Source organism: Taudactylus pleione, unplaced genomic scaffold (assembly GCF_031769625.1).
Source record: "Taudactylus pleione unplaced genomic scaffold, aTauple2 ptg001420l, whole genome shotgun sequence".
Lineage (NCBI taxonomy): Eukaryota > Metazoa > Chordata > Amphibia > Anura > Myobatrachidae > Taudactylus > Taudactylus pleione.
This window is the reverse complement of record NW_028285819.1, coordinates 7,165-151,343: the sequence shown is the minus strand read 5'-3', so window position 1 is coordinate 151,343 and position 144,179 is coordinate 7,165. Positions and strand designations below refer to the sequence as shown.

Sequence of the window (144,179 nt, the reverse complement as noted above, 5' to 3'; positions counted from 1 at the left end):
AGTATAGTGTAGCATATGATATAACAGTATAGTATAGTGCAGCATATGATATCACAGGACAGAATAGTGCAGCATATATCACAATACAGTATAGTGCAATATATGATATCACAGTATAGTATAGTGCAGCATATGATATCACAGTACAGTATAGTGCAGCATATATCACAGTACAGTATAGAGTAGCATATGATATAACAGCATAGTATAGTGCAGCATATGATATAACAGCATAGTATAGTGCAGCATATGATATAACAGTATAGTATAGTGCAGCATATGATATCACAGTATAGTATAGTGCAGCATATGATATCACAGTACAGTATAGTGCAGCATATGATATCACAGTACAGTATAGTGCAGCATATGATATCACAGGACAGTATAGTGCCGCATATGATATAACAGTATGGTATAGTGCAGCATATGATATAACAGTATAGTATAGTGCAGCATATGATATAACAGCATAGTATAGTGCAGCATATGATATCACAGTATAGTATAGTGCAGCATATGATATCACAGTATAGTATAGTGTAGCATATGATATCACAGTACAGTATAGTGCAGCATATATCACAGTACAGTATAGTGCAGCATATGATATCACAGGACAGTATAGTGCAGCATATGATATCACAGTACAGTATAGTGCAGCATATATCACAGTATAGTATAGTGCAGCATATATCACAATATAGTATAGTGCAGCATATGATATCACAGGACAGTATAGTGCCGCATATGATATCACACTATACTATAGTGCAGCATATATCACAGTACAGTATAGTGCAATATATGATATCACAGTACAGTATAGTGCAGCATATGATATCACAGTACAGTATAGTGCAGCATATGATATCACAGTATAGTGCAGCATATGATATCACAGTACAGTATAGTGCAGCATATGATATCACAGTATAGTGCAGCATATGATATCACAGTACAGTATAGTGCAGCATATGATATCACAGTATAGTGCAGCATATGATATCACAGTACAGTATAGTGCAGCATATGATATCACAGTATAGTGCAGCATATGATATCACAGTACAGTAGAGAGCAGCATATGATATCACAGTATAGTATAGTGCAGCCTATATCACAGTATAGTGTAGCATATGATATCACAGCATAGTATAGTGTAGCATATGATATCACAGCATAGTATAGTGCAGCATATATCACAGTACAGTATAGTGCAGCATATGTCACAGTACAGTATAGTGTAGTGTAGCATATGATATCACAGTATAGTATAGTGCAGCATATGATATCACAGTATAGTATAGTGTAGCATATGATATCACAGTATAGTATAGTGCAGCATATGATATCACAGTACAGTATAGTGCAGCATATGATATCACAGTACAGTACAGCATATGATATCACAGTATAGTACAGCATATGATATCACAGTATAGTACAGCATATGATATCACAGTATAGTGCAGCATATGATATCACAGTATAGTATAGTGCAGCCTATATCACAGTATAGTGTAGCATATGATATCACAGCATAGTATAGTGTAGCATATGATATCACAGTATAGTATAGTGCAGCATATATCACAGTACAGTATAGTGTAGCATATGATATCACAGTACAGTATAGTGTAGCATATATCACAGTACAGGGCAGCATATATCACAGTACAGTATAGTGTAGCATATATCACAGTAGAGTATAGTGCAGCATATGATATCACAGTACAGTACAGTGCAGCATGTGATATAACAGTATAGTGCAGCATGATATCACAGTACAGTATAGTGCAGCATATGATATCACAGAATAGTGCAGCATATGATATCACAGTACAGTATAGAGCAGCATATGATATCACAGTATAGTGCAGCATATGATATCACAGTACAGTATAGTGCAGCATATGATATCACAGTACAGTATAGAGCAGCATATGATATCACAGTATAGTGCAGCATATGATATCACAGTACAGTATAGTGCAGCATATGATATCACAGTACAGTATAGTGCAGCATATGATATCACAGTACAGTATAGTATAGTGCAGCATATGATATCACAGCATAGTATAGTGTAGCATATGATATCACAGCATAGTATAGTGTAGCATATGATATCACAGTATAAAATAGTGCAGCATATGATATCACAGCATAGTATAGTGTAGCATATGATATCACAGCATAGTATAGTGCAGCATATGATATCACAGTATAGTATAGTGCAGCATATGATATCACAGCATAGTATAGTGTAGCATATGATATCACAGTATAGTATACTGCAGCATATGATATCACAGCATAGTATAGTGCAGCATATGATATCACAGTACAATATAGTGCAGCATATGATATCACAGTACAGTATAGTGCAGCATATATCACAGTACAGTATAGTGCAGCATATATCACAGTACAGTATAGTGCAGCATATATCACAGTACAGTATAGTGTAGCATATGTCACAGTACAGTATAGTGCAGCATATATCACAGTACAGTATAGAGCAGCATATGATATCACAGTACAGTATAGTGTAGCATATATCACAGTACAGTATAGTGCAGCATATGATATCACAGTACAGTATAGTGCAGCATATGATATCACAGTACAGTATAGTGCAGCATATGATATCACAGTATAGTGCAGCATATGATATCACAGTACAGTATAGTGCAGCATATGATATCACAGTATAGTGCAGCATATGATATCACAGTACAGTATAGTGCAGCATATGATATCACAGTATAGTGCAGCATATGATATCACAGTACAGTATAGTGCAGCATATGATATCACAGTATAGTGCAGCATATGATATCACAGTACAGTAGAGAGCAGCATATGATATCACAGTATAGTATAGTGCAGCCTATATCACAGTATAGTGTAGCATATGATATCACAGCATAGTATAGTGTAGCATATGATATCACAGCATAGTATAGTGCAGCATATATCACAGTACAGTATAGTGCAGCATATGTCACAATACAGTATAGTGTAGTGTAGCATATGATATCACAGTATAGTATAGTGCAGCATATGATATCACAGTATAGTATAGTGTAGCATATGATATCACAGTATAGTATAGTGCAGCATATGATATCACAGTACAGTATAGTGCAGCATATGATATCACAGTACAGTACAGCATATGATATCACAGTATAGTACAGCATATGATATCACAGTATAGTACAGCATATGATATCACAGTATAGTGCAGCATATGATATCACAGTATAGTATAGTGCAGCCTATATCACAGTATAGTGTAGCATATGATATCACAGCATAGTATAGTGTAGCATATGATATCACAGTATAGTATAGTGCAGCATATATCACAGTACAGTATAGTGTAGCATATGATATCACAGTACAGTATAGTGTAGCATATATCACAGTACAGGGCAGCATATATCACAGTACAGTATAGTGTAGCATATATCACAGTAGAGTATAGTGCAGCATATGATATCACAGTACAGTACAGTGCAGCATGTGATATAACAGTATAGTGCAGCATGATATCACAGTACAGTATAGTGCAGCATATGATATCACAGAATAGTGCAGCATATGATATCACAGTACAGTATAGAGCAGCATATGATATCACAGTATAGTGCAGCATATGATATCACAGTACAGTATAGTGCAGCATATGATATCACAGTACAGTATAGAGCAGCATATGATATCACAGTATAGTGCAGCATATGATATCACAGTACAGTATAGTGCAGCATATGATATCACAGTACAGTATAGTGCAGCATATGATATCACAGTACAGTATAGTATAGTGCAGCATATGATATCACAGCATAGTATAGTGTAGCATATGATATCACAGCATAGTATAGTGTAGCATATGATATCACAGTATAAAATAGTGCAGCATATGATATCACAGCATAGTATAGTGTAGCATATGATATCACAGCATAGTATAGTGCAGCATATGATATCACAGTATAGTATAGTGCAGCATATGATATCACAGCATAGTATAGTGTAGCATATGATATCACAGTATAGTATACTGCAGCATATGATATCACAGCATAGTATAGTGCAGCATATGATATCACAGTACAATATAGTGCAGCATATGATATCACAGTACAGTATAGTGCAGCATATATCACAGTACAGTATAGTGCAGCATATATCACAGTACAGTATAGTGCAGCATATATCACAGTACAGTATAGTGTAGCATATGTCACAGTACAGTATAGTGCAGCATATATCACAGTACAGTATAGAGCAGCATATGATATCACAGTACAGTATAGTGTAGCATATATCACAGTACAGTATAGGGCAGCATATATCACAGTACAGTATAGTGTAGCATATATCACAGAAGAGTATAGTGCAGCATATGATATCACAGTACAGTATAGTGCAGCATATGATATCACAGTACAGTATAGTGTAGCATATATCACAGTAGAGTATAGTGCAGCATATATCACAGTACAGTATAGTGCAGCATATGATATCACAGTACAGTAAAGTGTAGCATATGATATCACAGTACAGTATAGTGCAGCATATATCATAGTATAGTGCAGCATATATCACAGTACAGTATAGTGCAGCATATGATATCACAGTACAGTATAGTGTAGCATATATCACAGTATAGTATAGTGCAGCATATATCACAGTACAGTATAGTGCAGCATATGATATCACAGTACAGTAAAGTGTAGCATATGATATCACAGTACAGTAAGGAGCAGCATATGATATCACAATACAGTATAGTGTAGCATATATCACAGTACAGTATAGTGCAGCATATGATATCACAGTACAGTATAGTGCACCATATATCACAGTACAGTATAGTGCAGCATATGATATCACAGTACAGTATAGAGCAGCATATGATATCACAGTACAGTATAGTGTAGCATATGATATCACAGTACAGTATAGGGCAGCATATATCACAGTGCAGTATAGAGCAGCATATGATATCACAGTACAGTATAGTGCAGCATATGATATCACAGTACAGTATAGTGCAGCATATGATATCACAGTACAGTATAGTGCAGCATATGATATCACAGTATAGTGCAGCATATGATATCACAGTATAGTGCAGCATATGATATCACAGTACAGTATAGTGCAGCATATGATATCACAGTAAAGTGCAGCATATGATATCACAGTATAGTGCAGCATATGATATCACAGTACAGTATAGTGCAGCATATGATATCACAGTATAGTGCAGCATATGATATCACAGTACAGTATAGTGCAGCATATGATATCTCAGTATAGTGCAGCATATGATATCACAGTACAGTATAGTGCAGCATATGATATCACAGTATAGTGCAGCATATGATATCACAGTACAGTATAGAGCAGCATATGATATCACAGTATAGTGCAGCATATGATATCACAGTACAGTATAGAGCAGCATATGATATCACAGTACAGTATAGTGCAGCATATGATATCACAGTACAGTATAGAGCAGCATATGATATCACAGTATAGTGCAGCATATGATATCACAGTACAGTATAGTGCAGCATATGATATCACAGTATAGTGCAGCATATGATATCACAGTACAGTATAGTGCAGCATATGATATCACAGTACAGTATAGTGCAGCATATGATATCACAGTACAGTATAGTGTAGCATATATCACAGTAGAGTATAGTGCAGCATATGATATCACAGTACAGTATAGTGTAGCATATCTCACAGTAGAGTATAGTGCAGCATATGATTTCACAGTACAGTATAGTGCAGCATATATCATAGTATAGTGCAGCATATATCACAGTACAGTATAGTGCAGCATATGATATCACAGTACAGTATAGTGTAGCATATATCACAGTATAGTATAGTGCAGCATATATCACAGTACAGTATAGTGCAGCATATGATATCACAGTACAGTAAAGTGTAGCATATGATATCACAGTACAGTATAGAGCAGCATATGATATCACAATACAGTATAGTGTAGCATATATCACAGTACAGTATAGTGCAGCATATGATATCACAGTACAGTATAGTGCACCATATATCACAGTACAGTATAGTGCAGCATATGATATCACAGTACAGTATAGAGCAGCATATGATATCACAGTACAGTATAGTGTAGCATATGATATCACAGTACAGTATAGGGCAGCATATATCACAGTACAGTAGAGTGCAGCATATGATATCACAGTACAGTAGAGTGCAGCATATGATATCACAGTACAGTATAGTGCAGCATATGATATCACAGTATAGTGGAGCATATGATATCACAGTACAGTATAGTGCAGCATATGATATCACAGTATAGTGCAGCATATGATATCACAGTATAGTGCAGCATATGATATCACAGTACAGTATAGTGCAGCATATGATATCACAGTAAAGTGCAGCATATGATATCACAGTATAGTGCAGCATATAATATCACAGTACAGTATAGAGCAGCATATGATATCACAGTATAGTGCAGCATATGATATCACAGTACAGTATAGTGCAGCATATGATATCACAGTACAGTATAGTGCAGCATATGATATCACAGTACAGTATAGAGCAGCATATGATATCACAGTATAGTGCAGCATATGATATCACAGTACAGTATAGTGCAGCATATGATATCACAGTATAGTGCAGCATATGATATCACAGTACAGTATAGTGCAGCATATGATATCACAGTACAGTATAGTGCAGCATATGATATCACAGCATAGTATAGTGTAGCATATGATATCACAGCATAGTATAGTGTAGCATATGATATCACAGTATAGTATAGTGCAGCATATGATATCACAGCATAGTATAGTGTAGCATATGATATCACAGTACAGTATAGTGCAGCATATATCACAGTATAGTGCAGCATATATCACAGTACAGTATAGTGTAGCATATGATATCACAGTACAGTATAGTGTAGCATGTATCACAGTACAGTATAGTGCAGCATATGATATCACAGTACAGTATAGTGCAGCATATGATATCACAGTAGAGTATAGTGCAGCATATGATATCACAGTACAGTATAGTGCAGCATATGATATAACAGTACAGTATAGTGCAGCATATGATATCACAGTACAGTATAGTGTAGCATATATCACAGTAGAGTATAGTGCAGCATATGATATCACAGTACAGTATAGTGCAGCATATGATATAACAGTACAGTATAGTGCAGCATATGATATCACAGTACAGTATAGTGCAGCATATATCATAGTATAGTATAGTGCAGCATATGATATCACAGTACAGTATAGTGCAGCATATGATATCACAGTACAGTATAGTGTAGCATATGATATCACAGTACAGTATAGTGTAGCAGATATCACAGTACAGTATAGAGCAGCATATATCACAGTACAGTATGAAGCATGCATATGATATCACAGTACAGTATAGTGTAGCATATGATATAACAGTACAGTATAGTGCAGCATATGATATCACAGTACAGTATAGTGCAGCATATATCACAGTACAGTATAGTGCAGCATATGATATCACAGCACAGTATAGTGTAGCATATGATATCACAGCACAGTATAGTGCAGCAGATATCACAGTACAGTATAGAGCAGCATATATCACAGTACAGTATGAAGCATGCATATGATATCACAGTACAGTATAGTGCAGCATATATCACAGTACAGTATAGTGCAGCATATATCACAGTATAGTATAGTGCAGCATATTATATCACAGTACAGTATAGTGCAGCATATATCACAGTACAGTATAGTGTAGCATATATCACAGTACAGTATAGTGCAGCATATATCACAGTACAGTATGAAGCATGCATATGATATCCCAGTACAGTATAGTGCAGCATATATCACAGTACAGTATAGTGTAGCATATATCACAGTAGAGTATAGTGCAGCATATGATATCACAGTACAGTATAGTGCAGCATATATCACAGTACAGTATAGTGTAGCATATATCACAGTAGAGTATAGTGCAGCATAAGATATCACAGTACAGTATAGTGTAGCATATGATATCACAGTACAGTATAGTGCAGCATATATCACAGTACAGTATAGTGTAGTATATATCACAGTACAGTATAGTGCAGCATATGATATCACAGTACAGTATAGAGCAGCATATATCACAGTCCAGTATAGTGTAGCATATATCACATTATAGTATAGTGCAGCATATGATATCACAGTACAGTATAGTGCAGCATATGATATAACAGTACAGTATAGTGCAGCATATGATATCACAGTACAGTATAGTGCAGCATATAACACAGTACAGTATAGTGCAGCATATATCACAGTACAGTATAGTGCAGCATATGATATCACAGTACAGTATAGTGTAGCATATATCACAGTACAGTACAGTGCAGCATATATCAGAGAACAGTATAGGGCAGCATATATCACAGTACAGTATAGAGCAGTATATGATATCACAGTACAGTATAGTGTAGCATATATCACAGTAGAGTATAGTGCAGCATATGATATCACAGTACAGTATAGTGCAGGATATGATATAATAGTACAGTATAGTGCAGCATATGATATCACAGTACAGTATAGAGCGGCATATGATATCACAGTACAGTATAGTGCAGCATATGATATTACAGTATAGTGCAGCATATGATATCACAGTACAGTATAGTGCAGCATATATCACAGTACAGTATAGTGCAGCATATGATATCACAGTACAGTATACTGTAGCATATGATATCACAGTATAGTATAGTGTAGAATATGATATCACAGTACAGTATAGTGCAGCATATGATATCACAGTACAGTATAGTATAGCATATTATATCACAGTACAGTATAGTGCAGCATATGATATCACAGTATAGTATAGTGCAGCATATGATATCACAGTACAGTATAGTGTAGCATATATCACAGTACAGTATAGTGCAGCATATGATATCACAATACAGTATAGTGCAGCATATATCATAGTACAGTATAGTGCAGCATATATCATAGTACAGTATAGTGCAATATATATCACAGTATAGTATAGTGTAGAATATGATATCACAGTACAGTATAGTGCAGCATATGATATCACGGTACAGTATAGTGCAGCATATATCACAGTATAGTATAGTGCAGCATATGATATCACAGTATAGTGCAGCATATTATATCACAGTACAGTACAGTATAGTGCAGCATATATCACAGTATAGTATAGTGCAGTATATGATATCACAGTATAGTATAGTGTAGCATATGATATCACAGTACAGTATAGTGCAGCATATGATATCACAGTACAGTATAGTGTAGCATATTATATCACAGTACAGTATAGTGCAGCATATGATATCACAGTATAGTATAGTGCAGCATATGATATCACAGTACAGTATAGTGTAGCATATATCACAGTACAGTATAGTGCAGCATATATCACATTATAGTATAGTGCAGCATATGATATCACAGTACAGTTTAGTGCAGCATATGATATAACAGTACAGTATAGTGCAGCATATGATATCACAGTACAGTATAGTGCAGCATATATCACAGTACAGTATAGTGCAGCATATATCACAGTACAGTATAGTGCAGCATATGATATCACAGTACAGTATAGTGTAGCATATATCACAGTACAGTACAGTGCAGCATATGATATCACAGTACAGTATAGTGTAGAATATATATGAGAACAGTATAGGGCAGCATATATCACAGTACAGTATAGAGCAGCATATGATATCACAGTACAGTATAGTGCAGCATATGATATAATAGTACAGTATAGTGCAGCATATGATATCACAGTACAGTATAGAGCGGCATATGATATCACAGTACAGTATAGTGCAGCATATGATATTACAGTATAGTGCAGCATATGATATCACAGTACAGTATAGTGTAGCATATGATATCACAGTACAGTATAGTGCAGCATATGATATCACAGTATAGTATAGTGTAGCATATGATATCACATTATAGTATAGTGCAGCATATATCACAGTACAGTATAGTGCAGCATATGTCACAGTATAGTATAGTGCAGCATATGATATCACAGTACAGTATAGTGCAGCATATGATATCACAGTATAGTATAGTGTAGCATATGATATCACAGTATACTATAGTGCAGCATATGATATCACAGTAAAGTATTGTGCAGCATATATCACAGTATAGAATAGTGCAGCATATGATATAACAGTATAGTATAGTGCAGCATATGATACAACAGTACAGTATAGTGTAGCATATGATATCACAGTATACTATAGTGCAGCATATATCACAGTACAGTATAGTGCAATATATGATATCACAGTATAGTATAGTGTAGAATATGATATCACAGTACAGTATAGTGCAGCATATGATATCACAGTACAGTATAGTGCAGCATATGATATCACAGTACAGTATAGTGTAGCATATGATATCACAGTATAGTATAGTGTAGAATATGATATCACAGTACAGTATAGTGCAGCATATATCACAGTACAGTGATACTGTACTGTGATATCATATGCTGCACTATACTGTACTGTGATATCATATTCTACACTATACTATACTGTGCAGCATATTATATCACAGTACAGTACAGTATAGTGCAGCATATGATATCACAGTATAGTGCAGCATATGATATCACAGTACAGTATAGTATAGCATATTATATCACAGTACAGTATAGTGCAGCATATGATATCACAGTATAGTATAGTGCAGCATATGATATCACAGTACAGTATAGTGTAGCATATATCACAGTACAGTATAGTGCAGCATATGATATCACAGTACAGTATAGTGCAGCATATATCATAGTACAGTATAGTGCAGCATATATCACAATACAGTATAGTGCAATATATGATATCACAGTATAGTATAGTGTAGAATATGATATCACAGTACAGTATAGTGCAGCATATGATATCACGGTACAGTATAGTGCAGCATATGATATCACAGTATAGTGCAGCATATTATATCACAGTACAGTACAGTATAGTGCAGCATATATCACAGTACAGTATAGTGCAGTATATGATATCAGAGTATAGTATAGTGTAGCATATGATATCACAGTACAGTATAGTGCAGCATATGATATCACAGTACAGTATAGTGTAGCATATTATATCACAGTACAGTATAGTGCAGCATATGATATCACAGTATAGTATAGTGCAGCATATGATATCACAGTACAGTATAGTGTAGCATATATCATAGTACAGTATAGTGCAGCATATATCACAGTACAGTATAGTGCAGCATATGATATCACAGTACAGTATAGTGCAGCATATATCACAGTACAGTATAGTGCAGCATATATCACAGTACAGTATAGTGTAGCATATATCACAGTACAGTATAGTGCAGCATATGATATCACAGTACAGTATAGTGTAGCATATGATATCACAGTACAGTATAGTGTAGCATATGATATCACAGTACAGTATAGTTCAACATATGATATCACAGTACAGTATAGTGCAGCATATATCACAGCATAGTATAGTGCAGCATATGATATCACAGTACAGTATAGTGCAGCATATGATATCACAGCATAGTATAGTGTAGCATATATCACAGTACAGTATAATGCAGCATAATATATTACAGTACAGTATAGTGTAGCATATATCACAGTACAATATAGTGCAGCATAAAATATCACAGTATAGTATAGTGCAGCATGTGATATCACAGTACAGTAAAGTGCAGCATATACCACAGTACAGTATAGTGCAGCATATGATATCACAGTAAAGTATAGTGCAGCATATATCACAGTATAGTATAGTGCACAATATGATATCACAGTACAGTATAGTGCAGCATATGATATCACAGCATAGTATAGTGCAGCATATGATATCACAGTACAGTATAGTGCAGCATATATCACAGTATAGTATAGTGCAGCATATGATATCACAATACAGTATAGTGCAGCATATGATATCACAGCATAGTATAGTGCAGCATATGATATCACAGCACAGTACAGTACAGTGCAGCATATATCACAGTAAAGTATAGTTCAGCATATATCACAGCATAGTATAGTGCAGCATATGATATCACAGCACAGTACACTGCACCATATATCACAGTAAAGTATAGTGCAGCATATATCACAGTATAGTATAGTGCAGCATAAGATATCACAGTACAGTATAGTGCAGCATATGATATCACAGTACAGTATAGTGCGGAATATGATATCACAGTATAGTATAGTGTAGCATATGATATCACAGTACAGTATAGTGCAGCATATGATATCACAGAACAGTATAGTGCAGCATATATCACAGTATAGTGTAGCATATGATATCACAGTACAGTATAGTGCAGCATATGATATCACAGTACAGTATAGTGCAGCATATGATATCACAGAACAGTATAGTGCAGCATATGATATCACAGCACAGTATAGTGCAGCATATATCATAGTACAGTATAGTGCAGCATAAGATATCATAGTACAGTGTAGTGCAGCATATGATATCACAGTACAGTATAGTGCAGCATATGATATCACAGTACAGTATAGTGCAGCATATATCATAGTACAGTATAGTGCAGCATAAGATATCATAGTACAGTATAGTGCAGCATATGATATCACAGTACAGTATAGTGTAGCATATATCACAGTATAGTGTAGCATATGATATCACAGTACAGTATAGTTCAATATATGATATCACAGTACAGTATAGTGCAGCATATGATATCACAGCACAGTATAGAGTAGCATATATCACAGTACAGTATAATGCAGCATAATATATATTACAGCACAGTGTAGCATATGATATCACAGTACAGTATAGTGTAGCATATATCACAGTACAATATAGTGCAGCATAAAATATCACAGTACAGTACAGTGCAGCATATATCACAGTAAAGTATAGTGCAGCATATATCACAGTATAGTATAGTGCAGCATATGATATCACAGTACAGTATAGTGCAGCATATATCACAGCATAGTATAGTGCAGCATATGATATCACAGCACAGTACACTGCAGCATATATCACAGTAAAGTATAGTGCAGCATATATCACAGTATAGTATAGTGCAGCATATGATATAACAGTATAGTATAGTGCAGCATATGATATCACAGTACAGTATAGTGCAGCATAAGATATCACAGTACAGTATAGTGTAGCATATGATATCACAGTACAGTATAGTGCAGCATATGATATCACAGAACAGTATAGTGCAGCATATATCACAGTATAGTGTAGCATATGATATCACAGTACAGTATAGTTCAACATATGATATCACAGTACAGTATAGTGCAGCATATGATATCACAGTACAGTATAGTGCAGCATATATCATAGTACAGTATAGTGCAGCATAAGATATCATAGTACAGTATAGTGCAGCATATGATATCACAGTACAGTATAGTGTAGCATATATCACAGTATAGTGTAGCATATGATATCACAGTACAGTATAGTTCAACATATGATATCACAGTACAGTATAGTGCAGCATATGATATCACAGCACAGTATAGAGTAGCATATATCACAGTACAGTATAATGCAGCATATTATATTACAGTACAGTATAGTGTAGCATATGAAATCACAGTACAGTATAGTGTAGCATATATCACAGTACAATATAGTGCAGCATAAAATATCACAGTACAGTATAGTGCAGAATATGATATCACAGTACAGTATAGTGCAGCATATGATATCACAGCATAGTATAGTGCAGCATATGATATCACAGTATAGTATAGGGCAGCATATGAAATCACAGTACAGTATAGTGTAGCATATATCACAGTATAGTGCAGCATATAATATCACAGTACAGTATAGTGCAGCATATGATATCACAGTATTGTATAGTGCAACATATGATATCGCAGTACAGTATAGTGTAACATATATCACAGTATAGTATAGTGCAGCATATGATAACACAGTACAGTATAGTGCAGAATATATGACAGTATAGTATAGTGCAGCATATGATATCACAGTACAGTATAGTGTAGCATATATCACAGTACAGTATAGTGTAGCATATATCACAGTATAGTATAGTGTAGCATATGATATCATAGCACAGTATAGTGCAGCATATATCACAGTACAGTATAGTGCAGCATATGATATCACAGTACAGTATAGTGCAGCATATGATATCACAGTATAGTGCAGCATATGATATCACAGTATAGTATAGTGCAGCATGATATCACAGTACAGTATATTGCAGCATATGATATCACAGTACAGTATAGTGCAGCATAAGATATCACAGTATAGTATAGTGCAGCATATGATATCACACTACAGTATAGTGCAGCATATTATATCACAGTACAGTATAGTGCAGCATATATCACAGTACAGTATAGGGCAGCATATATCACAGTACAGTATAGTGCAGCATATGATATCACAGTACAGTATAGTGCAGCATGATATCACAGTACAGTATAGTGTAGCATATATCACAGTACAGTATAGGGCAGCATACATCACAGTACAGTATAGCGCAGCATATTATATCACAGTACAGTATAGTGCAGCATGATATCACAGTACAGTATAGTGCAGCATATGATATCACAGTACAGTATAGTGCAGCATAAGATATCACAGTACAGTATAGTGCAGCATATGATATCACAGTACAGTATAGTGCAGCATAATATATCACAGTACAGTATAGTGCAGCATATATCACAGTACAGTATAGTGCAGCATATATCACAGTATACTATAGTGCAGCATATATCACAGTACAGTATAGTGTAATATATGATATCACAGTATAGTATAGTGAAGAATATGATATCACAGTACAGTATAGTGCAGCATATGATATCACAGTACAGTATAGTGCAGCATATGATATCATAGTACAGTACAGTATAGTGCAGCATATATCACAGTACAGTATAGTGCAGCATATGATATCACAGTACAGTATAGTGTAGCATATGATATAACAGTACAGTATAGTATAGCATATGATATCACAGTATACTATAGTGTAGCATATATCACAGTACAGTATAGTGCAATATAAGATATCACAGTATAGTATAGTGTAGAATATGATATCACAGTACAGTATAGTGCAGCATATGATATCACAGCATAGTACAGTGCAGCATGATATCACAGCACAGTACAGTGCAGCATATGATATCACAGTACAGTATAGTGCAGCATATGATATCACAGCATAGTATAGTGCAGCATATGATATCACAGGACAGTATAGTGTAGCATATATCACAGTACAGTATAATGCAGCATATATCACAGTACAGTATAGTGTAGCATAAAATATCACAGTATAGTATAGTGCAGCATATATCACAGTACAATATAGTGTAGCATATATCACAGTACAGTATAGTGTAGCATATATCACAGTACAATATAGTGCAGCATAAAATATCACAGTATAGTGCAGCATATGATATCACAGTACAGTATAGTGCAGCATATGATTTAATAGTACAGTATAGTGCAGCATATATCACAGTACAGTATAGTGCAGCATATGATATCACAGTACAGTATAGTGCAGCATATATCACAGTACAGTATAGTGCACTATATGATATCACAGTACAGTATAGTGCAGCATATGATATCACAGTACAGTATAGTGCAGCATATATCACAGTACAGTATAGTGTAGCATATGATATCACAGTACAGTATAGTGCAGCATATGATATCACAGTACAGTATAGTGCAGCATATGATATCACAGTATAGTATAGTGCAGCATATGATATCACAGTACAGTATAGTGCAGCATATATCACAGTACAGTATAGTGCAGCATATGATATCACAGTACAGTATAGTGTAGCATATGATATCACAGTACAGTATAGTGTAGCATATGATATCACAGTACAGTATAGTGCAGCATATGATATCACAGTATAGTATAGTGCAGCATATGATATCACAGTACAGTATAGTGCAGCATATATCACAGTACTGTATAGTGCAGCATATATCACAGTATAGTGTAGCATATGTATCACAGTACAGTATAGTTCAACATATGATATCACAGTACAGTATAGTGCAGCATATATCACAGCATAGTATAGTGCAGCATATGATATCACAGAACAGTACAGTGCAGCATATGATATCACAGTACAGTATAGTGCAGCATATGATATCACAGCATAGTACAGTGCAGCATGATATCACAGCACAGTACAGTGCAGCATATGATATCACAGTACAGTATAGTGCAGCATATGATATCACAGCATAGTATAGTGCAGCATATGATATCACAGCACAGTATAGTGTAGCATATATCACAGTACAGTATAATGCAGCATATATCACAGTACAGTATAGTGTAGCATAAAATATCACAGTATAGTATAGTGCAGCATATATCACAGTACAATATAGTGTAGCATATATCACAGTACAGTATAGTGCAGCATAAAATATCACAGTATAGTGCAGCATATGATATCACAGTATAGTATAGTGCAGCATGTGATATCACAGTACAGTAAAGTGCAGCATATATCACAGTACAGTATAGTGCAGCATATATCAAAGTATAGTATAGTGCAGCATATGATATAACAGCATAGTATAGTGCAGCATATGATATCACAGTACAGTATAGTGTAGCATATATCACAGTATAGTATAGTGCAGCACATGATATCACAGTATAGTATAGTGTAGCATATGATATCACAGTATAGTATAGTGTAGCATATATCACAGTATAGTATAGTGCAGCATATGATATCACAGTATAGTATAGTGCAGCATATGATATCACAGTATAGTATAGTGTAGCATATATCACAGTATAGTATAGTGCAGCATATATCACAGCACAGTACAGTGCAGCATATATCACAGTAAAGTATAGTGCAGCATATATCACAGTATAGTATAGTGCAGCATATGATATCACAGTACAGTATAGTGCAGCATATGATATCACAGTACAGTATAGTGCAGCATATATCACAGTATAGTGTAGCATATGATATCACAGTACAGTATAGTTCAACATATGATATCACAGTACAGTATAGAACAGCATTTATCACAGCATAGTATAGTGCAGCATATGATATCACAGCATAGTATAGTGCAGCATATGATATCACAGCACAGTACAGTGCAGCATATATCACAGTAAAGTATAGTGCAGCATATGATATCACAGCATAGTATAGTGTAGCATATATCACAGTACAGTATAATGCAGTATATTATATTACAGTACAGTATAGTGTAGCATATATCACAGTACAATATAGTGCAGCATAAAATATCACAGTACAGTATAGTGCAGCATATGATATCACAGTACAGTATAGTGTAGCATATATCACATTATAGTGCAGCATATGATATCACAGTACAGTATAGTGTAGCATATATCACAGTACAATATAGTGCAGCATAAAATATCACAGTACAGTATAGTGCAGCATATGATATCACAGTACAGTATAGTGCAGCATATGATATCACAGTACAGTACAGTGCGGAATATATCACAGTACAGTAAAGTGCAGCATATGATATCACAGTACAGTATAGTGTAGCATATGATATCACAGTACAGTATAGTGCAGCATATGATATCACAGTACAGTATAGTGTAGCATATGATATCACAGTACAGTATAGTGCAGCATATGATATCACAGTATAGTATAGTGTAGCATATATCACAGTACAGTATAGTGCAGCATATGATATCACAGTACAGTATAGTGCAGCATATATCACAGTACAGTATAGTGCAGCATATGATATCACAGAACAGTATAGTGCAGCATATATCACAGTACAGTATAGTGCAGCATATGATATCACAGTATAGTGCAGCATATATCACAGTATAGTATAGTGCAGCATATGATATCGCAGTACAGTATAGTGCAGCATATATCACAGTACAGTATAGTGCAGCATATGATATCACAGAATAGTATAGTGCAGCATATATCACAGTACAGTATAGTGCAGCATATGATATCACAGTATAGTGCAGCATATATCACAGTATAGTATAGTGCAGCATATGATATCGCAGTACAGTATAGTGCAGAATATATCACAGTACAGTATAGTGCAGCATATGATATCACAGTACAGTATAGTGTAGCATATATCACAGTACAGTATAGTGTAACATATATCACAGTATAGTATAGTGCAGCATAAGATATCACAGTACAGAATAGTGCAGCATATATCACAGTACAGTATAGTGCAGCATATGATATCACAGTACAGTATAGTGCAGCATATGATATCACAGTATAGTGCAGCATATATCACAGTATAGTATAGTGCAGCATATGATATCACAGTATAGTATAGTGCAGCATATGATATCACAGAATAGTGCAGCTTATGATATCACAGTATAGTATAGTGCAGCATATATCACAGTACAGTATAGTGCAGCATATATCATAGTACAGTATAGTGCAGCATATATCACATTACAGTATAGTGCAGCATATGATATCACAGTACAGTATAGGGCAGCATATGATATCACAGTACAGTATAGTGCAGCATATATCACAGTACAGTATAGTGCAGCATATGATATCACAGTACAGTATAGTGCAGCATATATCACAGTATAGTGCAGCATATGATATCACAGTACAGTATAGTTCAACATATGATATCACAGTACAGTATAGTGCAGCATATATCACAGTACAGTATAGGGCAGCATATTATATCACAGTACAGTATAGTGCAGCATATGATATCACAGTACAGTATAGTGCAGCATATGATATCACAGCATAGTATAGTGCAGCATATGATATCACAGTACAGTATAGTGCAGCATATGATATCACAGCATAGTATAGTGCAGCATATATCACAGTACAGTATAATGCAGCATATTATATTACAGTACAGTATAGTGTAGCATATATCACAGTACAATATAGTGCAGCATAAAATATCACAGTATAGTATAGTGCAGCATATGGTATCACAGCATAGTAGTGTAGCATATGAAATCACAGTATAGTATAGTGCAGCATATATCACAGTAAAGTATAGTGCAGCATATGATATAACAGTATAGTATAGTGTAGCATATATCACAGTATAGTATAGTGCAGCATATGATATCACAGTATAGTATAGTGTAGCATATGATATCACAGTATAGTATAGTGTAGCATATATCACAGTATAGTATAGTGCAGCATATGATATCACAGTATAGTATAGTGCAGCATATGATATCACAGTATAGTATAGTGTAGCATATATCACAGTATAGTATAGTGCAGCATATGATATCATAGCACAGTACAGTGCAACATATATCACAGAAAAGTATAGTGCAGCATATATCACAGTATAGTATATTGCAGCATATGATATCACAGTACAGTATAGTGCAGCATATGATATCACAGTACAGTATAGTGCAGCATATATCACAGTATAGTGTAGCATATGATATCACAGTACAGTATAGTTCAACATATGATATCACAGTATAGTATAGTACAGCATATATCACAGTATAGTGTAGCATATGATATCACAGCATAGTATAGTGCAGCATATGATATCACAGCACAGTACAGTGCAGCATATATCACAGTAAAGTATAGTGCAGCATATATCACAGTATAGTATAGTGCAGCATATGATATAACAGTATAGTATAGTGCAGCATATGATATCACAGTACAGTATAGTGCAGCATATGATATCACAGCATAGTATAGTGCAGCATATGATATCACAGCACAGTATAGTGTAGCATATATCACAGTACAGAATAATGCAGCATATTATATTACAGTACAGTATAGTGTAGCATATATCACAGTACAATATAGTGCAGCATAAAATATCACAGTACAGTATAGTGCAGCATATGATATCACAGTACAGTATAGTGTAGCATATATCACAGTACAATATAGTGCAGCATAAAAAATCACAGTACAGTATAGTGCAGCATCTGATATCACAGTACAGTATAGTGTAGCATATATCACAGTACAGTATAGTGCAACATATGATATCACAGCATAGTATAGTGCAGCATATGATATCACAGTACAGTATAGTGCAGCATATGATATCACAGTATAGTATAGTGCAGCATATGATATCGCAGTACAGTATAGTGTAACATATATCACAGTATAGTATAGTGCAGCATATGATATCACAGTACAGTATAGTGCAGAATATATCACAGTACAGTATAGTGCAGAATATATCACAGTACAGTATAGTGCAGAATATATCACAGTACAGTATAGTGCAGCATATGATATCACAGTACAGTATAGTGTAGCATATATCACAGTACAGTATAGTGTAGCATATATCACAGTATAGTATAGTGCAGCATAAGATATCACAGTACAGTATAGTGCAGCATATGATATCACAGTACAGTATAGTGCAGCATAAGATATCACAGTACAGTATAGTGCAGCATATGATATCACAGCATAGTATAGTGCAGCATATGATATCACAGCACAGTATAGTGTAGCATATATCACAGTACAGTATAGTGTAGCATAAAATATCACAGTATAGTATAGTGCAGCATATATCACAGTACAATATAGTGTAGCATATAGCACAGTACAGTATAGTGTAGCATATATCACAGTACAATATAGTGCAGCATAAAATATCACAGTAAAGTATAGTGCAGCATATATCACAGCATAGTATAGTGCAGCATATGATATCACAGCATAGTATAGTGCAGCATATGATATCACAGTACAGTATAGTGTAGCATATATCACAGTATAGTATAGTGCAGCATATGATATCACAGTATAGTATAGTGTAGCATATGATATCACAGTATAGTATAGTGCAGCATATGATATCACAGTATAGTATAGTGCAGCATATGATATCACAGTATAGTATAGTGTAGCATATATCACAGTATAGTATAGTGCAGCATATGATATCACAGCACAGTACAGTGCAGCATATATCACAGTAAAGTATAGTGCAGCATATATCACAGTATAGTATAGTGCAGCATATGATATAACAGTATAGTATAGTGCAGCATATGATATCACAGTACAGTATAGTGCAGCATATGTTATCACAGTACAGTATAGTGCAGCATATATCACAGTATAGTGTAGCATATGATATCACAGAACAGTATAGTTCAACATATGATTTCACAGTACAGTTTAGTGCCTCATATATCACAGCATAGTATAGAGCAGCATATGATATCACAGCACAGTACAGTGCAGCATATGATATCACAGTACAGTATAGTGCAGCATATGATATCACAGCATAGTACAGTGCAGCATGATATCACAGCACAGTACAGTGCAGCATATGATATCACAGTACAGTATAGTGCAGCATATGATATCACAGCATAGTATAGTGCAGCATATGATATCACAGCACAGTATAGTGTAGCATATATCACAGTACAGTATAATGCAGCATATATCACAGTACAGTATAGTGTAGCATAAAATATCACAGTATAGTATAGTGCAGCATATATCACAGTACAATATAGTGTAGCATATATCACAGTACAGTATAGTGTAGCATATATCACAGTACAATATAGTGCAGCATAAAATATCACAGTATAGTATAGTGCAGCATATGATATCACAGTATAGTATAGTGCAGCATGTGATATCACAGTACAGTAAAGTGCAGCATATGATATCACAGTAAAGTATAGTGCAGCATATATCACAGCATAGTATAGTGCAGCATATGATATCACAGTACAGTATAGTGTAGCATATATCACAGTATAGTATAGTGCAGCATATGATATCACAGTATAGTATAGTGTAGCATATGATATCACAGTATAGTATAGTGTAGCATATATCACAGTATAGTATAGTGCAGCATATGATATCACAGCACAGTACAGTGCAGCATATATCACAGTAAAGTATAGTGCAGCATATATCACAGTATAGTATAGTGCAGCATATGATATAACAGTATAGTATAGTGCAGCATATGATATCACAGTACAGTATAGTGCAGCATATGATATCACAGTACAGTATAGTGCAGTATATATCACAGTATAGTGTAGCATATGATATCACAGTACAGTATAGTTCAACATATGATATCACAGTACAGTATAGTACAGCATTTATCACAGCATAGTATAGTGCAGAATATATCACAGCATAGTATAGAGCAGCATATGATATCACAGCACAGTACAGTGCAGCATATATCACAGTAAAGTATAGTGCAGCATATATCACAGTATAGTATAGTGCAGCATATGATATAAGAGTATAGTATAGTGCAGCATATGATATCACAGTACAGTATAGTGCAGCATATGATATCACAGCATAGTATAGTGTAGCATATATTACAGTACAGTATAGTGTAGCATATATCACAGTACAATATAGTGCAGCATAAAATATCACAGTACAGTATAGTGCAGCATATGATATCACAGTACAGTATAGTGTAGCATATATCACATTATAGTGCAGCATATGATATCACAGTACAGTAAAGTGCAGCATAAAATATCACAGTACAGTATAGTGCAGCATATGATATCACAGTACAGTATAGTGCAGCATATGATATCACAGTACAGTACAGTGCAGCATATATCACAGTACAGTTAAGTGCAGCATATGATATTACAGTACAGTATAGTGTAGCATATATCACAGTATAGTGCAGCATATGATATCACAGTACAGTATAGTGCAGCATATGATATCACAGTATAGTATAGTGCAGCATATGATATCACAGTACAGTATAGTGTAGCATATATCACAGTACAGTATAGTGCAGCATATATCACAGTACAGTATAGTTCAACATATGATATCACAGTACAGTATAGTGCAGCATATATCACAGCATAGTATAGTGCAGCATATGATATCACAGTACAGTATAGAGCAGCATATGATAGTGCAGCATATATCACTGTACAGTATAATGCAGCATATTATATTACAGTACAGTATAGTGTAGCATATATCACAGTACAATATAGTGCAGCATATATCACAGTACAGTATAGTGCAGCATATGATATCACAGCATAGTATAGTGCAGCATATGATATCACAGTACAGTATAGTGTAGCATATATCACAGTAAAGTATAGTGCAGCATATGATATAACAGTATAGTATAGTGTAGCATATATCACAGTATAGTATAGTGCAGCATATGATATCACAGTATAGTATAGTGTAGCATATGATATCACAGTATAGTATAGTGTAGCATATATCACAGTATAGTATAGTGCAGCATATGATATCACAGTATAGTATAGTGCAGCATATGATATCACAGTATAGTATAGTGTAGCATATATCACAGTATAGTATAGTATAGTGCAGCATATGAAATCACAGCACAGTACAGTGCAGCATATATCACAGAAAAGTATAGTCCAGCATATATCACAGTATAGTATATTGCAGCATATGATATCACAGTACAGTATAGTGCAGCATATGATATCACAGTACAGTATAGTGCAGCATATATCACAGTATAGTGTAGCATATGATATCACAGTACAATATAGTTCAACATATGATATCACAGTACAGTATAGTACAGCATATATCACAGCATAGTATAGTGCACCATATGATATCACAGCATAGTATAGTGCAGCATATGATATCACAGCACAGTACAGTGCAGCATATATCACAGTAAAGTATAGTGCAGCATATATCACAGTACAGTATAGTGCAGCATATGATATCACAGCACAGTATAGTGTAGCATATATAACAGTACAGTATAGTGTAGCATAAAATATCACAGTATAGTATAGTGCAGCATATATCACAGTACAATATAGTGTAGCATAAAATATCACAGTATAGTATAGTGCAGCATATATCACAGTACAGTATAGTGTAGCATATATCACAGTACAATATAGTGCAGCATAAAATATCACAGTATAGTATAGTGCAGCATATGATATCACAGTATAGTATAGTGCAGCATGTGATATCACAGTACAGTAAAGTGCAGCATATATCACAGTACAGTATAGTGCAGCATATGATATCACAGTAAAGTGCAGCATATATCACAGTACAGTATAGTGCAGCATATGATATCACAGTATAGTGCAGCATATATCACAGTATAGTATAGTGCAGCATATGATATCACAGCATAGTATAGTGCAGCATATGATATAACAGTACAGTATAGTGTAGCATATATCACAGTATAGTATAGTGCAGCATATGATATCACAGTATAGTATAGTGTAGCATATATCACAGTATAGTATAGTGTAGCATGTATCACAGTATAGTATAGTGCAGCATATGATATCACAGTATAGTATAGTGCAGCATATGATATCACAGTATAGTATAGTGTAGCATATATCACAGTATAGTATAGTGCAGCATATGAAATCACAGCACAGTACAGTGCAGCATATATCACAGTAAAGTATAGTGCAGCATATATCACAGTATAGTATAGTGCAGCATATGATATAACAGTATAGTATAGTGCAGCATATGATATCACAGTACAGTATACTGCAGCATATGATATCACAGTACAGTATAGTGCAGCATATATCACAGTATAGTGTAGCATATGATATCACAGTACAGTATAGTTCAACATATGATATCACAGTACAGTATAGTACAGCATTTATCACAGCATAGTATAGTGCAGCATATGATATCACAGCATAGTATAGTGCAGCATATGATATCACAGCACAGTACAGTGCAGCATATATCACAGTAAAGTATAGTGCAGCATATATCACAGTATAGTATAGTGCAGCATATGATATAAGAGTATAGTATAGTGCAGCATATATCACAGTACAGTATAGTGCAGCATATGATATCACAGCATAGTATAGTGTAGCATATATCACAGTACTGTATAATGCAGCATATTATATTACAGTATAGTGTAGCATATATCACAGTACAATATAGTGCAGCATAAAATATCACAGTACAGTATAGTGCAGCATATATCACAGTACAGTATAGTGCAGCATATATCACATTATAGTGCAGCATATGAATTCACAGTACAGTATAGTGTAGCATATATCACAGTACAATATAGTGCAGCATAAAATATCACAGTACAGTATAGTGCAGCATATGATATCACAGTATAGTATAGTGCAGCATATGATATCACAGTACAGTATAGTGCAGCATATATCACAGTACAGTTAAGTGCAGCATATGATATCACAGTACAGTATAGTGCAGCATATGATATCACAGTACAGTATAGTGTAGCATATGATATCACAGTACAGTATAGTGCAGCATATGATATCACAGTACAGTATAGTGCAGCATATGATATCACAGTAAAGTATAGTGCAGCATATATCACAGTATAGTATAGTGCAGCATATGATATCACAGCATAGTATAGTGCAGCATATGATATCACAGTACAGTATAGTGTAGCATATATCACAGTATAGTATAGTGCAGCATATGATATCACAGTATAGTATAGTGTAGCATATGATATCACAGTATAGTATAGTGCAGCATATGATATCACAGTATAGTATAGTGCAGCATATGATATCACAGTATAGTATAGTGTAGCATATATCACAGTATAGTATAGTGCAGCATATGATATCACAGCACAGTACAGTGCAGCATATATCACAGTAAAGTATAGTGCAGCATATATCACAGTATAGTATAGTGCAGCATATGATATAACAGTATAGTATAGTGCAGCATATGATATCACAGTACAGTATAGTGCAGCATATGTTATCACAGTACAGTATAGTGCAGCATATATCACAGTATAGTGTAGCATATGATATCACAGAACAGTATAGTTCAACATATGATTTCACAGTACAGTTTAGTGCCTCATATATCACAGCATAGTATAGAGCAGCATATGATATCACAGCACAGTACAGTGCAGCATATGATATCACAGTACAGTATAGTGCAGCATATGATATCACAGCATAGTACAGTGCAGCATGATATCACAGCACAGTAGAGTGCAGCATATGATATCACAGTACAGTATAGTGCAGCATATGATATCACAGCATAGTATAGTGCAGCATATGATATCACAGCACAGTATAGTGTAGCATATATCACAGTACAGTATAATGCAGCATATATCACAGTACAGTATAGTGTAGCATAAAATATCACAGAATAGTATAGTGCAGCATATATCACAGTACAATATAGTGTAGCATATATCACAGTACAGTATAGTGTAGCATATATCACAGTACAATATAGTGCAGCATAAAATATCACAGTATAGTATAGTGCAGCATATGATATCACAGTATAGTATAGTGCAGCATGTGATATCACAGTACAGTAAAGTGCAGCATATGATATCACAGTAAAGTATAGTGCAGCATATATCACAGCATAGTATAGTGCAGCATATGATATCACAGTACAGTATAGTGTAGCATATATCACAGTATAGTATAGTGCAGCATATGATATCACAGTATAGTATAGTGTAGCATATGATATCACAGTATAGTATAGTGTAGCATATATCACAGTATAGTATAGTGCAGCATATGATATCACAGCACAGTACAGTGCAGCATATATCACAGTAAAGTATAGTGCAGCATATATCACAGTATAGTATAGTGCAGCATATGATATAACAGTATAGTATAGTGCAGCATATGATATCACAGTACAGTATAGTGCAGCATATGATATCACAGTACAGTATAGTGCAGTATATATCACAGTATAGTGTAGCATATGATATCACAGTACAGTATAGTTCAACATATGATATCACAGTACAGTATAGTACAGCATTTATCACAGCATAGTATAGTGCAGAATATATCACAGCATAGTATAGAGCAGCATATGATATCACAGCACAGTACAGTGCAGCATATATCACAGTAAAGTATAGTGCAGCATATATCACAGTATAGTATAGTGCAGCATATGATATAAGAGTATAGTATAGTGCAGCATATATCACAGTACAGTATAGTGCAGCATATGATATCACAGCATAGTATAGTGTAGCATATATTACAGTACAGTATAGTGTAGCATATATCACAGTACAATATAGTGCAGCATAAAATATCACAGTACAGTATAGTGCAGCATATGATATCACGGTACAGTATAGTGTAGCATATATCACATTATAGTGCAGCATATGATATCACAGTACAGTATAGTGCAGCATAAAATATCACAGTACAGTATAGTGCAGCATATGATATCACAGTACAGTATAGTGCAGCATATGATATCACAGTACAGTACAGTGCAGCATATATCACAGTACAGTTAAGTGCAGCATATGATATTACAGTACAGTATAGTGTAGCATATATCACAGTATAGTGCAGCATATGATATCACAGTACAGTATAGTGCAGCATATGATATCACAGTATAGTATAGTGCAGCATATGATATCACAGTACAGTATAGTGTAGCATATATCACAGTACAGTATAGTGCAGCATATGATATCACAGTACAGTATAGTGCAGCATATATCACAGTACAGTATAGTGCAGCATATGATATCACAGTACAGTATAGTTCAACATATGATATCACAGTACAGTATAGTGCAGCATATATCACAGCATAGTATAGTGCAGCATATGATATCACAGTACAGTATAGAGCAGCATATGATAGTGCAGCATATATCACTGTACAGTATAATGCAGCATATTATATTACAGTACAGTATAGTGTAGCATATATCACAGTACAATATAGTGCAGCATATATCACAGTACAGTATAGTGCAGCATATGATATCACAGCATAGTATAGTGCAGCATATGATATCACAGTACAGTATAGTGTAGCATATATCACAGTAAAGTATAGTGCAGCATATGATATAACAGTATAGTATAGTGTAGCATATATCACAGTATAGTATAGTGCAGCATATGATATCACAGTATAGTATAGTGTAGCATATGATATCACAGTATAGTATAGTGTAGCATATATCACAGTATAGTATAGTGCAGCATATGATATCACAGTATAGTATAGTGCAGCATATGATATCACAGTATAGTATAGTGTAGCATATATCACAGTATAGTATAGTATAGTGCAGCATATGAAATCACAGCACAGTACAGTGCAGCATATATCACAGAAAAGTATAGTCCAGCATATATCACAGTATAGTATATTGCAGCATATGATATCACAGTACAGTATAGTGCAGCATATGATATCACAGTACAGTATAGTGCAGCACATATCACAGTATAGTGTAGCATATGATATCACAGTACAATATAGTTCAACATATGATATCACAGTACAGTATAGTACAGCATATATCACAGCATAGTATAGTGCACCATATGATATCACAGCATAGTATAGTGTAGCATATGATATCACAGCACAGTACAGTGCAGCATATATCACAGTAAAGTATAGTGCAGCATATATCACAGTACAGTATAGTGCAGCATATGATATCACAGCACAGTATAGTGTAGCATATATAACAGTACAGTATAGTGTAGCATAAAATATCACAGTATAGTATAGTGCAGCATATATCACAGTACAATATAGTGTAGCATAAAATATCACAGTATAGTATAGTGCAGCATATATCACAGTACAGTATAGTGTAGCATATATCACAGTACAATATAGTGCAGCATAAAATATCACAGTATAGTATAGTGCAGCATATGATATCACAGTATAGTATAGTGCAGCATGTGATATCACAGTACAGTAAAGTGCAGCATATATCACAGTATAGTATAGTGCAGCATATGATATCACAGCATAGTATAGTGCAGCATATGATATCACAGTACAGTATAGTGTAGCATATATCACAGTATAGTATAGTGCAGCATATGATATCACAGTATAGTATAGTGTAGCATATATCACAGTATAGTATAGTGTAGCATATATCACAGTATAGTATAGTGCAGCATATGATATCACAGTATAGTATAGTGCAGCATATGATATCACAGTATAGTATAGTGTAGCATATATCACAGTATAGTACAGTGCAGCATATATCACAGTAAAGTATAGTGCAGCATATATCACAGTATAGTATAGTGCAGCATATGATATAACAGTATAGTATAGTGCAGCATATGATATCACAGTACAGTATAGTGCAGCATATGATATCACAGTACAGTATAGTGCAGCATATATCACAGTATAGTGTAGCATATGATATCACAGTACAGTATAGTTCAACATATGATATCACAGTACAGTATAGTACAGCATTTATCACAGCATAGTATAGTGCAGCATATGATATCACAGCATAGTATAGTGCAGCATATGATATCACAGCACAGTACAGTGCAGCATATATCACAGTAAAGTATAGTGCAGCATATATCACAGTATAGTATAGTGCAGCATATGATATAAGAGTATAGTATAGTGCAGCATATATCACAGTACAGTATAGTGCAGCATATGATATCACAGCATAGTATAGTGTAGCATATATCACAGTACAGTATAATGCAGCATATTATATTACAGTATAGTGTAGCATATATCACAGTACAATATAGTGCAGCATAAAATATCACAGTACAGTATAGTGCAGCATATGATATCACAGTACAGTATAGTGTAGCATATATCACATTATAGTGCAGCATATGATATCACAGTACAGTATAGTGTAGCATATATCACAGTACAATATAGTGCAGCATAAAATATCACAGTACAGTATAGTGCAGCATATGATATCACAGTACAGTATAGTGCAGCATATGATATCACAGTACAGTATAGTGCAGCATATATCACAGTACAGTTAAGTGCAGCATATGATATCACAGTACAGTATAGTGCAGCATATGATATCACAGTACAGTATAGTGTAGCATATGATATCACAGTACAGTATAGTGCAGCATATGATATCACAGTACAGTATAGTGCAGCATATATCATAGTACAGTATAGTGCAGCATATATCACAGTACAGTATAGTGCAGCATATGATATCACAGTACAGTATAGTGTAGCATATATCACAGTACAATATAGTGCAGCATATGATATCACAGTACAGTATAGTGCAGCATATATCATAGTACAGTATAGTGCAGCATATATCACAGTACAGTATAGTGCAGCATATGATATCACAGTACAGTATAGTGCAGCATATATCACAGTATAGTGTAGCATATGATATCACAGTACAGTATAGTTCAACATATGATATCACAGTACAGTATAGTGCAGCATATATCACAGCATAGTATAGTGCAGCATATGATATCACAGTACAGTATAGTGCAGCATATGATATCACAGCATAGTATAGTGCAGCATATATCACAGTACAGTATAATGCAGCATATTATATTACAGTACAGTATAGTGTAGCATATATCACAGTACAATATAGTGCAGCATAAAATATCACAGTATAGTATACTGCAGCATATGATATCACAGCATAGTAGTGTAGCATATGATATCACAGTATAGTATAGTGCAGCATATATCACAGTACAGTATAGTGCAGCATATAATATCACAGCATAGTATAGTGCAGCATATGATATCACAATACAGTATAGTGTAGCATATATCACAGTAAAGTATAGTGCAGCATATGATATAACAGTATAGTATAGTGTAGCATATATCACAGTATAGTATAGTGCAGCATATGATATCACAGTATAGTATAGTGTAGCATATGATATCACAGTGTAGTATAGTGTATCATATATCACAGTATAGTATAGTGCACCATATGATATCACAGTATAGTATAGTGCAGCATATGACATCACAGTATAGTATAGTGTAGCATATATCACAGTATAGTATAGTGCAGCATATGATATCACAGCACAGTACAGTGCAGCATATATCACAGAAAAGTATAGTGCAGCATATATCACAGTATAGTATATTGCAGCATATGATATCACAGTACAGTATAGTGCAGCATATGATATCACAGTACAGTATAGTGCAGCATATATCACAGTATAGTGTAGCATATGATATCACAGTACAGTATAGTTCAACATATGATATCACAGTACAGTATAGTACAGCATATATCACAGCATAGTATAGTGCAGCATATGATATCACAGCATAGTATAGTGCAGCATATGATATCACAGCACAGTACAGTGCAGCATATATCACAGTAAAGTATAGTGCAGCATATATCACAGTAAAGTATAGTGCAGCATATATCACAGTATAGTATAGTGCAGCATATGATATCACAGTATAGTATAGTGCAGCATATGATATCACAGTACAGTATAGTGCAGCATATGATATCACAGCATAGTATAGTGCAGCATATGATATCACAGCACAGTATAGTGTAGCATATATCACAGTACAGTATAATGCAGCATATTATATTACAGTACAGTATAGTGTAGCATATATCACAGTACAATATAGTGCAGCATAAAATATCACAGTACAGTATAGTGCAGCATATGATATCACAGTACAGTATAGTGTAGCATATATCACAGTATAGAGCAACATATGATATCACAGTATAGTATAGTGCAGCATATGATATCACAGTACAGTATAGTGCAGCATATGATATCACAGTATAGTATAGTGCAGCATATGATATCGCAGTACAGTATAGTGTAACATATATCACAGTATAGTATAGTGCAGCATATGATATCACAGTACAGTATAGTGCAGAATATATCACAGTACAGTATAGTGCAGCATATGATATCACAGTACACTATAGTGTAGCATATATCACAGTACAGTATAGTGTAGCATATATCACAGTATAGTATAGTGCAGCATAAGATATCACAGTACAGTATAGTGCAGCATATATCACAGTATAGTATAGTGTAGCATATGATTCACAGCATAGTATAGTGCAGCATATGATATCACAGTATAGTGCAGCTTATGATATCACAGTATAGTATAGTGCAGCATATATCACAGTACAGTATAGTGCAGCATATGATATCACAGTATAGTGCAGCTTATGATATCACAGTATAGTATAGTGCAGCATATATCACAGTACAGTATAGTGCATCATATGATATCACAGTACAGTATAGTGCAGCATATGATATCACAGTACAGTAAAGTGCAGCATATATCACAGTACAGTATAGTGCAGCATATATCACAGTACAGTATAGTGCATCATATGATATCACAGTACAGTATAGTGCATCATAAGATATCACAGTACAGTATAGTGCAGCATATGATATCACAGTAAAGTATAGTGCATCATATATCACAGTACAGTATAGTGCATCATATGATATCACAGTACAGTATAGTGCAGCATATGATATCACAGTACAGTATAGTGCAGCATATGATATCACAGTAAAGTATAGTGCAGCATATATCACAGTACAGTATAGTGCAGCATATATCACAGCATAGTATAGTGCAGCATATGATATCACAGTACAGTATAGTGTAGCATATATCACAGTAAAGTATAGTGCAGCATATGATATAACAGTATAGTGTAGCATATATCACAGTATAGTATAGTGCAGCATATGATATCACAGTATAGTATAGTGTGGCATATGATATCACAGTATAGTAGAGTGTAGCATATATCACAGTATACTATAGTGCAGCATATGATATCACAGTATAGTATAGTGCAGCATATGATATCACAGTATAGTATAGTGTAGCATATATCACAGTATAGTATAGTGCAGCATATGATATCACAGCACAGTATAGTGCAGCATATATCACAGAAAAGTATAGTGCAGCATATATCACAGTATAGTATAGTGCAGCATATGATATCACAGTATAGTATAGTGCAGCATATGATATCACAGTACAGTATAATGCAGCATATGATATCACAGTACAGTATAGTTCAACATATGATATCACAGTACACTATAGTACAGCATTTATCACAGCATGGTATAGTGCAGCATATGACATCACAGCATAGTATAGTGCAGCATATGATATCACAGTACAGTATAGTGTAGCATATATCACAGTACAATATAGTGCAGCATAAAATATCACAGTACAGTATAGTGCAGCATATGATATCACAGTATAGTATAGTGCAGCATATGATATCGCAGTACAGTATAGTGTAACATATATCACAGTATAGTATAGTGCAGCATATGATATCACAGTACAGTATAGTGCAGAATATATCACAGTACAGTATAGTGCAGCATATGATATCACAGTACACTATAGTGTAGCATATATCACAGTACAGTATAGTGTAGCATATATCACAGTATAGTATAGTGCAGCATAAGATATCACAGTACAGTATAGTGCAGCATATATCACAGTATAGTATAGTGTAGCATATGATTCACAGCATAGTATAGTGCAGCTTATGATATCACAGTATAGTATAGTACAGCATATATCACAGTACAGTATAGTGCAGCATATGATATCACAGTATAGTGCAGCTTATGATATCACAGTATAGTATAGTGCAGCATATATCACAGTACAGTATAGTGCATCATATGATATCACAGTACAGTATAGTGCAGCATATGATATCACAGTACAGTAAAGTGCAGCATATATCACAGTACAGTATAGTGCAGCATATATCACAGTACAGTATAGTGCATCATATGATATCACAGTACAGTATAGTGCATCATATGATATCACAGTACAGTATAGTGCAGCATATGATATCACAGTAAAGTATAGTGCATCATATATCACAGTACAGTATAGTGCATCATATGATATCACAGTACAGTATAGTGCAGCATATGATATCACAGTACAGTATAGTGCAGCATATGATATCACAGTAAAGTATAGTGCAGCATATATCACAGTACAGTATAGTGCAGCATATATCACAGCATAGTATAGTGCAGCATATGATATCACAGTACAGTATAGTGTAGCATATATCACAGTAAAGTATAGTGCAGCATATGATATAACAGTATAGTATAGTGTAGCATATATCACAGTATAGTATAGTGCAGCATATGATATCACAGTATAGTATAGTGTGGCATATGATATCACAGTATAGTAGAGTGTAGCATATATCACAGTATACTATAGTGCAGCATATGATATCACAGTATAGTATAGTGTAGCATATGATATCACAGTATAGTATAGTGTAGCATATATCACAGTATAGTATAGTGCAGCATATGATATCACAGCACAGTATAGTGCAGCATATATCACAGAAAAGTATAGTGCAGCATATATCACAGTATAGTATAGTGCAGCATATGATATCACAGTACAGTATAATGCAGCATATGATATCACAGTACAGTATAGTTCAACATATGATATCACAGTACACTATAGTACAGCATTTATCACAGCATGGTATAGTGCAGCATATGACATCACAGCATAGTATAGTGCAGCATATGATATCACAGTACAGTACAGTGCAGCATATATCACAGTAAAGTATAGTGCAGCATATATCACAGCATAGTATAGTGTAGCATATATCACAGTACAGTATAATGCAGCATATTATATTACAGTACAGTATAGTGTAGCATATATCACAGTACAATATAGTGCAGCATAAAATATCACAGTACAGTATAGTGCAGCATATGATATCACAGTACAGTATAGTGTAGCATATATCACAGTACAATATAGTGCAGCATAAAATATCACAGTACAGTATAGTGCAGCATATGATATCACAGTACAGTATAGTGCAGCATATGATATCACAGTACAGTATAGTGCAGCATATATCACAGTACAGTTAAGTGCAGCATATGATATCACAGTACAGTATAGTGCAGCATATATCACAGTATAGTATAGTGCAGCATATGATATCACAGTACAGTATAGTGCAGCATATGATATCACAGTACAGTATAGTGCAGCATATATCATAGTATAGTATAGTGCAGCATATATCACAGTACAGTATAGTGCAGCATATGATATCACAGTACAGTATAGTGTAGCATATATCACAGTACAATATAGTGCAGCATATGATATCACAGTACAGTATAGTGCAGCATATATCATAGTACAGCATAGTGCAGCATATATCACAGTACAGTATAGTGCAGCATATGATATCACAGTACAGTATAGTGCAGCATATATCACAGTATAGTGTAGCATATGATATCACAGTACAGTATAGTTCAACATATGATATCACAGTACAGTATAGTGCAGCATATATCACAGCATAGTATAGTGCAGCATATGATATCACAGTACAGTATAGTGCAGCATATGATATCACAGCATAGTATAGTGCAGCATATATCACAGTACAGTATAATGCAGCATATTATATTACAGTACAGTATAGTGTAGCAGATATCACAGAACAATATAGTGCAGCATAAAATATCACAGTATAGTATAGTGCAGCATATGATATCACAGCATAGTAGTGTAGCATATGATATCACAGTATAGTATAGTGCAGCATATATCACAGTACAGTATAGTGCAGCATATGATATCACAGCATAGTATAGTGCAGCATATGATATCACAATACAGTATAGTGTAGCATATATCACAGTAAAGTATAGTGCAGCATATGATATAACAGTATAGTATAGTGTAGCATATATATCACAGTATAGTATAGTGCAGCATATGATATCACAGTATAGTATAGTGTGGCATATGATATCACAGTATAGTAGAGTGTAGCATATATCACAGTATACTATAGTGCAGCATATGATATCACAGTATAGTATAGTGCAGCATATGATATCACAGTATAGTATAGTGTAGCATATATCACAGTATAGTATAGTGCAGCATATGATATCACAGCACAGTATAGTGCAGCATATATCACAGAAAAGTATAGTGCAGCATATATCACAGTATAGTATAGTGCAGCATATGATATCACAGTATAGTATAGTGCAGCATATGATATCACAGTACAGTATAATGCAGCATATGATATCACAGTACAGTATAGTTCAACATATGATATCACAGTACACTATAGTACAGCATTTATCACAGCATGGTATAGTGCAGCATATGACATCACAGCATAGTATAGTGCAGCATATGATATCACAGTACAGTACAGTGCAGCATATATCACAGTAAAGTATAGTGCAGCATATATCACAGCATAGTATAGTGTAGCATATATCACAGTACAGTATAATGCAGCATATTATATTACAGTACAGTATAGTGTAGCATATATCACAGTACAATATAGTGCAGCATAAAATATCACAGTACAGTATAGTGCAGCATATGATATCACAGTATAGTATAGTGCAGCATATATCACAGTAAAGTATAGTGCAGCATATATCACAGTATAGTATAGTGCAGCATATGATATAACAGTATAGTATAGTGCAGCATATATCACAGTACAGTATAGTGCAGCATATGATATCACAGTACAGTATAGTGCAGCATATGATATCACAGCATAGTATAGTGCAGCATATGATATAACAGTATAGTATAGTGCAGCATATGATATAACAGTACAGTATAGTGCAGCATATATCACAGTACAGTATAGTGCAGCATATGATATCACAGTACAGTATAGTGCAGCATATGATATCACAGCATAGTATAGTGCAGCATATGATATCACAGCACAGTATAGTGTAGCATATATCACAGTACAGTATAATGCAGCATATTATATTACAGTACAGTATAGTGTAGCATATATCACAGTACAATAAAGTGCAGCATAAAATATCACAGTATAGTATAGTGCAGCATATGATATCACAGTACAGTATAGTGCAGCATATGATATCACAGTACAGTATAGTGCAGCATATATCACAGTATAGTATAGTGCAGCATATGATATCACAGTACAGTATAGTTCAACATATGATATCACAGTACAGTATAGTACAGCATATATCACAGCATAGTATAGTGCAGCATATGATATCACAGCATAGTATAGTGCAGCATATGATATCACAGTATAGTATAGTGCAGCATATATCACAGTAAAGTATAGTGCAGCATATATCACAGTATAGTATAGTGCAGCATATGATATCACAGTATAGTATAGTGCAGCATATGATATCACAGTACAGTATAGTGCAGCATATGATATCACAGCATAGTATAGTGCAGCATATGATATCACAGCACAGTATAGTGTAGCATATATCACAGTACAGTATAATGCAGCATATTATATTACAGTACAGTATAGTGTAGCATATATCACAGTACAATATAGTGCAGCATAAAATATCACAGTACAGTATAGTGCAGCATATGATATCACAGTACAGTATAGTGTAGCATATATCACAGTATAGTGCAGCATATGATATCACAGTACAGTATAGTGTAGCATATATCACAGTACAATATAGTGCAGCATAAAATATCACAGTACAGTATAGTGCAGCATATGATATCACAGTACAGTATAGTGTAGCATATATCACAGTACAGTGCAACATATGATATCACAGTATAGTATAGTGCAGCATATGATATCACAGTACAGTATAGTGCAGCATATGATATCACAGTATAGTATAGTGCAGCATATGATATCGCAGTACAGGATAGTGTAACATATATCACAGTATAGTATAGTGCAGCATATGATATCACAGTACAGTATAGTGCAGAATATATCACAGTACAGTATAGTGCAGCATATGATATCACAGTACAGTATAGTGTAGCATATATCACAGTACAGTATAGTGCAGCATATGATATCACAGTATAGTATAGTGCAGCATATGATATCACAGTATAGTATAGTGTAGCATATTACACAGCACAGTACAGTGCAGCATATATCACAGAAAAGTATAGTGCAGCATATATCACAGTATAGTATATTGCAGCATATGATATCACAGTACAGTATAGTGCAGCATATGATATCACAGTACAGTATAGTGCAGCATATATCACAGTATAGTATAGTGCAGCATATGATATCACAGTACAGTATAGTTCAACATATGATATCACAGTACAGTATAGTACAGCATATATCACAGCATAGTATAGTGCAGCATATGATATCACAGCATAGTATAGTGCAGCATATGATATCACAGCACAGTACAGTGCAGCATATATCACAGTAAAGTATAGTGCAGCATATATCACAGTATAGTATAGTGCAGCATATGATATAACAGTATAGTATAGTGCAGCATATGATATCACAGTACAGTATAGTGCAGCATATGATATCACAGCATAGTATAGTGCAGCATATGATATCACAGCACAGTATAGTGTAGCATATATCACAGTACAGTATAATGCAGCATATTATATTACAGTACAGTATAGTGTAGCATATATCACAGTACAATATAGTGCAGCATAAAATATCACAGTACAGTATAGTGCAGCATATGATATCACAGTACAGTATAGTGTAGCATATATCACAGTATAGTGCAGCATATGATATCACAGTACAGTATAGTGTAGCATATATCACAGTACAATATAGTGCAGCATAAAATATCACAGTACAGTATAGTGCAGCATATGATATCACAGTACAGTATAGTGTAGCATATATCACAGTATAGCGCAACATATGATATCACAGTATAGTATAGTGCAACATATGATATCACAGTACAGTATAGTGCAGCATATGATATCACAGTATAGTATAGTGCAGCATATGATATCGCAGTACAGGATAGTGTAACATATATCACAGTATAGTATAGTGCAGCATATGATATCACAGTACAGTATAGTGCAGAATATATCACAGTACAGTATAGTGCAGCATCTGATATCACAGTACAGTATAGTGTAGCATATATCACAGTACAGTATAGTGTAGCATATATCACAGTATAGTATAGTGCAGCATAAGATATCACAGTACAGTATAGTGCAGCATATATCACAGTACAGTATAGTGCAGCATATATCACAGTACAGTATAGTGCAGCATATATCACAGTACAGTATAGTGCAGCATATGATATCACAGCATAGTCTAGTGCCGCATATGATATCACAGTACAGTATAGTGCAGCATATGATATCACAGTATAGTGCAGCATATATCACAGTATAGTATAGTGCAGCATATGATATCACAGTACAGTATAGTGCAGCATATGATATCACAGTATAGTGCAGCTTATGATATCACAGTATAGTATATTGCAGCATATATCACAGTACAGTATAGTGCAGCATATGATATCACAGTACAGTAAAGTGCAGCATATATCACAGTACAGTATAGTGCAGCATATGATATCACAGTAAAGTATAGTGCAGCATATATCACAGTATAGTATAGTGTAGCATATATCACAGTAAAGTATAGTGCAGCATATGATATCACAGTATAGTATAGTGTAGCATATGATATCACAGTATAGTATAGTGTAGCATATATCACAGTATAGTATACTGCAGCATATGATATCACAGTATAGTATAGTGCAGCATATGATATCACAGTATAGTATAGTGTAGCATATATCACATTATAGTATAGTATAGTGCAGCATATGATATCACAGCACAGTACAGTGCAGCATATATCACAGAAAAGTATAGTGCAGCATATATCACAGTATAGTATAGTGCAGCATATGATATCACAGTACAGTATAGTGCAGCATATGATATGACAGTACAATATAGTGGAGCATATGATATCACAGTACAGTATAGTGCAGAATATGATATCACAGTACAGTATAGTGCAGCATATGATATCACAGTAAAGTATAGTGCAGAATATGATATCACAGTATAGTGCAGCATATGATATCACAGTACAGTATAGTGCAGCATATGATATCACAGTACTGTATAGTGCAGCATATGATATCACAGTACAGTATAGTGCAGCAAATGATATCACAGTAAAGTATAGTGCAGCATATGATATCACAGTACAGTATAGTGCAGCATATGATATCACAGTAAAGTATAGTGCAGAATATGATATCACAGTACCGTATAGTGTAGCATATGATATCACAGTACAGTATAGTGCAGCATATGATATCACAGTACAGTATAGTGCAGCATATGATATCACAGTACAGTATAGAGCGGCATATGATATCACAGTACAGTATAGTGTAGCATATGATATCACAGTACTGTATAGTGCAGCATATGATATCACAGTAAAGTATAGTGCAGAATATGATATCACAGTACAGTATAGTGCAGCATATGATATCACAGTACAGTATAGTGCAGCATTTGATATCACAGAACAATATAGTGCAGCATATGATATCACAGTACAGTATAGTGCAGCATATGATATCACAGCACAGTATAGTGCAGCATATGATATCACAGCATAGTATAGTGCCGCATATGATATCACAGTACAGTATAGTGCAGCATATGATATCACAGTATAGTATAGTGCAGCATATATCACAGTACAGTACAGTGTAGTATATGATATCACAGTATAGTATAGTGCAGCATATATCACAGTACAGTATAGTGTAGCATATATCACAGTACAGTATAGTGCAGCATATGATATCACAGTATAGTATAGTGTAGCATATATCACAGTACAGTATAGTGCAGCATATGATATCACAGTACAGTATAGTGTAGCATATATCACAGTATAGTATAGTGTAGCATATATCACAGTACAGTATAGTGCAGCATATGATATCACAGTACAGTATAGTGCAGCATATGATATCACAGTACAGTATCGTGCAGCATATATCATAGTACAGTATAGTGTAGCATATATCACAGTACAGTATAGTGCAGCATATGATATCACAGTATAGTATAGTGCAGCATATATCACAGTATAGTATAGTGCAGCATATGATATCACAGTATAGTATAGTGTAGCATATTTCACAGTACAGTATAGTGCAGCATATGATATCACAGTACAGTATAGTGCAGCATATATCACAGTACAGTATAGTGCAGCATATGATATCACAGTATAGTATAGTGTAGCATATTTCACAGTACAGTATAGTGCAGCATATGATATCACAGTACAGTATAGTGCAGCATATGATATCACAGTACAGTATCGTGCAGCATATATCATAGTACAGTATAGTGTAGCATATATCACAGTACAGTATAGTGCAGCATATGATATCACAGTATAGTATAGTGTAGCATATTTCACAGTACAGTATAGTGCAGCATATGATATCACAGTACAGTATAGTGCAGCATATATCACAGTACAGTATAGTGCAGCATATGATATCACAGTACAGTATAGTGCAGCATATGATATCACAGTATCGTATAGTGTAGCATATTTCACAGTACAGTATAGTGCAGCATATATCACAGTACAGTATAGTGCAGCATATGATATCACAGTATAGTATAGTGCAGCATATGATATCACAGTACAGTATAGTGCAGCATATATCATAGTACAGTATAGTGCAGCATAAGATATCACAGCATAGTATAGTGCACCATATGATATCACAGCATAGTAGTGTAGCATGTGATATCACAGTACAGTAAAGTGCAGCATATGATATCACAGTATAGTATACTGCAGCATATATCACAGTACAGTATAGTGCAGCATATGATATCACAGTATAGTATACTGCAGCATATATCACAGTATAGTATAGTGCAGCATATGATATAACAGTATAGTATAGTGCAGCATATGATATCACAGTATAGTATAGTGCAGAATATGATATCACAGTACAGTATAGTGCATCATAGTATATCACAGTACAGTATAGTGTAGCATATATCACAGTATAGTATAGTGTAGCATATATCACAGTATAGTATAGTGTAGCATATATCACAGTACAGTATAGTGCAGCATATATCACAGTACAGTATAGTGCAGCATATATCACAGTACTGTATAGTGCAGCATATGATATCACAGTAAAGTATAGTGCAGCATATGATATCACAGTAAAGTATAGTGCAGCATATGATATCACAGTACAGTATAGAGCGGCATATATCACAGAATAGTGCAGCATATGATATCACAGTACAGTATAGTGTAGCATATATCACAGTACAGTATAGTGCAGCATATATCACAGTACAGTATAGTGCAGCATATGATATCACAGTACAGTATAGTGCAGCATATGATATCACAGCATAGTATAGTGTAGCATATATCACAGTACAGTGAAGCATATGATATCACAGTACAGTATAGTGCAGCATATGATATCACAGTACAGTATAGTGCAGCATATGATATCATAGCATAGTATAGTGCAGCATATATCACAGTATAGTATAGTGCAGCATATGATATCACAGTACAGTATAGTGCAGCATATGATATCACAGCATAGTATAGTGTAGCATATATCACAGTATAGTGCAGCATATGATATCACAGTACAGTATAGTGTAGCATATGATATCACAGTACAGTATAGTGCAGCATATGATATCACAGCATAGTATAGTGCAGCATATGATATCACAGTATAGTATAGTGCAGCATATGATATCACAGCATAGTATAGTGCAGCATATGATATCACAGTACAGTATAGTGCAGCATATGATATCACAGTACAGTATAGTGCAGCATATGATATCGCAGTACAGTAAAGTGTAACATATATCACAGTATAGTAAAGTGCAGCATATGATATCACAGTATAGTATAGTGCAGCATATGATATCACAGTACAGTATAGTGCAGCATATGATATCGCAGTACAGTATAGTGTAACATATATCACAGTATAGTAAAGTGCAGCATATGATATCACAGTACAGTATAGTGCAGCATATATCACAGTACAGTATAGTGCAGGATATGATATCACAGTACAGTATAGTGCAGCATACGATATCACAGTATAGTATAGAGCAGCATACGATATCACAGTATAGTATAGTGCAGCATATGATATCACAGTACAGTATAGTGTAGCATATATCACAGTATAGTGCAGCATAAGATATCACAGTACAGTATAGTGTAGCATATATCACAGTATAATATAGTGCAGCATATGATATCACAGCACAGTATAGTGCAGCATATATCACAGTACAGTATAGTGCAGCATATGATATCACAGTACAGTATAGTTCAGCATATGATATCACAGTACAGTATAGTGTAGTATATATCACAGTACAGTATAGGGCAGCATATATCACAGTACAGTATAGTGCAGTATATGATATCACAGTATAGTATAGAGCAGAATATGATATCACAGTACAGTATAGTGTAGCATATATCACAGTACAGTATAGTGTAGCATATGATATCACAGTACAGTATAGTGCAGCATATGATACAACAGTACAGTATAGTGCAGCATATATCACAGAACAGTATAGTGCAGCATATGAAATAACAGTACAGTACAGTGCAGCATATGATATCACAGTACAGTATAGTGCAGCATATGATATCATAGTATAGTAAAGTGTAGCATATATCACAGTACAGTATAGTGCAGCATATGATATAACAGTACAGTATAGTGCAGCATATGATACAATAGTACAGTATAGTGCAGCATATGATATCACAGTACAGTATAGTGCAGCATATGAAATAACAGTACAGTACAGTGCAGCATATGATATCACAGTACAGTATAGTGCAGCATGTGATAATACAATACAGTATAGTGCAGCATATGATATCACAGTACAGTATAGTGCAGCATATGAAATAACAGTACAGTACAGTGCAGCATATGATATCACAGTACAGTATAGTGCAGCATATATCATAGTATAGTATAGTGTAGCATATATCACAGTACAGTATAGTGCAGCATATGATATCACAGTACAGTATAGTGCAGCATATGATATCACAGTATAGTAGTGTAGCATATGATATCACAGTACAGTATAGCGCAGCATATATCACAGTACAGTATAGTGCAGCATATGATATAACAGTACAGTATAGTGCAGCATATGATACAACAGTACAGTATAGTGCAGCATATGATATCACAGTACAGTATAGTGCAGCATATGAAATAACAGTACAGTACAGTGCAGCATATGATATCACAGTACAGTATAGTGCAGCATATGATATCATAGTATAGTAAAGTGTAGCATATATCACAGTACAGTATAGTGCAGCATATATCACAGTACAGTATAGTGCAGCATGTGATAATACAGTACAGTATAGTGCAGCATATGATATCATAGTATAGTATAGTGTAGCATATATCACAGTACAGTATAGTGCAGAATATGATATCACAGTACAGTATAGTGCAGCATATCTCACAGTACAGTGTAGTGCAGCATATGATATCACAGTACAGTATAGTGCAGCATATGATATCACAGTATAGTAGTGTAGCATATGATATCACAGTACAGTATAGCGCAGCAATTGATATCACAGCATAGTATAGTGCAGCATATGATATCACAGTATAGTATAGTGCAGCATATGATATCACAGTACAGTATAGTGTAGCATATATCACAGTATAGTGCAGCATATGATATCACAGTATAGTATAGTACAGCATATGATATCACAGTATAGTATAGTGCAGCATATGATATCACAGTACAGTATAGTGTAGCATATATCACAGTATAGTGCAGCATATGATATCACAGTACAGTATAGTGCAGCATATATCACAGTATAGTGCAGCATATGATATCACAGTATAGTATAGTGCAGCATATATCATAGTACAGTATAGTGCAGCATATATCACAGTACAGTATAGTGCAGCATAAGATATCACAGCATAGTATAGTGCAGCATATGATATCACAGTACAGTATAGTGCAGCATATGATATCACAGTATAGTATAGTGCAGCATATATCATAGTACAGTATAGTGCAGCATATGATATCCCAGTACAGTATAGAGCAGCATATGATATCACAGTACAGTATAGTGCATGATATATATCACAGTACAGATAAGTGCAGCATATATCACAGTACAGTATAGTGCAGCATATGATATCACAGTACAGTATAGTGTAGCATATGATATCACAGTTCAGTATAGTGTAGCATATATCACAGTACAGTATAGTGCAGCATATGATATCACAGTACAGTATAGTGTAGCATATGATATCACAGTATAGTATAGTGCAGCATATGATATCACAGTACAGTATAGTGTAGCATATATCACAGTACAGTATAGTATAGTGCAGGATATGATATCCCAGTACAGTATAGTGCAGCATATGATATCACAGCATAGTATAGTGCAGCATATATCACAGTATAGTATAGTGCAGCATATGATATCACAGTACAGTATCATGTAGCATATGATATAACAGTACAGTATAGTGTAGCATATATCACTGTACAGTATAGTATAGTGCAGCATATGATATCCCAGTACAGTATAGTGCAGCATATGATATCACAGCATAGTATAGTGCAGCATATATCACAGTACAGTATCGTGTAGCATATGATATAACAGTACAGTATAGTGCAGCATATGATATCACAGGACAGTATAGTGCAGCATATATCACAGTACAGTATAGTGCAGCGTAAGATATAACAGTACAGTATAGTGCAGCATATGATTGGGAACAACATCAGTAAACATTGGGAACAATATCATTAAACATTGGGAACAACATCAGTAAACATTGGGAACAACATCAGTAAACTTTGGGAATAGCAACACTAAACATTGTTAACAACATCAGCAAACATTGGGAACAACATCAGTAATCATTAGGAACAACATCAGAAAACATTGGGAACAACATCAGTAACATTGGGAACGACATCAGTAAACATTGGGAACGACATCACTAAACATTGGGAATGACATCAGTAAACACTGGGAACAACATCAGTAAACATTGGGAACAACATCAGTAAACGTTGGGAATAGCAACACTAAACATTGGTAACAACATCAGTAAACATTGGGAACAACATCAGTAACATTGGGAACTACATCAGTAAACATTGGGAACAACATCAGTAAACATTGGGAACGACGTCAGTAAACATTGGGAACAATGTCAGTAAACACTGGGAACAACGTCAGTAACATTGGGAACAACATCAGTAACATTGGGAACAACATCAGTAAACATTGGGAACAACATCAGTAAACATTGGGAACAACATCAGTAAACATTCGGAACAACATATATCACAGTACTGTATAGTGCAGCATATGATATCACAATACAGTATAGTATAGTGCAGCATATATCACAGTACAGTATAGTGTAGCATATGATATAACAGTACAGTGCAGCATATGATATCACAGTACAGTATAGTGCAGCATATGATATAACAGTACAGTATAGGGCAGCATATATCACAGTACAGTATAGGGCAGCATATATCACAGTATAGTATAGTGCAGCATATGATATCACAGTATAGTATAGTGTAGCATATATCACAGTACAGTATAGTGCAGCATATGATATCACAGTACTGTATAGTCTAGCATATATCACAGTACAGTATAGGGCAGCATATATCACAGTATAGTATAGTGCAGCATATGATATCACAGTACAGTATAGTGTAGCATATATCACAGTACAGTATAGTGCAGCATAAGATATCACAGTACAGTATAGTGCAGCATATGATATCACAGTACAGTATAGTGTAGCATATGATATCACAGTACAGTATAGTGCAGCATAAGATATCACAGTATAGTATAGTGTAGCATATATCACAGTAGAGTATAGTGCAGCATATGATATCACAGTACAGTATAGTGTAGCATATGATATCACAGTACAGTATAGTGTAGCATATATCACAGTACAGTATAGTGCAGCATATATCAGAGTACAGTATAGTGCAGCATATGATATCACAGTACAGTATAGTGTAGCATATATCACAGTAGAGTATAGTGCAGCATATGATATCACAGTACAGTATAGTGTAGCATATATCACAGTAGAGTATAGTGCAGCATATGATATCACAGTACAGTATAGTGCAGCATATGATATCACAGCATAGTATAGTGCAGCATATATCACAGTACAGTATAGTGCAGCATATGATATCACAGTACAGTATAGTGTAGCATATATCACAGTAGAGTATAGTGCAGCATATGATATCACAGTACAGTATAGTGTAGCATATGATATCACACTACAGTATAGTGCAGCATATATCACAGTACAGTATAGTGCAGCATATGATATCACAGTACAGTATAGTGCAGCATATGATATCACAGTACAGTATAGTGTAGCATATATCACAGTATAGTGTAGCATATATCACAGTACAGTATAGTGCAGCATATGATATCACAGTACAGCATAGTGTAGCAGATATCACAGTACAGTATAGTGCAGCATATATCACAGTACAGTATAGTGCAGCATATATCACAGTACAGTATAGTATAGTGCAGCATATGATATCGCAGTACAGTATAATGCAGCATATGATATAATAGTACAGTATAGTGCAGCATATATCACAGTACAGTATAGTATAGTGCAGTATATGATATCACAGTACAGTATAGTGTAGCATATGATATAACAGTACAGTATATTGCAGCATATGATATAACAATACAGTATAGTGCAGCATATTTCATAGTACAGTATAGTGCAGCATATATCACAGTACAGTATAGTGTAGCATATGATATAACAGTATAGTATAGTGCAGCATGATATCACAGTACAGCATAGTGCAGCATATGATATCACAGTACAGTAGAGTGCAGCATATATCACAGTAAAGTGTAGTGTAGCATATGATATAACAGTACAGTATAGTGTAGCATATGATATAACAGTACAGTATAGTGCAGCATATATCACAGTACAGTGTAGTGCAGCATATATCACAGTACAGTATAGTGCAGCAGATATCAAAGTACAGTATAGTGCAGCGTAAGATATAACAGTACAGTATAGTGCAGCATATGATTGGGAACAACATCAGTAAACATTGGGAACAACATCAGTAAACATTGGGAACAACATCAGTAAATATTGGGAATAGCAACACTAAACATTGGGAACAACATCGGTAACATTGGGAACAACATCAGTAAACATTGGGAACAACATCAGTAAATATTGGGAACAACATCAGTAAATGTTGGGAATAGCAACACTAAACATTGGTAACAACATCAGTAAACATTGGAAACAACATCAGTAACATTGGGAACAACATCAGTAAACATTGGGAACAACATCAGTAAATGTTGGGAATAGCAACACTAAATATTGGGAACAACATCAGTAAACATTCAGAACAACATCAGTAAACGTTCGGGACAACATCAGTAAACATGAGGAACTACATCAGTAAACATTGGGAACGACACCACTAAACATTCGGAACAACATCAGTAAACGTTGGGAACAACATCACTAAACGGTCGGAACAACATCACTAAACGGTAGGAATAACATCACTAAACGGTCGGAACAACATCAGTAAACGGTCGGAACAACATCAGTAAACGGTCGGAACAACATCAGTAAACATTAGGATCAACATTACTATACATTCTGAATAACATCAGTTAACATTAGTAACAACATCAGTAAACATTGGGAACAACATCAGTAAACATTAGTAACAACATCAGTAACATTCGGAACAACATCAGTAAACATTAGTAACATTGGGAACAACATCAGTAACATTAGTAACAACATCAGTAACATTGGGAACAACATCAGTAAACATTAGGATCAACTTTACTAAACATTCGGAATAACATCAGTAAACGGCTGGAACGACATTGGGAGCAACATCAGTAAACATTGGGAACAACATCAGTAACATTGGGAACAACATCAGTAACATTGGGAACAACATCAGTAAACATTAGTAACAACATCAGTAACATTGGGAACAACATCAGTAAACATTGGGAACAACATCAGTAAACATTGGGAACAACATCAGTAAACATTGGGAACAACATCAGTAAACATTGGGAACAACATCAGTAACATTGGGAACAACATCAGTAAACATTAGTAACAACATCAGTAAACATTGAGAACAACATCAGTAACATTGGGAACAATATCAGTAACATTGGGAACAACATCAGTAACATTGGGAACAACATCAGTAACATTGGGAACAACATCAGTAACATTGGGAACAACATCAGTAAACATTGGGAACAACATCAGTAACATTGGGAACAACATCAGTAAACATTGGGAACAACATCAGTAACATTGGGAACAACATCAGTAAACATTGGGAACAACATCAGTAAACATTGGGAACAACATCAGTAACATTGGGAACAACATCAGTAAACATTGGGAACAACATCAGTAACATTGGGAACAACATCAGTAAACATTAGTAACAACATCAGTAAACATTGAGAACATCAGTAACATTGGGAACAACATCAGTAAACATTGGGAACAACATCAGTAACATTGGGAACAACATCAGTAAACATTGGGAACAACATCAGTAACATTGGGAACAATATCAGTAACATTGGGAACAACATCAGTAACATTGGGAACAACATCAGTAAACATTAGTAATAACATCAGTAACATTGGGAACAACATCAGTAAACATTGGGAAGAACATCAGTAACATTGGGAACAACATCAGTAACATTGGGAACAACATCAGTAAACATTGGGAACAACATCAGTAAACATTGGGAACAACATCAGTAACATTGGGAACAACATCAGTAAACATTGGGAACAACATCAGTAACATTGGGAACAACATCAGTAAACATTAGTAACAACATCAGTAAACATTGAGGACATCAGTAACATTGGGAACAACATCAGTAAACATTGGGAACAACATCAGTAACATTGGGAACAACATCAGTAAACATTAGTAACAACATCAGTAAACATTGAGAACATCAGTAACATTGGGAACAACATCAGTAAACATTGGGAACAACATCAGTAACATTGGGAACAACATCAGTAAACATTGGGAACAACATCAGTAACATTGGGAACAATATCAGTAACATTGGGAACAACATCAGTAACATTGGGAACAACATCAGTAAACATTAGTAATAACATCAGTAACATTGGGAACAACATCAGTAAACATTGGGAAGAACATCAGTAACATTGGGAACAACATCAGTAACATTGGGAACAACATCAGTAAACATTGGGAACAACATCAGTAAACATTGGGAACAACATCAGTAACATTGGGAACAACATCAGTAAACATTGGGAACAACATCAGTAACATTGGGAACAACATCAGTAAACATTAGTAACAACATCAGTAAACATTGAGGACATCAGTAACATTGGGAACAACATCAGTAAACATTGGGAACAACATCAGTAACATTGGGAACAACATCAGTAAACATTGGGAACAACATCAGTAACATTGGGAACAACATCAGTAAACATTAGTAACAACATCAGTAAACATTGGGAAGAACATCAGTAACATTGGGAACAACATCAGTAACATTGGGAACAACATCAGTAAACATTGGGAACAACATCAGTAAACATTGGGAACAACATCAGTAACATTGGGAACAACATCAGTAAACATTGGGAACAACATCAGTAAACATTGGGAACAACATCAGTAACATTGGGAACAACATCAGTAAACATTGGGAACAACATCAGTAACATTGGGAACAACATCAGTAAACATTAGTAACAACATCAGTAAACATTGAGAACATCAGTAACATTGGGAACAACATCAATAATCATTGGGAACAACATCAGTAACATTGGGAACAACATCAGTAAACATTGGGAACAACATCAGTAAACATTAGTAACAACATCAGTAAACATTGAGAACAGCATCAGTAACATTGGGAACAACATCAGTAACATTGGGAACAACATCAGTAAACATTAGTAATAACATCAGTAACATTGGGAACAACATCAGTAACATTAGTAACAACATCAGTAAACATTGGGAAGAACATCAGTAACATTGGGAAGAACATCAGTAACACTGGGAACAACATCAGTAACATTGGGAACAACATCAGTAAACATTGGGAACAACATCAGTAACATTGGGAACAACATCAGTAAACATTGGGAACAACATCAGTAACATTGGGAACAACATCAGTAAACATTGGGAACAACATCAGTAACATTGGGAACAACATCAGTAAACATTAGTAACAACATCAGTAAACATTGAGAACAACATCAGTAACATTGGGAACAACATCAGTAACATTGGGAACAACATCAGTAAACATTAGTAATAACATCAGTAACATTGGGAACAACATCAGTAACATTAGTAACAACATCAGTAAACATTGGGAAGAACATCAGTAACATTGGGAACAACATCAGTAACATTGGGAACAACATCAGTAACATTGGGAACAACATCAGTAACATTGGGAACAACATCAGTAAACATTGGGAACAACATCAGTAACATTGGGAACAACATCAGTAAACATTGGGAACAACAATGCGGCATAGAGCATAATTTGGCAGCAGATGGTTTTGCAGCACAGTATAGCACAGCATAGAGCATTATAAGGCAGTATATCATAGAATAGTTCAGTATAGCACAACATAGAGCATTATAAGGCAGTATATCATATAATAGTTCAGTATAGCACAGCATAGAGCATTATAATGCAGCATATGATATCACAGTACTGTATAGAGCAGCATCAGCCATTATATGGCAACAGATGGTTATATAGCACAATATAGAGCATTATAAGGCAACATATGATAGCACAGTACAGTACTGGGATATATAAGGCAGCATATGATATCACAGTACAGTACAGTGCAGCACTGGGATATATAAGGCAGCATATGATAGCACAGTACAGTACAGTGCAGCACTGGGATATATAAGGCAGCATATGATATCACAGTACAGTACTGGGATATTTAAGGCAGCATATGATATAGTACTGTACAGTGCAGCACTGGGATATATAAGGCAGCATATGATATCACAGTACTGTACAGTGCAGCACTGGGATATATAAGGCAGCATATGATATCACAGTACTGTACAGTGCAGCACTGGGATATATAAGGCAGCATATGATATCACAGTACTGTACAGTGCAGCACTGGGATATATAAGGCAACATATGATATCACAGTACAGGGCAGCACACGGATATATAAGGCAGCATATATCACAGTACAGTACAGTGCAGCACTGGGATATATAAGGCAGCATATGATATCACAGTACTGTACAGTACAGCACTGGGATATATAAGGCAGCATATGATATCACAGTACTGTACAGTGCATCACAGTACAGTGCAGCACTGGCATATATAAGGCAGCATATGATATCACAGTACAGTACAGTGCAGCACTGGGATATATAAGGCAGCATATGATATCACAGTACAGTACAGTGCAGCACTGGGATATATAAGGCAGCATATGATATCACAGTAATGTACAGTGCAGCACTGGGATATATAAATATGATATTGCAGTACTGTACAGTGCAGCACTGGGATATATAAGGCAGCATATGATATCACAGTACAGTGCAGCACTGGGATAAATAAGGCAGCATATGATATCGCAGTACAGTACAGTGCAGCACTGAGATATATAAGGCAGCATATGATATGGCATTACTGTACAGTGCAGCACTGGGATATATAAGGCAGCATATGATATCACAGTACAGTACTGGGATATTTAAGGCAGCATATGATATAGTACTGTACAGTGCAGCACTGGGATATATAAGGCAGCATATGATATCACAGTACTGTACAGTGCAGCACTGGGATATATAAGGCAGCATATGATATCACAGTACTGTACAGTGCAGCACTGGGATATATAAGGCAGCATATGATATCACAGTACTGTACAGTGCAGCACTGGGATATATAAGGCAACATATGATATCACAGTACAGGGCAGCACACGGATATATAAGGCAGCATATATCACAGTACAGTACAGTGCAGCACTGGGATATATAAGGCAGCATATGATATCACAGTACTGTACAGTACAGCACTGGGATATATAAGGCAGCATATGATATCACAGTACTGTACAGTGCATCACAGTACAGTGCAGCACTGGCATATATAAGGCAGCATATGATATCACAGTACAGTACAGTGCAGCACTGGGATATATAAGGCAGCATATGATATCACAGTACAGTACAGTGCAGCACTGGGATATATAAGGCAGCATATGATATCATAGTAATGTACAGTGCAGCACTGGGATATATAAATATGATATTGCAGTACTGTACAGTGCAGCACTGGGATATATAAGGCAGCATATGATATCACAGTACAGTGCAGCACTGGGATAAATAAGGCAGCATATGATATCGCAGTACAGTACAGTGCAGCACTGAGATATATAAGGCAGCATATGATATGGCATTACTGTACAGTGCAGCACTGGGATATATAAGGCAGCATATGATATCACAGTACAGTGCAGTGCAGCACTGGCATATATAAGGCAGCATATGAAATAGCATTACTGAACAGTGCAGCACTGGGATATATAAGGCAGCATATGATATGGCATAACTGTACAGTGCAGCACTGGGATATATAAGGCAGCATATGATATCACAATACTGTACAGTGCAGCACTGGGAAATATAAGGCAGCATATGATATCACAGTACTGTACAGTGCAGCACTGGGATATATAAGGCAGCATATGAAATAGCAGTACTGAACAGTGCAGCACTGGGATATATAAGGCAGCATATGATATCACAGTACTGTACAGTGCAGCACTGGGATATATAAGGCAGCATATGATATCACAGTACAGTGCAGCACTGGGATATATAAGGCAGCATATGATATCACAGTACAGTGCAGCACTGAGATATATAAGGCAGCATATGATATCACAGTACAGTACAGTGCAGCACTGGGATATATAAGGCAGCATATAATATCACAGTACTGTACAGTGCAGCACTGGGATATATAAGGCAGCATATGATATGGCATAACTGTACAGTGCAGCACTGGGATATAAAAGGCAGCATATGATATCGCAGTACAGTACAGTGCAGCACTGGGATATATAAGGCAGCATATGATATCACAGTACTGTACAGTGCAGCACTGGGATATATAAGGCAGCATATGATATCACAGTACTGTACAGTGCAGCACTGGGATATATAAGGCAGCATATGATATCACAGTACTGTACAGTGCAGCACTGGGCTATATAAGGCAGCATATGATATCACAGTACAGTGCAGCACTGGGATATATAAGGCAGCATATGATATCACAGTACAGTGCAGCACTGGGATATATAAGGCAGCATATGATATCACAGTACAGTGCAGCACTGGGATATATAAGGCAGCATATGATATCACAGTACTGTACAGTGCAGCACTGGGATATATAAGGCAGCATATGATATCACAGTACAGTGCAGCACTGGGATATATAAGGCAGCATATGATATCACAGTACAGTGCAGCACTGGGATATATAAGGCAGCATATGATATCACAGTACAGTGCAGCACTGGGATATATAAGGCAGCATATGATATCACAGTACAGTATGACATATAGTTGCTGTGACTGGTGCTCTGTTGCTGATCTTCTGGAGAGGAGGTTCATGATGTGAACTAACCCTGACCACCATATACCCTGTGATTACACCTAATACTATCCATGGGGATAAATCCATTATGTAAGACAGAGATACACAGGGAGATGAGTAATAATCTCCTCCAATCCAGGAGGTGAGTGACAGAGAGGAGGGACTGTGGGCTGGGACTGGGGAGGGACTGTGGGCTGGGACTGAGGAGGGACCACAACCTGGCGTGTGAGTTACACACAGCAGGGAGAGCAGGAGACAGACAGAGCAGGACAGTGGAGAGGGACAGATGCCAGGTGAGGAGACATCAGCTAATGGACAGACCTGTACAAATCAGGTGAGACACACAGACCTGTATATATACTGTATACACACATATAGGATGAGGTTTGAGGCTATTTCCTTCCCTCTTTTATTTCCCTTGCAGCAGTTTGAGCTCAACACCAGGCAATAGTCACATAGATCATATCCAACATTAGCCCACACCATATATGTAACACAGCCAGCACATACAGTACACACCGTACATGTAACACAGCCAGCACATACAGTACACACCATACATGTAACACAGCCAGCACATACAGTATACACCATACATGTAACACAGCCATCACATACAGTACACACCATACATGTAACACAGCCAGCACATACAGTACACACCATACATGTAACACAGCCAGCACATACAGTACACACCATACATGTAACACAGCCAGCACATACAGTACACACCATACATGTAACACAGCCAGCACATACAGTACACACCATACATGTAACACAGCCAGCACATACAGTACACACCATACATGTAACACAGCCAGCACATACAGTACACACCATACATGTAACACAGCCAGCACATACAGTACATACCATACAGTCATTACATCATGTGTCTGTTACAATTCTGCCATACAGTGTAATATCTATAACTATGTAACACAGTAACTACATGTAACACAGCCGGCACATACACTACACACCATACATGTAACACAGCCAACACATACAGTACACACCATACAGTCATTAGAACATGTGTCTCTTACTATTCTGCCATACAGTGTAATATCTATAACTATGTAACACAGTAACTACATGTAACACAGCCGGCACCATCCATTGCTATGATATGAGTAGTAGAACACGTGTCAGTGTCCCCTATGTATGTTATTATTCTGCCCTATAGTGTGATATACAAAGAGCTGGTGCAGGAGGCAGCAGAGGTGGGAGGTGGTGCTGTGTCTCCACGTGTGTACACTGTAAGGGAGGCGTGCACTTAGTACAGTATGTTACTCACTGTCCCTGGGACAAATACACCGTGTACTGTACATATAGGGGCGGTTATTATACTGACAGAGGAATAATATCATCACAATACAGCGTAATACACAGGGACCAACACTAAACCTATCACATTATATATCATTTCCACAGCTGTTACTATTCTGCCACAGTGTAATATCTATAACTATGTAACTACATGTAACACAGCTAGCACATACAGTATAATATCTATAACTATGTAACACAGTAACTACATGTAACACAGCCAGCACATACAGTATAATATCTATAACTATGTAACACAGTAACTACATGTAACACAGCTAGCACATACAGTATAATATCTATAACTATGTAACACAGTAACTACATGTAACACAGCCAGCACATACAGTATAATATCTATAACTATGTAACACAGTAACTACATGTAACACAGCCAGCACATACAGTATAATATCTATAACTATGTAACACAGTAACTACATGTAACACAGCCAGCACATACAGTATAATATCTATAACTATGTAACACAGTAACTACATGTAACACAGCCTGCACATACAGTATAATATCTATAACTATGTAACACAGTAACTACATGTAACACAGCCAGCACATGCAGTGTAATATCTATAACTATGTAACACAGTAACTACATGTAACACAGCTAGCACATACAGTGTAATATCTATAGCTATGTAACACTGTAACTACATGTAACACAGCCAGCACATACAGTATAATATCTATAACTATGTAACACTGTAACTACATGTAACACAGCCTGCACATACAGTATAATATCTGTAACTATGTAACACTGTAACTACATGTAACACAGCTAGCACATACAGTGTAATATCTATAGCTATGTAACACTGTAACTACATGTAACACAGCCAGCATATACAGTGTAATATCTATAACTATGTAACACAGTAACTACATGTAACACAGCCAGCACATACAGTATAATATCTATAACTATGTAACACTGTAACTACATGTAACACAGCTAGCACATACAGTGTAATATCTATAGCTATGTAACACTGTAACTACATGTAACACAGCCAGCACATACAGTATAATATCTATAACTATGTAACACAGTAACTACATGTAACACAGCCAGCACATACAGTATAATATCTATAACTATGTAACACAGTAACTACATGTAACACAGCCAGCACATACAGTACACACCATACATGTAACACAGCCAGCACATACAGTACATACCATACATGTAACACAGCCAGCACATACAGTACACACCATACAGTCATTAGAACATGTGTCTGTTACTATTCTGCCATACAGTATAATATCTTTAACTATGTAACACTGTAACTACATGTAACACAGCTAGCACATACAGTATAATATCTATAACTATGTAACACTGTAACTACATGTAACACAGCTAGCATATACAGTGTAATATCTATAACTATGTAACACTGTAACTACATGTAACACAGCCAGCACATACAGTATAATATCTATAACTATGTATCACAATAACTACATGTAACACAGCCGGCACATACAGTACACACCATACAGTCATTAGAACATGTGTCTGTTACTATTCTGCCATACAGTATAATATCTATAACTATGTAACACTGTAACTACATGTAACACAGCCGGCACATACAGTACACACCATACAGTCATTAGAACATGTGTCTGTTACTATTCTGCCATACAGTATAATATCTATAACTATGTAACACTGTAACTACATGTAACACAGCCAGCACATACAGTGTAATATCTATAACTATGTAACACTGTAACTACATGTAACACAGCCAGCATATACAGTGTAATATCTATAACTATGTAACACAGTAACTACATGTAACACAGCCAGCACATACAGTGTAATATCTATAACTATGTAACACAGTAACTACATGTAACACAGCCGGCACCATCCATTGCTATGATATGAGTAGTAGAACACGTGTCAGTGTCCCCTATGTATGTTATTATTCTGCCCTATAGTGTGATATACAAAGAGCTGGTGCAGGAGGCAGCAGAGGTGGGAGGTGGTGCTGTGTCTCCACGTGTGTACACTGTAAGGGAGGCGTGCACTTAGTATAGTATGTTACTCACTGTCCCTGGGACAAATACACCGTGTACTGTACATATAGGGGCGGTTATTATACTGACAGAGGAATAACATCATCACAATACAGCGTAATACACAGGGACCAACACTAACCCTATCACATTATATATCATTTCCACAGCTGTTACTATTCTGCCACAGTGTAATATCTATAACTATGTAACTACATGTAACACAGCTAGCACATACAGTATAATATCTATAACTATGTAACTACATGTAACACAGCTAGCACATACAGTATAATATCTATAACTATGTAACACAGTAACTACATGTAACACAGCCAGCACATACAGTATAATATCTATAACTATGTAACACAGTAACTACATGTAACACAGCCTGCACATACAGTACATACCATACATGTAACACAGCCGGCACATACAGTACACACCATACAGTCATTACAACATGTGTCTGTTACTATTCTGCCATACAGTGTAATATCTATAACTATGTAACACAGTAACTACATGTAACACAGCCAGCACATACAGTGTAATATCTATAACTATGTAACACAGTAACTACATGTAACACAGCCGGCACCATCCATTGCTATGATATGAGTAGTAGAACACGTGTCAGTGTCCCCTATGTATGTTATTATTCTGCCCTATAGTGTGATATACAAAGAGCTGGTGCAGGAGGCAGCAGAGGTGGGAGGTGGTGCTGTGTCTCCACGTGTGTACACTGTAAGGGAGGCGTGCACTTAGTACAGTATGTTACTCACTGCCCCTGGGACAAATACACCGTGTACTGTACATATAGGGGCGGTTATTATACTGACAGAGGAATAACATCATCACAATACAGCGTAATACACAGGGACCAACACTAACCCTATCACATTATATATCATTTCCACAGCTGTTACTATTCTGCCACAGTGTAATATCTATAACTATGTAACACAGTAACTACATGTAACACAGCCAGCACATACAGTATAATATCTATAACTATGTAACACAGTAACTACATGTAACACAGCTAGCACATACAGTATAATATCTATAACTATATAACACAGTAACTACATGTAACACAGCTAGCACATACAGTATAATATCTATAACTATGTAACACAGTAACTACATGTAACACAGCTAGCACATACAGTATAATATCTATAACTATGTAACACAGTAACTACATGTAACACAGCCTGCACATACAGTATAATATCTATAACTATGTAACACAGTAACTACATGTAACACAGCCTGCACATACAGTACATACCATACATGTAACACAGCCGGCACATACAGTACACACCATACAGTCATTAGAACATGTGTCTGTTACTATTCTGCCATACAGTATAATATCTATAACTATGTAACACAGTAACTACATGTAACACAGCCAGCACATACAGTACATACCATACAGTCATTAGAACATGTGTGTGTTACTATTCTGCCATACAGTATAATATCTGTAACTATGTAACACAGTAACTACATGTAACACAGCCAGCACATACAGTACATACCATACAGTCATTAGAACATGTGTGTGTTACTATTCTGCCATACAGTATAATATCTATAACTATGTAACACAGTAACTACATGTAACACAGCCAGCACATACAGTACACACCATACATGTAACACAGCCAGCACATACAGTACACACCATACATGTAACACAGCCAGCACATACAGTACATACCATACAGTCATTAGAACATGTGTCTGTTACTATTCTGCCATACAGTATATCTATAACTATGTAACACAGTAACTACATGTAACACAGCCAGCACATACAGTATAATATCTATAACTATGTAACACAGTAACTACATGTAACACAGCCAGCACATACAGTATAATGTCTATAACTATGTAACACAGTAACTACATGTAACACAGCCTGCACATACAGTATAATATCTATAACTATGTAACACAGTAACTACATGTAACACAGCCAGCACATACAGTATATCTATAACTATGTAACACTGTAACCTCATGTAACACAGCTAGCACATACAGTGTAATATCTATAGCTATGTAACACTGTAACTACATGTAACACAGCCAGCACATACAGTATAATATCTATAACTATGTATCACAATAACTACATGTAACACAGATAGCACATACAGTACACACCATACAGTCATTAGAACATGTGTCTGTTACTATTCTGCCATACAGTATAATATCTATAACTATGTAACACTGTAACTACATGTAACACAGCCGGCACATACAGTACACACCATACATGTAACACAGCCAGCACATACAGTACACACCATACAGTCATTAGAACATGTGTCTGTTACTATTCTGCCATACAGTATAATATCTTTAACTATGTAACACAGTAACTACATGTAACACAGCCTGCACATACAGTATAATATCTATAGCTATGTAACACTGTAACTACATGTAACACAGCTAGCACATACAGTGTAATATCTACAGCTATGTAACACTGTAACTACATGTAACACAGCCTGCACATACAGTATAATATCTATAACTATGTAACACTGTAACTACATGTAACACAGCTAGCACATACAGTACACACCATACAGTCATTAGAACATGTGTCTGTTACTATTCTGCCATACAGTGTAATATCTAATACTATGTAACACTGTAACTACATGTAACACAGCCAGCACATACAGTATAATATCTATAACTATGTAACACTGTAACTACATGTAACACAGCTAGCATATACAGTGTAATATCTATAACTATGTAACACTGTAACTACATGTAACACAGCTAGCACATACAGTGTAATATCTATAGCTATGTAACACTGTAACTACATGTAACACAGCCAGCACATACAGTATAATATCTATAACTATGTATCACAATAACTACATGTAACACAGCCGGCACATACAGTACACACCATACAGTCATTAGAACATGTGTCTGTTACTATTCTGCCATACAGTATAATATCTATAACTATGTAACACTGTAACTACATGTAACACAGCCAACATATACAGTGTAATATCTATAACTATGTAACACAGTAACTACATGTAACACAGCCTTCACACAGGGCCGCAACTAGGGGGGGGCTGGAGGTGCACGTGCACCGGGTGAGCTGCTGTACCTGGTGCCAGTGGCCTCCAGCCCGGCGCTGCAGAGAGGCTCCAAGCCGGACGTCCGCTGGTAATATTTATTACCAGTGGGCGCCCGGCTCCTTCACTGCAGCGACGCGGTGTAGCCGGAGCCGGAGTTCTCTCCCGAACTCCAGCTTCTGGCTCTCCCCACGGGCACTATGGGGGAGACGTCATGACATCTCCCCCATAGTTCCAAGGAGCAGCCGGCGGACCGGACGCGACGCTGGATGCAGGAGCGGGGTTCAAGGTAAGTATTTTTTGTTTTAATAAGCTGCACTACAGGGGCATTATTATGGGGGCAGGGGCATTACTATGGGGGCAGGGGCATTACCACAGGGGCATTACTATGGGGGCATAGGCAATAAGGGGCATTACTAATGGGGCATGAGCACTACAGGGGCATTACTATTGGGGCATGGGCACTACAGGGGCATTACCACAGGGGCATTACTGTGGGGGCATGAGCACTACAGGGGCATTACTGTAAGGGCACTACAGGGATATTACTATGGGGCATGGGCAATACAGGGGCATTACTATGAGAGCATGGGCACTACAGGGGCATTACTATGAAAGCATGGGCACTACAGGGGCATTAATATGGGAGCATGGGCACTACAGGGGCATTACTGTATGGTGGGCACTACAGGGGCATTACTATGGGGGTATTAACATATGGGCATTACTATGGGGGCATTACAATATGGGCACTACTGCAGGGGGAATTACATGGGGGGCGCCAAATTACTGTCTTGCCCCTGGTGACAAAAATCCTAGTTTCGGCCCTGCCTGCACATACAGTATAATATCTATAACTATGTTACACAGTAACTACATGTAACACAGCCGGCACATACAGTACACACCATACAGTCATTAGAACATGTGTCTGTTACTATTCTGCTATACAATATAATATCTATAACTATGTAACACAGTAACTACATGTAACACAGCCTGCACATACAGTATAATATCTATAACTATGTAACACTGTAACTACATGTAACACAGCCAGCACATACAGTGTAATATCTATAGCTATGTAACACTGTAACTACATGTAACACAGCCAGCACATACAGTATAATATCTATAACTATGTAACACAGTAACTACATGTAACACAGCCAGCACATACAGTGTAATATCTATAACTATGTAACACAGTAACTACATGTAACACAGCCGGCACCATCCATTGCTATGATATGAGTAGTAGAACACGTGTCAGTGTCCCCTATGTATGTTATTATTCTGCCCTATAGTGTGATATACAAAGAGCTGGTGCAGGAGGCAGCAGAGGTGGGAGGTGGTGCTGTGTCTCCACGTGTGTACACTGTAAGGGAGGCGTGCACTTAGTACAGTATGTTACTCACTGTCCCTGGGACAAATACACCGTGTACTGTACATATAGGGGCGGTTATTATACTGACAGAGGAATAATATCATCACAATACAGCGTAATACACAGGGACCAACACTAAACCTATCACATTATATATCATTTCCACAGCTGTTACTATTCTGCCACAGTGTAATATCTATAACTATGTAACTACATGTAACACAGCTAGCACATACAGTATAATATCTATAACTATGTAACTACATGTAACACAGCCAGCACATACAGTATAATATCTATAACTATGTAACACAGTAACTACATGTAACACAGCCAGCACATACAGTATATACCATACATGTAACACAGCTAGCACATACAGTATAATATCTATAACTATGTAACTACATGTAACACAGCCAGCACATACAGTATAATATCTATAACTATGTAACACAGTAACTACATGTAACACAGCTAGCACATACAGTATAATATCTATAACTATGTAACTACATGTAACACAGCCAGCACATACAGTATAATATCTATAACTATGTAACACAGTAACTACATGTAACACAGCCAGCACATACAGTATAATATCTATAACTATGTAACTACATGTAACACAGCCTGCACATACAGTATAATATCTATAACTATGTAACACTGTAACTACATGTAACACAGCTAGCACATACAGTATAATATCTATAACTATGTAACTACATGTAACACAGCTAGCACATACAGTATAATATCTATAACTATGTAACACAGTAACTACATGTAACACAGCTAGCACATACAGTGTAATATCTATAACTATGTAACACTGTAACTACATGTAACACAGCCAGCACATACAGTATAATATCTATAACTATGTAACTACATGTAACACAGCCAGCACATACAGTATAATATCTATAACTATGTAACACAGTAACTACATGTAACACAGCCAGCACATACAGTATATACCATACATGTAACACAGCTAGCACATACAGTATAATATCTATAACTATGTAACTACATGTAACACAGCCAGCACATACAGTATAATATCTATAACTATGTAACACAGTAACTACATGTAACACAGCTAGCACATACAGTATAATATCTATAACTATGTAACTACATGTAACACAGCCAGCACATACAGTATAATATCTATAACTATGTAACACAGTAACTACATGTAACACAGCCAGCACATACAGTATAATATCTATAACTATGTAACTACATGTAACACAGCCTGCACATACAGTATAATATCTATAACTATGTAACACTGTAACTACATGTAACACAGCTAGCACATACAGTATAATATCTATAACTATGTAACTACATGTAACACAGCTAGCACATACAGTATAATATCTATAACTATATAACACAGTAACTACATGTAACACAGCTAGCACATACAGTGTAATATCTATAACTATGTAACACTGTAACTACATGTAACACAGCCAGCACATACAGTATAATATCTATAACTATGTAACACAGTAACTACATGTAACACAGCCAGCACATACAGTGTAATATCTATAACTATGTTACACAGTAACTACATGTAACACAGCTAGCACATACAGTATAATATCTATAACTATGTAACACTGTAACTACATGTAACACAGCCTGCACATACAGTATAATATCTATAACTATGTAACTACATGTAACACAGCCAGCACATACAGTATAATATCTATAACTATGTAACTACATGTAACACAGCCAGCACATACAGTATAATATCTATAACTATGTAACACAGTAACTACATGTAACACAGCTAGCACATACAGTATAATATCTATAACTATGTAACTACATGTAACACAGCCAGCACATACAGTATAATATCTATAACTATGTAACACAGTAACTACATGTAACACAGCCAGCACATACAGTATAATATCTATAACTATGTAACTACATGTAACACAGCCTGCACATACAGTATAATATCTATAACTATGTAACACTGTAACTACATGTAACACAGCTAGCACATACAGTATAATATCTATAACTATGTAACTACATGTAACACAGCTAGCACATACAGTATAATATCTATAACTATGTAACACTGTAACTACATGTAACACAGCTAGCACATACAGTGTAATATCTATAACTATGTAACACTGTAACTACATGTAACACAGCCAGCACATACAGTATAATATCTATAACTATGTAACACAGTAACTACATGTAACACAGCCAGCACATACAGTGTAATATCTATAACTATGTTACACAGTAACTACATGTAACACAGCTAGCACATACAGTATAATATCTATAACTATGTAACACTGTAACTACATGTAACACAGCCTGCACATACAGTATAATATCTATAACTATGTAACACTGTAACTACATGTAACACAGCCAGCACATACAGTATAATATCTATAACTATGTAACACTGTAACTACATGTAACACAGCTAGCACATACAGTATAATATCTATAACTATGTAACTACATGTAACACAGCTAGCACATACAGTATAATATCTATAACTATGTAACACAGTAACTACATGTAACACAGCTAGCACATACAGTGTAATATCTATAACTATGTAACACTGTAACTACATGTAACACAGCCAGCACATACAGTATAATATCTATAACTATGTAACACAGTAACTACATGTAACACAGCCAGCACATACAGTGTAATATCTATAACTATGTTACACAGTAACTACATGTAACACAGCTAGCACATACAGTATAATATCTATAACTATGTAACACTGTAACTACATGTAACACAGCCTGCACATACAGTATAATATCTATAACTATGTAACTACATGTAACACAGCCAGCACATACAGTATAATATCTATAACTATGTAACTACATGTAACACAGCCAGCACATACAGTATAATATCTATAACTATGTAACACAGTAACTACATGTAACACAGCTAGCACATACAGTATAATATCTATAACTATGTAACTACATGTAACACAGCCTGCACATACAGTATAATATCTATAACTATGTAACACAGTAACTACATGTAACACAGCCAGCACATACAGTATAATATCTATAACTATGTAACTACATGTAACACAGCCTGCACATACAGTATAATATCTATAACTATGTAACACTGTAACTACATGTAACACAGCTAGCACATACAGTATAATATCTATAACTATGTAACTACATGTAACACAGCTAGCACATACAGTATAATATCTATAACTATGTAACACAGTAACTACATGTAACACAGCTAGCACATACAGTGTAATATCTATAACTATGTAACACTGTAACTACATGTAACACAGCCAGCACATACAGTATAATATCTATAACTATGTAACACAGTAACTACATGTAACACAGCCAGCACATACAGTGTAATATCTATAACTATGTTACACAGTAACTACATGTAACACAGCTAGCACATACAGTATAATATCTATAACTATGTAACACTGTAACTACATGTAACACAGCCTGCACATACAGTATAATATCTATAACTATGTAACTACATGTAACACAGCCAGCACATACAGTATAATATCTATAACTATGTAACTACATGTAACACAGCCAGCACATACAGTATAATATCTATAACTATGTAACACAGTAACTACATGTAACACAGCTAGCACATACAGTATAATATCTATAACTATGTAACTACATGTAACACAGCCTGCACATACAGTATAATATCTATAACTATGTAACACAGTAACTACATGTAACACAGCCAGCACATACAGTATAATATCTATAACTATGTAACTACATGTAACACAGCCTGCACATACAGTATAATATCTATAACTATGTAACACTGTAACTACATGTAACACAGCTAGCACATACAGTATAATATCTATAACTATGTAACTACATGTAACACAGCTAGCACATACAGTATAATATCTATAACTATGTAACACAGTAACTACATGTAACACAGCTAGCACATACAGTGTAATATCTATAACTATGTAACACTGTAACTACATGTAACACAGCCAGCACATACAGTATAATATCTATAACTATGTAACACAGTAACTACATGTAACACAGCCAGCACATACAGTGTAATATCTATAACTATGTTACACAGTAACTACATGTAACACAGCTAGCACATACAGTATAATATCTATAACTATGTAACACTGTAACTACATGTAACACAGCCTGCACATACAGTATAATATCTATAACTATGTAACACTGTAACTACATGTAACACAGCCAGCACATACAGTATAATATCTATAACTATGTAACACTGTAACTACATGTAACACAGCTAGCACATACAGTATAATATCTATAACTATGTAACTACATGTAACACAGCTAGCACATACAGTATAATATCTATAACTATGTAACACAGTAACTACATGTAACACAGCTAGCACATACAGTGTAATATCTATAACTATGTAACACTGTAACTACATGTAACACAGCCAGCACATACAGTATAATATCTATAACTATGTAACACAGTAACTACATGTAACACAGCCAGCACATACAGTGTAATATCTATAACTATGTTACACAGTAACTACATGTAACACAGCTAGCACATACAGTATAATATCTATAACTATGTAACACTGTAACTACATGTAACACAGCCTGCACATACAGTATAATATCTATAACTATGTAACTACATGTAACACAGCCAGCACATACAGTATAATATCTATAACTATGTAACTACATGTAACACAGCCAGCACATACAGTATAATATCTATAACTATGTAACACAGTAACTACATGTAACACAGCTAGCACATACAGTATAATATCTATAACTATGTAACTACATGTAACACAGCCTGCACATACAGTATAATATCTATAACTATGTAACACAGTAACTACATGTAACACAGCCAGCACATACAGTATAATATCTATAACTATGTAACTACATGTAACACAGCCTGCACATACAGTATAATATCTATAACTATGTAACACTGTAACTACATGTAACACAGCTAGCACATACAGTATAATATCTATAACTATGTAACTACATGTAACACAGCTAGCACATACAGTATAATATCTATAACTATGTAACACAGTAACTACATGTAACACAGCTAGCACATACAGTGTAATATCTATAACTATGTAACACTGTAACTACATGTAACACAGCCAGCACATACAGTATAATATCTATAACTATGTAACACAGTAACTACATGTAACACAGCCAGCACATACAGTGTAATATCTATAACTATGTTACACAGTAACTACATGTAACACAGCTAGCACATACAGTATAATATCTATAACTATGTAACACTGTAACTACATGTAACACAGCCTGCACATACAGTATAATATCTATAACTATGTAACACTGTAACTACATGTAACACAGCCAGCACATACAGTATAATATCTATAACTATGTAACACAGTAACTACATGTAACACAGCTAGCACATACAGTATAATATCTATAACTATGTAACTACATGTAACACAGCCTGCACATACAGTATAATATCTATAACTATGTAACACAGTAACTACATGTAACACAGCCAGCACATACAGTATAATATCTATAACTATGTAACTACATGTAACACAGCCTGCACATACAGTATAATATCTATAACTATGTAACACTGTAACTACATGTAACACAGCTAGCACATACAGTATAATATCTATAACTATGTAACTACATGTAACACAGCTAGCACATACAGTATAATATCTATAACTATGTAACACAGTAACTACATGTAACACAGCTAGCACATACAGTGTAATATCTATAACTATGTAACACTGTAACTACATGTAACACAGCCAGCACATACAGTATAATATCTATAACTATGTAACACAGTAACTACATGTAACACAGCCAGCACATACAGTGTAATATCTATAACTATGTTACACAGTAACTACATGTAACACAGCTAGCACATACAGTATAATATCTATAACTATGTAACACTGTAACTACATGTAACACAGCCTGCACATACAGTATAATATCTATAACTATGTAACACTGTAACTACATGTAACACAGCCAGCACATACAGTATAATATCTATAACTATGTAACACAGTAACTACATGTAACACAGCTAGCACATACAGTATAATATCTATAACTATGTAACTACATGTAACACAGCCAGCACATACAGTATAATATCTATAACTATGTAACACTGTAACTACATGTAACACAGCCAGCACATACAGTATAATATCTATAACTATGTAACACAGTAACTACATGTAACACAGCCAGCACATACAGTATAATATCTATAACTATGTAACACAGTAACTACATGTAACACAGCCAGCACATACAGTATAATATCTATAACTATGTAACACAGTAACTACATGTAACACAGCCAGCACATACAGTGTAATATCTATAACTATGTAACACTGTAACTACATGTAACACAGCCAGCACATACAGTATAATATCTATAACTATGTAACACAGTAACTACATGTAACACAGCCTGCACATACAGTGTAATATCTATAACTATGTTACACAGTAACTACATGTAACACAGCCTGCACATACAGTATAATATCTATAACTATGTAACACAGTAACTACATGTAACACAGCCAGCACATACAGTGTAATATCTATAACTATGTAACACTGTAACTACATGTAACACAGCTAGCACATACAGTATAATATCTATAACTATGTAACACAGTAACTACATGTAACACAGCTAGCACATACAGTATAATATCTATAACTATGTAACACAGTAACTACATGTAACACAGCTAGCACATACAGTATAATATCTATAACTATGTAACACAGTAACTACATGTAACACAGCCTGCACATACAGTATAATATCTATAACTATGTAACACAGTAACTACATGTAACACAGCCTGCACATACAGTGTAATATCTATAACTATGTTACACAGTAACTACATGTAACACAGCTAGCACATACAGTATAATATCTATAACTATGTAACACTGTAACTACATGTAACACAGCTAGCACATACAGTATAATATCTATAACTATGTAACTACATGTAACACAGCCAGCACATACAGTATAATATCTATAACTATGTAACACAGTAACTACATGTAACACAGCTAGCACATACAGTATAATATCTATAACTATGTAACACTGTAACTACATGTAACACAGCTAGCACATACAGTATAATATCTATAACTATGTAACTACATGTAACACAGCCAGCACATACAGTATAATATCTATAACTATGTAACACAGTAACTACATGTAACACAGCTAGCACATACAGTATAATATCTATAACTATGTAACTACATGTAACACAGCCAGCACATACAGTATAATATCTATAACTATGTAACACAGTAACTACATGTAACACAGCCTGCACATACAGTATAATATCTATAACTATGTAACACAGTAACTACATGTAACACAGCCTGCACATACAGTATAATATCTATAACTATGTAACACAGTAACTACATGTAACACAGCCAGCACATACAGTATAATATCTATAACTATGTAACACAGCCAGCACATAGAGTACACACCATACAGCGTTATAGACAGAGACCTACACTAAACCTATATATATAATTTCCTCAGCTGGTAGGTGGGATTGGAAATATTCGGTATAATAAGGATGCAAAGCTGGGAGAAGAGAGGTCACATTCACTCTAAGCATTACGGGGTTCCCCACTGATAAAGCTGCAAAAGGTGAAGGTAACGTACAGCGCGTCAGGCGCCATGTGATTTACATACTGGGCATGAGCTGAGGAGCGCGTTATTCAGAAACATGAGAATATGATGGTGAATGTGGCGAGGAAGGAATGTACAGTATCCTCATTATTCTCTATAATATATGCTCCTCAGCCCATGAGGTAAAGGAATGGTGTGTTATATTATTATTATCCTTTATTTCTATGGTGCCACAAAGGCTCAGCAGCACCTTCCATAGTACATAAATAGTACATAAGATACAGGCTATATAACTCTTACATATGCAGTCATCCTACCCACAGAAGCAGCACCGGCTGAGGACAAAAATCCATGCTTACACTCTATACACCAGTGCTTCCCAAACTCGGTCCTCAGGAACCCACTTAGGTCACATTTCCCAGGTCACACAGCACGTGCACAGGTGTATTCATTACTCACTGACACATTTCCCAGGTCACCCAGCAGGAGCACAGGTGTAATCATTAGTCACTGACACATTTCCCAGGTCACCCAGCAGGTGCACAGGTGTAATCATTACTCATTAACACATTTCCCAGATCACCCGGCAGGTACACAGGTGTATTCATTACTCACTGACACATTTCCCAGGTCACCCAGCAGCTGCACAGGTGTAATCATTACTCACTGACACATTTCCCAGGTCACCCAGCAGGTGCACAGGTGTAATCATTACTCACTAACACATTTCCCAGGTCACCCAGCAGGTGCACAGGTCTAATCATTACTCACTGACCCATTTCCCAGGTCACACAGCAGGAGCACAGGTGTAATCATTACTCACTGACACATTTCCCAGGTCACCCAGCAGGTGCACAGGTGTAATCATTACTCACTGACACATTTCCCAGGTCACCCAGCAGGTGCACAGGTGTAATCATTACTCACTGACACGTTTCCCAGGTCACCCAGCAGGTGCACAGGTGTATTCATTTCTCACTGACACATTTCCCAGGTCACCCAGCAGGTGCACAGGTGTATTCATTTCTCACTGACACATTTCCCAGGTCACCCAGCAGGTGCACAGGTGTATTCATTTCTCACTGACACATTTCCCAGGTCACCCAGCAGGTGCACAGGTGTATTCATTACTCACTGACACATTTCCCAGGTCACCCAGCAGGTGCACAGGTGTATTCATTACTCACTGACACATTTCCCAGGTCACCCAGCAGGAGCACAGGTGTAATCATTACTCACTGACACATTTCCCAGGTCACCCAGCAGGAGCACAGATGTAATCATTACTCACTGACACATTTCCCAGGTCACCCAGCAGGTGCACAGGTGTATTCATTTCTCACTGACACATTTCCCAGGTCACACAGCACGTGCACAGGTGTATTCATTACTCACTGACACATTTCCCAGGTCACACAGCAGGAGCACAGGTGTAATCATTACTCACTGACACATTTCCCAGGTCACCCAGCAGGTGCACAGGTGTATTCATTTCTCACTGACACGTTTCCCAGGTCACCCAGCAGGTGCACAGGTGTAATCATTACTCACTGACATGTTTCCCAGGTCACCCAGCAGGTGCACAGGTGTATTCATTTCTCACTGACACATTTCCCAGGTCACCCAGCAGGTGCACAGGTGTATTCATTACTCACTGACACATTTCCCAGGTCACCCAGCAGGTGCACAGGTGTAGTCATTACTCACTGACACATTTCCCAGGTCACCCAGCAGGTGCACAGGTGTATTCATTTCTCACTGACACATTTCCCAGGTCACCCAGCAGGTGCACAGGTGTATTCATTTCTCACTGACACATTTCCCAGGTCACCCAGCAGGTGCACAGGTGTATTCATTTCTCACTGACACATTTCCCAGGTCACCCAGCAGGTGCACAGGTGTATTCATTACTCACTGACACATTTCCCAGGTCACCCAGCAGGTGCACAGGTGTATTCATTACTCACTGACACATTTCCCAGGTCACACAGCAGGAGCACAGGTGTAATCATTACTCACTGACACATTTCCCAGGTCACCCAGCAGGTGCACAGGTGTATTCATTTCTCACTGACACATTTCCCAGGTCACCCAGCAGGTGCACAGGTGTATTCATTTCTCACTGACACATTTCCCAGGTCACCCAGCAGGTGCACAGGTGTAGTCATTACTCACTGACACATTTCCCAGGTCACCCAGCAGGTGCACAGGTGTATTCATTACTCACTGACACATTTCCCAGGTCACCCAGCAGGAGCACAGGTGTATTCATTAATCACTGACACATTTCCCAGGTCACACAGCAGGTGCACAGGTGTATTCATTTCTCACTGACACATTTCCCAGGTCACCCAGCAGGTGCACAGGTGTATTCATTTCTCACTGACACATTTCCCAGGTCACCCAGCAGGTGCACAGGTGTAGTCATTACTCACTGACACATTTCCCAGGTCACCCAGCAGGTGCACAGGTGTATTCATTTCTCACTGACACATTTCCCAGGTCACCCAGCAGGTGCACAGGTGTACTCATTACTCACTGACACATTTCCCAGGTCACCCAGCAGGAGCACAGGTGTATTCATTACTCACTGACACATTTCCCAGGTCACACAGCAGGAGCACAGGTGTAATCATTACTCACTGACACATTTCCCAGGTCACCCAGCAGGAGCACAGATGTAATCATTACTCACTGACACATTTCCCAGGTCACCCAGCAGGTGAACAGGTGTAGTCATTACTCACTGACACATTTCCCAGGTCACCCAGCAGGTGCACAGGTGTATTCATTTCTCACTGACACATTTCCCAGGTCACCCAGCAGGAGCACAGGTGTATTCATTACTCACTGACACATTTCCCAGGTCACCCAGCAGGTGCACAGGTGTAGTCATTACTCACTGACACATTTCCCAGGTCACCCAGCAGGAGCACAGGTGTATTCATTACTCACTGACACATTTCCCAGGTCACCCAGCAGGAGCACAGGTGTATTCATTACTCACTGACACATTTCCCAGGTCACACAGCAGGAGCACAGGTGTAATCATTACTCACTGACACATTTCCCAGGTCACCCAGCAGGAGCACAGGTGTAGTCATTACTCACTGACACATTTCCCAGGTCACCCAGCAGGTGCACAGGTGTATTCATTACTCACTGACACATTTCCCATGTCACCCAGCAGGAGCACAGGTGTATTCATTACTCACTGACACATTTCCCAGGTCACCCAGCAGGAGCACAGGTGTATTCATTACTCACTGACACATTTCCCAGGTCACACAGCAGGAGCACAGGTGTAATCATTACTCACTGACACATTTCCCAGGTCACCCAGCAGGAGCACAGGTGTAGTCATTACTCACTGACACATTTCCCAGGTCACCCAGCAGGTGCACAGGTGTAGTCATTACTCACTGACACATTTCCCAGGTCACCCAGCAGGTGCACAGGTGTATTCATTACTCACTGACACATTTCCCAGGTCACCCAGCAGGAGCACAGGTGTATTCATTACTCACTGACACATTTCCCAGGTCACACAGCAGGAGCACAGGTGTAATCATTACTCACTGACACATTTCCCAGGTCACCCAGCAGGTGCACAGGTGTAGTCATTACTCACTGACACATTTCCCAGGTCACCCAGCAGGTGCACAGGTGTATTCATTACTCACTGACACATTTCCCAGGTCACCCAGCAGGAGCACAGGTGTATTCATTACTCACTGACACATTTCCCAGGTCACACAGCAGGAGCACAGGTGTAATCATTACTCACTGACACATTTCCCAGGTCACCCAGCAGGTGCACAGGTGTATTCATTACTCACTGACATATTTCCCAGGTCACACAGCAGGAGCACAGGTGTAATCATTACTCACTGACACATTTCCCAGGTCACACAGCAGGAGCACAGGTGTAATCATTACTCACTGACACATTTCCCAGGTCACACAGCAGGAGCACAGGTGTAATCATTACTCACTGACACATTTCCCAGGTCACCCAGCAGGTGCACAGGTGTATTCATTACTCACTGACACATTTCCCAGGTCACCCTGCAGGTGCACAGGTGCAATCATTACTCACTGACACATTTCCCAGGTCACCCAGCAGGTGCACAGGTGTAATCATTACTCACTGACACATTTCCCATGTCACCCAGCAGGTGCACAGGTGCAATCATTACTCACTGACACATTTCCCAGGTCACACAGCAGGAGCACAGGTGTATTCATTGCTCACTGACACATTTCCCAGGTCACCAAGCAGGAGCACAGGTGTAGTCATTACTCACTGACACATGTACCAGGTCACCCAGCAGGTGCACAGGTGTATTCATTACTCACTGACACATTTCCCAGGTCACCAAGCAGGAGCACAGGTGTAATCATTACTCACTGACACATGTACCAGGTCACCCAGCAGGTGCACAGGTGTATTCGTTACTCACTGACACATGTACCAGGTCACCCAGCAGGTGCACATGTGTATTCGTTACTCACTGACACATTTCCCAGCAGGTGCATAGGTGTACTAATTACATTAGACACATTTTAAAAGATTCACAGGTGGAGCTAATTATTTCACTTGCGATCCTGTGAGGAGACCTGGAAAACATGCACTGTTTGGGGTCCTGAGGACTGAGTTTAAGAACCTGTGCTAAAGAGGAAGAGCAGACAGACAAGGGAGAGACAGAGGGGAGAGATAGTGAGCGAGGACCATAGAGCGGTGGGTTAGGATGAGAGCTTACACTCTATAGGGCAGACAGACAGGGGTGACACAGAGGGGAGAGACAGCAAGTGAGGAGTATATAGCGGTGGAACAGGATGAGAGTTTACACTCTATAGGGGAGGGGCAGACAGACAGGAGTGACACAGAGGGGAGAGACAGCGAGTGAGGAGCATAGAGCGGTAGATCAGGATGAGAGCTTACACTCTATAGGGGAGGGGAAGACAGACAGGGGTGACAGAGGGGAGAGACAGTGAGCGAGGAGCATAGAGCGGTGGGTCAGGATGAGAGCATACACTCTATAGGACAGACAAACAGGGGAGACACAGAGGGGAGAGACAGTGAGGAGCATAGAGCGGTGGGTCAGGATGAGAGCATACACTCTATAGGACAGACAAACAGGGGAGACACAGAGGGGAGAGACAGTGAGCTAGAAGCATAGAGCGGTGGGTTAAGATGAGAGCTTACACTCTATAGGGGAGAGGCAGACCGACAGGGGAGACACAGAGAGGAGAGACAGTGAGTAAGGAGCATAGAGCGGAGTACTAGAATGACAGCTTCCACTCTATTGGGGAGGGACAGACAAACAGGGGTGACACAGAGGGGAGAGACAGTGAGTGAGGAGCATAGAGTGGTGGGTTAGGATGAGAGATTACACACTATAGGGGAGGGGCAGACAGACAGGGGTGACACAGAGGGGAGAGACAGTGTGTGAGGAGCATAGAGCGATAGGTTAGGATGAGAGCTTACACTATAGGGGAGGAGCAGACAGACAGGGGTGACACAGAGGGGAGAGACAGCGAGTGCGGAGCATAGAGCGGTAGGTTAGGATGAGAGCTTACATTCTATAGGGGAGGGGCAGACAGACAGGGGAGACACAGGGGGAGACAGTGAGTGAGGAGCATAGAATAGTGGGATAGGATGAGAGCTTACACTATAGGGGAGGGGAAGACAGACAGGGGAGACGCAGAGGGGAGAGACAGTGAGTGAGGAGCATAAAACAGTGGGTTAGGATGAGATCTTACACTCTATTGGGGGAGGGGCAGACAGACAGGGGAGACACAGATGGGAGAGACAGTGAGTAAGGAGCATAGAATGGTGGGTTAGGATGAGCATACACTATAGGGGAGAAGCAGACAGACAGGAGTGACACACAGGGGGAGACAGTGAGTGAGGAGCATAGAGCAGTAGGTTAGGATGAGAGCTTACATTCTATAGGGGAGGGGCAGTCAGACAGGGGAGACACAGGGGGAGACAGTGAGTGAGGAGCATAGAACGGTGGGTTAGGATGAGATCTTACACTATTGGGGAGGGGCAGTCAGACAGGGGAGATACAGGGGGAGTCAGTGAGTGAGAAGCATAAAACAGTGGGTTAGGATGAGATCTTACACTCTATTGGGGAGTGGCAGACAGACAGAGGTGACAGAGTGAGCAGCATAGAGCGGTAGGTTAGGATGAGAGCTTACATTCTATAGGGGAGGGGAAGACAGACAGGGGTGACACAGAGGGGAGAGACAGTGAGTGAGGAGCATAGAGCGGTGGGTTAGGATGAGAGATTACACACTATAGGGGAGGGGCAGACAGACAGGGGTGACACAGAGGGGAGAGACAGTGTGTGAGGAGCATAGAGCGATAGGTTAGGATGAGAGCTTACACTATAGGGGAGGAGCAGACAGGAGTGACACAGAGGGGAGAGACAGCGAGTGCGGAGCATAGAGCGGTAGGTTAGGATGAGAGCTTACATTCTATAGGGGAGGGGCAGACAGACAGGGGAGACACAGGGGGAGACAGTGAGTGAGGAGCATAGAATAGTGGGATAGGATGAGAGCTTACACTATAGGGGAGGGGAAGACAGACAGGGGAGACGCAGAGGGGAGAGACAGTGAGTGAGGAGCATAAAACAGTGGGTTAGGATGAGATCTTACACTCTATTGGGGGAGGGGCAGACAGACAGGGGAGACACAGATGGGAGAGACAGTGAGTAAGGAGCATAGAGCGGTGGGTTAGGATGAGCATACACTCTATAGGGGAGGGGAAGACAGACAGGGGTGACACAGAGGGGAGAGACAGTGAGTGAGGAGCATAGAGCGGTGGGTTAGGATGAGCATACACTATAGGGGAGAAGCAGACAGACAGGAGTGACACACAGGGGGAGACAGTGAGTGAGGAGCATAGAGCAGTAGGTTAGGATGAGAGCTTACATTCTATAGGGGAGGGGCAGTCAGACAGGGGAGACACAGGGGGAGACAGTGAGTGAGGAGCATAGAATGGTGGGTTAGGATGAGATCTTACACTATTGGGGAGGGGCAGTCAGACAGGGGAGATACAGGGGGAGTCAGTGAGTGAGGAGCATAAAACAGTGGGTTAGGATGAGATCTTACACTCTATTGGGGAGTGGCAGACAGACAGGGGTGACACAGAGTAAGGAGCATAGAGCAGTAGGTTAGGATGAGAGCTTACATTCTATAGCGGAGGGGCAGTCAGACAGGGGAGACACAGGGGGATACAGCGAGTGAGGAGCATAGAACAGTAGGTTAGGATGAGAGCTTACATTCTATAGGGGAGGGGCAGTCAGCAGGGGAGACACAGGGGGAGACAGTGAGTGAGGTGCATAGAACAGTAGGTTAGGATGAGAGCTTACATTCTATAGGGGAGGAGCAGTCAGACAGGGGAGACACAGGGGGAGACAGTGAGTGAGGAGCATAGAACAGTGGGATAGGCTGAGCGCTTACATTGTATAGGGGAGGGGCAGTCAGACAGGGGAGACACAGGGGGAGACAGTGAGTGAGGAGCATAGAACAGTAGGTTAGGATGAGAGCTTACATTCTATAGGGGAGGGGCAGTCAGACAGGGGAGACACAGGGGGAGACAGTGAGTGAGGAGCATAGAACAGTGGGATAGGCTGAGCGCTTACATTGTATAGGGGAGGGGCAGTCAGACAGGGGAGACACAGGGGGAGACAGTGAGTGAGGAGCATAGAACAGTAGGTTAGGATGAGAGCTTACATTCTATAGGGGAGGGGCAGTCAGACAGGGGAGACACAGGGGGAGACAGTGAGTGAGGAGCATAGAGCGGTGGGATAGGATGAGAGCTTACACTCTATAGGGGAGGGGGAGACACAGAGGGGAGACAGTGAGTGAGGAGCATAGAGCGGTGGGATAGGATGAGAGATTACACTCTATAGGGGAGGGGCAGACAGCCAGGGGTGACACAGAGGGGGAGAGACAGTGAGTGAGGAGCATAGAGCGGTGGGTTAGGAGTTGAGGAAAACCAAGCGCACATGCGACTGGTGCATGGCTGAGTATGTGTGAGATGGCTTCTGCTCAGCACACAGGCGGAAATACACTACTTTAATAGGTTGGCTTTGTGGAACATACACGTCTAATGTGGCATCAGTTCCCGTGTGTCCAGCTGAAAAATGCAGCATAAAGTTCCATTTAGCTGATGTCTACATAGATTCCTATCACTGACACGGTTTCTTCCCAGATTCCCATCTGCAGACATGAAATCTCCACTGCCCGAGGTGAGAGCCACCAGTTCTGAGGAGGAAGAGAGGCACAAGGAAAGGGAGACTGAGAAAGAGCCCAGTATCAAACATCAGATGCGGATGGAGAAGGATTCCGGGTATTCAGGTACATGCCTACCCACATACCTCATACTATTCCTCATACGTGTACTAAAATGCGTCATGTTGAGACTTCTCTAAGAATAAAGCACCACACACAGTATGAAGAGGTCATTCTAATTTTCTCTGTTTTATGCCATCAACTAAACATCACTGTGAGACAGACAGGAACACATTACAGATGATAACTGTATCCTACCCAAATACTATCTACATACAAGATTTAATTTAGATGGCGTGGACAAACACTATCACGATAACTAGCACCTTCCTACACTACCACGTCATAATTTCCTATCTCTAATCATCCACTACTAACATCTACACTATCACCCTCATCATCTCTTATCTCTAATCATCCACTACTAACATCTAAACTATCACACTCATCATCTCCTATCTCTAATCATCCACTACTAACATCTACACTATCACCCTCATCATCTCCTATCCCTAATCCCCCACTACTAACATCTACACTATCATCCCTCATCATCTCCTATCTCTAATCATCCACTACTAACATCTACACTATCATCCCTCATCATCTCCTATCTCTAATCATCCACTACTAACATCTACACAATCGCCCTCATCATCTCCTATCCCTAATCCCCCACTACTAACATCTACACTATCATCCCTCATCATCTCCTATCCCTAAACCCCCACTACTAACATCTACACTATCATCCCTCATCATTTCCTATCTCTAATCATCCACTACTAACATCTACACTATCACCCTCATCATCTCTTATCTCTAATCATCCACTACTAACATCTAAACTATCACCCTCATCATCTCCTATTCCTAATCCCCCACTACTAACATCTACACTATCACCCTCATCATCTCCTATCTCTAATCCCCCACTACTAACATCTACACTATCACCCTCATCATCTCTTATCTCTAATCATCCACTACCAACATTTACACTATCACTCTCATCATCTCCTATCTCTAATCATCCACTACTAACATCTACACTATCACTCTCATCATCTCCTATCCCTAATCCCCCACTACTAACATCTACACTATCATCCCTCATCATCTCCTATCCCTAATCCCCCACTAAGAACATCTACACTATCCTCCTCATCATCTCCTATCCCTAATCCCCCACTACTAACATCCACACTATCACCCTCGTCATCTCTTATCTCTAATCATCCACTACTAACATCTACACTATCGCCCTCATCATCTCCTATCCCTAATCCCCCACTACTAACATCTACACTATCACCCTCATCATCTCCTATCTCTAACCATCCACTACTAACATCTACACTATCACCCTCATCATCTCCTATCCCTAATCCCCCACTACTAACATCTACACTATCATCCCTCATCATCTCCTATCCCTAATCCCCCACTACTAACATCTACACTATCATCCCTCATCATTTCCTATCTCTAATCATCCACTACTAACATCTACACTATCACCCTCATCATCTCCTATTTTTAATCCACCACTACTAACATAATACCACCCTCATCATCTCCTATCTCTAATCCCCCCACTAAGAACATCTACACTATCCTCCTCATCATCTCCTATCTCTAATCCTCCACTAACATCATCTACACTATCTCCCTCGTCATCTCCTATCTCTAATCCTCCACTAACATCATCTACACTATCTCCCTCGTCATGTCCTATCTCTAATCATCCACTACAAACATATACACAATCACGCTCATCATCTCCTATCTCTAATCCTCCACTACTAACATCTACACTATCACCCTCATCATCTATCTCTAATCATCCACTAACATCTACACTACCACCCTCATCATCTCCTATCGATAATCATCCACTAACATCTACACTACCACCCTCATCATCTCCTATCTCTGATCATCCACTACTAACATCTACACTATCACCCTCATCATCTCATATCTCTAATCATCCACTAATAACATCTACACTATCACCCTCATCATCTCTTATCTATAATACTAACATCTACAGTCACCCTCATCATCTCTTATCTATAATACTAACATCTACACTACCACCCTCAACATCTCCTATCTCTAATCATCCACTACTAACATCTACACCATCACCCTCATCATCTATCTCTAATCCTCCACTACCAACATCTACATTACCACCCTCATCATCTCCTATCTCTAATCCCCCACTAATAACATCTACACTACCACCCTCATCATCTCCTATCTCTAATCCCCCACTAATAACATACTACCACCCTCATCATCTCCTATCTCTAATCACCCACTACTAACATCTACACTATCACCCTCATCATCTCCTATCTCTAATCCCCACTAATAACATCTACACTACCACCCTCATCATCTCCTATCTCTAATCCCCCACTAATAACATCTACACTACCACCCTCATCATCTCCTATCTCTAATCCCCCACTAATAACATCTACACTATCACCCTAATCATCTCCTATCTCTAATCACCCACTACTAACATCTACACTATCGCCCTCATCTTCTCCTATCTCTAATCATCCACTAACATCTACACTATCACCCTCATCATCTCTTATCTATAATACTAACATCTACATTACCACCCTCATCATCTCTTATCTCTAATCCACCACTAACAGCATCTACACTACCACTCTCATCATCTGTCTCTAATTCTACGCTAGTAAAGAAGAGGCTCTTAGCCTTCTAGCTGTGCTGTTCTCCTGTGGTGCCTTTATACAGGTTTTTGCAGTTGCTTTGCACAGTGCCCATACTGAGGGGTTTGCGACCGGTGCCATCGCCAAGAGTGTTAAATGTTTTCGGGGCAGCAAAAAGCGCAGAAGCACCCTTCCACAGTCCTGTTTTTTCATTTTGTGGAAGTGGGCAATGTGTCCCAGATGACGTAGAAAAAGTTATTGCTGAAACTTTTCTCTGCTTTAGTTGTCTCTGAATATTGTCTTGAGTTTTCCAGAGTCTTGATCTCTGCATTTAATTTAAAAAAAACAGAAGAGTATTTTGGAATCTCTGGTAACCCAGTTACTTATATTTTTTAGGGTAATATTTGTTACATTTGATATTTCTTCTTCAAGCCATAGTGGACACAGACACAAACCATGGGCATAGGCTGGACTACAGGAGTCTGGGCAACAACTAGTTAAGCTTTTTCTCTCAGCAGCCCCAGCTCCTCCTCCCCTATACCCCAAAGGCAGGCCAGTTTAGTTTGGTGCCCTGCAGGAGCGCAGACACTGTTTCTAGAGACTGCTGTAAGCAGGTCTAGGCTTTTCTTTTCATTTACTTTTATATGTATGAGTGGGCAGTGCTAGGCGTCCTATAGGATGCCCGCACTGCCGCTCAGAGCCGGCCCTAGCCAATTTGGTGCACTAGGCAAGATTTTGGCTGGTGCCCCCTATCAGATAATCCCACCACCAATCTTATGCCGGGTACACACTAGAATATATGTCGTCCGATCTGGCCGGATCAGACGACATATCGGTGTGTACCTGCTATGTCGCTGACATATCGTCTAGTGTGTACCTGGCAGAAGTGTTTATACGTGGACGCCAAAAGATATATCTAATCCAGAGATTCCCAAAAGGGAGAAAGGGACTCACCAATCTGTAGATAAATGATGCCAGTAAGTTTAATGTCCACAAGACTGCATGAAAAGCATTACAACATCTCGGACCCTCCAGGACCCACTGTCAAGCGGACATCTGTACAACAGTTTTATGATAGAAAAACAAACAACAGGCAGCCACATATACAATACACACGTCGTCTCCCAGGCTCCTACATATATACCCCCCAGTTACTCATCAAAAGAGCTGCGCTGCACTGATGACATCACTTCCGGTCACCACGAAACAAACATCTAATTGCAGAAACCTCATCAGGGCGCAATCTAAGGCCAAGCATGTGTATCCCACGCACATAGTCAAGAGACAAGGCAGCACAAAGGTTCACAGCAAATCTACCATCAAAAATCAACATCGGCTTACCGCTCATGTGCACCAGAGGGGAACGCATACCAATGGAGCCTGTGCCGGGCTTCAAAATGTACACTACGAGCACTCCATGGACATTGAACAGCCAGGAATACCCGGGGTCCATTAATGAATGCATTAAAGCACTACTGGCATATAAATATGTACATATTGTGATATCTTGGGGGTAATTAGCTCGGCAGAGGGTAGATTGGTTGCAGTGTTTAGGTGCTTAATGAGGGTCCACACACAGCTTTCAAGTAAATAAATGATGCTTTACTTTCCAGCATGGAAAGTCTGGAAACAGAAAATAATAAACAACCTAGCCCCTATTTACGACATCTAACTTTTTGAACCCTCTCTATAAGGGTGCAGCTAATCTGCCAATAAAGTCTCTCACAGTCTCTGTGCCTTCCCTGTATCCTCCAGGTATACAGTAGGTCCTGGCCTCCTCAGCCTGCAGCCCTGCTGCTTCAAATGTCACACAGTCTGAGAGGTTTATGGTCCCCCCTTGCCTCCTGCAAGGTCCAGACACAGGCCTCCTGGCCCTCAATGGCTCGCTTAGCTTCACTGGGCTCTCTGGCTGCCACAGTCCCACATAGACTGTCTCCAACAGCAGCCTGACTGGTATGCCTCCTCGTCAGCCCACACCTGAGTTCTCTCCACAAGGCAGCAATCAGGCGTCTTCCCACAATGCTTTTCTACTCTGTGTGGGCGGATCTGTCCTGCCCCACACAGAATCTGCTGCTCACCAGCACCACCTCTGGTGATAATGGCACATATCCCCCTCCCCAGCTTGAAACCCCTGGGTTCAGCTACATGGGACGAGGCATTCACATTGCAAAGTCCCTCTTCATTATTCTCAGAACCATCCACCGGATCCAAGATCATCCCGACTCTGGTCATTTCTGGGGGTCACATCCTCCAAGTTCCGGAGGTAATTTTTCTCCTTACTTTTTTTCTAACTTTATGGTACCAATGGTGGTACTTGCTTTCAATATGCTCACCCTTGGGTACTGCAACAGGCATTAAGAACTTGAAGTAATTTTTTCTAAAGCGACATACTTCACCTTTACTCTTGCCACTTAAACCTATTAAAGCCACATCTTTTGGCCCACTTCTACTTGTCACATCTTTAATCTTCAGCCTTAAAGCCCTGTATTGGCTACTGGCATACTTCACTGATGGCCCTTTGAAAGAAGAGGAGCTATCAGCATCTTGAGAGTCATCAGCATCATAAATTCTGGACCTTGGCTTTATGTCAACAGACAACGTACTGGCACTATCACCCTCAGATTCCGGACTCCCGTGTCCACATAGGATGCTTGAATATTTACTCCATTGATCCACATAATTAATCTCACGGCTTTGATAGCTATCTGCCACTTCATTAAGGCATAGATCTCTTGGATTTTCTTGTGCTCCCGATTTTTGAGCCTTGAAAATATAATGAACTTCCACATGTTCCACCAGCACAGGTTGAAGTTTACTTTACTTTCCACAGAGGTCTTTATTATCCAATTCACTTTAGCTGAACGTTTTGCTTCAAGCTTTGTAGTTGAGACCACTTCACTTCCTCACAGATAAATTCAGCTGTATTGCAAGTTTTATCCTGGTTGCATGATGGCATTACTTCATATACACAAGAATTACTCTTCACAAGACTGTTACCATTAACTGCCTGTAAGGTTCTTGTGACCGGATGCCTTTCGTCTAGGCCGGCCATGGTCACGGGTTAGCGCTTTTGGACTCCCACTCACCGTCAGTGACCGCCTGTCACTGACTCCGCCCACTGTGCCGTGGGTGTTTACTGAAGCTGCCACCACCAAGCTCCTTTCAGCTGCGCTTGGAACCGCTTTTTACGTATAATCAGGCTCCTACCACCGGCACCTGAAACCGCTCTTGCTGCGTATGCTTGACGCACTGCGGCCACACCTCCTGGTTAGTGTTAGCTGGTATCTCCTTGGCCCCTCGCAATGGACCAAGCTCTGCACAGAAGCTGACCGAGGGCTTGAGCTTTGGAGACACTTGGGCTCACTCCAGAACAGCCGGAGAACGGAATAGCGTTTGGCGCAATTCTGTTAGGCACAGGATGCAAATGCGTAGAGGCAAAAAGGTGTTTATTGCTCAACAGTCTTGAAAAATACTCCTCCTTCGGGGTGAAGGGATTTGCACCATACAGTTGATACCACAGCTGGCATTCACAAAGGATCCACAAAGAAGATATACAACATACAGGGCTCACAGGCCCTCTTTTTATATCATTCTTACACACAATATCACAGGGGGTTAAATCCGCCCTGTGGCCCTGATTCAGAGCCGGACGCTCTGACAGATCGCTCGCTCTGAATCAGGGCCATCCCTCTGAATTTTCGAGTGGCCTCCTGGCCGCTCGCATAGCTGTGAGTGACCACCCACAACTATAGCGAGCGGCCAGGAAGATGGTCAAGACCATCACGACCATTGGGCTTGCGACGAGACCCTTGTGGTAGGGTCTCGTTGCCGTAAGCCCAAGAGTGCTTTCGGCTCTAACAGAGCCAAAAGCACTCCCACTGACATCACTTGTGATGTCAGTGGGGCCGGCCCTAGACGGTAGGCTTTCCCATGGGAATGCCTCCATCTGGGCAGCCACGCCCCTGGCCCGCCCACCAAAGGGGGCGTGCTGTCATTCAACATCGACAGCACGCCCCCTTTGTAGCGAGACCCGGAGCGACGGCTTGCCCATCGCTATCCGGGTCTCGCACATGCGCACTGGGCCAACATCAACGCGCATGCACACTGGGCCAACATCGACGCGCTCGCAAGCGGGTCTGAATCAGGTCCTGTGTTCCTCTCAACCAATCATGCGGTCTCACAAAATATAAATAACCACGTATAACATTTTACTATCTAATCTACCACCCAAACTTAAACACAAACTGTTTTACCATACACAGTATAACTGTCCTAAAATGTTGATATAACATTACACAGGAAATAGTAAATGACATTCATCCTTCCCAATAGAAGTATCTATCAGTTTGGCATTTCCAACCTTAACACATTCAGGTTTTAGAAAGTGACATCCAAAAGGGGCTTCTTAAAAACAAATTGTATTTTCAAAGGAAGTTCTGTAACTGAAGGGTTTGGCCATATGACACCTTCACACAGAAACCTTCCAGCCAGGTCTAATCTGGATGCACTTCAAAGAAAGCTTTGTTACACAAAGGGTCTGACCACTACCATAGGTCAGGATAATTAACATATCACTTCCTATGTCAGGAGTGTAATCCCCAGTACAATAATATACTCTTAAACCATATAGTGCATAGCCTATTAAATATACTTTGCTTCATGCACTAATGCATTGCAGATCAGCTGCAGTGCATTACAGCAATACATACATACTTTAATACAGTTTATTATAAACCATGTGCAGTATGCTTTTACACTGTGTCCTCACTGGGACCGTAACTGTTTCAGCGCTAGTCGCAGTGGCTCCCAGCGTGCAGCCACACTCTACCTACACTCCCCCAGTGCAGCCACACTCTACCTACACTCCACAAGTGCAGCCACACTCTACCCACACTCCCCCAGTGCAGCCACACTCTGCCTACACTCCCCCAGTGCAGCCACACTCTACCCACACTCCCCCAGAGCAGCCACACTCTACCCACACTCCCCCAGTGCAGCCACACTCTACCCACACTCCCCCAGTGCAGCCACACTCTACCCACACTCCCCCAGTGCAGCCACACTCTACCCACACTCCCCCAGTGCAGCCACACTCTACCTACACTCCCCCAGTGCAGCCGCACTGTACCCACACTCCCCCAGTGCAGCCGCACTCTACCCACACTCCCCCAGTGCAGCCACACTCTACCTACACTCCCCCAGTGCAGCCACACTCTACCTACACTCCCCCAGTGCAGCCGCACTCTACCCGCACTCCCCCAATGCAGCCACACTCTACCCACACTCCCCCAGTGCAGCCACACTCTACCTACACTCCCCAAGTGCAGCTACACTCTACCTACACTCCCCCAGTGCAGCCACACTCTACCCACACTCCCCCAGTGCAGCCACACTCTACCCACACTCCCCCAGTGCAGTGGGTTCTGGCCGCGACATGTAAAACATTAAAAAGCACACTTATTAACCCTCAGCGCGTAGCGCAGAGTACACATTTACAATGGGCGCGTGGCGCCTTTTGTCCTTTTAAAAATGGCGGCACAACATGGGTGTTAACCCCTTCAGTGCCGTGGCTGCCATTATAGACGTTGGGCCCGGCCTCCGGCCACAGTTCTGTTTTCCACTGCAAAAATGCATGACTTGGGCACATTCACATCACTGTGCTCATATAGTGACATCAGAGTCTCATCTTTGGGAGCCGTCAACATACCTGTAGACTTTTGTACATACTGTACCTTTGCCTCACGGGTTATGCGATCACCATCTGTATACGTTATTTCTTTATCACCAATTTCAGACACGGTTTTGCCACCTGGACCTGTGCCCCTTTGGGAGGACTTCACACCCTCAGCCATTACTGTAAGCTGAAAGTCACTGCAAGGAATCTCATCCACTTTCCAAGATGGACCTTTAGGGAATTTCCCAACTCCAAAACTTCTGTCCCTTCTTGTACACTGGTATCATTAATGAGGACATCTCTATGGTCACATTGTTGCTGAAAGACATCATTCTGGAACATCTTACTTAGTTCCCGCGGTTCACTGTTTGTCCGCTGCTCATCACACAAGACACTCTGCACCGGTATCATATCACTCTGCGTGCCAGCCTTTTCAGGATCAACTTGAACCAGTTGCTGCTTGTGGTTATGTACTTCTGCCACACGGGGTTCAGCAAAGACATCGGCCGCCATTTTAGGTCCAGAATCCAATTTCAGAAGGTTATTTAACTTCTTTCCCTCTGATTTTCCCACTACCGTGTGGAACATTTTCTAAGACGCAGACAGCTGTTCTTCCAGATGGGCAATTTTCACCATGGCGCTTTCCAACTTGCTCTCGGATTTGCCAAGATTGCTCTCCACAACTTAATGTTCAGCAAGTCTCAACTTTTGTACATATTTCAGACTCTGCATGTTTAATTCACTCTGCACCTCCAGTTCTTTGGTAATCCTCTCCACTTGGAATCTTTGCAACTGGTTCTGTGTACTTCTCAAGGTTCTCACTCTGTTCTTGCAACTTCCAAGTCCTGCCATGGGCAAGGTTAAGCTCTCTCTCCACAGATTCACTTTGCTTGGCGGCTTTATGTAGACTTTCCTCCAGGAATACATTTCTTTCCGACATTCTGAAAATGCTCTAGCTGCAGCTAAATTGGAGTGGAGAGTTTGTACTTGCTCCTTACAGCTGACTTTAAGACGGATCATCTCCATCTCTTTTCCTTCTCGGTCAGTTTCCCACTGAACGCGAGTCTGCAGCATCTGGAGATACTTCTCTTTTAGTTTTCCGCCAAAGAATTTTTCTCCAATTCACAATCTTTAAGCTTTACTTGAGTGGACACAATTAAAGAGTCTTTGTCTTTTAACACCAGAGTCAGATCCACCACTTTCACTTGTGTGCGCTCTGCATCACTCTGATGTGTCTGGACACATTTTTTCAAATCGTCTACTTCCTGCTGAAGAACCACACACTTTGCTGTACTTCAACAACATCCTGCTCTAATACATCATTCTCATACTTTGTAACACATTGGATCATTTTAGCCTCCTCAAGGCATTCAGACATAACCGCTAATTTGAGGTCTGTCTCTTTAAGAACTTCCAAGTTGTTTTTCTTCTTCTTGCACCAATGCTATCTTCAAAGACGACAACTCACTCTGTAACGTCTTTTCAATTTGCGCATGCAAAAGCTTCTCTTTTGTAGACTTGTCCTGCAAGTCACTTATCTGGTCACAATAGCGCATAAGTGTTTCACGCCAAATGTCACACAGAGAGTCAACTTTTCCCATGCTGATATAGTCCTCTCCTAGTGGACCTTGCACCATACACTAACAACACACACTGACATCTTTATTCTGCTTTTTAAATGTCTCTTTCAATGGAATAACACTGTTCACCCCATCAATTTGAAAGGATTCACCACAGAGGATTTCAAACAGCTTTAAATCCCTTCCATGTACCCGACTTTCTTCACAATCAGACTGTAAACTCCAGCCCGGGTTTTCCATTTCTCTAGACTGAGAATGAAACTTTGTAACAAGAATTCTGCCTTTAGAACTTTTCTTTTTATTTCCCATGATTCTTGGCACAAAGTAGCACAGGGAGTTGTTTTTGTTTACACTGTATCACACTTTGGCCCTCATTCAGCTCCGTCGTGCGCATGCTCAGTGCAGACCATCGACCCACTTGCGAGCGGACAGCCGCTCGCGAGTGGGTCTGAATCAGGCCCTTTGTCTTCAAAAGTATTTTCAACACAGCAAAACATTTTTCTTCATGTGGCACTACAATTACCAGCATGTATCAAACAATCTCAATAGCCTTTCAATAGGAACCTCTGCTACCACACCTTGACTTAATGAGCATGAGCAATTCACCAGAATAAACCACACAATTTCTTTTAACCCTTCCTATGCTGAGGAAGTGCACATTTCTCTTCACAGACAATATACTTGCACTTTTCATTTTTGCAAAACACTTGAATACTGTACTCCTGTTTCTGGCAAACTTTGCCTCTCCCATAAGCAAACAATTCTCCAGCAACTTGTGTAACACTTATTTCTCTTCCTTGGAAGATGTACACTTGCAGACTATTTTTTCGTTTATTATTATCCTTTATTTATATGGCAACACAAAGGTTCCGCAGCGCCTTACACAGTACATAAATGAGCACACAGGAAAAACAGTTAATAGTAATACAAAACAATGCAGGACAAGGACAAGGTTATAAACTCAGCTGCAAAACACAAGCAGCAGGACATGAGCAACCAGGTGGTAGGTGCCATTGTGGGGAGTTAGGAGTAAATAATACTATAAGTAGGGGGAGGAGAAGTACGTGAGGATGAGGGCCCTGCTCGTGAGAGCTTACATTCTAAAGGGGAAGGGCAGACAGACAGGGGCGACACAGAGGGGTAGATAGTGAAGGAGCATGGAGCAGTGGGTTAGGATATGAGCTGCGGAATGTGTGTGTATAAGACGACCTGATGTTATGTAAAAATTAAGTCCTTCATACATCTATCTCTATGACAGAAAATAGATTGTTTGTGTTATTTACATGAGAGATGTACAAAGTAAAGTAGAAGCACTTTAATTTGTGTGTTACATTTTAGCATCTATATACAGCCTGACAAGAAATGCAGCTATTATGGGACTGTCCCGCCATCCTAATACAGTAGTGACTGTGATGTGGAGACGGTGTGATATAGAGACAGTGTGATATAGAGACAGTGTGATATAGAGACAGTGTGATGTAGAGACAGTGTGATACAGAGACAGTGTGATACAGAGACAGTGTGATACAGAGACAGTGTGGGGACGGTGTGATGTAGAGACGGTGTGATGTAGAGACGGTGTGATGTGGAGACGGTGTGATGTGGAGACGGTGTGATGTGGAGACGGTGTGATGTGGAGACGGTGTGATGTGGAGACGGTGTGATGTGGAGACGGTGTGATGTGGAGACGGTGAGATGTGGAGACGGTGAGATGTGGAGACGGTGTGATGTGGAGACGGTGAGATGTGGAGACGGTGAGATGTGGAGACGGTGTGATGTGGAGACGGTGTGATGTGGAGACGGTGTGATGTGGAGACGGTGTGATGTGGAGACGGTGAGATGTGGAGACGGTGAGATGTGGAGACGGTGTGATGTGGAGACGGTGTGATGTGTAGACGGTGTGATGTGGAGACTGTGAGATGTGGAGACAGTGTGATGTGGAGACAGTGTGATGTGGAGACAGTGTGATGTGGAGACAGTGTGATGTGGAGGCTGTGAGATGTGGAGACGGTGAGATGTGGAGACGGTGAGATGTGGAGACGGTGTGATGTGGAGACGGTGTGATGTGGAGACGGTGAGATGTGGAGACGGTGAGATGTGGAGACGGTGAGATGTGGAGACGGTGTGATGTGGAGACGGTGAGATGTGGAGACGGTGAGATGTGGAGACGGTGTGATGTGGAGACGGTGAGATGTGGAGACGGTGAGATGTGGAGATGGTGTGATGTGGAGACGGTGTGATGTGTAGACGGTGTGATGTGGAGACTGTGAGATATAGAGACAGTGTGATGTGGAGACAGTGTGATGTGGAGACAGTGTGATGTGGAGGCTGTGAGATGTAGGGACGGTGTGATGTAGGGATAGTGTGATGTGGAGACAGTGTGATACGGAGACAGTGTGATGTAGAGACAGCGTGATGTGGATGTGATGTAGAGACAGTGTGATGCGGGGACAGTGTGATGTGGAGACAGTGTGATGTAGGTGATATAGAGACTGTGTGATGTAGAGACTGTGTGATGTAGAGACAGTGTGATGTAGGGACGGTGTAATGTAGGGACGGTGTGATGTAGAGGCTGTGAGATGTAGAGACAGTGTGATGTAGAGAGTGTGATGTAGGGGCAGTGTGATGCGGAGACAGTGTGATGCGGAGACAGTGTGATGCGGAGACAGTGTGATGTAGAGACAGTGTGATGTAGAGACAGTGTGATGTAGAGACAGTGTGATGTGGATGTGATGTAGAGACAGTGTGATGTAGAGACAGTGTGATGTAGAGACTGTGTGATATGGAGACTGTGTGATATAGAGACTGTGTGATATAGAGACAGTGTGATGTAGATAGTGTGTGATGTAGAGACAGTGTGATGTGGAGACAGTGTGATATAGAGACAGTGTGATATAGAGACAGTGTGATGTAGAGACTGTGATATAGAGACAGTGTGATATAGAGACTGTGTGATATAGAGACAGTGTGATATAGAGACAGTGTGATATAGAGACTGTGTGATATAGAGACAGTGTGATATAGAGACAGTGTGATATAGAGACAGTGTGATATAGAGACTGTGAGATATAGAGACAGTGTGATGTGGAGACTGTGAGATATAGAGACAGTGTGATGTGGAGACAGTGTGATGTGGAGACAGTGTGATGTGGAGGCTGTGAGATGTAGGGACGGTGTGATGTAGGGATAGTGTGATGTGGAGACAGTGTGATACGGAGACAGTGTGATGCAGAGACAGTGTGATGTAGAGACAGCGTGATGTGGATGTGATGTAGAGACAGTGTGATGCGGGGACAGTGTGATGCGGGGACAGTGTGATGTGGAGACAGTGTGATGTAGGTGATATAGAGACTGTGTGATGTAGAGACTGTGTGATGTAGAGACAGTGTGATGTAGGGACGGTGTGATGTAGGGACGGTGTGATGTAGAGGCTGTGAGATGTAGAGACAGTGTGATGTAGAGAGTGTGATGTAGGGACAGTGTGATGTGGAGACAGTGTGATGCGGAGACAGTGTGATGCGGAGACAGTGTGATGCAGAGACAGTGTGATGTAGAGACAGTGTGATGTAGAGACAGTGTGATGTGGATGTGATGTAGAGACAGTGTGATGTAGAGACTGTGTGATATGGAGACTGTGTGATATAGAGACAGTGTGATGTAGATAGTGTGTGATGTAGAGACAGTGTGATGTGGAGACAGTGTGATATAGAGACAGTGTGATATAGAGACAGTGTGATGTAGAGACTGTGATATAGAGACAGTGTGATATAGAGACTGTGTGATATAGAGACTGTGTGATATAGAGACTGTGTGATATAGAGACAGTGTGATATAGAGACTGTGTGATATAGAGACTGTGTGATATAGAGACTGTGTGATATAGAGACAGTGTGATATAGAGACTGTGTGATATAGAGACAGTGTGATGTAGAGACTGTGGATTAAAGTTGTTAAATGTTCAAAAATACATGTAAAGAACAGCGCTGCTAATGTATTAGCGCAGCTACAAAAGTGATATATAAAGGAGAGGTATGTGAGTAGTGGGTGCAGGAATTAGTTTATAAACAAATGATTAAAGTGGATAGATATGACACAATTGGAAAAGGCAATACAAATTGAATGAGGAGAAAATTACAATGTATCCGAAGTGTTCTGATCAACAAAGATCAATCAACAAGAGCAGCACACAGACAGGGGAGCGCTTGCAGTGTCAGAGCAGTACACAGACAGGGGAGCACTTGCAGTGTCAGAGCAGTACACAGACAGGGGAGCACTTGCAGTGTCCGAGCAGTACACAGACAGGGGAGCACTTGCAGTGTCCGAGCAGTACACAGACAGGGGAGCACTTGCAGTGTCAGAGCAGTACACAGACAGGGGAGCACTTGCAGTGTCCGAGCAGTACACAGACAGGGGAGCACTTACAGTGTCAGAGCAGTACACAGACAGGGGAGCACTTGCAGTGTCCGAGCAGTACACAGACAGGGGAGCACTTGCAGTGTCAGAGCAGTACACAGACAGGGGAGTACTTGCAGTGTCAGAGCAGTACACAGACAGGGGAGTACTTGCAGTGTCAGAGCAGTACACAGACAGGGGAGCACTTGCAGTGTCCGAGCAGCACACAGACAGGGGAGCACTTGCAGTGTCAGAGCAGTGAGTGCAGTAAGTAGTTGCCTGGATACAGCAGAAGATGGTGATTTTGTTCATTCCCATAAGTATGTTGCTTGTTGTTGTGTAGAAAGTGGTCTGGTTTTGAGTTTCTTTTCCCTCAGTTTTCCTCCAGCATAACTCCCACTTAGTTATCAAATTGTATTTACACTTATAATCTGAACACTTTGAATCTTAACACAGACTATGGCAGCCACCGGCTATGCAGCCTGAGTGAGCAGTAAAGTTTAAACAACACTTCACAACAAACTTATCTTCACATTACACCATGCATGTGCCGTGTCTCCTCTTGGCTTTCTAGGAGAGTCCAATTATGTAGTGCAATAAGCATCCATATTTCCATTTGTATTCTTGCGTAGAATCTTAATACCCGCATTCTCCACCATATGTGATATCTTGGGGGTAATTAGCTCGGCAGGGGGTGGATTAGTGCAGTGTTTAGGTGCTTAATGAGGGTCCACACACAGCTTTCAAGTAAATAAATGATGCTTTAGTTTCCAGCATGGAAAGTCAGGAAACAAACAGAAAATAATTAACAACCTAGCCCCTATTTAGGGAGTCTAACTCACTTCTTGAACCCTCTCTATAAGGGTGCAGCTAATCTGCCAATAAAGTCTCTCACAGTCTCTGTGCCTTCCCTGTATCCTCCAGGTATACAGTAGGTCCTGGCTTCCTCAGCCTGCAGCCCTGCTGCTTCAATGTCACACAGTCTGAGAGGTTTATGGTCCCCTCTTGCCTCCTGCAAGGTCCAGACACAGGCCTCCTGGCCCCCAATGGCTCGCTCAGCTTCACTGGGCTTTCTGGCTGCCATAGTCCCACATAGACTGTCTCCAACAGCAGCTTGACTGGTCTGCCTCCTCGTCAGCCCACACCTGAGCTCTCTCCACAAGGCAGCAATTAGGCATCTTCCCACAATGCTTTTCTACTCTGTGTGGGCAGATCTGTCCTGCCCCACAGAGTCTGCTACTCACCAGCACCACCTCTGGTGATACTGGCACTATTATGTGTATGTATGTATATATATATATACATACATACACACACACACACACACCTCCCCGCCAACCCTCCCTTGGTGGTGCCTAACCCTAAGTCCCCCCCAGGGGTGCCTAATCCTAACCCCCCCTTCCCGCATCCTAAACCTAACCCTCCCGGGGGTTATACATATTATGCCACACAATAGTAGTGCCCATAATACAATGCCAACATTATTAATGCTCTCTATACAATGCCCACAGTAGTAGTGCCCCTATACATTGCCCACAGTAGTAGTGCTCCCTATACATTGCCCACAGTAGTAGTGCTCCCTATACATTGCCCACAGTATTAGTGCCCCTATACTTTGTCCACAGTAGTAGTGCCCCCATACATTGCCCACAGTAGTAGTATCCTTTGTAGAAGTGCCCCCTATAAATTTTCCACAGTAGTACTGCCCCTTGTAGCAGTACCCCCTATACAGTAGTAGTGCCCCTTATAGCACTGGCAGTGCCCCCTATACTGTAGTAATGCCCCATACAAATAAACACACACAGACAATACTTACCTTACCTGAAGCCACGCTCCTCGCGCTCTGCACTGTGGGAGAAACATCATGACGCCTCTCCCAACACCCACTGCAGGAGTCAGAGCTCAGCAGTGAGCTCCATCCTCCGGCTGCAGCAGTGTAGGAACCGCCGGATGCCCGCTGGTAATGCAATCTCAGCGGGCGCCCGGACCTTCTCTGCCCAGTGAGTGCCCTGGCGCTGCCTGAGCTAACTTACCAGGAGACTGGGAGTCGCCGATGCCGTCCTCACTCCTGCGCCTTCACACAGCACCTTCTGATGCATGAAGGCGGAGACGGAGACGTGGGTGACTCACGGCTCCGTAAAGGACAATGAGAGGAGTGGCCGCGCCCGGACATACGCAGCATGCCCTACTGAGGCCGCGGCCTTCTTCCTCATCTCATGTAGCCAGAATAAGCTTCTGGACCGGCATCGGCGCGGGGGAGCTGCAGAGCTGTTAAATGCCGCTAGGCATTCCAGATGCCCTAGGCATTTGCTTAGAATGTCCATGCCTAGGGCTGGATCTGCGCCGCTCCACCAACCCCCTGCGCCCACAGCACTGGCAAGTGGGTCAGTGTCTTTGGCTGCTACCCAGCACAAACCAGGGCTCCACAGCCACAGCTGGAAGCCAGGGGGAGCACAGGCGGTGCTCACAAGATAGGAGCATGGGAGACCACCAGCAGTGCTGACAGTGTTCGGCATGTTGTCTCCATCTTTCCAGCAGATGCTGGACAGGGGCCGCATTTAAGACGCAGACCCTCCAGACAAGATAGTTCTATGCCCCTTTTCGGTTTCCGATTCGGACTCGCTCACTTGGACATTATGTGTAATATTTCAGATGCTGAGTCCTTCGTCAATCTAGGAGAACTCCCTACCGCAGATAGATATAGCGGTCCTGATTAAGATGGTTAAAGCTGTCCGCCGCATCAAAGATGCTGAGCAGACCCCTATGGCTAGCACTCCGGTTTTTCAAGCATCAGAAGAAGGTTTCGGCAGAATTCCCATCTTCTGCACAGCTAGAGAAAATTCTAGGGGAGATGTGGGCTCAGCCTAACAGGCGCTTCCAGGTTTCTAAGCGCATTGCCTCCTTTTCTCCTCTGCCTGCTGTGGATCAGGCAACATGGGAGTCTCCTCCTCAGGTGGATACTCACATTGTCCGCCTAGTCAAGAACTCTACCCTTCCTATTTCTAATACGGCATTCCTTAAGGATCCAACAGATAGGATGTTGGAATCTTTCAACAAAGGGTTTTATACTCATGCAGGTGCTATTGCATGTCCAGCCCTGGCTTCCACTTGGGTGGCTAAAGCCATCGGAGATCGGATAGATGTCCTTCAGGAGGTCCTCAGCTCGAGTACCCATAAAAATGAGCCATTGGCATTAGTGGAGTACATCAGAAGGCAGCCTCTTATCTAAGAGAGGCAGCGATACTGATGTCCTAACCTCCAAGGTGTCAGCAACCTCGGTGACTGCTATTCGAGCCCTCTGGCTTTGTTCCTTGTGCACTGACCCTGTCTCTAAGAAGGCCTTCCTTAGTAGCTCTTTCGTATTCAGGAGGCATTGTCTTTGGTCCTGATTAGGACAAGATTCTAGCCGCTGTGGCGACGGCCTCCCTCCCTACTGTGGCATCCCCTAGGTCGCGAACTTCTAGTTTTCGCTCCTTTTGTCTGCAGGGAAAGGCCAAAGGCCAGCCTTACTCGAGATCTCACGATTACTCTTCCAAGCCATGAGCTAAACAGCCCTGGTCTACCAGATGTCTCACCACCAAGCCTACAGACAGCCTGCTGCTTGTTGGGTCAAGCCTCCACTTGAGGGTCCCAGCGTGGGAGACTGACTTCTGCTTTCCTCCAAGACCTGAATTGCTACCACATCAGATGCCTGGGTGTGAGGTGTTGTCTCCCTAGGCTATGCCCTAGCCATTCGGGAGTGACCTCTGAACCAATTTTTTTCCACAGGCTTTCTGGTGGATCCAGGCAAAGCAGAAGCACTGAGTCTATTCACTCCCTGCTGGCCTCCACAGTAATTGTTCCAGTTCCCCCATCTTGGGAGAGACAAGGGCTTTTATGCTAACTTCTTCTTGGTTCAGAAGCCGAATGGTTCTTTCAGGCCAATCCCCAAATTCCGCATGGAGTCTCTATGTTCCATTGTTTTGGCACTGGATCCGGGAGACTTCATGGCCTCCTTGGATTTCCAGGATGTCTATTTGCAAGTTCCAATCTTGCTAAGTCACTAGAGCATTCTCAGGTAGCGGTCCAGAAGGAGCATTTCCAATTTCGGGCATTACCATTTGGTCTTTCCACGGCCCCTCGGGTCTTTACAAAAGTTATAGCGGTCGTGACAGCTCATTTAGGCTGCAGATGTATCAGGATTCTACCTTATCTAAACAACCTTCTGATCCTCACCCAGTCTCCGGACATTCTCAGGGAACACATCCGTTTCTCAATGGCTCTCCTCCAGTCCTACAGAGGGAGCAACAATTGGAAGAAATCCTCCTTGACTCCATCGCAGGAGATGTACCAACTGGGGGCTTTGTTGGATTCCACGTTTCAGCAGGTCTTCCTCCCGCCAGAAGAGCTTTGGGACCTACAGGCCAAACTTTGCAAGTGGTTAAGTCATCGCCGAATGTCAATACATTCTTCCATGCAGATCCTGGGCTTGCTTGTCTCCACCTTCGACATGGTAGAGTATGCCCAGTTTCACTCCCGGCCTCTTCAGATGGAGGTTCTGTCCTGGGGAACAGGTCCCCAGCTCACGACACAAGCAATCAAGCACTCATCCTCCCGCGGAAGGTTCGGCTCTCCCTCTTGTGGTCAAGGCATCCTACTTAGACAAGGGCCGCTCTTCTTGGGTTGGTGGATGGCTTCCGAGAGTCGGCTACTGATCAACGTTCTGGAACTCCGAGCAATCTTCAGAGCTCTCTACCAGGCTTTTCTGCTAGTGCTCCCCCACTCTGTCACTCCTACGGTCTGTACTGAATACAGCGCTGAGGCAGATTTCCTCGCACAACGTTCTGCTGCTCCTCTCTGTCACCCAAACAGTCTGTACTGAATGCAGCGCCGAGGCTGATTTCCTCACACAATGTTCTGCTGGCGGGAATGGAGGGACAGCATCGCTGCGGCAGCTGGCAGGAATGGAGGGACGGCATCGCTGCGGCAGCTAGCTGGAATGGAGGGACGGCATCGCTGCGGCAGCTGGCGGGAATGGAGGGACGGCATCGCTGCGGCAGCTGGCGGGAATGGAGGGACGGCATCGCTGCGGCAGCTGGCGGGAATGGAGGGACGGCACCGCTGCGGCAGCTGGCGGGAATGGAGGAACGGCACCGCTGCGGCAGCTGGCGGGAATGGAGGAACGGCACCGCTGCGGCAGCTGGCGGGAATGGAGGGACGGCACCGCTGCGGCAGCTGGCGGGAATGGAGGGGCGGCATCGCTGCGGCAGCTGGCGGGAATGGAGGGACGGCATCGCTGCGGCAGCTGGCGGGAATGGAGGGGCGGCATCGCTGCGCCAGCTGGCGGGAATGGAGGGACGGCATCGCTGCGGCAGCTGCCGGGAATGGAGGGACGGCATCGCTGCGGCAGCTGGTGGGAATGGAGGGACAACATCGCTGCGGCAGCTGGCGGGAATGGAGGGACAGCATCGCTGCTGCAGCTGGCGGGAATGGAGGGACAGCACTGACCCATACCTGCCCGCAAACACTGGCCCATACTGACACATACCTGCCTGCACACTGGCCCATACCTGCCCGCACACACTGGCCCATACTGACACATACCTGCCCACACACTGGCCCATACTGACACATACCTGCCCGCACACTGGCCCATACTGACACATACCTGCCCGCACACACTGGCCCATACTGACACATACCTGCCTGCACACTGGCCCATACTGACACATACCTGCCTGCACACACTGACCCAAACCTGCCCGCACACACTGGCATATACCTGCCACACACTGACCCTTACCTGCCCGCATACACTGACCCATACCTGCTTGCAAGCACTGACCCATACCTGCCACACACTGACCCTTACCTGCCCACATACACTGACCCATACCTGCCACACACTGACCCATACCTGCTTGCAAGCACTGACCCATACCTGCCCGCACACACTGACCCTTAGGATGACAGGAAGCGCATCACTGACCCTTAGGGTGACAGGTAGCACATCAATAAGCACATCACTGACCCTTAGGGTGACAGGTAGCACATCACTGACCCTTAGGATGACAGGTAGCACATCAATGAGCACATCACTGACCCTTAGGGTGACAGGTAGCACATCACTGACCCCTAGGATGACAGGTAGCACATCACTGACCCTTAGGGTGACAGGTAGCACATCAATGAGCACATCACTGACCCTTAGGATAGCAGGTAGCACATCACTGACCCTTAGGGTGACAGGTAGCACATCAATGACCCTTAGGATGGCAGGTAGCACGTCACTGACCCTTAGGGTGACAGGTAGCACGTCACTGACCCTTAGGGTGACAGGTCGCACATCACTGACCCTTAGGGTGACAGGTCGCACATCACTGACCCTTAGGGTGACAGTTAGCACATCAATGACCCTTAGGATGGCAGGTAGCACATCACTGACCCTTAGGGTGACAGGTAGCACATCACTGACCCTTAGGATGACAGGGAAGCACATCACTGACCCTTAGGGTGACAGGAAACCCCTTAGGGTGACAGGTAGCACATCAATGACCCTTAGGATGGCAGGTAGCACGTCACTGACCCTTAGGGTGACAGGTAGCACGTCACTGACCCTTAGGGTGACAGGTCGCACATCACTGACCCTTAGGGTGACAGGTAGCACATCAATGACCCTTAGGATGGCAGGTAGCACATCACTGACCCTTAGGGTGACAGGTAGCACATCACTGACCCTTAGGATGACAGGGAAGCACATCACTGACCCTTAGGGTGACAGGAAGCCCCTTAGGGTGGCAGGTAGCACATCACTGACCCTTAGGGTGACAGGAAGCACATCACTGACCTTTAGGATGACAGGAAGCACATCACTGACCTTAGGATGACAGGAAGCACATCACTGACCTTTAGGATGACAGGAAGCACATCACTGACCCTTAGGGTGACAGGTAGCACATCACTGACCCTTAGGGTGACAGGTAGCACATCACTGACCCTTAGGGTGACAGGTAGCACATCACTGACCATTAGGGTAACAGGGAAGCACATCACTGACCCTTAGGGTGACAGGTAGCACATTACTGACCCTTAGGGTGACAGGTAGCACATCACTGACCCTTAGGGTGACAGGTAGCACATCACTGACCCTTAGGATAACAGGGAAGCACATCACTGACCCTTAGGGTGACAGGTAGCACATCACTGACCCTTAGGGTGACAGGTAGCACATCACTGACCCTTAGGGTGACAGGGAAGCACATCACTGACCCTTAGGGTGACAGGGAAGCACATCACTGACCCTTAGGGTGACAGGGAAGCACATCACTGACCCTTAGGGTGACAGGTAGCACATCACTGACCCTTAGGGTGACAGGGAAGCACATCACTGACCTTTAGGGTGACAGGTAGCACATCACTGACCCTTAGGGTGACAGGTAGCACATCAATGAGCACATCACTGACCCTTAGGATGGCAGGTAGCACATCACTGACCCCTAGGATGACAGGTAGCACATCACTGACCCTTAGGGTGACAGGTAGCACATCAATGAGCACATCACTGACTCAAAAAAGTTTGGGAACCACTGTCCCAACATGTAGATTGCTGACCTCTACTGGTGGAACCACCACATTGCAGCTCATGTCACCGTAAGCTGGGTACACACAATACTATATTTTCCGTTCAGGGGTGTAGCTAGATCTATGCCCCCCTCCCTGAGATGATGCTGGTGAGCAAACTGTTTACTCATCACGGGATGAAGTGCGCCTATGACTCGCAGGAGGGATCATCAGCGCTGTGCCCCCTGGGGCCTGATTCAGAGACAGACGCTAATGTGAGCGGAACTGTGTCTCTGTACGCAAAGCAGCTGCAATAATATGCTAATGTTAGCAAAGATCACCCGAGCATAAAGACGCCCACTACTGCCTTCTCACCTGCATACAACTACGCACACCTACTTAAACATCGGTACCATCAAAGTTTATCGGCGGCCAATTTACCCTTGCGGAAGGTCTGACCTGACGCAGGCCAGGGAGCTCTTCTGCATCACGCAGAGCTGCGTATGCAATTGTAGTGGGTAATTTATGCACGCCCACGTAACGGCGTTCAAATGACCAGGCAAGCCTGCGTTTCGCTAACCACCCAGTTTACACCCCAAAACTGTCACTTCCTGTCAATCAATCTGCAATGGGCCTCCGCGGTCTGCATGAACACCCAGCTGCCTTCGCGCACTGTAATGCATGCTCAATGGTGAATAATCGCTTGATCTGCGTGCGATTTGCAGTTGCAGACCCGTGTGATTCTTGTGTGTGCCGTGTTTGATTCTCAGGTGTGCTGTATGATGCTCGGGTGTGCTGTGCGATTCTCGGGTGTGCTGTGCGATTCTCGGGTGTGATATGTGATTCTCAGGTGTGCTGTGTGATTCTCAGGTGTGATGTGTGAATCTCAGGTGTGATTCTCATGTGTGATATGTGATTCTCAGGTGTGATGTGATTCTCGGGTGTGCTGTGCGATGCTCATTCTCAGGTGTGATTCTTGTGTGATATATGATTCTCAGGTGTGCTGTGATTCTCGGGTGTGCTGTGTGATTCTCGGGTGTGCTGTGCGATTCTCGGATGTGCTGAGCGATTCTCGGATGTGCTGAGCGATTCTCGGGTGTGATGTGTGATTCTCGGGTGTGATGTGTGATTCTCGGGTGTGATTCTCGTGTGATATGTGATTCTCAGGTGTGCTGTGTTTGATTCTCGTGTGATGTGATTCTCGTGTGTGCTGTGTGATTCTCGGGTGTGCTGTGTTTGATTCTCGGGTGTGCTGTGTGATGCTCAGGTGTGCTGTGCGATTCTTGGATGTGCTGAGCGATTCTCAGGTGTGATGTGTGATTCTCAGGTGTGATTCTCGTGTGATAGTTGATTCTCGGGTGTGCTGTGTGATGCTCGGGTGTGCTGTGTGATGCTCGGGTGTGCTGTGCGATGCTCGGGTGTGATGTGCGATTCTCGGGTGTGCTGTGTGATTCTCGGGTGTGCTGTGCGATTCTCGGGTGTGCTGTGTGATTCTCGGGTGTGCTGTGCGATTCTCAGGTGTGATTCTCAGGTGTGATGTGCGATTCTCGGGTGTGCTGTGTGATTCTCAGTAGTGCTGTGCGATTCTTGGGTGTGATGTGCGATTTTCGGGTGTGCTGTGTGATTCTCGGGTGTGCTGTGCGATTCTCAGGTGTGATTCTCAGGTGTGATGTGCGATTCTCGGGTGTGCTGTGCAATTCTCGGGTGTGCTGTGCGATTCTTGGGTGTGCTGTGCGATTCTCAGGTGTGATTCTCGGTTGTGCTGTGCAATTCTCGGGTGTGAGTGGATAGGGAAGCAGAATAAGTGATGCTGGTGGGGTCACTCTCTCCTACTTCCCATTGCTCCCATCTCACCCCCCAAACAGGGAAATCCACAACATGCAGCTCTTATTTCCCTATGTACAGTAAGTGCATGAGACCCTAATGGCATCTTTGTATCGTACGTCGCCTGCCTACTTGTTCTGTTCAGCAATACACTGTTACAAGATGCCCCTCACTCTCACCCCCACACCATCACTTTGCCTTATGCGCCACCCTCAGTCCTATATTCAGTGTAATGTCCCCACTTAGATCTGATTACTCTCTGGTACCTCCTTACAGACAGCAGCTCAGAGAGCATCAGTTCTGAGGAAACTCCACTTCCGACTACTGTCAGCACACCAGACGACATCCAGCCGGAGGCACCGGCACAAGCGGCATCTACCCCTATTTACATACTGCAAACTGTTGTCCTGAAGCAGGTGAGAAAGGAGACTTGTGATAGGGGGATTCCACACCCACAGGGGAATGAGCTTAGGGGGGATTCCACACCCACAGGGGAATGAGTTTAGGGGGGATTCCACACCCACAGGGGAATGAGCTTAGGGGGGATTCCACACCCATAGGGGAATGAGCTTAGGGGGATTCCACGCTACCGCAGGGGAATGAGCTTAGGGGGGATTCTACGCTACCGCAGGGGAATGAGCTTAGGGGGGATTCCACACCCACAGGGGAATGAGCTTAGGGGGATTCCACGCTACCACAGGGGAATGAGCTTAGGGGGGATTCCACGCTACCACAGGGGAATGAGCTTAGGGGGGATTCCACGCTACCACAGGGGAATGAGCTTAGGGGGGATTCCACGCTACCGCAGGGGAATGAGCTTAGGGGGGATTCCACGCTACCGCAGGGGAATGAGCTTAGGGGGGATTCCACGCTACCGCAGGGGAATGAGTTTAGGGGGGATTCCACGCTACCGCAGGGGAATGAGCTTAGGGGGGATTCCACTCTACCGCAGGGGAATGAGCTTAGGGGGGATTCCACGCTACCGCAGGGGAATGAGCTTAGGAGGGATTCTACGCTACCACAGGGGAATGAGCTTAGGGGGGATTCCACGCTACCGCAGGGGAATGAGCTTAGGGGGGATTCCACGCTACCACAGGGGAATGAGCTTAGGGGGATTCTACGCTACCGCAGGGGAATGAGCTTAGGGGGGATTCCACACCCACAGGGGAATGAGCTTAGGGGGATTCCACGCTACCACAGGGGAATGAGCTTAGGGGGGATTCCACGCTACCGCAGGGGAATGAGCTTAGGGGGGATTCCACGATACCACAGGGGAATGAGCTTAAGGGGGATTCCACGCTACCGCAGGGGAATGAGCTTAGGGGGGATTCCACGCTACCGCAGGGGAATGAGCTTAGGGGGGATTCCACGCTACCGCAGGGGAATGAGCTGGGGGGATTCTACGCTACCGCAGGGGAATGAGCTTAGGGGGGATTCCACGCTACCGCAGGGGAATGAGCTTAGGGGGATTCCACGCTACCGCAGGGGAATGAGCTTAGGGGGATTCTACGCTACCGCAGGGGAATGAGCTTAGGGGGGATCTACGCTACCGCAGGGGAATGAGCTTAGGGGGGATTCTACGCTACCGCAGGGGAATGAGCTTAGGGGGGATTCTACGCTACCGCAGGGGAATGAGTTTAGGGGGGATTCTACGCTACCGCAGGGGAATGGGCTTAGGGGGATTCCACGCTACCGCAGGGGAATGAGCTTAGGGGGATTCCACGCTACCGCAGGGGAATGAGCTGGGGGGATTCCACGCTACCGCAGGGGAATGAGCTTAGGGGGATTCCACGCTACCGCAGGGGAATGAGCTGGGGGGATTCCACGCTACCGCAGGGGAATGAGCTTAGGGGGATTCCACGCTACCGCAGGGGAATGAGCTGGGGGGATTCCACACTACCACAGGGGAATGAGCTTAGGGGGATTCCACGCTACCACAGGGGAATGAGCTTGGGGGGGATTCCACGCTACCGCAGGGGAATGAACTGGGGGGATTCCACGCTACCGCAGGGGAATGAGCTTGGGGGGGGCATTCCACGCTAACGCAGGGGAATGAGCTGGGGGGATTCCACGCTACCGCAGGGGAATGAGCTGGGGGGATTCCACGCTACCGCAGGGGAATGAGCTTAGGGGGGATTCCACGCTACCGCAGGGGAATGAGCTTAGGGGGGATTCCACGCTACCGCAGGGGAATGAGATTAGGGGGGATTCTACGCTACCGCAGGGGAATGAGCTGGGGGGATTCCACGCTACCGCAGGGGAATGAGCTTAGGGGGGATTCCACGCTACCACAGGGGAATGAGCTTAGGGGGGATTCCACGCTACCGCAGGGGAATGAGTTTAGGGGGATTCTACGCTACCGCAGGGGAATGAGCTTAGGGGGGATTCTACGCTACCGCAGGGGAATGAGCTTAGGGGGGATTCCACGCTACCGCAGGGGAATGAGCTTAGGGGGGATTCCACGCTACCGCAGGGGAATGAGCTTAGGGGGATTCCACGCTACCGCAGGGGAATGAGCTTAGGGGGATTCCACGCTACCGCAGGGGAATGAGCTTAGGGGGATTCCACGCTACCGCAGGGGAATGAGCTTAGGGGGCATTCTACGCTACCTCAGGGGAATGAGCTGGGGGGATTCCACGCTACCACAGGGGAATGAGCTTAGGGGGATTCCACGCTACCACAGGGGAATGAGCTTAGGGGGATTCCACGCTACCTCAGGGGAATGAGCTGGGGGATTCCACGCTACCACAGGGGAATGAGCTTAGGGGGATTCCACGCTACCGCAGGGGAATGAGTTTAGGGTGGATTCCACGCTACCGCAGGGGAATGAGCTTGGGGGGGGATTCCACGCTACCGCAGGGGAATGAACTGGGGGGATTCCACGCTACCGCAGGGGAATGAGCTTGGGGGGGGATTCCACGCTACCGCAGGGGAATTAACTGGGGGGATTCCACGCTACCTCAGGGGAATGAGCTGGGGGATTCCACGCTACCACAGGGGAATGAGCTTAGAGGGATTCCACGCTACCGCAGGGGAATGAGTTTAGGGTGGATTCCACGCTACCGCAGGGGAATGAGCTTGGGGGGGGATTCCACGCTACCGCAGGGGAATGAACTGGGGGGATTCCACGCTACCGCAGGGGAATGAGCTTGGGGGGGGGCATTCCCCGCTAACGCAGGGGAATGAGCTTGTGGGATTCCACGCTACCGCAGGGGAATGAGCTGGGGGGATTCCACGCTACCGCAGGGGAATGAGCTTAGGGGGATTCCACGCTACCGCGGGGGAATGAGCTTAGGGGGATTCCACGCTACCGCAGTGGAATTAGCTTAGGGGGATTCTACGCTACCACAGGGGAATGAGCTTAGGGGGATTCTACGCTACCACAGGGTAATGAGAAGGGATTCCACGCCATCGCAGGGGAATGAGCTTGGGGGGATTCCACGCCACCGCAGGGGAATGAGCTTGGGGGGATTCCACGCCACCGCAGGGGAATGATCTTGGGGGGATTCCACGCTACCGCAGGGGAATGCGCTTAGGAGGATTCCACACTACCTCAGGGGAATGAGCTGGGGGATTCCACGAAACCGCAGGGGAATGAGCTGGGGGGATTCCACGCTACCGCAGGGGAATGAGCTGGGTGGATTCCACGCTACCGCAGGGGCATGAGTTTAGGGTGGATTCCACGCTACCGCAGGGGAATGAACTGGGGGGATTCCACGCTACCGCAGGGGAATGAGCTGGGGGGATTCCACGCTACCGCAGGGGAATGAGCTGGGGGGATTCCACGCTACCGCAGGGGAATGAGCTTGGGGGGGGGGGATTCCATGCTACCACAGGGGAATGAGCTTGGGGGGGGGATTCCATGCTACCGCAGGGGAATGAGCTGGGGGGATTCCACACTACCGCAGGGGAATGAGCTTGGGAGGGATTCTACGCTACCGCAGGGGAATGAGCTTGGAGGGATTCTACGCTACCGCAGGGGAGGGAATGAGCTTAGGGGGATTCCACGCTACCGCAGGGGAATGAGCTTGGGGGGATTCCACGCTACCGCAGGGGAATGAGCTTGGGGGGATTCCACGCCACCGCAGGGGAATGAGCTTGGGGGGATTCCACGCCACCGCAGGGGAATGAGCTGGGGGGATTCCACGCCACCGCAGGGGAGTGAGCTGGGGGGATTCCACGCCACCGCAGGGGAATGAGCTTAGGGGGAATTCTACGCCACCGCATGGGAATGAGCTTAGGGGGATTCTACGCCACCGCAGGGGAATGAGCTGGGGGGATTCCACGCCACCGCAGGGGAATGAGCTTGGGGGGATTCCACGCCACCGCAGGGGAATGAGCTTGGGGGGATTCCACGCTACCGCAGGGGAATGAGCTGGGGGATTCCACGCTACCACAGGGGAATGAGCTTAGGGGGATTCCACGCTACCGCAGGGGAATGAGTTTAGGGTGGATTCCACGCTACCGCAGGGGAATGAGCTTGGGGGGGGGATTCCACGCTACCGCAGGGGAATGAACTGGGGGGATTCCACGCTACCGCAGGGGAATGAGCTTGGAGGGGGCATTCCACGCTAACGCAGGGGAATGAGCTGGGGGGATTCCACGCTACCGCAGGGGAATGAGCTGGGGGGATTCCACGCTACCACAAGGGAATGAGCTTGGGGGGGATTCCACGCTACCGCAGGGGAATGAGCTTGGGGGGAGATTCCACGCTACCGCAAGTGAATGAGCTTGGGGGGGGATTCCACGCCACCGCAGGGGAATGAGCTTGGGGGGATTCCACGCTATAATCAGGGGAATGTGGGGGGGGGGGGTCATTCCATACTACAACAGGGGATTGAACTGGGGGGAGAGTGGAAGGAAGTACCAAAGTACAGAGGTAACAGAGTAGGGACATAACACTGCTGGACACTCCCTACTTCTGTATATTGCTTCAATGATACTATTGCTAATGCCATTATAAGGAGGACATGTCAAATTCCATCTACAACTATGGATTATGAAATCTTCTTCTATACGTCTGGTAAATAACTCGATTTAATAACTTTATCTCTCCTTTGTAGCCACGGATCATTCTCGTCCAGACACCCCACTGTCGCCATCGCAAGCGACCGTCCCCGGAATCCTACCTTCCCATCCTACGTTCTTATCCCAAGATTGCTCCCCGTATTGCCGCTCCACCCACATCTCCCCCAAGTTCAACTTCCGAAAGTCCCGCTCCCCCCATGTGTAAACAGGCTATCCCCACACTCCTGGAGGTGTCCCTCCGTTCTCTAGCGTTGCTGCGCCGGACACGGGAGACCCAGCGATCTATTCGTGAGCTGAGGGCACATGCTATATTATATCAACGAGCGCTACACGGTGAGGAGGGGGGATGGGAGCGGCTGCAGAGAGCAATGGAAAGGAGCGGCAGTTACCGTAACAGGCCCCTCTTATCTGACAGAGATGGGATATCGCAAGCAGAAGAATCACTGGCCAGCACGGTGACCACCTTGGATGGCACGGAGACCTCCTTGGATGGCACGGAGACCTCAGCGGGTGACACAACGCTACCGTTAGAGGAATTTTTATCTTCATCAGAAGATGGAGATATACAAACAGAGGAAGCGATGACATCATCAGGGAAATCCGTGATGTCACAAGAGGTTGTAACATCGGAAGGTGGAAAAGAAGCAGAAGTATGATAGTGAACAATGGGTGACGTCATTGGCTAAGACTGTGACCTCATTGAATGTAACCCCACCACAATTTTTATATATATAATGTTTATAAAAATGTCAATTTTCTGTCATTATTGCTTAAGACAAAATATTTTTCTCATTAAGAGTCACAAGACTGGAGCAGGGAATAGCCAATGCCTGACCAGAGACTTGTCGCCTCATTGCTGTAATCTATTTATACTATATCACATCATGATCGGAATCTGGCAAACACTGGTCTGACTGTTTCTTTGCTGTATATAATGGTCACACGCGCTCAGGGCTGGGACTTTCTATTCAGCACAATAAGGACACATAGTGGACAATCTGAGTATTGCAGTCACTCGCAGGTTACTCGCCTTTTTATTATCACATTTACATGTCCATAATTACGCTTCCTCCTGCTTGCGTTTTTTAGCTTTCTTTTTCTTCTTGGTACTACCTGACCATAGAGAGTGCCCCGCGTTCTGCTGGGTGACTCGGGGGGCAATAGCTCCGAAAGGGCGATATCTCTGCTTTAGCCCCTCAGGAATGAGTAAGGGGGGGCTGTCTGGAATGCTGTTTAGGGCTGTGTGGTCTCCATGGGCCTCTGCCAGGGTGATGATACCCTGGAACGATGGGGCACAAAGCAGGCTTGCTGCAGAGGGCTCTGGAGGACACAGCAGGGCCCGGGAAGGGCTATCATTGCAGGGGGAAGACATAACATGGTAATATTTCTTCATGCCATTCACTCTTATCTTCTGCATCTTGTACCCGGACAGCGGGAGGCGATGAGAGTTGAAGCTGGAGGTGGTAAAGCAAGAGAAGTAGTCATTAGAAGTACACATTAGCTACATTGTAAATGACAGTGTAAAAAACAAGAGATATGGTAAGAACTTACCTTTGTTATCTCTGTTTCTACGAAGTCCATAGGGTCCACAGGGTTGACCTTGGGGGTTATAGCTGGAACAGGATCCATGGGCACCACACAGTTAAGCTTTTAGCTCCCAGGATGCACTTGGGTCCTCCTCTATACCCCGCCCCCGAGCCACAGGCACCTCAGTTGGTAAGCAGCCTAGGCCGGAGGAGAATATGGAACAGAGAGAAGGAAGACTGGAACACACAAGAAACCATACTCACAGCAATAGGAGACGGAAAACCGGTGACCAGCCACACAGCCCATTTGAAGCAAGGTGCGTCAGGGCGGGCGCCCTGTGGACCCTATGGACTTCGTAGAAACAGAGATAACAAAGGTAAGTTCTTACCATATCTCTTGTTTTCTACTTCAGGGTCCATAGGGGGTCCACAGGGTTGACCTTGGGGATGTCCCAAAGCAGTACAACTAAGGGCGGGGACGCTCCTGTGCTGAAAGGAGTACCCGGCGCCCAAAGGATGCATCCTGAGAGGCAAAGGTGTCAAACGCATAGAACCTCAAAAACGTTTGAATTGAAGACCAAGTGGCCGCCCTGCACAGCTGAACAGCAGAAGCGCCACGTCTAGCAGCCCAAGAGGGACCCACAGAACGAGTGGAATGAGCCTTAACAGAGGCTGGCACAGGTAAGCCCTCCTGTGCATAAGCCTCACAAATAACGGAACGAAGCCAACGGGCTAACGTTTGTTTGTTGGCAGGCCAACCCCTCTTGTGAAAACCAAAGAGGATAAACAAGGAATCAGACTTCCTAACCGAAGCCGTCCGGTCTACATAAATTCTAAGCGCCCGGACCACATCTAAGGAAGTCTCACCAGCTGAAAGATCAGGGGACTGAAAAGCTGGCACAACAAGTTCCTGATTAATGTGGAACTTTGAGACCACTTTGGGCAAAAACTCAGGACGAGTGCGGAGCACCGCTCTGTCCTGGTGAAAAATCAGGAAAGGAGGGCGACAGGAAAGCGCCCCCACTTCAGACACCCTCCTGGCCGAAGCAATTGCCAGGAGAAAAACCGTCTTAAATGTCAGCCACTTGAGCTCCACCGCCTCAAGAGGCTCAAACGGAGGACCCTGCAGGACCCGTAGCACCACCGCCAAGTCCCAAGGAGCCACAGGAGGCACAAAGGGAGGCTGGATCCTGAGAACACCTTGGAAAAAGGTGTGAACGTCTGGTAGTATTGCAATCCGCCGTTGAAACCACACGGACAAGGCGGACACATGAACCTTCAGAGATGCAAGGCGTAAGCCGAGATCCAATCCTGACTGAAGAAATTCCAAGATCCTAGAAACTCGGAACACCTGAGGATCATAAAGTCTGGACTCACACCACTGAAAGTAAGTGTGCCACACTCTGTGATAAATCCGTGCTGAAGCAGGCTTGCGTGCCCTGAGCATCGTACCAATAACCGAACTGGAGAAACCCCGAGACCTCAAGACGGCTGTCTCAAGAGCCACGCCGTCAAAGACAGCCGACCCAGATCCGGGTAAAGGCAGGGCCCCTGAGACAACAGGTCCCGACGTTGAGGAAGAAGGTACGGAGCGTCGATGGAGAGGCTCCTCAGATCGGAGTACCAAGGACGTCTGGGCCACGCCGGAGCTACCAGCACGAGCATGCCGCCGTCCTGCTTGAATTTCCGCAGAACCCGAGGAAGCAGGGATATCGGAGGAAACAGATACGCCAGGTGAAACGTCCATGTCACCGACAGCGCGTCCACCAGACTTGCACCTGCGTCTCTTGTCCTTGACCCGTAAACGGGCAACTTGTGATTGTGACGGGAGGCCATCAAGTCCAGCTCCGGCAGTCCCCACCTGTCCACGAGTAGCTGAAACACCTCTGGGTGAAGCGACCATTCCCCGGGATGCACGTCGTGACGGCTGAGGAAGTCCGCCTCCCAATTGAGGACTCCGGGGATGAAGACCGCCGAGATCGCTGGAATGTGACCCTCCGCCCAAGACAGGATACGAGACACCTCCGACATCGCTGCCTGACTGCGAGTTCCGCCTTGGTGATTGATATACGCCACCGTGGTGGCGTTGTCGGACTGCACCTGTACCGCCCTTCCGTGAAGAGCGGGGCCGGACGACTGCAGGGCCCTGTATACTGCCCGCAGTTCCAGGATGTTGATGGGGAGAAGTGCTTCTTCCGCTGACCAACGACCCTGAAGCGACAAAGAGCCGGTCACTGCCCCCCAACCCCGGAGACTGGCATCCGTCGTGAGCAGGACCCAGTCCGGGATCCAAAATGGGCGCCCCTCGACCAGATGAGCTGTCTGAAGCCACCAAGCCAAAGATAGCTGAACGTCCGGAGACAACACCAGCACCTGAGAGCGGATCCGGTGAGGTAACCCATTCCATTCTGATAGAATCAGCCCCTGCAGGGGCCGGGAATGGAACTGGGCAAATTCCACCATGTCGAATGTCGACACCATGGACCCCAGAACTCTCATAGCCGAATGGACCGACAGGCGGCAACGGCTCAGGCAACTGCGTATCCGCAGCTGTAGTGAGGCGACCTTCTCCGGAGTCAGGAAGATCCTTTGCTGACGCGAATCCAGCAGGGCTCCCAAATGAACCATCCGCTGTGATGGAATCAGAGAGGACTTTTTCCAATTTATCAACCACCCGTGTGCTTGCAGGCAAGCGATCGTCAGGTGGAGATGTTGAAGCAGTACCTCCGGGGAGCTCGCCAGCAACAGGAGGTCGTCCAGGTACGGCAGTAGCCGTACATTCTGGTTCCGAAGATGTGCGGCCATGACCGCCATAATCTTCGTGAACACCCTCGGTGCCGTGGAGAGACCAAAGGGTAGCGTCCGGAACTGATAGTGGTGTTGAAGGATAGCGAACCTCAGATACCGCTGGTGTGAAGATGCTATCGGAACATGGAGGTAGGCGTCCTGGATGTCCAGGGACACCATGTAATCCCCCGGTTCCATCGCCAGAATGATGGAACGTAACGTTTCCATCCTGAACTTGGGAACTCTGAGGAATTTGTTCAGAGACTTCAAGTTGAGGATAGGGCGATGAGAACCATTGGGTTTCTGCACCAGAAACAGAGACGAATAATACCCCGTCCCTCGTTGTGATAGAGGAACGGGAACAATGACCCCTGCTTTCAGCAAGGACTCTATAGCCTCCTGAACCTGTAACGCCTTGGTCTTGTTCTGAGAAGGACTTGTGCAGAAAAACTGGTGGGGTGGTCTGTGCCGAAAAGACAGGACGTACCCCTGGGAGACCACTTCTCGAACCCAGGCATCCGTGGTGGTATTGTGCCAGCACTGGGCAAATAGAAGAAGTCGGCCTCCCACTCTGAGGTCCCCCAGAGGGAGGCCCGTCCCATCAGGCCGCAGGTTTATCTTCCTGCTTGGAAGAAGGGCGCCGAGCACTCCAGGCTTGCTTCTTGGGTTTAGAGGCCGTCTTACTCGCAGACTGTCTCGGGAAGGACTGACCTTTCGCCTTACCCTGAACCCGAAAGGAACGAAAAGCCGAACTCCGAACCTTAGCAGGCAGTGCCGCCGAAGGGAGGAAGGCCGACTTGGATTTAGCCAGGGTGTCCACTATTTTGTCCAAGTCCGGACCAAATAGTAATTCCCCATTGAAAGGTAAGGCCTCCAGACCTTTCTTTGAATCAGAGTCTGCTCTCCAGGACCGCAACCATAAGGATCGGCGGGCAGACACCGCTGCAGCCGATACCCGCGAGGTCAGCAGACTAGCATCTAAAGAAGCTTCTCCAATGTAAGAAGCGGCGTCCCTCATTTGTCCCAACAACGCCCGCTGGACATCCGGAGCGTCGTCCGGGAAGGTATCTTCCAATGCATTGGCCCACCCCTCAATGGCCTTGGCCACCCAGGAAATGGCCATGGACGGTCGGGCCACCGCCCCGGAGAGGGAGTAAATAGACTTTAAGCAAGTCTCAACTTTCCTGTCCGTGGGATCCTTCAGCGAGGATATCGACGGTAATGGTAAGGTGGCGCCCCGAGTTAAACGGGTGACATGGGAATCCACCGCCGGTGGAGTTTCCCATTTTTTACAATGTGCCTCAGGGAAGGGGTAATTAGAAGCCAACCGCTTCTGAGGAAGGAATCTCTTACTGGGCGCCTGCCAAGCTACCGCCATATGATCCGTCAACTGATCCGACAGGGGAAACACCGCAGAAGCCACCTTAGTTTTTTTGAAACTAGGAAACTTCGACCTAGGAACCGGTGCCTCATCCTCTATAAGAAGAATAGCTCGCACCGCCCTAACTAGTGCTCGCACATTAATGGACGACTTGGTATCCATTTCCTGGACCGAGGCGTCCGAGTCCGTGTCATCAGGGACCTCCCCATCATCTGAGGAACCCTCTGAGTCCGATACCTGAGCAGCCCGTGTCATGAGTGGGCGTTTAGAAATCCTAGAAGGCATGTCAGTCTGCAACATTGACTGAAAAGCCGAGGAAGCGGCCGCCAAATTTTGCACGGAGTTGGAGAGCACATCCACCCATGGTGGAGGCGTCGCCATAGGGGCCTGAAAAGGTACCACAGGCTGCTGCGGCACAGGGGAAGCCTGTATATACATAGGCAACCCCGCATAGGGACCAACTGATTGAGACCCAGGAGGACTCCGCAATAACTGCGGGACACCCGGGGAATGGGGGATGGTCGGCTGGGGCACCGCCCTAGTAGGGAGAGCAGTCGGGACCGACAGACGGTCCGCAATAGACACCAGCACTTGAGAAAACATCGCCCACGGTGGTTCCTGCGTCAGAGAAGGTCTGGATGGACCAGGAGCCACCTGGCATCGACTACACAGGCCATCCTGTGACAAATCCTCCCTATCTACTCCTGCAGAACAGCGTCCGCAGGAGGCCAACACCGGAGCCACTGAGCGCTCAACCTCCTCGTCTGACATGACAGAATATATTATATATCTGGCACCAGGGTAGAAGTAAAACGCATTCACCGGTGTGCTGAACAACAGCCCACAATATGGCACTGAGTAGCACACAACTGTATGTGACGGACCTCACAAATACGTGATCTATATAAGTGAGGTCAGTAGAAACGCCCCTCCCCCACACACCTGCAGGGCTTGTAGGAGAAGTAAAGGGATAGGTATAAGCTGACAGTAAGCGGAAAATAAGCACAGACAGGCAGCACTAGCAAAAAGTCACATACCATGCAGGAAGATATACTCACTGCACCTTTACACTACAATCAACCTGCCCAGATTCAGTGTCTGGGAGGGCTATAGTGCTGTGTACGCTGTCCTTAATCAGGGGAGAGGTACACAGGGGGACCGGTCCGCGTGCTCCCTGAGATCTGCGCTGCCACTGGGAAAATGGCCGCTGGAGACCTCAGAGGAGGAGTGGCCGAGGAATCTGCAGCTCAGCGACGCCAGACTACGTGCTGAAAGGCGCGCTGAGCTGAGGGGAGGAGCCGCTGACAGGGAAGGCTTCCTCCCCTGGCTGGCCATAACCCCAGGGATGCTGGCTTCCCGCTTGCCGGTTATCCCTGGTGGTCTAGTGGTCCCACAGGTTATGGGGGGGCCCGCCGCCACTGCCAGCAGCCTCCGGTCTGTCCCCCGGACCGGAGGCTAAAGGACTGCATTTAAGGCATTCCGCGCGCCGCCGCTAGCCAGCGACGCGCGGCTTACCTGAATCCCCGGCGACTCCGGCAGCAGTCCTGGGAGGTAGACAGAGTCCGGCTAGTACGGACTCTGTCCTCCCGCCGCGATCCCCAGATCAGTACTGGCGTCGCGGCGCCAGTCGGGGATCAGAGCGGCAGCGTGGGCGTCTGTACAGACAGCCCTTCGCTGCCGTCTGTAGTAAAAAGATTAAAAATAAATAAAATTTAACTTAAAATAAAAAGCTTCTGGGGGCTGCTCCTGCAGCCCCCCTGCGCGGTGACCGACTCCGGCCGGGCACCAGCTTACACTGAGGTGCCTGTGGCTCGGGGGCGGGGTATAGAGGAGGACCCAAGTGCATCCTGGGAGCTAAAAGCTTAACTGTGTGGTGCCCATGGATCCTGTTCCAGCTATAACCCCCAAGGTCAACCCTGTGGACCCCCTATGGACCCTGAAGTAGAAACAAAGCTACCCGGTACTTGTGCACTAAATGTAACAGCAGCCTGTATTCTCCTGCATCTGCCCCTGTGTATAGCAGCACGGCTTATTACAGGAGCAACAGGAAAGAGGCTGATATATAACAATACAATAAGACGAGTCAATACATGGGACCCATAAACCTACATATATCAGCTGACATCCGCAAATGTGTAACGCACTGAGACTACCCATCTCTCTGACTGTAGTGCCTGTATAGGACATCAGCTTATACCCATCTGTCTGACTGTAGTGCCTGTATAGGACATCAGCTTATACCCATCTGTCTGACTGTAGTGCCTGTATAAGACATCAGCTTATACCCGTCTGTCTGACTGTAGTGCCTGTATAGGACATCAGCTTATACCCGTCTGTCTGGCTGTAGTGCCTGTATAGGACATCAGCTTATACCTGTCTGTCTGACTGTAGTGCCTGTATAGGACATCAGCTTATACCCGTCTGTCTGACTGTAGTGCCTGTATAGGACATCAGCTTATACCCGTCTGTCTGACTGTAGTGCCTGTATAGGACATCAGCTTATACCCGTCTCTCTGACTGTAGTGCCTGTATAGGACATCAGCTTATACCCGTCTGTCTGACTGTAGTGCCTGTATAGGACATCAGCTTATACCTTTATACCCGTCTGTCTGACTGTAGTGCCTGTATAGGACATCAGCTTATACCCGTCTGTCTGACTGTAGTGCCTGTATAGGACATCAGCTTATACCTTTATACCTGTCTGTCTGACTGTAGTGCCTGTATAGGACATCAGCTTATACCCATCTGTCTGACTGTAGTGCCTGTATAGGACATCAGCTTATACCTTTATACCTGTCTGTCTGACTATAGTGCCTGTATAGGACATCAGCTTAAACCCGTCTGTCTGACTGTAGTGCCTGTATAGGACATCAGCTTATACCCGTCTGTCTGACTGTAGTGCCTGTATAGGACATCAGCTTATACCCGTCTGTCTGACTGTAGTGCCTGTATAGGACATCAGCTTATACCCGTCTGTCTGACTGTAGTGCCTGTATAGGACATCAGCTTATACCCGTCTGTCTGACTGTAGTGCCTGTATAGGTCATCAGCTTATACCCGTCTGTCTGACTGTAGTGCCTGTATAGGACATCAGCGTATACCTTTATACCCGTCTGTCTGACTGTAGTGCCTGTATGGGACATCAGCTTATACCTTTATACCCGTCTGTCTGACTGTAGTGCCTGTATAGGACATCAGCTTATACCCGTCTGTCTGACTGTAGTGCCTGTATAGGACATCAGCTTATACCTTTATACCCGTCTGTCTGACTGTAGTGCCTGTATAGGACATAAGCTTATACCTTTATACCCGTCTGTCTGACTGTAGTGCCTGTATAGGACATCAGCTTATACCTTTATACCCGTCTGTCTGACTGTAGTGCCTGTATAGGACATCAGCTTATACCTTTATACCCGTCTGTCTGACTGTAGTGCCTGTATAGGACATCAGCTTATACCTTTATACCCGTCTGTCTGACTGTAGTGCCTGTATAGGACATCAGCTTATACCTTTATACCCGTCTGTCTGACTGTAGTGCCTGTATAGGACATCAGCTTATACCCGTCTGTCTGACTGTAGTGCCTGTATAGGACATCAGCTTATACCTTTATACCCGTCTGTCTGACTGTAGTGTCTGCATAGGACATCAGCTTATACCCATCTGTCTGACTGTAGTGCCTGTATAGGACATCAGCTTATACCTTTATACCCGTCTGTCTGACTGTAGTGCCTGTATAGGACATCAGCTTATACCCGTCTGTGTGACTGTAGTGCCTGTATAGGACATCAGCTTATACCCATCTGTCTGACTGTAGTGCCTGTATAGGACATCAGCTTATACCCGTCTGTCTGACTGTAGTGCCTGTATAGGACATCAGCTTATACCTTTATACCCATCTGTCTGACTGTAGTGCCTGTATAGGACATCAGCTTATACCTTTATACCCGTCTGTCTGACTGTAGTGCCTGTATAGGACATCAGCTTATACCAGTCTGTCTGACTGTAGTGCCTGTATAGGTCATCAGCTTATACCCATCTGTCTGACTGTAGTGCCTGTATAGGACATCAGCTTATACCCGTCTGTCTGACTGTAGTGCCTGTATAGGACATCAGCTTATACCTTTATACCCGTCTGTCTGACTGTAGTGCCTGTATAGGACATCAGCTTATACCTTTATACCCGTCTGTCTGACTGTAGTGCCTGTATAGGACATCAGCTTATACCTTTATACCCGTCTGTCTGACTGTAGTGCCTGTATAGGACATCAGCTTATACCTTTATACCCGTCTGTCTGACTGTAGTGCCTGTATAGGACATCAGCGTATACCTTTATAACCGTCTGTCTGACTGTAGTGCCTGTATAGGACATCAGCTTATACCTTTATACCCGTCTGTCTGACTGTAGTGCCTGTATAGGACATCAGCTTATACCCGTCTGTCTGACTGTAGTGCCTGTATAGGACATCAGCTTATACCCATCTGTCTGACTGTAGTGCCTGTATAGGACATCAGCTTATACCTTTATACCTGTCTGTCTGACTATAGTGCCTGTATAGGACATCAGCTTATACCTTTATACCCGTCTGTCTGACTGTAGTGCCTGTATAGGACATCAGCTTATACCTTTATACCCGTCTGTCTGACTGTAGTGCCTGTATAGGACATCAGCTTATACCTTTATACCCGTCTGTCTGACTGTAGTGCCTGTATAGGACATCAGCTTATACCCGTCTGTCTGACTGTAGTGCCTGTATAGGACATCAGCTTATACCCATCTATCTGACTGTAGTGCCTGTATAGGACATCAGCTTATACCTTTATACCCGTCTGTCTGACTGTAGTGCCTGTATAGGACATCAGCTTATACCTTTATACCCGTCTGACTGTAGTGTCTGTATAGGACATCAGCTTATACCTTTATACCCGTCTGACTGTAGTGCCTGTATAGGACATCAGCTTATACCCATCTGTCTGACTGTAGGGCCTGTATAGGACATCAGCTTATACCCATCTGTCTGACTGTAGAGCCTGTATAGGACATCAGCTTATACCCATCTGTCTGACTGTATTGCCTGTATAGGACATCAGCTTATACCTTTATACCAGTCTATCTGACTGTAGTGCCTGTATAGGACATCAGCGTATACCTTTATACCTGTCTGTCTGACTGTAGTGCCTGTATAGGACATCAGCTTATACCTTTATACCCGTCTGTCTGACTGTAGTGTCTGTATAGTACATCAGCTTATACCCATCTGTCTGACTGTAGTGCCTGTATAGGACATCAGCTTATACCCGTCTGTCTGACTGTAGTGCCTGTATAGGACATCAGCTTATACCTTTATACCCGTCTGTCTGACTGTAGTGTCTGTATAGGACATCAGTTTATACCCATCTGTCTGACTGTAGTGCCTGTATAGGACATCAGCTTATAGCTTTATACCCGTCTGTCTGACTATAGTGCCTGTATAGGACATCAGCTTATACCTTTATACCCGTCTGTCTGACTATAGTGCCTGTATAGGACATCAGCTTATACCCGTCTATCTGACTGTAGTGCCTTTATAGGACATCAGCTTATACCCGTCTGTCTGACTGTAGTGCCTGTATAGGACATCAGCTTATACCCGTCTGTCTGACTGTAGTGCCTGTATAGGACATCAGCTTATACCCATCTGTCTGACTGTAGTGCCTTTATAGGACATCAGCTTATACCAGACTGTCTGACTGTAGTGCCTGTATAGGACATCAGCTTATACCCGTCTGTCTGATTGTAGTGCCTGTATAGGACATCAGCTTATACACGTCTGTCTGATTGTAGTGCCTGTATAGGACATCAGCTTATACACGTCTGACTGTAGTGCCTGTATAGGACATCAGCTTATACCCGTCTGTCTGACTGTAGTGCCTGTATAGGTCATCAGCTTATACCCGTCTGTCTGACTGTAGTGCCTGTATAGGACATCAGCGTATACCTTTATACCCGTCTTTCTGACTGTAGTGCCTGTATGGGACATCAGCTTATACCTTTATACCCGTCTGTCTGACTGTAGTGCCTGTATAGGACATCAGCTTATACCCGTCTGTCTGACTGTAGTGCCTGTATAGGACATCAGCTTATACCTTTATACCCGTCTGTCTGACTGTAGTGCCTGTATAGGACATCAGCTTATACCTTTATACCCGTCTGTCTGACTGTAGTGCCTGTATAGGACATCAGCTTATACCTTTATACCCGTCTGTCTGACTGTAGTGCCTGTATAGGACATCAGCTTATACCTTTATACCCGTCTGTCTGACTGTAGTGCCTGTATAGGACATCAGCTTATACCTTTATACCCGTCTGTCTGACTGTAGTGCCTGTATAGGACATCAGCTTATACCCGTCTGTCTGACTGTAGTGCCTGTATAGGACATCAGCTTATACCTTTATACCCGTCTGTCTGACTGTGGTGTCTGCATAGGACATCAGCTTATACCCATCTGTCTGACTGTAGTGCCTGTATAGGACATCAGCTTATACACGTCTGTCTGACTGTAGTGCCTGTATAGGACATCAGCTTATACCTTTATACCCGTCTGTCTGACTGTAGTGCCTGTATAGGACATCAGCTTATACCTTTATAACCGTCTGTCTGACTGTAGTGCCTGTATAGGACATCAGCTTATACCTTTATACCCGTCTGTCTGACTGTAGTGTCTGTATAGGACATCAGTTTATACCCATCTGTCTGACTGTAGTGCCTGTATAGGACATCAGCTTATACCTTTATACCCGTCTGTCTGACTGTAGTGTCTGCATAGGACATCAGCTTATACCCATCTGTCTGACTGTAGTGCCTGTATAGGACATCAGCTTATACCTTTATACCCGTCTGTCTGACTGTAGTGTCTGCATAGGACATCAGCTTATACCCATCTGTCTGACTGTAGTGCCTGTATAGGACATCAGCTTATACACGTCTGTCTGATTGTAGTGCCTGTATAGGACATCAGCTTATACCTTTATACCCGTCTGTCTGACTATAGTGCCTGTATAGGACATCAGCTTATACCTTTATACCTGTCTGTCTGACTATAGTGCCTGTATAGGACATCAGCTTATACCTTTATACCCGTCTGTCTGACTATAGTGCCTGTATAGGACATCAGCTTATACCCATCTGTCTGACTGTAGTGCCTGTATAGGACATCAGCTTATACCCGTCTGTCTGACTGTAGTGCCTGTATAGGACATCAGCTTATACCCATCTATCTGACTGTAGTGCCTGTATAGGACATCAGCTTATACCTTTATACCCGTCTGTCTGACTGTAGTGCCTGTATAGGACATCAGCGTATACCTTTATACCCGTCTGTCTGACTGTAGTGCCTGTATAGGACATCAGCTTATACCTTTATACCCGTCTGTCTGACTATAGTGCCTGTATAGGACATCAGCTTATACCCGTCTATCTGACTGTAGTGCCTTTATAGGACATCAGCTTATACCCGTCTGTCTGACTGTAGGGCCTGTATAGGACATCAGCTTATACCCGTCTATCTGACTGTAGTGCCTTTATAGGACATCAGCTTATACCCGTCTGTCTGACTGTAGTGCCTTTATAGGACATCAGCTTATACCCGTCTGTCTGACTGTAGGGCCTGTATAGGACATCAGCTTATACCCATCTGTCTGACTGTAGAGCCTGTATAGGACATCAGCTTATACCCATCTGTCTGACTGTATTGCCTGTATAGGACATCAGCTTATACCTTTATACCCGTCTATCTGACTGTAGTGCCTGTATAGGACATCAGCGTATACCTTTATACCCGTCTGTCTGACTATAGTGCCTGTATAGGACATCAGCTTATACCTTTATACCCGTCTGTCTGACTATAGTGCCTGTATAGGACATCAGCTTATACCTTTATACCCGTCTGTCTGACTATAGTGCCTGTATAGGACATCAGCTTATACCCGTCTATCTGACTGTAGTGCCTTTATAGGACATCAGCTTATACCCGTCTGTCTGACTGTAGTGCCTGTATAGGACATCAGCTTATACCCGTCTGTCTGATTGTAGTGCCTGTATAGGACATCAGCTTATACCCGTCTGTCTGACTGTAGTGCCTGTATAGGACATCAGCTTATACCTTTATACCCGTCTGTCTGACTGTAGTGTCTGCATAGGACATCAGCTTATACCCATCTGTCTGACTGTATTGCCTGTATAGGACATCAGCTTATACCTTTATACCAGTCTATCTGACTATAGTGCCTGTATAGGACATCAGCTTATACCTTTATACCCGTCTGTCTGACTATAGTGCCTGTATAGGACATCAGCTTATACCTTTATACCCGTCTGACTGTAGTGTCTGTATAGGACATCAGCTTATACCTTTATACCCGTCTGTCTGACTGTAGTGCCTGTATAGGACATCAGCTTATACCCGTCTGTCTGGCTGTAGTGCCTGTATAGGACATCAGCTTATACCTGTCTGTCTGACAGTAGTGCCTGTATAGGACATCAGCTTATACCCGTCTGTCTGACTGTAGTGCCTTTATAGGACATCAGCTTATACCCGTCTATCTGACTGTAGTGCCTGTATAGGACATCAGCTTATACCCGTCTATCTGACTGTAGTGCCTTTATAGGAAATCAGCTTATACCCGTCTGTCTGACTGTAGTGCCTGTATAGGACATCAGCTTATACCCGTCTGTCTGACTGTAGTGCCTTAATAGGACATCAGCTTATACCCGTCTGTCTGACTGTAGTGCCTGTATAGGACATCAGCTTATACCCGCCTGTCTGATTGTAGTGCCTGTATAGGACATCAGCTTATACCCGTCTATCTGACTGTAGTGCCTGTATAGGACATCAGCTTATACCCGTCTGACTGTAGTGCCTGTATAGGACATCAGCTTATACCCGTCTGTCTGACTGTAGTGCCTGTATAGGACATCAGCTTATACCCGTCTGTCTGACTGTAGTGCCTGTATAGGACATCAGCTTATACCCGTCTGACTGTAGTGCCTGTATAGGACATCAGCTTATACCCGTCTGTCTGACTGTAGTGCCTGTATAGGACATCAGCTTATACCCGTCTGTCTGACTGTAGTGCCTGTATAGGACAACAGCTTATACCCGTCTGTCTGACTGTAGTGCCTGTACAGGACATCAGCTTATACCTTTATACCCGTCTATCTGACTGTAGTGCCTTTATAGGACTTCAGCTTATACCCGTCTATCTGACTGTAGTGCCTGTATAGGACATCAGCTTATACCCGTCTATCTGACTGTAGTGCCTTTATAGGACATCAGCTTATACCCGTCTGTCTGACTGTAGTGCCTTTATAGGACATCAGCTTATACCCGTCTGTCTGACTGTAGTGCCTGTATAGGACATCAGCTTATACCCGTCTGTCTGACTGTAGTGCCTTTATAGGACATCAGCTTATACCCGTCTGTCTGACTGTAGTGCCTGTATAGGACATCAGCTTATACCCGCCTGTCTGATTGTAGTGCCTGTATAGGACATCAGCTTATACCCGTCTATCTGACTGTAGTGCCTGTATAGGACATCAGCTTATACCCGTCTGACTGTAGTGCCTGTATAGGACATCAGCTTATACCAGTCTGTCTGACTGTAGTGCCTGTATAGGACATCAGCTTATACCCGTCTGTCTGACTGTAGTGCCTTTATAGGACATCAGCTTATACCCGTCTGACTGTAGTGCCTGTATAGGACATCAGCTTATACCCGTCTGTCTGACTGTAGTGCCTGTATAGGACATCAGCTTATACCCGTCTGTCTGACTGTAGTGCCTGTATAGGACATCAGCTTATACCCGTCTGTCTGACTGTAGTGCCTGTATAGGACATCAGCTTATACCTTTATACCCGTCTATCTGACTGTAGTGCCTTTATAGGACTTCAGCTTATACCCGTCTATCTGACTGTAGTGCCTGTATAGGACATCAGCTTATACCTTTATTATCTTTTACTAAAAATGGGGTGATCTAAAACTTTTGACAAGTGCTGTGTTTGTGTGATATAAGGAAAGCATAGGTGGTGATTTAATGCCCTTTGGTATCACATATATAATATCCCATCTTATTTGGTTAATGTATCAGCTGTACAGTGGGGTCTTTATAGCCCCATGTACTGTGCAGTCTGATGGATCTGAGTAACGGATGCTGAGGGCAGCTAGTGCAGAATAATCCTCCTCTCTTACCTCTCCGGAGTAAAGTCTGACGGTGCCTTAATGAGCCAGACTTCTGTATCAGGCTCCGAGTTCACAGACCCCTGACATTCAGCCACTGGTTCAAAACTCAAGGGGCACTGGAAGCCGCACTTCTCTCCTGGGGAGACAGGATGGGAATCAGTTAGTTCAGGAACCATCTCAGCTATAAATCCAAATGATCTTACTTCTCACAGTCACCCTGCCCACATTCCCACATGAGGGGGGGGGGCATGACACCTTGATCACAAGACGAGAGGGGAGGGTCACCCTCTCCATATTTTAACACGTGAGGAGGGGGGGGGGGGAGGTCATCCTGTCCACATTCCCACGTGAGGAGGGGGGTGACACCTGCCCACATTCCCACAAGACGAGAGGGAATCACCCTGCCCATGGTTCTACAAGACAAGAGGGGGTCAGCATGCGAGGGGGCTAACCTTGTCTGCATCAGTTTCCAAAAGTCACACTAGCTATATTATTATCCTGTCACCTACAGCCAGACATCCCACTACCACACTCTCACCGCTGTGACTCTCAGCATCCGGTCACTGTAACAGGTAGCAGGTATAGCCAGTGACTATAGAGTGTAAGCAGCAGACTCTCACCGCTGTGACTCTCAGCATCCGGTCACTGTAACAGGGAGCAGGTATAGCCAGTGACTATAGAGTGTAAGCAGCAGACTCTCACCGCTGTGACTCTCAGCATCCGGTCACTGTAACAGGGAGCAGGTATAGCCAGTGACTATAGTGTGTAAGCAGCAGACTCTCACCGCTGTGACTCTCAGCATCCGGTCACTGTAACAGGGAGCAGGTATAGCCAGTGACTATAGTGTGTAAGCAGCAGACTCTCACCGCTGTGACTCTCAGCATCCGGTCACTGTAACAGGGAGAAGGTATAGCCAGTGACTATAGTGTGTAAGCAGCAGACTCTCACCGCTGTGACTCTCAGCATCCGGTCACTGTAACAGGTAGCAGGTATAGCCAGTGACTACAGAGTGTAAGCAGCAGACTCTCACCGCTGTGACTCTCAGCATCCGGTCACTGTAACAGGGAGCAGGTATAGCCAGTGACTACAGAGTGTAAGCAGCAGACTCTCACCGCTGTGACTCTCAGCATCCGGTCACTGTAACAGGGAGCAGGTATAGCCAGTGACTATAGAGTGTAAGCAGCAGACTCTCACCGCTGTGACTCTCAGCATCCGGTCACTGTAACAGGGAGCAGGTATAGCCAGTGACTATAGAGTGTAAGCAGCAGACTCTCACCGCTGTGACTCTCAGCATCCGGTCACTGTAACAGGGAGCAGGTATAGCCAGTGACTATAGAGTGTAAGCAGCAGACTCTCACCGCTGTGACTCTCAGCATCCGGTCACTGTAACAGGGAGCAGGTATAGCCAGTGACTATAGAGTGTAAGCAGCAGACTCTCACCGCTGTGACTCTCAGCATCCGGTCACTGTAACAGGGAGCAGGTATAGCCAGTGACTATAGAGTGTAAGCAGCAGACTCTCACCGCTGTTACTCTCAGCATCCGGTCACTGTAACAGGGAGCAGGTATAGCCAGTGACTATAGAGTGTAAGCAGCAGACTCTCACCGCTGTGACTCTCAGCATCCGGTCACTGTAACAGGGAGCAGGTATAGCCAGTGACTACAGAGTATAAGCAGCAGACTCTCACTGCTGTGACTCTCAGCATCCGGTCACTGTAACAGGGAGCAGGTATAGCCAGTGACTACAGAGTGTGTAAGCAGCAGACTCTCACCGCTGTGACTCTCAGCATCCGGTCACTGTAACAGGGAGCAGGTATAGCCAGTGACTATAGAGTGTAAGCAGCAGACTCTCACCGCTGTGACACTCAGCATCCGGTCACTGTAACAGGGAGCAGGTATAGCCAGTGACTATAGAGTATAAGCAGCAGACTCTCACCGCTGTTACTCTCAGCATTCGGTCACTGTAACAGGGAGCAGGTATAGCCAGTGACTATAGAGTGTAAGCAGCAGACTCTCACCGCTGTGACTCTCAGCATCCGGTCACTGTAACAGGGAGCAGGTATAGCCAGTGACTATAGAGTGTAAGCAGCAGACTCTCACCGCTGTGACTCTCAGCATCCGGTCACTGTAACAGGGAGCAGGTATAGCCAGTGAATACAGAGTGTAAGCAGCAGACTCTCACCGCTGTGACTCTCAGCATCCGGTCACTGTAACAGGGAGCAGATATAGCCAGTGACTACAGAGTATAAGCAGCAGACTCTCACCGCTGTGACTCTCAGCATCCGGTCACTGTAATAGGGAGCAGGTATAGCCAGTGACTATAGAGTGTAAGTAGCAGACTCTCACCGCTGTGACTCTCAGCATCCGGTCACTGTAACAGGGAGCAGGTATAGCCAGTGACTATAGTGTGCAAGCAGCAGACTCTCACCGCTGTGACTCTCAGCATCCGGTCACTGTAACAGGGAGCAGGTATAGCCAGTGACTATAGAGTGTAAGCAGCAGACTCTCACCGCTGTGACTCTCAGCATCCGGTCACTGTAACAGGGAGCAGGTATAGCCAGTGACTATAGAGTGTAAGCAGCAGAGTCTCACCGCTGTGACTCTCAGCATCCGGTCACTGTAACAGGGAGCAGGTATAGCCAGTGACTATAGAGTGTAAGCAGCAGACTCTCACCGCTGTGACTCTCAGCATCCGGTCACTGTAACAGGGAGCAGGTATAGCCAGTGACTATAGAGTGTAAGCAGCAGAGTCTCACCGCTGTGACTCTCAGCATCCGGTCACTGTAACAGGGAGCAGGTATAGCCAGTGACTACAGAGTGTAAGCAGCAGATTCTCACCGCTGTGACTCTCAGCATCCGGTCACTGTAACAGGGAGCAGGTATAGCCAGTGACTACAGAGTGTAAGCAGCAGACTCTCACCGCTGTGACTCTCAGCATCCGGTCACTGTAACAGGGAGCAGGTATAGCCAGTGACTACAGAGTGTAAGCAGCAGACTCTCACCGCTGTGACGCTCAGCATCCGGTCACTGTAACAGGGAGCAGGTATAGCCAGTGACTATAGAGTGTAAGCAGCAGAATCTCACCGCTGTGACTCTCAGCATCCGGTCACTGTACCAGGGAGCAGGTATAGCCAGTGACTATAGAGTGTAAGCAGCAGAGTCTCACCGCTGTGACTCTCAGCATCCGGTCACTGCAACAGGGAGCAGGTATAGCCAGTGACTACAGAGTGTAAGCAGCAGACTCTCACGGCTGTGACTCTCAGCATCCGGTGACTGTAACAGGGAGCAGGTATAGCCAGTGACTATAGAGTGTAAGCAGCAGACTCTCACCGCTGTGACTCTCAGCATCCGGTCACTGTAACAGGGAGCAGGTATAGCCAGTGACTATAGAGTGTAAGCAGCAGAATCTCACCGCTGTGACTTTCAGCATCCGGTCACTGTAACAGGGAGCAGGTATAGCCAGTGACTACAGAGTGTAAGCAGCAGACTCTCACCGCTGTGACTCTCAGCATCCGGTCACTGTAACAGGGAGCAGGTATAGCCAGTGACTATAGAGTGTAAGCAGCAGACTCTCACCGCTTTGTCTTGTGTTATTATTATGACTGTCACCACTTATATATTATATAAAGACTAATAAAGGAAGGACTGTGAAGAGTGAGTCCCACTCATGCTCAGCAGTGCACAGAGTCCCTGATTCAGTTCCGCACGCAAATGCCATCTCAGCCGCCATCTCTCACAGATCGCAACTCCAAAAAAATGCCAATGTCTCCAAAGTTTTCCCGGGCAGAGGGACGCCCACTGCTGCCTTCTCATATCCGTCCGACGCCGTACAACAGTGAAGCAGATATGGCAGCCACACAGTTAGTAGGCTGCTGCAGACACAGAGGGCTCTCCCGCTGCCAGCAAGAACACAGGGGCTAATGTATGCACACCCACAAATGTCTGCGTTTCTCTAGCCCCCCCACCCCCTCTCCCCCCGTTACCGTGTACAAACGCCAACTATCTGTCACTCACTTTGTGAATGAATCCTATGTTCGAGCGTAATTGCAATAGAATGGCTGCGCGTGCAGAGTGGCTACCAATCGCGCATGCATGTGGGATAATGCAAGGTCTTCGGAGATCAATGTGTGACCACGGGGGAACAGAAGGATGACGGACAACCCCCCCCCCCCCCAAAGTGCCGAAAGCTGCTTAATGAGCAAACTCCTGGTTACTGTCCCCGTATAGATCACACAATACAGAAAACGAGAACACATATAGGGGGCGATTCAATCCTGCGGGAATGCCGGCTGCGAGGCTGTTTTCTTGCTTAGCGCAGCGCTATATATAAAGTGAATGGAATAACTGTAACACCATGTACGTTGTGTATTTGTTGAGCTGCAGATGTGGAAAAAGATATGTGGGTATAACTAAAAGGATGTTGAAGATTCACATCTTAGAACATATTATAAATATAAAAAATAAAGATGAAAACCACAGTGTCCCCGTCACAGTAAACGCTGTCAGATAGTGATCCACAGGTGATGAGATTTATGGGTTTAGAACTTGTAGTCTCGAAAGTGAGAGGAGATAAATTGAAGCTTTTAGCCAAGCGGGAGACTTATTGTAACATTAAACACCCTGCATCCTTATGGACTGAACGGGGGTGTAACATTAAACACCCTGCATCCTTATGGACTGAACGGGGGTGTGACATTACACCCTGCATCCTTACGGACTGAACGGGGGTGTGACATTACACCCTGCATCCTTATGGACTGAACGGGGGTGTAACATTAAACACCCTGCATCCTTATGGACTGAACGGGGGTGTGACATTACACCCTGCATCCTTACGGACTGAACGGGGGTGTGACATTACACCCTGCATCCTTATGGACTGAACGAGGGTGTGACATTACACCCTGCATCTTTATGGACTGAACGACGGTGTGACATTACACCCTGCATCCTTACGGACTGAACGGGGGTGTGACATTACACCCTGCATCCTTACGGACTGAACGACGGTGTGACATTACACCCTGCATCCTTATGGACTGAACGGGGGTGTGACATTACACCCTGCATCCTTATGGACTGAACGGGGGTGTGACATTACACCCTGCATCCTTATGGACTGAACGAGGGTGTGACATTACACCCTGCATCCTTATGGACTGAACGACGGTGTGACATTACACCCTGCATCCTTACGGACTGAACGGGGGGGTGACATTACACCCTGCATCCTTATGGACTGAACGGGGGTGTGACATTACACCCTGCATCCTTATGGACTGAACGACGGTGTGACATTACACCCTGCATCCTTATGGACTGAACGACGGTGTGACATTACACCCTGCATCCTTACGGACTGAACGACGGTGTGACATTACACCCTGCATCCTTATGGACTGAACGGGGGTGTGACATTACACCCTGCATCCTTATGGACTGAACGGGGGTGTGACATTACACCCTGCATCCTTACGGACTGAACGACGGTGTGACATTACACCCTGCATCCTTATGGACTGAACGGGGGTGTGACATTACACCCTGCATCCTTACGGACTGAACGACGGTGTGACATTACACCCTACATCCTTAGGGACTGAACGGGGGTGTGACATTACACCCTGCATCCTTATGGACTGAACGAGGGTGTGACATTACACCCTGCATCCTTATGGACTGAACGAGGGTGTGACATTACACCCTGCATCCTTATGGACTGAACGGGGGTGTGACATTACACCCTGCATCCTTATGGACTGAACAAGGGTGTGACATTACACCCTGCATCCTTACGGACTGAACGGGGGTGTGACATTACACCCTACATCCTTAGGGACTGAACGGGGGTGTGACATTACACCCTGCATCCTTATGGACTGAACGAGGGTGTGACATTACACCCTGCATCCTTATGGACTGAACGAGGGTGTGACATTACACCCTGCATCCTTATGGACTGAACGACGGTGTGACATTACACCCTGCATCCGTACGGACTGAACGGGGGTGTGACATTACACCCTGCATCCTTATGGACTGAACAAGGGTGTGACATTACACCCTGCATCCTTATGGACTGGACGGGGGTGTGACATTACACCCTGCATCCTTATGGACTGAACGAGGGTGTGACATTACACCCTGCATCCTTATGGACTGAACGGGGGTGTGACATTACACCCTGCATCCTTACGGACTGAACAGGGGTGTGACATTACACCCTGCATCCTTACGGACTGAACGAGGGTGTGACATTACACCCTGCATCCTTATGGACTGAACGGGGGTGTGACATTACACCCTGCATCCTTACGGACTGAACGGGGGTGTGACATTACACCCTGCATCGTTACGGACTGAACGAGGGTGTGACATTACACCCTGCATCCTTATGGACTGAACGAGGGTGTGACATTACACCCTGCATCCTTATGGACTGAACGAGGGTGTGACATTACACCCTGCATCCTTATGGACTGAACGAGGGTGTGACATTACACCCTGCATCCTTATGGACTGAACGAGGGTGTGACATTACACCCTGCATCCTTATGGACTGAACGAGGGTGTGACATTACACCCTGCATCCTTATGGACTGAACGAGGGTGTGACATTACACCCTGCATCCTTATGGACTGAACGAGGGTGTGACATTACACCCTTTTTAAATAAATTGTGTGCATTTAGTTCATTTATTCTAATCCAACTGCATTAATAAAGTGTTTCTAAAGCCGTGTATCCACTTTTCGGTTAAAATGAGCAATTGAACTATAACGGTATCGTGCATGAATCGGGCAGTAAAATATCGGAAACGACCAGTGATGTGCGCTCCCGCTGTTTGTTTCCGACATCAATCATCGCCTGAACATGCCGGTCAACCTGCCAAAAAGTACAGGTTGGGCAGGTTCGTGGATGAAGGAGGGAGCCGGCACTGACCGACATATCGTTCAGTGTCGGCACTATAGGGGAACAGGAAGGACTGTACGATTAAGATGTGGTAAGCGTACTGTCTTTCCATAGTCGGGTAGTGGATGCGTGGCTTTACTCTGGAAGTGTGTTTGTTATCTGGGATACATTGTATCTTTTAATTTATAATAGTTAGTAATTAACTGGCTATATTGTTGTCATAATGTGTTTAACATATATAATTTGATAATCCTGTAAGGGGAAATATCACATAGAACTGAACACATATGGTTTATATAGTGATATATTTATATTCAGTCAGGGAATAACAATGTTATATTTGTGGTATTGGAGTGCAGTGATTTCATTAGGAGTAACGATGTGTATTTTAGTTACCGGAACTATCCTAATAGATGATTGGGTAGATTTGCCTTTAACAATAGAGAGTGCGCTATGCAGGTCAGCCCTAAGACGAAGTACAAGTGAGGAAACGCGTTAGGGCGTGGCCTGGCAACCTGAGGATGTGATGTGGACTGTGAAGACGTCTATGCTGTATTTATTGGAGCTATTGTAAATCGCTGTGCCACCATTGGTGCGTTATTTATGACCTGTCTTTGCTGATTAACATATTCAAACTGTTTTTACGAACTATGGAGCGCACACATATACATATATATATATATATATATATATATATACACACACCAATTCACCAGACTGACACTCCCAGATGTTCTTGCAGCTTGTCCTGCTGCCCTTCCTCGTTGGTAGTATAAAGAAATGTAGGGAAATGGGCGGCACTCAGGGAACCATTAAGTAAAGAATCACAACATAGAAACTGAAATCGATGCTTTGGAGATACCCTCCTTCATCAAGACATACAGAATAACCAAATGACAAATATATACCTGTGTTCCCACCAGCATGCTCTGTTGTCCTGTTCCAGCGCCCAGAAGGGATCACCGGTGACATCATAGGCCCTAGACGTGCCGGCGGCCGGGGACTCCTCATGGAGCGTGGTACAGGGAGTGGTTGACCATCACCATAGTGACCTTAAAAACAATCACATCGGAGGCATGAATAAAGCAATATGAGGATCACAGACCCTCAACTATACAATGTAATAATAAATATCACCTCTGGGTCCTTCTAAGCTATATGTAATCATCTCTATGTAAATTACTAGAGGTACTATAAAGTAGCAACTATATCAGATCATCCGTATGCAACTGACATAACACCCTGTAACCACAAATGGAGGCTGTCCCAATAACCCTCTCAGACATGCATCTAAATCCGAGCTGTGAGAAAAACATGTCATGTGACTCCACCCAACGCGATCCCATTGTCGGTCATTACTGATCCCCAGTAGGATATATCGAGCTGCAAAAACAGCTACACACATAAATAATGCCGTTTACAGTATATTCATCAGCAAGAACTTAAGGAGGACATGACGTTCTAATCAGCAAAATCATAGGAAGCAATTAAGTGACAGTGTTTCATTAAGGCCCAGTGGATGTACAGTTTGTAGTGTGTAGATCCACTTGGCTTCTTTTTGTAACAAGATGTGCCCCCGGCCCCTCCACGTGGGTTAGGGGGTACCCAGTCATTCATCTTATATCGGATAGTGGATAATTCATGATGGTGATCCCTAAAGTGTCTGGCGACCAGTAAGTCGCAACTTTTGCCTTGGATGGCCGCCGTGATACTGGAACAATGTAATGCCATCCTTTCTTTCATTTTTTGAGTGGTTTTGCCTATATATAATAATCCACATGGGCATCTTATGATATATACTAAAAATCTACACACTACAAACTGTACATCCACTGGGCCTTAATGAAACACTGTCACTTAATTGCTTCCTATGATTTTGCTGATTAGAACGTCATGTCCTCCTTAAGTTCTTGCTGATGAATATACTGTAAACGGCATTATTTATGTGTGTAGCTGTTTTTGCAGCTCGATATATCCTACTGGGGATCAGTAATGACCGACAATGGGATCGCGTTGGGTGGAGTCACATGACATGTTTTTCTCACAGCTCGGATTTAGATGCATGTCTGAGAGGGTTATTGGGACAGCCTCCATTTGTGGTTACAGGGTGTTATGTCAGTTGCATACGGATGATCTGATATAGTTGCTACTTTATAGTACCTCTAGTAATTTACATAGAGATGATTACATATAGCTTAGAAGGACCCAGAGGTGATATTTATTATTACATTGTATAGTTGAGGGTCTGTGATCCTCATATTGCTTTATTCATGCCTCCGATGTGATTGTTTTTAAGGTCACTATGGTGATGGTCAACCACTCCCTGTACCACGCTCCATGAGGAGTCCCCGGCCGCCGGCACGTCTAGGGCCTATGATGTCACCGGTGATCCCTTCTGGGCGCTGGAACAGGACAACAGAGCATGCTGGTGGGAACACAGGTATATATTTGTCATTTGGTTATTCTGTATGTCTTGATGAAGGAGGGTATCTCCAAAGCATCGATTTCAGTTTCTATGTTGTGATTCTTTACTTAATGGTTCCCTGAGTGCCGCCCATTTCCCTACATTTGAGAATTACATGTACACACACATTGTATATATATATATATATATATATATATATACACACACACACAGAGTACATGTACACACACATTGTATATATATATATATATATATATATACACACACACACAGAGTACATGTACACACACATTGTATATATATATATATATGTACAACATATACCCCGGCACTCCAGTGCTGCCCTGCAGTACCCGCCCTGGTGCTCTCCCCGAGGGTCGGTGCCCCCACAATCCAGTGAAATGTAGAACATGGGCGGCGCTCGGAGACTCTTTTGCTTAAAACAACGAGCCCCACTTCTCCTGAGTATCCGATCCCCGAAACATTGGCTCACCAATAAAGTCCCCTGCATGGGGCTCGTTGTTTGAAGCAAAAGAGTCTCCGAGTATATATTTAAGTAGTAGAGGGTGTGTGTATATACATAGTACATATGATAGGACCCGGCGGCTCTGCACGCTATGTATGCCCAGGTGACCCCCTATGTAAGCGCAATACTACTAATCACACCGTCCATATCCCACCTCACATGCAGCATGGGCGCAGCCATCTTACCTGTATGCGCCATCGCTGTCCTCTACGTCACATCCGGTGACCGCGTCACTACAGGAGAATGTCTGACACATCGGGAAGTGTCCTTAGTGCGGGCTCCGGGCTAGCGGCCATTTTATCGCAGCCAGAGACATACTGAAGTGCAGACAGTAGTGTTCTATACCGTGTTCTCCCCCCTCACAGGGACAGCAGACGGTATACAGTCCTCAGTGTAGCGCTCCCTCCTCACAGGGACAGCAGACGGTATACAGTCCTCAGTGTAGCGCTCCCCCCTCACAGGGACAGCAGACGGTATACAGTCCTCAGTGTAGCGCTCCCTCCTCACAGGGACAGCAGACGGTATACAGTCCTCAGTGTAGCGCTCCCCCCTCACAGGGACAGCAGACGGTATACAGTCCTCAGTGTAGCGCTCCCTCCTCACAGGGACAGCAGACGGTATACAGTCCTCAGTGTAGCGCTCCCTCCTCACAGGGACAGCAGACGGTATACAGTCCTCAGTGTAGCGCTCCCTCCTCACAGGGACAGCAGACGGTATACAGTCCTCAGTGTAGCGCTCCCCCCTCACAGGGACAGCAGACGTTATACATTCCTCAGTGTAGCGCTCCCCCCTCAGGGACAGCAGACGGTATACAGTCCTCAGTGTAGCGCTCCCTCCTCACAGGGACAGCAGACGGTATACAGTCCTCAGTGTAGCGCTCCCTCCTCACAGGGACAGCAGACGGTATACATTCCTCAGTGTAGCGCTCCCCCCTCACAGGGACAGCAGACGGTATACAGTCCTCAGTGTAGCGCTCCCCCCTCACAGGGACAGCAGACGGTATACAGTCCTCAGTGTAGCGCTCCCTCCTCACAGGGACAGCAGACGGTATACAGTCCTCAGTGTAGCGCTCCCTCCTCACAGGGACAGCAGACGGTATATATTCCTCAGTGTAGCGCTCCCTCCTCACAGGGACAGCAGACGGTATACAGTCCTCAGTGTAGCGCTCCCTCCTCACAGGGACAGCAGACGGTATACAGTCCTCAGTGTAGCGCTCCCTCCTCACAGGGACAGCAGACGGTATACAGTCCTCAGTGTAGAGCTCCCCCCTCACAGGGACAGCAGACGGTATATATTCCTCAGTGTAGCGCTCCCTCCTCACAGGGACAGCAGACGGTATACAGTCCTCAGTGTAGAGCTCCCCCCTCACAGGGACAGCAGACGGTATACAGTCCTCTGTGTAGCGCTCCCCCCTCACAGGGACAGCAGACGGTATACAGTCCTCAGTGTAGCGCTCCCTCCTCACACGGACAGCAGACGGTATACAGTCCTCAGTGTAGCGCTCCCTCCTCACAGGGACAGCAGACGGTATACAGTCCTCAGTGTAGCGCTCCCTCCTCACAGGGACAGCAGACGGTATACAGTCCTCAGTGTAGCGCTCCCTCCTCACAGGGACAGCAGACGGTATACAGTCCTCAGTGTAGCGCTCCCTCCTCACAGGGACAGCAGACGGTATACAGTCCTCAGTGCAGCGCTCCCCCCTCACAGGGACAGCAGACGGTATACAGTCCTCAGTGTAGCGCTCCCTCCTCACAGGGACAGCAGACGGTATACATTCCTCAGTGTAGCGCTCCCTCCTCACAGGGACAGCAGACGGTATACAGTCCTCAGTGTAGCGCTCCCTCCTCACAGGGACAGCAGATGGTATACAGTCCTCAGTGCAGCGCTCCCTCCTCACAGGGACAGCAGACGGTATACAGTCCTCAGTGTAGCGCTCCCTCCTCACAGGGACAGCAGACGGTATACAGTCCTCAGTGTAGCGCTCCCTCCTCACAGGGACAGCAGACGGTATACAGTCCTCAGTGTAGCGCTCCCTCCTCACAGGGACAGCAGACGGTATACAGTCCTCAGTGTAGCGCTCCCTCCTCACAGGGACAGCAGACGGTATACAGTCCTCAGTGTAGCGCTCCCTCCTCACAGGGACAGCAGACGGTATACAGTCCTCAGTGTAGCGCTCCCCTCCTCACAGGGACAGCAGACGGTATACATTCCTCAGTGTAGCCCTCCCCCCTCACAGGGACAGCAGACGGTATACAGTCCTCAGTGTAGCGCTCCCTCCTCACAGGGACAGCAGACGGTATACAGTCCTCAGTGTAGCGCTCCCTCCTCACAGGGACAGCAGACGGTATACAGTCCTCAGTGTAGCGCTCCCTCCTCACAGGGACAGCAGACGGTATACAGTCCTCAGTGTAGCGCTCCCTCCTCACAGGGACAGCAGACGGTATACATTCCTCAGTGTAGCGCTCCCCCCTCACAGGGACAGCAGACGGTATACAGTCCTCAGTGTAGCGCTCCCCCCTCACAGGGACAGCAGACGGTATACAGTCCTCAGTGTAGCGCTCCCTCCTCACAGGGACAGCAGACGGTATACAGTACTCAGTGTAGCGCTCCCTCCTCACAGGGACAGCAGACGGTATACAGTCCTCAGTGTAGCGCTCCCTCCTCACAGGGACAGCAGACGGTATATATTCCTCAGTGTAGCGCTCCCCCCTCACAGGGACAGCAGACGGTATACAGTCCTCAGTGTAGCGCTCCCTCCTCACAGGGACAGCAGACGGTATACATTCCTCAGTGTAGCGCTCCCCCCTCACAGGGACAGCAGACGGTATATATTCCTCAGTGTAGCGCTCCCCCCTCACAGGGACAGCAGACGGTATACAGTACTCAGTGTAGCGCTCCCCCCTCACAGGGACAGCAGACGGTATACAGTCCTCAGTGTAGCGCTCCCCCCTCACAGGGACAGCAGACGGTATACAGTCCTCAGTGTAGCGCTCCCCCCTCACAGGGACAGCAGACGGTATACAGTCCTCAGTGTAGCGATCCCCCCTCACAGTGACAGCAGACGGTATACATTCCTCAGTGTAGCTCTCCCCCCCTCACACGGACAGCAGACGGTATACAGTCCTCAGTGTAGTGATCCCCCCTCACAGGGACAACAGACAGTATACAGTCCTCAGTGTAGTGATCCCCCCTCACAGGGACAGCAGACGGTATACATTCCTCAGTGTAGCGCTCCCCCCTCACAGGGACAGCAGACGGTATACAGTCCTCAGTGTAGCGCTCCCTCCTCACAGGGACAGCAGACGGTATACAGTCCTCAGTGTAGCGCTCCCCCCTCACAGGGACAGCAGACGGTATACATTCCTCAGTGTAGCTCTCCCCCCTCACACGGACAGCAGACGGTATACAGTCCTCAGAGTAGTGATCCCCCCTCACAGGGACAGCAGACAGTATACAGTCCTCAGTGTAGTGATCCCCCCTCACAGGGACAGCAGACGGTATACAGTCCTCAGTGTAGCTCTCCCGCCTCACAGGGACAGCAGACGGTATACAGTCCTCAGTGTAGCGCTCCCCCCTCACAGGGACAGCAGACGGTATACAGTCCTCAGTGTAGCTCTCCCCCCTCACACGGACAGCAGACGGTATACAGTCCTCAGTGTAGTGATCCCCCCTCACAGGGACAACAGACAGTATACAGTCCTCAGTGTAGTGATCCCCCCCTCACAGGGACAGCAGACGGTATACATTCCTCAGTGTAGCGCTCCCCCCTCACAGGGACAGCAGACGGTATACAGTCCTCAGTGTAGCGCTCCCTCCTCACAGGGACAGCAGACGGTATACAGTCCTCAGTGTAGCGCTCCCCCCTCACAGGGACAGCAGACGGTATACATTCCTCAGTGTAGCTCTCCCCCCTCACACGGACAGCAGACGGTATACAGTCCTCAGAGTAGTGATCCCCCCTCACAGGGACAGCAGACAGTATACAGTCCTCAGTGTAGTGATCCCCCCTCACAGGGACAGCAGACGGTATACAGTCCTCAGTGTAGCTCTCCCCCCTCACAGGGACAGCAGACGGTATACAGTCCTCAGTGTAGCGCTCCCCCCCTCACAGGGACAGCAGACGGTATACAGTCCTCAGTGTAGCGCTCCCTCCTCACAGGGACAGCAGACGGTATACATTCCTCAGTGTAGCGCTCCCCCCTCACAGGGACAGCAGACGGTATACATTCCTCAGTGTAGCGCTCCCCCCTCACAGGGACAGCAGACGGTATACAGTCCTCAGTGTAGCGCTCCCCCCTCACAGGGACAGCAGATGGTATACAGTCCTCAGTGTAGTGATCCCCCCTCACAGCGACAGCAGACGGTATACAGTCCTCAGTGTAGTGATCCCCCCTCACAGGGACAGCAGACGGTATACAGTCCTCAGTGTAGCGCTCCCTCCTCACAGGGACAGAAGACGGTATACAGTCCTCAGTGTAGTGATCCCCCCTCACAGGGACAGCAGACGGTATACAGTCCTCAGTGTAGCGCTCCCCCCCTCACAGGGACAGCAGACGGTATACAGTCCTCAGTGTAGCGCTCCCTCCTCACAGGGACAGCAGACGGTATACAGTCCTCAGTGTAGTGATCCCCCCTCACAGGGACAGCAGACGGTATACAGTCCTCAGTGTAGCGATCCCCCCTCACAGGGACAGCAGACGGTATACAGTCCTCAGTGTAGCACTCCCCCCTCACAGCGACAGCAGACGGTATACAGTCCTCAGTGTAGCGATCCCCCCTCACAGGGACAGCAGACGGTATACAGTCCTCAGTGTAGCGCTCCCCTCTCACAGGGACAGCAGACGGTATACAGTCCTCAGTGTAGTGATCCCCCCTCACAGGGACAGCAGACGGTATACAGTCCTCAGTGTAGTGATCCCCCCTCACAGGGACAGCAGACGGTATACAGTCCTCAGTGTAGCGCTCCCCTCTCACAGGGACAGCAGACGGTATACAGTCCTCAGTGTAGTGATCCCCCCTCACAGGGACAGCAGACGGTATACAGTCCTCAGTGTAGCGCTCCCTCCTCACAGGGACATCAGACGGTATACATTCCTCAGTGTAGCTCTCCCCCCTCACAGGGACAGCAGACGGTATACAGTCCTCAGTGTAGTGATCCCCCCTCACAGCGACAGCAGACGGTATACAGTCCTCAGTGTAGTGATCCCCCCTCACAGGGACAGCAGACGGTATACAGTCCTCAGTGTAGCGCTCCCTCCTCACAGGGACAGCAGACGGTATACAGTCCTCAGTGTAGCGCTCCCTCCTCACAGGGACAGCAGACGGTATACAGTCCTCAGTGTAGCGCTCCCTCCTCACAGGGACAGCAGACGGTATACAGTCCTCAGTGTAGCGCTCCCCCCTCACAGGGACAGCAGACGGTATACAGTCCTCAGTGTAGCTCTCCCCCCTCACAGGGACAGCAGACGGTATACAGTCCTCAGTGTAGCGCTCCCTCCTCACAGGGACAGCAGACGGTATACAGTCCTCAGTGTAGCGCTCCCCCCTCACAGGGACAGCAGACGGTATACAGTCCTCAGTGTAGCGCTCCCTCCTCACAGGGACAGCAGACGGTATACAGTCCTCAGTGTAGCGCTCCCTCCTCACAGGGACAGCAGACGGTATACATTCCTCAGTGTAGCGCTCCCCCCTCACAGGGACAGCAGACGGTATACAGTCCTCAGTGTAGCGATCCCCCCTCACAGGGACAGCAGATGGTATACAGTCCTCAGTGTAGCTCTCCCCCCTCACAGGGACAGCAGACGGTATACAGTCCTCAGTGTAGCGCTCCCTCCTCACAGGGACAGCAGACGGTATACAGTCCTCAGTGTAGCGCTCCCCCCTCACAGGGACAGCAGACGGTATACAGTCCTCAGTGTAGCGATCCCCCCTCACAGGGACAGCAGACGGTATACAGTCCTCAGCGTAGCGCTCCCTCCTCACAGGGACAGCAGACGGTATACAGTCCTCAGCGTAGCGCTCCCCCCCTCACAGGGACAGCAGACGGTATACAGTCCTCAGCGTAGCGCTCCCCCCTCACAGGGACAGCAGACGGTATACAGTCCTCAGCGTAGCGCTCCCCCCTCACAGGGACAGCAGACGGTATACATTCCTCAGCGTAGCGCTCCCTCCTCACAGGGACAGCAGACGGTATACAGTGCTCAGCGTAGCGCTCCCCCTCACAGGGACAGCAGACGGTATACAGTCCTCAGCGTAGCGCTCCCCCCTCACAGGGACAGCAGACGGTATACAGTCCTCAGCGTAGCGCTCCCTCCTCACAGGGACAGCAGACGGTATACAGTCCTCAGCGTAGCGCTCCCTCCTCACAGGGACAGCAGACGGTATACAGTCCTCAGTGTAGCGCTCCCCCCTCACAGGGACAGCAGACGGTATACAGTCCTCAGTGTAGCGCTCCCCCCTCACAGGGACAGCAGACGGTATACAGTCCTCAGTGTAGCGCTCCCCCCTCACAGGGACAGCAGACGGTATACAGTCCTCAGTGTAGCGCTCCCCCCTCACATGGACAGCAGACGGTATACAGTCCTCAGTGTAGCGCTCCCCCCTCACAGGGACAGGAGACGGTATACATTCCTCAGTGTAGCGCTCCCTCCTCACAGGGACAGCAGACGGTATACAGTCCTCAGTGTAGCGCTCCCTCCTCACAGGGACAGCAGACGGTATACAGTCCTCAGTGTAGCGCTCCCTCCTCACAGGGACAGCAGACGGTATATATTCCTCAGTGTAGCGCTCCCTCCTCACAGGGACAGCAGACGGTATACAGTCCTCAGTGTAGCGCTCCCTCCTCACAGGGACAGCAGACGGTATACAGTCCTCAGTGTAGCGCTCCCTCCTCACAGGGACAGCAGACGGTATACAGTCCTCAGTGTAGCGCTCCCTCCTCACAGGGACAGCAGACGGTATACAGTCCTCAGTGTAGCGCTCCCTCCTCACAGGGACAGCAGACGGTATACAGTCCTCAGTGTAGCGCTCCCTCCTCACAGGGACAGCAGACGGTATACAGTCCTCAGTGTAGCGCTCCCTCCTCACAGGGACAGCAGACGGTATATATTCCTCAGTGTAGCGCTCCCTCCTCACAGGGACAGCAGACGGTATACAGTCCTCAGTGTAGCGCTCCCTCCTCACAGGGACAGCAGACGGTATACAGTCCTCAGTGTAGCGCTCCCTCCTCACAGGGACAGCAGACGGTATACAGTCCTCAGTGTAGCGCTCCCTCCTCACAGGGACAGCAGACGGTATACAGTCCTCAGTGTAGCGCTCCCTCCTCACAGGGACAGCAGACGGTATACAGTCCTCAGTGTAGCGCTCCCTCCTCACAGGGACAGCAGACGGTATACAGTACTCAGTGTAGCGCTCCCTCCTCACAGGGACAGCAGACGGTATACAGTCCTCAGTGTAGCGCTCCCTCCTCACAGGGACAGCAGACGGTATATATTCCTCAGTGTAGCGCTCCCCCCTCACAGGGACAGCAGACGGTATACAGTCCTCAGTGTAGCGCTCCCTCCTCACAGGGACAGCAGACGGTATACATTCCTCAGTGTAGCGCTCCCCCCCTCACAGGGACAGCAGACGGTATATATTCCTCAGTGTAGCGCTCCCCCCTCACAGGGACAGCAGACGGTATACAGTACTCAGTGTAGCGCTCCCCCCTCACAGGGACAGCAGACGGTATACAGTCCTCAGTGTAGCGCTCCCCCCTCACAGGGACAGCAGACGGTATACAGTCCTCAGTGTAGCGCTCCCCCCCTCACAGGGACAGCAGACGGTATACAGTCCTCAGTGTAGCGATCCCCCCTCACAGTGACAGCAGACGGTATACATTCCTCAGTGTAGCTCTCCCCCCTCACACGGACAGCAGACGGTATACAGTCCTCAGTGTAGTGATCCCCCCTCACAGGGACAGCAGACAGTATACAGTCCTCAGTGTAGTGATCCCCCCTCACAGGGACAGCAGACGGTATACATTCCTCAGTGTAGCGCTCCCCCCTCACAGGGACAGCAGACGGTATACAGTCCTCAGTGTAGCGCTCCCTCCTCACAGGGACAGCAGACGGTATACAGTCCTCAGTGTAGCGCTCCCCCCTCACAGGGACAGCAGACGGTATACATTCCTCAGTGTAGCTCTCCCCCCTCACACGGACAGCAGACGGTATACAGTCCTCAGAGTAGTGATCCCCCCTCACAGGGACAGCAGACAGTATACAGTCCTCAGTGTAGTGATCCCCCCTCACAGGGACAGCAGACGGTATACAGTCCTCAGTGTAGCTCTCCCCCCTCACAGGGACAGCAGACGGTATACAGTCCTCAGTGTAGCGCTCCCCCCTCACAGGGACAGCAGACGGTATACAGTCCTCAGTGTAGCGCTCCCTCCTCACAGGGACAGCAGACGGTATACATTCCTCAGTGTAGCGCTCCCCCCTCACAGGGACAGCAGACGGTATACATTCCTCAGTGTAGCGCTCCCCCCTCACAGGGACAGCAGACGGTATACAGTCCTCAGTGTAGCGCTCCCCCCTCACAGGGACAGCAGATGGTATACAGTCCTCAGTGTAGTGATCCCCCCTCACAGCGACAGCAGACGGTATACAGTCCTCAGTGTAGTGATCCCCCCTCACAGGGACAGCAGACGGTATACAGTCCTCAGTGTAGCGCTCCCTCCTCACAGGGACAGAAGACGGTATACAGTCCTCAGTGTAGTGATCCCCCCTCACAGGGACAGCAGACGGTATACAGTCCTCAGTGTAGCGCTCCCCCCTCACAGGGACAGCAGACGGTATACAGTCCTCAGTGTAGCGCTCCCTCCTCACAGGGACAGCAGACGGTATACAGTCCTCAGTGTAGTGATCCCCCCTCACAGGGACAGCAGACGGTATACAGTCCTCAGTGTAGCGATCCCCCCTCACAGGGACAGCAGACGGTATACAGTCCTCAGTGTAGCACTCCCCCCTCACAGCGACAGCAGACGGTATACAGTCCTCAGTGTAGCGATCCCCCCTCACAGGGACAGCAGACGGTATACAGTCCTCAGTGTAGCGCTCCCCTCTCACAGGGACAGCAGACGGTATACAGTCCTCAGTGTAGTGATCCCCCCTCACAGGGACAGCAGACGGTATACAGTCCTCAGTGTAGTGATCCCCCCTCACAGGGACAGCAGACGGTATACAGTCCTCAGTGTAGCGCTCCCCCTCTCACAGGGACAGCAGACGGTATACAGTCCTCAGTGTAGTGATCCCCCCTCACAGGGACAGCAGACGGTATACAGTCCTCAGTGTAGCGCTCCCTCCTCACAGGGACATCAGACGGTATACATTCCTCAGTGTAGCTCTCCCCCCTCACAGGGACAGCAGACGGTATACAGTCCTCAGTGTAGTGATCCCCCCTCACAGCGACAGCAGACGGTATACAGTCCTCAGTGTAGTGATGTAGCTCTCCCCCCTCACAGGGACAGCAGACGGTATACAGTCCTCAGTGTAGCGCTCCCTCCTCACAGGGACAGCAGACGGTATACAGTCCTCAGTGTAGCGCTCCCCCCCTCACAGGGACAGCAGACGGTATACAGTCCTCAGTGTAGCGCTCCCTCCTCACAGGGACAGCAGACGGTATACAGTCCTCAGTGTAGCGCTCCCCTCCTCACAGGGACAGCAGACGGTATACATTCCTCAGTGTAGCGCTCCCCCCTCACAGGGACAGCAGACGGTATACAGTCCTCAGTGTAGCGATCCCCCCTCACAGGGACAGCAGATGGTATACAGTCCTCAGTGTAGCTCTCCCCCCTCACAGGGACAGCAGACGGTATACAGTCCTCAGTGTAGCGCTCCCTCCTCACAGGGACAGCAGACGGTATACAGTCCTCAGTGTAGCGCTCCCCCCTCACAGGGACAGCAGACGGTATACAGTCCTCAGTGTAGCGATCCCCCCTCACAGGGACAGCAGACGGTATACAGTCCTCAGCGTAGCGCTCCCTCCTCACAGGGACAGCAGACGGTATACAGTCCTCAGCGTAGCGCTCCCCCCTCACAGGGACAGCAGACGGTATACAGTCCTCAGCGTAGCGCTCCCCCCTCACAGGGACAGCAGACGGTATACAGTCCTCAGCGTAGCGCTCCCCCCTCACAGGGACAGCAGACGGTATACATTCCTCAGCGTAGCGCTCCCTCCTCACAGGGACAAGCAGACGGTATACAGTGCTCAGCGTAGCGCTCCCCCCCTCACAGGGACAGCAGACGGTATACAGTCCTCAGCGTAGCGCTCCCCCCTCACAGGGACAGCAGACGGTATACAGTCCTCAGCGTAGCGCTCCCTCCTCACAGGGACAGCAGACGGTATACAGTCCTCAGCGTAGCGCTCCCTCCTCACAGGGACAGCAGACGGTATACAGTCCTCAGTGTAGCGCTCCCCCCCTCACAGGGACAGCAGACGGTATACAGTCCTCAGTGTAGCGCTCCCCCCTCACAGGGACAGCAGACGGTATACAGTCCTCAGTGTAGCGCTCCCCCCTCACAGGGACAGCAGACGGTATACAGTCCTCAGTGTAGCGCTCCCCCCTCACATGGACAGCAGACGGTATACAGTCCTCAGTGTAGCGCTCCCCCCCTCACAGGGACAGCAGACGG

General features: G+C 43.3%; 2 protein-coding genes across 6 annotated transcripts; one reads left to right on the top strand and one right to left on the bottom strand.

The window, feature by feature from the left end:
- Window positions 1-55,171: 55,171 nt before the first annotated feature.
- LOC148442687 (uncharacterized) lies at window positions 55,172-108,632 on the top strand. 4 transcript variants are annotated; one of them, XM_088463615.1, is made up of 5 exons: window positions 55,172-55,253; window positions 70,603-70,713; window positions 78,923-79,068; window positions 102,987-103,126; window positions 107,774-108,632. In XM_088463615.1, exons 3-5 carry the CDS (start codon window positions 78,939-78,941, stop codon window positions 108,392-108,394), a joined length of 891 nt encoding a protein of 296 aa, XP_088319741.1. In that variant the 5' UTR covers window positions 55,172-55,253; window positions 70,603-70,713; window positions 78,923-78,938; the 3' UTR covers window positions 108,395-108,632. The 4 variants fall into 4 exon arrangements, with proteins under 4 accessions (XP_088319741.1, XP_088319740.1, XP_088319739.1 ...); XM_088463614.1 differs by having other exon boundaries at window positions 70,603-70,719; XM_088463616.1 differs by having other exon boundaries at window positions 55,187-55,212; window positions 70,603-70,719.
- A 98-nt stretch (window positions 108,633-108,730) lies between these two features.
- POLR1G (RNA polymerase I subunit G) lies at window positions 108,731-133,801 on the bottom strand. 2 transcript variants are annotated; one of them, XM_088463618.1, is made up of 3 exons: window positions 133,695-133,801; window positions 123,660-123,786; window positions 108,731-109,192 (listed from the first exon to the last, which is right to left on the bottom strand). In XM_088463618.1, exons 1-3 carry the CDS (start codon window positions 133,705-133,707, stop codon window positions 108,799-108,801), a joined length of 534 nt encoding a protein of 177 aa, XP_088319744.1. In that variant the 5' UTR covers window positions 133,708-133,801; the 3' UTR covers window positions 108,731-108,798. The 2 variants fall into 2 exon arrangements, with proteins under 2 accessions (XP_088319744.1, XP_088319743.1); XM_088463617.1 differs by lacking the exon at window positions 133,695-133,801 and adding an exon at window positions 131,467-131,606.
- Between the last annotated feature and the right edge of the window lie 10,378 nt (window positions 133,802-144,179).

Excerpts from the sequence above, each read along its gene's own strand:
- LOC148442687 (XM_088463613.1), top strand. The coding sequence starts at position 55,231 with ATGGACAGACCTGTACAAATCAG. Across the intron at positions 55,254-78,922 it reads GACAGACCTGTACAAATCAG|ATTCCCATCTGCAGACATGA; the intron begins GTGAGACACACA and ends GTTTCTTCCCAG. Across the intron at positions 103,127-107,773 it reads AAACTGTTGTCCTGAAGCAG|CCACGGATCATTCTCGTCCA; the intron begins GTGAGAAAGGAG and ends TCTCCTTTGTAG.
- POLR1G (XM_088463617.1), bottom strand. The coding sequence starts at position 131,569 with ATGAGGAGTCCCCGGCCGCCGGCACGTCTAGGGCCTATGATGTCACCG. Across the intron at positions 123,787-131,466 it reads GCATGCTGGTGGGAACACAG|GAGAGAAGTGCGGCTTCCAG; the intron begins GTATATATTTGT and ends CTGTCTCCCCAG. Across the intron at positions 109,193-123,659 it reads TCAGACTTTACTCCGGAGAG|CTTCAACTCTCATCGCCTCC; the intron begins GTAAGAGAGGAG and ends TACCACCTCCAG.